This window comes from Ascaphus truei, chromosome 9 (assembly GCF_040206685.1).
Source record: "Ascaphus truei isolate aAscTru1 chromosome 9, aAscTru1.hap1, whole genome shotgun sequence".
NCBI lineage: Eukaryota > Metazoa > Chordata > Amphibia > Anura > Ascaphidae > Ascaphus > Ascaphus truei.
The window spans coordinates 37,798,694-37,942,872 of record NC_134491.1 but is presented as its reverse complement, the minus strand read 5'-3'; the positions used below and the strand labels follow the sequence as shown (position 1 = coordinate 37,942,872).

Below are 144,179 nucleotides of genomic sequence, written 5' to 3'. Positions count from 1 at the left end.
GCTCCGTGATCCAGCACCATTCCTCTCCTCATCCAGCATGAGGACTAACTCCTTTAGCTCTAGGTTGTCTCTCATAAGGGACTCTTGCTTTGCCTCTAGCTCCTTCAGCTTTTGCTGGTAAGTCCCAACATCTTTCCACACCACACTGGCAGTGTGCCTCCCAAACCTTTGCCATTCCCTGGACAGCTTCTTGCCTTTTTGCCTATCATCATCCAAGAAGCAGCAGAGCTCCCTCAGCTCCTGGTTGTCATTCTGAAGTTTCTGGTTGACTTCCTTCAGCCCCCTGATCTCATGCAGATGGACCTGCAGCCTTCTGTTCACATCCTTCATCAGGTTCCCGTGTTCTACCATCAAGTCCATCTTCTCATTCTCCACTTTCCTCAGCCTCTGGATGATTTCCTCCTTGCTCCATCTGAGCAGCTCCTCGTCTGATAGCTGGCTCAGGTCTTCTGCAGAACCTCCCTGGGAATGCTTTGCCATGTTAATCAAGGATAAAATAAATAGGGAGAAAAGGCAAATAAACTCCCCTTTTATAAACTAGGCATACATCCCCCCTGCTGTATTGTAGCTGGGACTAAACAGAGCAGAGTGTATTGAGACTCATTCATTGCTGACCGGTCTCTGTATCTCAGAAACTTGGTCTGAAGAGATATGAACAGGACCCCGAGCTCTCCTATTCCGAGCACAAGATGTATTAAAGTTGTTGGTGACCTCTTCTCTTACTCCTGGGAGCTTTCCCCGTTGCAAAGAAACAACAAAGAAGCAGAATGTCCGCCTGACCGCAGATAATCCCCCAGCTCTGGCCGGGCGCGAGCTCCTTCAGTTTAGCTCTCGCTCAAAACGCTCCCTGCCCTTGTTTTTTTTTTTTTTTTTTTTAAGCAAGCTTTATTGACAAGGACACACCGCAACACATTCAAAACTAGGTCAACATACAGGACTAGTGGTTAATAAATAACACCAGCGAATACAGCAATGAATGATAGAAAGATGGGAATATGGCATCAGTTCCGTCAGGAACAAGAAGAGTAACATTGAACTTTGGCAAAGGAAATACATTTGCACATTGTATTGTTTACTTTATCTTTCTCAAAATTAAATGCACAGTATGTATTTACTGTATTCATAATTTTATTGTTAATATAGGGACAACAATATACACAGAAGAATTATTAAATAAAGAAGATATAATAAATATGTAACCGGTTTACCCCCCCCCCTCCAACTGTAACCCGTTTAACCCCTCCCCCCCCCCCCCCCCAATCTCACATAGAGTGTCCTAGGGTGTCTCAAGCTCAGGCTACATGTCTGTATGTGGTGTTTACCTGCTGTCAACAGGGGGCCCTGAGTCTCCTGCGGTGACATGGAGGAAGACAGGACAGGTTTCTGGGGTTGTGCCTCCATTCTCCTCACTGGTGTAGCGCCTCCATCTCCTGCAGGCCCCAGGGATATGGGGTGGAATCCCTACAGTAGAACTTCCCTCTCAGGGATGAGAAATTCCAGTCTCAAACAGCTGTGTCTTTAAATCAGGACACTTTATTCAAGTCCCAGCAGCACACGATACAGCATACAGTTGCAGACAGTTGCATACGGCCATAGGATATCCCCTGACTCCACTCTGGGCCTAGGGCCACCCAGAGTGGGTCTAGCTCTTCCCCGACCCCCTATGCAGGGTAGGAGGGATATGGTCCACCTATACACTCTAACTCTCCTACTCCAACTCCTCTCCTACTGCTACTCTTCTCTCCTGACACCTAAATAGGAAGGTCAATGCCCTAAGTAGTTTCAACAGGCACCGCCCCTGTGTCTCTTGATTGGACACAGAGTCAGGCGACCTGCCTTCACTTCCTTAGTGCAATTGCTTGAGGTGGGGGAAACCCATGATAACTCCTGGCAAACCTGCCCTTACACAGGGATTACTGCCAGGAGGAGGGTAGAAATATAGCCCAAAACCACACGGGGCTACAAATATATATAATTTAAAGTAAAACATTAATACATTTAATTATGACCCTTCTCAATGGTTACTTAGAATTAGATTGTAAGCTATTTACTGCTGCGGCCAAGTTTATTCGAGCATTTGCCCGTTCTTGGCCGCAGCAGTAGCCTGGCGCGCGCCCGAGGGTGACGGGCGCGCGCCGAAGCAGCGGAAGAGCGCCCTCCGATCGGGGCGCTCTCCCTACCGCTGCCGGGTCCGCCGGGTCCCCCGGAACCCCCTGCCGCCGTCCCGCGATCGCGGGACACCAGGGCTCCCTCGGGGAGCCCTGGACGCGCGTGCAGGGGGGCGCACGCTCCCGAAGACGCGTGACCGCGCGTCTATGATGCGCGGCACGCCGAGGGGCGGCCACTAGCAAGCCGGGAAATCTCCCGGCTTGCGGATCTGGCCGCAGTGTAATAAACTGTGTCGCCAGTGTACTGTAACTCTTCATTTTCCATGTTTTATTACTTTTTCTACATGAGTAGAATAAAAATAAGTAGCATTGTCCTGGAACAGGAATATCTATTTCTGCTCCTTTCTGTTCTACCCCCCCCCCCCCCCCACCCCCTTTGTAGATTCTTCCTGTCAGTTCCTTATTTTCAGCTGCATGTATTTGAATACACACACAGTGCCTGTGTGATAGACAATGTTGCGATCCCTGCCTCTGTACATGTAGTCAGTGGGTTGCTCTAGCAACTTTTGAGATCTTTCTCAGAATGGGCTATTCTGCCCTCCCCCCTGACTTGCTTACAGTTAGTCTGTCCCTGTAGACTATTCCTGTTACCCAGATTCCCGAACACTTCCTTTTCATTCCTGACACTGGCAGAGTGAGTACCCTTCTTCGCTATACTCCTCTTGGCAAGGCCATTTCCTTTTTACCTGCCCCTAACTACAAAGCACCTGTAGAGAAGCACTCTCTCGTCACAACATAACATCCACAAGTGCCTGTATTTACTGCTGCTTTTCTAATAAAGTGAAGAAAATATAGCAGGACTTGGTGTGCTTTGGAAAGGGGGCTAAGTTAAAACTAACTGGAGCTATTCACACATCACATGTGACCTTGGTTCCAGGATATGCATGATAGATTATCTTTGTTCACTGTAGCGTGCAGTAAAGAGGTAACATTAAAAAGAAGTAATGTTGTGGTTTATTGTGTATTTTTAAAAATAAATTATGTAGGATTTGTTGTAATAATAATAGCATGTACTTGTATAGCGCTGCTAGTTTTATGTAGCACTTTACAGAGACATTTTGCAGGCACAGGTCTTTGCCCCGTGAATCTTACAATCTATGGGGTTTTTTTTGGTGCCTGAGGCACAGGGAGATAGGGTTACTTGTCCAGGGTCACAAGGAGCCAACACTGGGAGTTGAACCCGGTTCCCCTACTGCAAACTCAGTGCCAGTCAGTGTCTTTACTCACTGTGCCACTCCTTCTCTTGTTGCATGTTTAACTCTTTCACTGCCAGAGGGTCCAGCAACACATTGCAAAATATTTACATTAACGACGAAAGGATTTTTTTTCCTTTTCTGTTCGTTTAATATATAAACACAGATAGAAAGACCTCACCGGGGAGGAGATAACAGCGGGCACGGCCGTGCAACAGATCACAGAGGCTGGGCTGTGCAAAAAATCTTTATTCTGTCATGGAGGTTTAAAAAGAGAGAGAGGGGAAAACACCCCCCCCCCCCCCCCGCACCTCTAACGCGTTTCAGCCGCCAAGGGCCTTTGGCGGCTGAAACGCGTTAGAGGTGCGGGGGGGGTGTTTTCCCCTCTCTCTCTTTTTAAACCTCCATGACAGAATAAAGATTTTTTGCGCAGCCCAGCCTCTGTGATCTGTTGCACGGCCGTGCCCGCTGTTATCTCCTCCCCGGTGAGGTCTTTCTATCTGCATTTCCTCTCAGCCTGGTGCACGCAAGGACTACAAGCCGGATGAAAAAAGAAGACAAAGTGAGTTTATTCATTCATTTTATTATTCTTGGAGCATCCCCAGGTTCATGGGTCATATAGTTGCGAAGCTGTTATGGGTCTGGGTGGGTTTCATAACCTCTCACAGACAACCCTCCACAGCAACGCCAATACCACGCTCCAACTAGGGGTTTATTTGCTTACATGCTCCTGTATATAATTGTTCTTCCGGATATAGCAACACATGCTTATTAAACAAGTGGAAATTAACTCTGTAGCATTGGTTAATTGGGGTAGCAGCACACCTCAATGCTTTTTTTTAATATATAAACACATCCTCTGATTTTCCTGTTTGCTTATGTAGCCCTGGTTCCTATCAAACGCAGGCCGCTACTATATGCTGTATCACCTGTAGGCTCTCAGGGCCTAAGTCTCTGCCACGGAGAGCCTGGGGTACGCGCGTAATGATTATAAGGGGTGCAGCGCCTCCACCTGCGACAGATTCCGCCAGAGGGGGAGTGGGTCTTCGCAGGACGTATACTCGGTAAATACCAACACACAGCAGAATAACTTAACCAATCGACTTTACTTGCATGAATACTCCTACACATATACAGGTCAACGGCCCTCCCTAGCGGAGACACTCTACTCGCGTCACGGCGGACGCCAACCCTCCCGTATCCCTCCACCGGGTGATCCCACCCCTTGTCCAATCCCCAAGGGATAAGTCCTCCCACCCTACAGTGAGTCAGATGTACACTACCGACACACTTTATTAAAGTGTGGCCGGTACCGCAAGCCGGGAGATTTCCCGGCTTGCTAGTGGCCGCCCCTCGGCGTGCCGCGCGTCATAGACGCGCGGTCACGCGTCTTCGGGAGCGTGCGCCCCCTGCACGCGCGTCCAGGGGCTCCCCGAGGGAGCCCTGGTGTCCCGCGATCGCGGGACAGCGGCAGGGGGTTCCGGGGGACCCGGCGGACCCGGCAGCGGTAGGGAGAGCGCCCCGATCGGAGGGCGCTCTTCCGCTGCTTCGGCGCGCGCCCGTCACTCTCGGGCGCGCGCCAGGCTACTGCTGCGGCCAAGAACGGGCAAATGCTCGAATAAACTTGGCCGCAGCAGTATGTGTATATATGAGTGTGACTGCGCAGCCACTGTGTCCCGAGTGAATTGATGGTACCGTTGGTGCACTTGTAGAAATACCTGCCGGGTACTCCGATACTCGGTACCGCTACAATCTTCACAAAGGCTCCGTATGAGGTAGATGTCGTCCTCACACCCACGTGGGTATCCAGGACGATCCCACCCGGACACTAGAGGTCGACTAGCGGGGTCTGAGCCCAGACCTCCTGCCAATTAGTACAGTCCAGCTCCGATCGTGTGGTACTAATGGGAATCTGGAACCTCACTATGGCGGTCCCTAGCTCGGCTTGTCTCTACTGGGACTCAGGGCCTAACTGGGCCTGGGGCAGGCGGCCTACGCAGGGGCGGTAAACCTCCCCTGCACCGAAGCTCCATCTCCTCTCCTCTCCAACCAGCTCTGAGACAACGTGCGCACAACCACCTCCCTTTCCTCCTCCAGAATTCAACCCATTGGCTCAATCCTATCATGGGGTCTTCGCGGGTGCTACTGGGACAGGTGTATCACTACGTCCCTCCAATTAGAACTCTCCTCCTTCGCGGGCTTTGGCAACACAAGTCTGCGCACGCGCAACCTCTGGCCAGGTCAAACCCCCGGATGCCAACCCGAACATGGCGTCTTGCATGACGCGGAGCCTCCCTACGGGAGTACTCTCTCTATGCGCCCCCCCCCTTCCCCCATACCAAGGGTGAAAAAGGGGATCCCGGCTATATCCTCCCCCCTGTGGATTCCAACGTCCCCGCTTGGACAACGCTAAACAGGCACAACATTATATAATGAAAAAGAGCTAAACGTGTTCTCTAAATCAGCTTGTACATCTCACTGAACATCACAATAACAGATTGAACTCGATTGCGAGCCCACTGCTGAGCCTCATAATGGGGTGCCCCAAACTGATCGTAGGCCATCCTCATTGGAGGTTGCCCATTTCTCTGACTCCTTCTTAACAACTGTTCGGTCACTCCCATGGGAGAGTGACTATTGGTGTCTGATGCACTGAGTTCTTCCCTTGAGGGGCTTGTGTTTTCGGACTGGTCTTGGCTGGGAATGAAGCATGGGCTTTGTGGGTCTAACTCTAAATTTTCCGGAGCCACCTCCTGGGGTGATCGCTCCCGGAGCTCTTTACCCGAAGCTCCACCGGAAGATGCTCTCTGTTGAGGGCCCCTTTGAGAGGTTCCCTCTTGTGAATCTTCCAGAATATCAACGTTCTCGGATCCTTTTTCTGACGACATTTCTCCATCTAGGGGTGATGCAGGCCACTCTAAATCTCCTTCCTCTATTTGGGGAATAGGGAGCAGATGATTACGATGCCAAGTTTTCACCCGCCCTCCGAGTCTTTGATACGGTAGACCGGAAGATCGGGCAATTGGGAGGTAACCTCGTACACCCCCTCCCGCCATCTGTCGGCCAATTTATGCTTCCCTGGTACTCCCAGGTTACGGAGATGTACAGCATCACCAGGTTTAATGTCTTTGTGTTTCACCTTATGATCATACCGCCTTTTATTTCCGGCATTCAATTTTTCAGCGGATTTCTCTGCTTGTACATAGGCCCGCTGTAGATTCTCTTGTAATCTCTGTACATAGCGGAAGTGGGTAGTAGTATTGGGTACCCCATCCGTGGAGACTCTCAACTGGATGTCCACAGGTAATCTAGCTTCACGGCCGAACATGAGGCAATATGGCGAGAACCCGGTAGAGTCGTGTCGGGTACAGTTGTAAGCATGGACTAGGGTTTCCACATGACGACTCCAGTTAGTCTTCTCCACTCCGGTTAACGTGCCCAACATGTCTAGTAGAGTGCGGTTGAACCGTTCAGGCAATGCATCCCCTTCAGGGTGGTAAGGCGTAGTATGGGACTTTTTGATGTGGAGGAGGTTTAGCAGTTTTTTATCAGTTTGCTTTCGAAGTCCCGTCCTTGATCAGAGTGTAGGCGTTGAGGAAGCCCATAGTCCATGAAACACTTCTCCCAGAGTACCTTAGCCACCGTAATGGCTTTTTGGTCTTTGGTCAGGAAGGCCTGAGCGTAGCGGGTGTAATGATCGGTGATGACCAGTATGTTTCCTATGCCATGGCTATCGGTTTCAATGCACAAGAAGTCCATGCAGCCTAAGTCCATGGGGCCCGTACTTTTCAGGTGGCCCATTGGGGCAGCTCTAGTGGGCAAGGTCTTGCGCTGAATGCACCGCACACACCTACGACAGTGATGCTCCACGGCTTCTCGCATTTTGGGCCAGAAAAATCTATCTCTCACAAGTCCAAAAGTTTTATCTACCCCCAAGTGACCATGTTCGTCATGAAGAGCTTTCAATACCAGATACTGTAGTCGTTTTGGCAACACTAGTTGTCGTCGATTCGGGTGATTATAATACTCTACAACTCGTATAATAGATTTTCTTGTATCTCGAATTTGTCCGCTTCCCGCATCAGTATACCTCCCACATCCCCCGGAGTCTGGCGAAGGAGAGCCCTGCGATTGTGTCGGATGGCATAACGAATGGCCCCTACGACCGGGTCTTGTTCTTGATATCGTACCATATCCTTCCAAGCGATAATCTTGTCGGGAGTGACATGCATTCCACTAGGGTCGCGATAGGCTTCGGGTATAGCGTTGGAGGCACACCCTAGGGAGTCGGCTACTCTTAGTTCCGAAAATGCTACTTGATCATTTATGATGGCGGCGGTGCAACAGAGAGCTCTTATTCCTGGTCCTGGAATTTCTTCGCACTGATCTTCGTCAGGGGTTGTGTCCAACCCCGGTCGCCTAGACAGGGCATCCTCTCCAATGTTCAAGGGGCCTGGTTTGTATTTCAGGGTGAAATTGTAATTAAAGAGAGCAGCTAGCCAGCGATGCCCGGCCGCATCGAGTTTGGCGGAGGTCATGATGTAGGTGAGCGGGTCATTGTCGGTCCGTACCTCGAACGACACCCCGTACAGATAGTCCCGAAGTTTGTCTACAATGGCCCACTTAAGGGCCAGGAACTCGAGTTTGAGCACCAGATAATTTTGCTCACTGGCAGTGAGACTGCGGCTGATATATGCAACGGGCCGAAACCCCTTGGGGTATTTTTGATGTAACACGGCCCCTAGGCCACTCAGACTAGCGTCCACATGTAGTATGTAGGGCTGTTCGGGATTGGCATAGGCCAGTACTGGAGCCCCCTTCAGGCTCTGTTTTAAGTCCTTAAAGGCTTTCTCGCACTCAGTGTATAACGGGTAAATCCAAGATAAACCCAACAAGCGCTCAGAAATAGCAAAGTCCTGCTTGATGATGCAATAATATAATATAGTGTAAAACCGGAGTACAGGTAGGAACAGCCCCACGTGGATTAAGTATAACGTGTATGATGTCTTTTCCAACAACTGGCTTGCCTCAAGCACTATGGAGTTGAGATAAAAAGACTCACTTGTATATCCTGGGGCCGTATATACTGTACCTGCTGGGTCCTCTTCTCAAAGGAGATGTAAGCTCTCGTGTTGTCCGACCTGTCCTGGTATCAGGTAAGTGTGGAGTGGAAGGGGCGCCCCAGCGTCGTGGATGGCTGATATCCTCTTCACCGCCAACCCTGCATCCGCTGGATCGCGGTGGGTGGTCAGCTGACCAGCGGCAACAGCGGAACTTCCGGGTTCAGTCAGGAGGTGAACGAAGCATCATCAGCAGGTTGGCGTGTTGGCGATATTGAACAGCATTGCGTGGATCCTCCCAGAGGGGGGTAAAACGCCGCACCGCCAAGGAATCAATGAAGGCTGAATATTGGCAGTGAAAAAACTTTTATTGGCACAGAGGTGCAAGCGGATCCTCTGACACGTTTCAGCCTACAAGGCCTTTGTCAAAGAGTGATCCGATTGCATAGGAGACACCCAGTTATAGTCTTTGCAATTCGCCACACCTGAGTGTGTTTCCCACTAAACAAGTAGCAGGTGTATATCATTACATATCTATAACACGAATGTCAATAAAAAGGAGACGCATTTAAAAGTGACCAAATCATTCTCGTCAATAACATTTACATATCCTGTTGTATACACAATGTATGTAATAAAGAATCACATTGACGTGTTAATGATGAGATCATTATTAAAAACAAATACATAAATGCACATAATATGCCATGATAAAGCATTAAATCCATATTGTAATTTTACTTTATCATATACCCATCTGCATGGAATGATTTGAGGCCATGGGTGTTTACAAATTCAGTGATGCCATTAGTGATTACAGAAATTTTGTAGCAATGTAAACCACAATATGTTGAAGGTGTATAACAATGTAGACCACATAAAATCAAAATTCTTTCATTCAGTAGTATAGTCCATGATAACATGATATAATGGTACAATGATGTATTACTTGAATGAAGAAGGGGAGCGGGGAAGGGGTGAAGGAAGGGGGGGGAAGGGGGAGCGGGGGAAGGGGAGGGGGGGGAAGGGGAGGGGGTGGGGAGGTGTGTGGGGGGGGGAAGGGGAGGGGGTGGGGAGGTGTGTGGGGGGGGGGGAAAGGGGAGAGGGGGGGAGGGGGGTAGGGAGGGTGGGGGTGTGTGTGGAGGGAGTACTGATAATGTGTGAAAGGGGGTTAACAACATGTGATTAATAAATGCAGAGGAATTAGTCATGAAGAAAGTGTTTCAATTCCCATTCTACATTTAACCCATGAGGTTGCAGAGTATTGAGAGAAAATATCCAAGACATTTCTTATTTATTTAATCAGTTTAACCTATCACCTCCTCTTGCATGAACAGATATATGTTCGCCTAGACAGGGCATCCTCTCCAATGTTCAAGGGGCCTGGTTTGTATTTCAGGGTGAAATTGTAATTAAAGAGAGCAGCTAGCCAGCGATGCCCGGCCGCATCGAGTTTGGCGGAGGTCATGATGTAGGTGAGCGGGTTATTGTCGGTCCGTACCTCGAACAACACCCTGTACAGATAGTCCCGAAGTTTGTCTACAATGGCCCACTTAAGGGCCAGGAACTCGAGTTTGAGCACCAGATAATTTTGGTCACTGGCAGTGAGACTGCGGCTAATATATGCAACGGGCCGTAACCCCTTGGGGTATTTTTGATGTAACACGGCCCCTAGGCCACTCAGACTAGCGTCCACATGTAGTATGTAGGGCTGTTCGGGATTGGCATAGGCCAGTACTGGAGCCGCCGTCAGGCTCTGTTTTAAGTCCTTAAAGGCTTGCTCGCACTCAGGCGTCCACTTGTCCCCGAAAGGCTGTCTAGCTGGGGTGGCCTTCTGGCCCGCGTCTACCGGATAAATTTTGAGTAGGCTGTTGAGGGCTTTGGCCCTACTGGAGTACCCCTCCACAAATCTGCGATAGTAGCCACAAAACCCCAAGAACGAGCGCAACTCTCCCACATTCTCAGGGCGGGGCCAGTTGACAACAACTTCTATTTTGGCGGGGTCAGTGGCAATTCCCGCACCGGACACGATGTGTCCTACGTACGTTACGGAGGTCCGGCAGAACCGGCATTTATCCAGGGAGAGTTTGAGGCCTTCCTGATGTAGTCTATCCAGCACTTTCAAGAGCCAAGACTCGTGCTCTTCCAGGGTTTTCCCGAAGACGATGATGTCATCTAAATACACCATGCATTCTCGGGGGTTCAAGTCCCCTAGGGTCTTCTCCATTAGCCGCTGGAAGGTGGCAGGTGCCCCACATATGCCTTGGGGCATACGGGTGAATTGGTAAAACCCTAGGGGGCAGATGAATGCTGTCTTCTCTTGATCCTTAGGGCTCATGGGGACTTGGTAGTACCCTGACCGAAGGTCCAGTACACTGAACCACTGACTCCTGTGTAAAGTATCTAGGATTTCTTCTATTCGGGGAAGGTTATTCTGATCTGGTACCATCTGATTGTTCAACGTCCGGTAATCTACACATAGTCTCACGGTCCCATTCTTCTTCCTCACGACTACTATGGGGGAGGCGTAAGGGCTTCGTGACTCCATGACAATCCCGGCGGATTCCATTTCGTTGCTAGCCGCCCTCACATCCTCTATGTCCCGGGGAGCGAGCCGACGGGAACGTTCCCAGAAAGGCTTCTCATCCGTCATCCGAATGGTGTGTTGGGCATTGCGACTACACCCCACATCCATCTCACTGGTAGAGAACACGGCTCGTCTTTTCTCCAGTTGCATTCGTAATCGCTCCTTCCAGGCTTCCGGCAGTTCGGATGAGCCAAAGTCAAAGTCTAGTGGTGCCCCGGGATCTTCCACTCTGGTCGTATTCACTTGCACGACTCCCTCCATGGAGCTGACAGGATATATCCTCCCAATCCGTTGACCCACATCGATGGCCATGGGGAAGGGCGACAGATTCTGCACCATTACAAAAATTGGACGGGGAATGGTGGTAGGCCAACTTCGGAATTCGGATACAAGGCGATATCCCCTAGGTACATCCTCTTCGGGGGTGCTCTCTAGAGAGAACTGGTGCTCTTCGTCTAGTCGATCAGCGTAGGCACACCAAACGGGGATTCTCTGAGTTTCTCCTGGAAAAAGTTGGGTCAATCCGCCCCGTCCGCAGAACAACAGCCCGTAGTCTTCCGAGGTGGTTTTGGGAGGGGCTGGATCAGCTTGTACCAGCTGTAACTGCAGGTTGGACATGGGGAGCTTGTTATCTTCGTGTAAGTAGGCCCGGATGACGGCCTGCACAATATCAGCATTCGTACCGAGGATGATTGGGTACTTGGGCGTATCTTTGGGTTCCGGACGCACCAAGGCGTCCACCTTCATGGGGTGAGATTTTCCCGTGTTTAGCTGTTTTATTTCCAGGTCCACGGTCACCAGGCCATCGATGGGGTAGTTGTCCTTACTTAGGCCGCGTACCTTGATATGTTCGGCTGGTCTCAGAGGCCGCTTTTGGAGATGGCGATCATAGAATCCCCGATATATGATGGGGACTTGAGACCCTTTGTCTAGTATAGCGGAGGAGTAGATTCCGTCCACTAGTACCCGGATCAACGCCACCGGTCCCACACGGTTGCCATCCTCCGCCGGATGTTCTCCACTGTGAGGGGTCCGGGGCGTGTCGGTATCGGTCGCATACACCCCACAAACCATAGCCTGAAGAGTGAACTTCTTGGGGGAGGGGCTCCGGTGCAGAGATTCACCCATCTGACAGTCGTATGATATGTGTCCTTTCTTTCCACATTTGTAGCAGGAGATATCCCTGGTAGTAGCACGGCAGTCATACGGGGGTGAGGATCGTTCCGTGTATTTTGTTTTTTTGGGGGCGGGTTTGTCCGGGGGCTCCTCCTTCTTCTCAGCGCTCCCTTTGGGTTTAATGCTACTGCTGGTCTTTGCCTTCTGAGGGGAGTGTAACATCAGATGGGTCTCGTGCTCTATGACCTGCTGCAGGAATTGGATGAATGAGGGGGGGGGGGGGGGTCCCTGCGTGAGGTGATCACGAATCATGCTAGCGATAGGGTGAGTAGGACTGGACCCCCGGAGGTATTGTTTACGGAGATATTCATCCATCTGAGAAGGCGTCACATATTTATGATGCAGCAACGGCCCGAGCGAGATTTGTACTCGGTGTATATAAGCAGACAGATCTTCCCCCTCCTTTTGATTTATGGCGTAGTATTTGGCCCACAGGGCGCCATCATCCTCTTTGGCACTATAAGCTTCCACTAGGAACTCGATCATCATGCGAGAGGTTAATTCGGGGTATTGTTCTCGATGAATACTGATCAAGGTGGATGCTGGGGGGTGCAGGCACTCCATGAGCCATTGCCGTTTCACCACGTCAGTGCACGACCACTCTTCCATTACTCCCCGAGTGTGTTCCTTCCATGTCTCAATCCCATCCTCCCCGTTAGGCACAGGGAGCGTTCCCGAGAAAGCCTTTAACTTCTGGTAGCTTTGGGCATGGGTGGCTAAAGTAAGCACTTCCACTAGTGGCGGTAAGCAGGTGGGCGTGGTTAACTGGTCTATCTTGTCATTGAGTTTCTGCAGCATATAACATCGCATCCCTGCTTTGGCAGATGCGCTCGACCCGGGAGAACTGGATTCTGACCGGCAACTAGCCGCCTCGCTCTCGGGGTAGTGAGCGAAGGGAAGAGTGGGGTCGTCCTCATCTAGCTCTCTTACGGGGGGGGTCTCCAAGAGGGTAGAAAAAGGGGCTGCTGCCAGGCGGTGCATCGGGCAGCGGTAAATATTGGGGAATGGCGGGCTCGAGTACTACCAGGTCTCGCCGACAGTCCACAAGCAAGGTATTCCATTTAGAGTCTTGGTCTATGCGTACATCTATCAGGCGGGCTTTGGCAAAACCCAGGAGTTGTCGTAAGGCCGTTTGCAAAGTCTCTAGGGGTAAGGCCATGGGTACTCTGGTCATTGCTACGGCATGACGGGCAGGTGTGCGCATGTGGCGCACCCAGTCGCGTATCTCTTGGCGGGTAGGCAGTGTCATGGCAGCACAATTTAGTCTCGAAGGGGCACCCCAGGTCTAAGATCTCAGTAGCGCCTCCAAATGTAGCCCTGGTTCCTATCAAACGCAGGCCGCTGCTATATGCTGTATCACCTGTAGGCTCGCAGGGCCTAAGTCTCTGTCACGGAGAGCCTGGGGTATGCGCGTAATGATTATAAGGGGTGCAGCGCCTCCACCTGCGACAGCTCCCGCCTGAGGGGGAGTGGGTCTTCGCAGGACGTATACTCGGTAAATACAAACTCACGGCAGAATAACTTAACCAATCGACTTTACTTGCATGAATACTCCTACACATATACAGGTCAATGGCCCTCCCTAGCGGAGACACTCTACTCGCGTCACGGCGGACGCCAACCCTCCCATATCCCTCCCAAGGGATAAGTCCTCCCACCCTACAGTGAGTCAGATGTATGTGTATATATGAGTGTGACTGCGCAGCCACTGTGTCCCGAGTGAATTGATGGTACCGTTGGTGCACTTGTAGAAATACCTGCCGGGTACTCCGATACTCGGTACCGCTACAATCTTCACAAAGGCTCCGTACGAGGTAGATGTTGTCCTCACACCCACGTGGGTATCCAGGGCGATCCCACCCGGACACTCGTGGTCGACTAGCGGGGTCTGAGCCCAGACCTCCTGCCAATTAGTACAGTCCAGCTCCGATCGTGTGGTACTAACGGGAATCTGCAACCTCACTATGGCGGTCCCTAGCTCGGCTTGTCTCTACTGGGACTCAGGGCCTAACTGGGCCTGGGGCAGGCGGCCTACGCGGTAAACCTCCCCTGCACCGAAGCTCCGTCTCTTCTCCTCTCCAACCAGCTCTGAGACAACGTGCGCGCAACCACCTCCCTTTCCTCCTCCAGAACTCAACCCATTGGCTCAATCCTATCACGGGGTCTTCGCAGGTGCTACTGGGACAGGTGTATCACCACCTCCCTCCAATTAGAACTCTCCTCCTTCGCGGGCTTTGGCAAAACAAGTCTGCGCACGCGCAACCTCTGGCCAGGTCAAACCCCCGGATGCCAACACGAACATGGCGTCTTGCATGACGCGGAGCCTCCCTATGGGAGTACTCTCTCTATGCGCCCCCCTTTCCCCCATACCAAGGGTGAAAAAGGGGATCCCGGCTACACTTATGTATTTAGAAAATGTTGTAGCAGGAAAGGGATACGTGTATACACATTATTTATACATTTATTTGAAAGTAAAACCTTTCCTGTAAAAGTTAGATATTTTACTTTCGCAGCAAAGGGAGATAAATATGAACTTCACAAGGTCCAGCCATAGATAAGTGTTGAGAATTGGACACAGAATAAGAAACTCTCACAGAAAACAAAGATATCTAGTGTTATCTGTGATTTACCAGCCGTTCAATGAATCCCAAAAGCTGACGTCCTTATTTTGAATAAGAAAAGCAGGGATAGAAGTACCAGGAAGCATTAGAATGATCTGTAAATTAGACTTGGAGAGGCGGTTGATTTCCTGTGGTTACTCCCTTTTGGGTGAAGTCACTGTGTGATCAGCATGTGTTTGTACAGCCAGAGTCCCTCCCTCCCCTTATCTTTCTTGGTTCTTAGATAAGGACAGAGATGGTATAAGGGGAAAGAAGACACCCACACAGGATCAGCGCTGGAATTTGGGCCTGGCCAGAGGTTGGGTCCAACATCCATGTATGCTCAGCCACCGCGTGCCGCAAGTTGGGACTAAGGACCAAGAGCTTCAGTGTAGCAGCGCTTATCTGTGGCTTATAAGTAGCGATGCTGCACAGCTACATGTGAACATGCACAAGAGATTTATCAAGCAACAGGGGAGACATGCTCAGATGTCACTTCTTTTACCACACTTCCTGTTCCACAGTTCCTCACAGGATTCAGCAAAACAAACACGGAGAATCAATAATTAATGTAATTTAATTAATTACTTTATTATTATTTTTAAATAATTATGTCAGTCAATAATTATCTATGTTCTTCAGTGTGTATGGTGTGTTCTTCAAGGTACAGTTGTTTGAAAAAAAAAGTAACCCCTCTTTGAATTCCATGGTTTTACATATCAGGACATAATAACAATAATCTGTTCCTTAGCAGGTCTTGAAATTAGGTAAATACAACCTCAGATGAACAACAACACATGACATATTACACTGTGTCATGATTTATTTAACAAAAATAAAGCCAAAATGGAGAAGCCATGTGTGAAAAACTAAGTATACCTTATGATTCAATAGCTTGTAGAACCACCTTTAGCAGCAATAACTTGAAGTAATCGTTTTCTGTATGACTTTATCAGTCTCTCACATCAGTGTGGAGGAATTTTGGCCCACTCTTCTTTACCACGTTGCTTCAGTTCATTGAGGTTTGTGGGTATTTGTTTATGCACAGCTCTCTTAAGGTCCCGCCACAGCATTTCAAACTTGTTGAGGTTTGTACTTTGAGGTTTGTACTTTGACTGGACCATTGCAACACCTTGATTCTTTTCTTTTTCAGCCATTCTGTTGTAGATTTGCTGGTGTGCTTGGGATCATTGTCCTGTTGCATGACCCAATTTCGGCCAAGCTTTAGCTGTCGGACAGATGGCCTCACATTTGACTCTAAAATACTTTGGAATACAGAGGAGTTCATGGTCGACTCAATGACTGCATGGTTCTCAGATCCTGTGGCTGCAAAACAAACCCAAATCATCACCCCTCCACCACCGTGCGTGACAGTTGGTATGAGGTGTTTGTGCTGATATGCTGTGTTTGTTTTTTGCCAAACATGGCACTGTGCATTATGGCCAAACATCTCCACTTTGATCTCGTCTGTCCAAAGGACATTGTTCCAGAAATCTCCTGGCAACCCTTTCAAACAAACCATATTTGTTCAATCTTTTTTTTTTTTATAGTTACATAGTAGATGAGGTTGAAAAAAGACATAGGTCCATCAAGTTCAACCTATCCTAGATTTAGACAACAGATACTTTATTCTATATCTATACTTACTCATTGATCCAGAGGAAGGCAAATTGTACTGTACTGTAATTGTACTGTCATGAACTTTAACATTTAACATGCTATCTGAGGCCTGTAGAGTCTGAGATGTAACTCTTGGTTTTTTTGCAATTTCTCTGAGCATTGCACAGTCTGACCTTGGGGGGAATTTGCTGGGACGTCCACTCTTGGGAAGATTGGCAACTGTCTTGAATGTTTTCCACTTTTGAATAATCTTTCTCACTGTAGAATGATGGACTTTAAATTGTTTGGAAATTGCCTTATAACCCTTCCCAGATTGATGGTCAGCGACAATTGCTTCTCTAAGATCATTGCTGATGTCTTTCCTCCTTGGCATTGTGTTAACACACACCTGAATGCTCCAGACCAGCAAACTGCTAAAACTTCGGCTTTTATAGAGGTGGTCACACTTGCTGGTGATCAATTAATCAAGGGCATTTGATTATTGTATTGTATGTCTTTATTTATATAGCGCCATTAATGTACATAGCGCTTCACAGCAGTAATACATGTGGTAATCAAATAAATAACAGATAATATAAATAACAGATCATGGGAATAAGTGCTTTAAACATTAAGGAAGAGGAGTCCCTGCTCCGAGGAGCTTACAGTCTAATTGGTAGGTAGGGAGAACGTACAGAGACAGTAAGAGGGAGTTGTATTGTATTGTATGTCTTTATTTATAGAGCGCCATTAATGTACATAGCGCTTCACAGTAGTAATACATGTGGTAATCGAATAAATAACAGATAATATAAATAACAGATCATGGGAATAAGTGCTTTAGACAAACATAACATTAAGGAAGAGGAGTCCCTGCCCCGAGGAGCTTACAATCTAATTGGTAGGTAGGGAGAACGTACAGAGACAGGAGGAGGGAGTTCTGGTAAGTGCGTCTGCAGGGGGCCAAGCTTTATGTATCATGTGTTCAGAATGTTCACAGTGCTATTCGTATGCTTCTTTAAGCAAGTGTGTCTTAAGGTGGGTCTTAAAGGTGGATAGAGAGGGTGCTAGTCGGGTACTGAGGGGAAGGGCATTCCAGAGGTGTGGGGCAGTCAGTGAAAAAGGTTTAAGGTGGGAGAGGGCTTTAGATACAAAGAGGGTAGAAAGAAGACACCCTTGAGCAGAACGCAAGAGTCAGGATGGTGCATAACGAGAAATTAGGGCTGAGATGTAAGGAGGGGCAAAAGAGTGTAAAGCTTTAAAAGTGAGGAGAAGAATGGAGTGTGAGATGCGGGATTTGATTGGAAGCCAGGAGAGGGATTTCAGGAGGGGAGATGCTGAGACAGATCTAGGAAAGAGTAGAGTGATTCTGGCAGCAGAGGATAGATTGTAGGGGAGACAGGTGAGAGGCAGGAAGGCCGGACAGCAGGAGGTTACAGTAATCAAGACAGGAGAGAATGAGGGCCTGAGTCAGAGTTTTAGCAGTCGAGCAACAGAGGAAAGGGCGTATCTTTGTTATATTGCGGAGGAAAAAGCGACAAGTTTTAGAAATGTTTTGAATGTGAGGGGCGAATGTGATAGAGGAGTCGAGTGTGACCCCTAGGCAGCGTGCTTGGGCTACTGGGTGGATGATCGTAGTTCCAACAGTAATGTGGAAGGAGGTAGTAGGGCCAGGTTTGGGAGGAAGTATGAGGAGCTCTGTTTTAGCCATGTTGAGTTTAAGGCGGCAGGGGGCCATCCAGGATGATATAGCAGAGAGACATTCAGATTAGCAGCACCTGTCTGCTACTTAGCATCTTAATTCCTATGTGTTACGCCGGTGCTGCCCGCACACCAGACCCGTCCCTTCTACTGAGGTGAGGAACATATATGGGCACGCACCAGCAGCAAAAGGAGCGTGTCCGGAGTGTGGTGTTTTTAGGCGTTGCCAGGCCAGGTGATGTTGCTAGCAATACTTGCCGGTACTGGAGAAAAAGTGCCGTCATCGTTGCCGTTTTAGACAAGGTCAGGGATTGCAGAATTCCGGAAGGTCTTTGTCCAAGCAGGGGTCGAGAGCCAGAGATAGACGTCCACCAAGTCAAGTCGTAACCTGAGAGAATAAGAGAGAGAATGCCAGAGTAGTAATCCTAGTGGAAACTGTGTCGAGCAATGAGTAAGTGGGAGGAGAGGCATTATAAAGTGTGGCTGACCAATCAGAGGTGGAGGCAGGCCTGAAGGAGTGCGTGGAGCTATCCTGGATAGGTCCACTTGATTGGCAGGCAGGTGAAGACTCTTATTCTGGCAGGAGGTCCTATTAGTCTGCAGGGGGCGTGGTTTCACTGCTAGAGCAGTGAATAAATTTACACGCGCGCGCCGGGACACATGGCAGCCACATGGGAGAGGGAAGAGCCAGCAGGAACGAGAGACTGCCGGGGACGGCGGGGAACCCCCAGAGCAGAAGGAGGTAAGTGGCGCCATCGAGGGGCACGCACCTCGGCAGCGGGGGTTAAAGAAGGTGAGGAGGGGCCAGGGCGCGGGCGCCGCGATCCCAGACTCTTCACAGTACCCCCCCTTAGGATCGGCCTCAGGACGATCCTTCCATAATTTTGATGGAAACTTCTTTCGGAAGCGTTTGAGGAGTCCGGGGGCATGAATGTCTTTAAGGGGTACCCACGACCTCTCTTCAGGTCCAAAACCCTTCCAATGGACCAAGAAGTGGACCTTACCTCTCGAAAGACGGGAATCTAGTAAAGCCTGGATCTCGTACTCTTCGTTACCCTGTACAATCACAGGGTCTGGTTTGGAAGTGTGGTCCGGAAAGAGGTTACTGGAGATGAAGGGCTTGAGAAGCGAGGTGTGAAAGACATTCGGGATTCTCATGCTTTGAGGTAGTTGGAGTTGGAAGGAAACTGGATTTACCTGCTCCATGATGGAAAAGGGACCCAGAAGAAGGAGTCTTGAGATGGATGTTCTTAGAGGATAGCCAAACCTTATCCCCGGGTTTGTAGTTGGGTGCCGGACGGCGGTGACGATCCGCCTGGGTTTTAGATGTCAAGGAGGCTTTTTGTAGTGCAGATTGAATTCTGGACCAAGAGTCCTGTAGGAGGGCGATATGCTCGTCTACGGCTGGTACTCCAGAGGAGTTTTTATAAATAGGTAGGCGCGCCGGATGGAATCCGTAGTTGATAAAGAAGGGAGTCTCACAGGTAGACTCATTCCTGGAGGAATTAAAGGCATACTCAGCCCAGATAAGTAATTCTGCCCAGTCATCCTGACAGTTAGAAACAAAGCACCTTAAGTATTTCTCGAGGGATTGATTAACCCTCTCGGTCTGTCCGTTAGATTGAGGGTGATATCCAGAAGAAAAGGAAGATGAGATGCCCAGTCTCTTGGTGAAATTCCTCCAGAATTTGGAGACGAATTGAGAGCCCCGATCAGACACGATGGACGTGGGAATCCCATGGATACGGAAAATCTCTTTGGAGAAAATATCAGCTAGGGCGGGTGAGGAGGGTAATCCTTTAAGAGGGATAAAGTGTGCCATCTTGGAAAACCGGTCCACTACTACAAGAATGGTGTTCATGCCATTCGACCTAGGCAACTCCACGATAAAATCCATCGATATGTGTGACCAGGGACGCTCCGGAATAGGTAAAGGTAAGAGAAGACCCTGAGGTTTCTGACGAGGAATCTTGTTACGTGCACATACCGGACAGGACCGTGTAAATTCAAGAATGGTTTTGGCCATATTGGGCCACCAGAAAGTGCGACGGATGAGATCCAACGTTTTCTTGAATCCTGGATGCCCTGCAGAACGGGCAGCATGTCCCCAGTCCAGTATCTCAGGAACGAATTTGGGCTCTACGTACAAAGTGTCTTTCGGAACCTCAAGACCGGTTGGAAGATGTTTTTGTGATTTGATGATCTTCTCGAGATTCTTGAACGCCGCAGCCGCTATGATCCTTTGTTTAGGAAGGATGGACTCGGTGGTCTTTTCCGGTCTCTCTTCAGAAGAGTATTGCCTGGAGAGGGCATCCGTCTTGACGTTTTTTGTGCCGGGAATATATGAGAGAACAAAATTAAATCTGGAGAAAAATAACGACCAGCGGGCTTGGCGAGGACCTAAACGGCGGGCATTCTCAATGTACAACAGGTTTTTATGGTCCGTGAGAATCGTGAATGGCTCTTTTGACCCCTCCAGAAGGTGCCTCCATTCTTGAAGAGCCAGCTTGACAGCCAAAAGTTCCCTATTGCCCACGTCATAATTTCTCTCCGCTGGTGAAATTTTTTTAGAGAAAAACCGCACCAGCCCCACAGTCAGAAGCATCAACCTCTAGGGTGAATGGAAAGTTAATGTTCGGATATCGAAGGATGGGAGCAGAGACAAAGGCTTGTTTCAGCGTTTTGAAAGCCATGGCTGCCTCGTGTGACCAAGCTGAAAGATCTGCACCCTTTTGGGTCAGTGCCGTGATAGAAGCGATGATGGTGGAAAAATTCCGAATAAACTTCCGGTATTAGTTGGAAAAACCTAAAAATCGCTGAATAGATTTGTGGGAATTGGGTTGCGGCCAATCCACGACGGCTTTCAGTTTCTCTGGGTCCATGGCCAAGCCTCTGTTGGAGATAATGTACCCAAGAAAGGAAGTGGTAGACTGGTGAAAAAGGCATTTCTCCATTTTAGCAAACAACCGGTTTTCTCGGAGGCGTGAAAGCACAAACTTCGTGTGGATGATATGGTCCTGTAAGTTTTGGGAAAAAATAAGGATGTCATCCAGGTAGACAATCACAAAGCGATTAAGAACATTCCGAATTATGTCATTGATAAAGTCCTGAAAAACTGCTGGTGCATTGCACAAACCGAAGGGCATCACTAGGTATTCGTAGTGCCCACTACGGGTGTTGAAGGCAGTTTTCCATTCATCGCCCTCTCAGATTCGGATGAGGTTGTATGCCCCACGGAGGTCAAGTTTGGTAAAGAGGTTGGCCCCCTGAAGTCTGTTGACGAGCTCGGAGATGAGTGGGAGTGGATAACGATTTTTCACCGTAATATGGTTCAGGCCCCGGTAATCAATACACGGCCTGAGAGTACCATCCTTCTTCTTGACGAAGAAGAATCCGGCCCCCGCGGGAGAGTTGGAATGACGTATAAAGCCCCGCTTTAGGTTCTCACGAATATATTCATCCATGGCTTCCGTCTCGGGCAACGAGAGAGGATAAGATTTGGACTTTGGCAAGGTGTATCCAGTTACCAGGTCAATCGGACTGTCGTAGGAACGATGAGGAGGTAAGAGCTCAGATTGCGTCTTGCTAAAAACGTCCAAAAATTCTGCGTAAGGGGAAGGTAACTCCCTCTGAGGATTGGATGTGTTAGCTAGCAGATGAGGCGGACGTTCCGTAGACAAAGAAGATTCCTCTGACTCTGACCTCCAGTCAATAGGATTAGGGGATACCCAATCGATGCGCGGATTGTGCTTCTGCAACCAGGGCAGGCCAAGCGTGACCGGTGTACCTGGGGCATGAATCACGTCAAAGCCCAAGGTCTCTTTGTGAGAGTGAGAAGAAAGGGTGATAGGTCCGGTCTCCAAGGAAATTTATGCCGGAGTGAGTGGCCGATTATCAATCCCGACCAAGGCAACGGGGGACTTCTTCTTGGAAAGTGGGATCTGATTTTGTTCAGAAAAGGTCTGATCCATGAAGTTCCCTCCTGCGCCGGAGTCGATAAATGCTGCTGTGGAGGCACGGAAGGTAGGACCAGAAAGGGAAACGGGAATGGTCAATTTCTTAGGGAGTTCCCTTCTGGATAGGGGACAAGGAGGTTTAGCACCCAGGAAGCGCCCCTTCATACTCACTGGGTTTGGTCATTTCCCGGAGATGGTAGATTGTCCCGGGTACGCTGCTGAGAAGATCCGCAATGATGGCACGACTCTCCGGTTGAGTGAAATTGTCGTAAGGGTGCCCGAGGTTGCTGGACTCCAAGTTGCATCGGTTCTGGGGCTTCCAGCGCAGGCAGCGGGGAGAAGATGGGTCTCGAGGTAGTCGAGAACCTGGAGAAGGGAGCACGGAAAGGCGTAGACCGGGGTTGCTGACGCTGAGCACGGCGTACCTGAAGACGCTGGTCCATACGAATGGCCAGGGTGATGAGGTCCTCCAGCAGTCCTGGCCTGGGTTGAGAACAAAGTTCATCCTTCAGGGATTCCGATAGGCCGTTTCAGAAGACGGCGACTAAGGCCTTCTGACCCCAACGAGTCTCAGCTGCTATGGTCCTGAATTCCAAGGTTATTGGGCCACAGGCCGACGTCCCTGTGTAAGCTGCAGCAGGGAATCAGAAGCAGTCTCTTGTCATGTGGGGGTATCGAAGACCTGTCGAAAGTCTCGTCTGAAGGCTGCGTAATCTCGGGTAATATCAGGGCGCAGTTCCCAGATCGGGGAGGCCCATGCCAATGCATTACCTGTGAGCAGACTGTATACATAAGCTACCTTTTTCCGACCAGTAGAATACAGCTGCGGAGCCATCTCGAACTGGATTTCACACTGGTTGAGAAAGCCACGACAAGCGTGGGGGTCCCCTGCGTAGGGCTTCGGAGCCGGAATCTTCGGAGCTGGGGATAAAGTGGATGTTGAATCGGACTGCACCAGTGGTGCAGCCGCAGGTGGTGCCTGTAAAGAAAGGTCCTGTACCTGTTGGGAGAGGAGAACCACTTGATCCGTTAAGGCCTGAATTTGTTGGTACATGGCCGTCATCATATAGTCCACATCAGTCTGGTCTGCGTCTTGTGGGCTCGACATAATGTTACGCCGGTGCTGCCCGCAGACCAGACCCGTCCCTTCTACTGAGGTGAGGAACGTATATGGGCACGCACCAGCAGCAAAAGGAGCGTGTCCGGAGTGTGGTGTTTTTAGGCGTTGCCAGGCCAGGTGATGTTGCTAGCAATACTTGCTGGTACTGGAGAAAAAGTGCCGTCATCGTTGCCGTTTTAGCCAAGTTCAGGGATTGGAGAATTCCGGAAGGTCGTTGTCCAAGCAGGGGTCGAGAGCCAGAGATAGACGTCCGCCAAGCCAAGTCATAACCTGAGAGAATAAGAGAGAGAATGCCAGAGTAGTAATCCTAGTGGAAACTATGTCGAGCAATGAGTAAGTGGGAGGAGAGGCATTATAAAGTGCGGCTGACCAATCGGAGGTGGAGGCAGGCCTGGAGGAGTGCGTGGAGCTATCCTGGATAGGTCCACTTGATTGGCAGGCAGGTGAAGACTCTTATTCTGGCAGGAGGTCCTATTAGTCTGCAGGGGGCATGGTTTCACTGCTAGAGCAGTGAATGAATTATCTTCACCCGGCGCGTGCTGTACACGCGCGCGGCCGGGACACATGGCAGCCGCATGGGAGAGGGAAGAGCCAGCAGGAACGAGAGACCGCCGGGGACGGCGGGGAACCCCCAGAGCAGCAGGAGGTAAGTGGCGCCATCGAGGGGCACGCACCTCGGCAGCGGGGGTTAAAGAAGGTGAGGAGGGGCCAGGGCGCGGGCGCCGCGATCCCAGACTCCTCACACTATGGAAGCAGTAAGGGTGTACTTAGTTTTTCACACATAGCTTCTCCATTTTGGCTTCATTTTTGTTAAATAAATCTTGACACGGTGTAATATGTCATGTGTTGTTGTTCATCTGAGGTTGTATTTACCTAATTTTTAGACCTGGTAAGGAACAGATGATTGTTATTATGTCCTGATATGTAAAACCATAGAATTCAAAGAGGGTGTACTTTCTTTTTCACGCAACTGTATACATGGCTTTTCAATAAAGGAAAACTGTATTTTGTATGAAATCCTGAGGTAAATTTTTTATTGGATTTTCATTGGTTAGATTTTGGAAAAACATGATTGGTGCACTGAACTTCACTGTGTTTGGATGGCTGCGTCATGTGACGTGGCTGTCGCTGCTTGAAAACAATTTGCCTGTCTCCTGCTTTGCAGTAGGGTTAGGGTGGCGCTGAGTGGGCGGGCGCGCTCCCACTGGCCGAGATGAAACACATTGCGGCAATGTGTGTGGCCAGCGTGAGCAAGCGCCGGTGCCCGCTCGGCGCTTAGAGCAGGCAAATTTGAATTTGCTGCTTGCAAGCGCGTCATGTGAGCAGTTTGCCCAATGAGGGCGAACCAGCTCTGTGACGTCATGCCCGCGCCCCCAGGCGTACGCGCCACAAATCGCCCGGCCGAGCAGGGCACTGCGCACTAGCGACAGCGCGCCCGTTCCCTGCCTGGCCGCAGCCGTAGCGAGCGGGGAGACAGTTGAATTTGGTATAAGCCGTTTTCAGGTATGTATAACACTTGTTTTTGAGCGGCGTGGTGTCTCTCCAGGAGACACCACGGGCGATTCCTGGTATAATCACAGCCTAACTTCTGTTTCGGTGCAGCACCGGAGCAGAGGCCTCCCCCAAGGTGTGTGTGTGGCGGAGTTGTGAGAGAGAGGTGGGGGGTCTTGCGGGACTGGCGACACGGGAGGGGGGCAGTAGAAACTCTAGTTCTGGGCCCTGGGAAAGCTGTCTGCGGTCTTGCACAGGATCCTCATACTTCTCTTAAACTCTAAAACACCAGAAAGTGAATAAACTGCAGATATTCAGACTCTGGACAAGCACATTTATGTTGGCCTCCTTTTCTATATTGGCAATTGTTTTATTCCGTTGGGTAACACTAGCGTACTCAACCTCCTCTGCAATATTAGATGGTAAGTCTGCCACCTAGTGGGCAAAACTCATTTGATGGCAGGTTTTACATCAATTGTGATACCTATTATTGAACACAACATTAAAGTTCTTAATCTTCATAAATGAAATTATAGCGCACAGAGCTTCTGAAACCTCATAGGTCTCTTCTTCAGGTGTAATGTCAGTAGATATTCTGTTAGTTACATGAAGAAGAGACCTGTAAGCTTCTGAAAATTCTACACTAAAATTCAAATATAATCAACTTTCTTGATAGCAGCTCTAATAAGATGGAGGGAGTTCTGGATATCACTGTCATGATAATGTCATGAAGTAATCGATACTTTAAACCCTCTGGTGCTTGAGGGGTTAATGACATACACTTTTTCTTTTTTTTTTAACAAAAGATAAAAATGCGGGGTTTGAAACCGGCCAGGATGTTTCTTTGGCCTGTTCTGCATCCTGGATGGCCCACTCAAGGTGTTAACTGTTTCAACCAAGGCCCACAGACCTGGTTGGGGGAGGGCAGCCTTGGGAAAGGCAGTTGGCAGTTGGCTACAGGATTTTGAAAGGCAGTTGGCTACAAGATTTTGTTGGCAGTTAGCTTCAGAGTTTTATGGAGAGCAGACTGAGGATATGGCATTGCCTCTTATCAATGACCTCTTTGGGAAGAACCTATGTCCCTTGGTAATGTACTGTATAGGATTTTCTGTTTTATTCCTTTTATTTTAAGAAACTGTTCTGCCTTACATTGCAATTGTATATTTATTTTGTATCTCCTTTCTGTAATCTAAGTGTAGCCCATGTTCCCCTCCCCCCAGACACAGATCGTGCCTCTAAGGTGCATTGAGGGCTGGCTACATGTGTATGGTGGTGCATACCTGCGTGGAACAGGAGGGCCTGAGCTTCCCGCGTTGTTATTGGGGAGACAGGACCAGGCTTCTGGGGTGGTAGCCTCCATGCTTTCTTAGTGGTGCAGCGCCTCCATCTTCTATACTCCCAGGAATATGGGATAGGACCTGTATAGAAGAACCTCCCTGGTCCAGGGGTTGAATGCTCCAAACTCACAACACAGTCTTTGTATAAAAGTATAGTCTCTTTATTGGTCAGATCAGCGACTCCAAATGTAGTGGCGACCAGCAGCCACAACAACAACAGCAAAGCCCCATTATTCACTCTCCTCCTCTCCTTTCCTCCAAGTCTCTCCTCCGACAGGATGGTCTGGGCTGGGGCGTCAATACCCCGCAGCCCACCTCAGAGGTTAGCCTCTGGGTGGAGACTGGATTCTCCCCATCACACCCAGCAGCGGGGTGAGGGGCATTGGTCTACCGGGTCTATTGTGCTTTCAGCTCTACTCAAAGTGGCTGAGTCTCTTTGCTCCTCTTTTTGCTCCTGCACGGCGGCACAGGTGGGACCGCACTGTCTCCTCCAACTCCTCGGACAGCACAGGACTCGAACTCGCCCAGGACTAACAGAACTGTCACTTACAGGAGCGGCTGCTAAATATAGTCAGCCCCACCCCTAATGATGTCAGCAGAGCCTCCCCTCTGCCTACTCCTTGATAAAGGACCTGCTGGTCTGAAACGCGTAGGAGGTCCCTGTCTGTGTCCCCCAAGGGGGTGAATTTGTCTCCTACTATGCTGCAATAAAGAAAAAGTTTTTTTTACTCCACACCTGACTCCCTGGCTGTGCGCCATTCGTTTTTTCTACTGGACATATCTGGATTCTGGATCCTTCTTGGCTTGCACGCCGGCAAAGAAACCCTGGAGATGACGTGAGTGGGGCGTTTTGGTTTAGACTGTTATAGTTAAGTCTGACTGTTAAAAAGTCATTGTGTTACTTACAAGTCTTATTTGCCTGCCCACTCCCACTGGTGTCTCCAGAGGCCACATTATTTTATTATTGGATGTAGCTGCTGCGGGTTTGAGCACCCCAATTCTCTATCTCCCCTCTGTCTCGTGCCTGCAGCAGAGTCAGGGGCCTGCGTCTACCACTCAGGGCAAGGCTAGGAAGGGGGAAAACCCATGATAACTACTGGTGCCTGCCCTTAACAGGACTTACCACAGTAGGAGGAAGATAGGTATAGCCCGTGCTGTTTACAGGAGGCTACACTAGCACTGTATTTTTATATATATTAAATTTTTTAATAAGTAATGCTTTGGGCTCTGAACGAACTAATGCGCGCTCTGGAGAGAATAACTTACGAATTCGGGCACGTTACTACAACTGATTTTGTGTTAAAGTGCATAGTTTTTCCTATAATAAACAGGGACCTGGGGCCCTGCCAGATATTTTAGTCTAAGATCTGTTATCATATCTGCATAACCTCAGGTTGTGGCAGTGGATAGATATGATGTGCAATTGAGTAGGGGTTAATACTAACTCGCTGGTTCCTTGCAGAGGAGAAAGGGGGGTTGCTAGAGTAGCCTTGTGTATTAACCCTGGTTGCATATCTAAAGTCACGTGCTCACTTGTGTGCTATCCTAGGCGGTTGTATATTGGGACGGCTTGAGAGGGGATACTGTCCATTTGACGGACCTTTGCGGAGGTGAAGAGTGGGTGCGCTTGCGAGCGTCGGTATTAACCCTTGTCCCGTATGCAAGTTGCGTGCTAGCAGGGGGTCGTATGTGACAATCACTCATGGTTTTTAATTTTGCTTCAAATTAATGTCAAGTGAAATTGAAAGCAGTGTTTTTAATTTTTTTATTTCTGGTTTACATATATATATATATATAGTGGGAAGCCAGAGACAGAACACCTACCTTCCTTATCTTGGAACTCACGTAGATTTTGACTTTGTGCAAGCCTTTCCTCATAATTTGTTTACCAGACTATTCTCTCCACACTTCATGTTTGCATACTCTTGTCTGCCAGTGTTCCAGAGACAGTGATTTATCATATTAGTCTGTGTTACTTAGTGTTTGGTGTTCACCCAGTAGTCATGTTCTAGCACACTCACTACAGTATTATGAGTGATTACATGTTTATATTATTGCATGTTTTAGCTAGTTAGACTCTGAGTATCACCTGTTGGACTTAGAGATTCATTTGTTCTCTAGACATGGTATGATTTCTTTCTACCTTAAATTATATGGTCCATACACTAGAAGGAATGTGCATTGCATACTCATCAGTTATTAATTCATGCAACATAGCATATAGCTGTTTTGAACTAGTCAATATCAAAAGTTAGTTCCTGTCAATTTTTAACCTTTTGTATTGTCCTTTAGAGATGTGAAATAAATTGTTATATTTTGGTACACCCTTATGCCCGTATGGGATACTTTTCTGTTTGCGTGTATATATATATATATATATATATAAAAACAGAAAACTACAATAAGCGCAATCACAATTAGACTAATAATGATATTTACCACATATATAGGAGGGTATACTACCTCACAATCTAACTTTCCCTGATTAAGTCTGCAGCCAAAAGGTCTACCGCTCCACGGGCTGGTAAAAAAGGGATATCCAAACAAGAGTGACCTAGGCGCAAGTAAAAACAAGAAAAACAAACATAGGGTAATACGTTCAAACAATTGGTCTTCTGGGGGGTACGATATGCACTTACAGCAGGTAGAATAAAATCAGGCCTTGTATCCACTCTGGGATCAGGAACAATGAATGAAGATCTGGAACAGCCAGCAGAAACTCATCTACAGGAATCGTATCCTCGTGTGAAGTATCACATATAGAAAGAGAAGTGGGACACATACATAGTGTAACACAGTTTATTTTAAAAATTTAATAAAAAAGACAATAGGTAAAATACTCACACTTTGTGAGTTTGGGTAAAAGCGTTTGAGAATTTAGAGCTTCTCACACTCATCAAGGGTGGGTATACACAGACTCTATTGATTCCTTATAAAATGTCCTTATAACCACATGCGGTGTTGTGGCCAACTTCCAAGGGTATGGAGTCACTTTATGGGGCACTCCTAATAATATCCAGAGCCTCTGAGGATGGGGTACTTGCTCCGTTGTTGCGAGACCCGTAGTAAAGGGCCGTGTGTTTCTTTAGCTGCACCTAATGTGCAAGTAGTACTCACGCTACTTCTGGGGTACAGTGTGATGTTTTTCCCCCTTAGTTAGTGTCCGCCTCAATAGTCTGTGGACCTCCCCGCTTCTCTGACTGCTCCGGATCTCCGTGGCCGTCCGCCTGCACGCAGCGGCGTGGTGACGTCACGTCGTCTCGCGAGATTCTGGATCCAAATCTCCCGCTCGCTGTGTTGATCTCCGTCCCACACCTACTCGTTGGAAACATGTACCATGCCGGTACACCGATACAGATCACTGCCAGACAACTGAATATTGCTGGCTATTCTCCCAATTGTCCTGTGCTCACTCTCAGTAGTTCCAAACCACGCCCTACGCGTTTCTCCTTTCGGCTTCGTCAGGGGCTGATCTAACTATGTGTCCCTATTCCTGTGTAGATATACCCTCCTCCATTACGTGATTGGCTATCTAGTTGATTAGAAAATTACAAAAAGCACCTCTCAATTGGAATTGTTATTTCCATTCTCAGTAGAAAGTATTCTATAGGGGTTTTAATTCAAATACTAATGTTAGCAATTTAGATGCATTTTAGGTGTGTTACCAACTGCTGAATAAAGTAAATATTGCATCATTATACAGTATATACATTCACTTTCATTATAATTATACATATACATAAACATCTGAATTAGAATTTAATAATAAGGAGCAATAGATATTGAGTATATTTAATTAACCATTTATGTCCTTCAATTTAGACAGAACTCACTATAGTTAAGTATTTTTTAGAAATACCTTCATTGTAGAGGCTATAATTATAAACCATATTACGTTCTCATACTTTATGCAGGACAATTTTGTATAAGTATTTATAAATGGGATATAGTATTCCACTTATTTCCAATATGTTACTCATAGGGGGATGGTGTAAATTTAAACCTCGTTACTTCAATTGTGACCACTGTACATTGATAATGGCATTTCAAAATAGGATAATATAAACGTACGTTCATTCATTAATTAGATACCTTTGGGATACTTTATTTAGGCCTAATGTATTTGATTAAGACCAAACTGTAATACAACGGTATTTTTTGGATATATATTGACATAATGATAACATATGTATTATATTCGAATCTACAAATGGTTGCATATTTGCCAACTGGTAATAGGCACTTATTTCTTACATTGCATATTTAATGGTGATATTGTATTCAGGGCAATTGCATATATGAATATATCTTACTAATACATAAAAACCTTACACACAAGCTAGAACATAATTTTCCCAAAAGTTGTTTAACCACATCTTTATAGTTGTATGATTGCATAGCATAATCTTATATTTGGGAGTGGGATGATTTTATCATACTATAATCCACTTTGTTTTTTACTGATTTGGAGCTGAACTCAATGTAAGACATATATTTTAACACAGATATTATCTAACACAGGTTATGTTTAACACAGATAATGTTTAATCTCTTAGAAAAGATCCCAGGTCTATGTCAATATTGAGACCTAGCGGAGTAAGTGTTTTAAGGGCATAGATCCAGTATGTTTCCTGTCTTGATATTTTGTTCACAGGATTACCCCCTCTCCAGCTAGGTCTAATTTTTTCAATACCTACAAATTTTAGACCCTTAGGGTCCTGGCCATGGAATTCTTTAAAGTGTTTTGACACACTATGTTGTTGTAAACCTTTTTCTATGTTTCTTACATGTTCCGCTATGCGGATTTTCAGTTTTCTCGTAGTTCTCCCAATATATTGTTTGTTGCAAGGGCATTGCAACAAATAGACTACAAAGCTTGAGTTACAATCGATCATGTCTTTTATATCATAAGTGTCATTTGTGACTTCTGACTTAATCGATTTGTAACTCTTTGTTGAATTTGGATGAACTTTGCAACCTTTACACATTTGACATTTGAAAAACCCTGTCGTTATAGTGACAGGTTTCACATTGTCCTTTTTTAGACAACTGGGGGCTATTCTTTGCTTTAAATTGCTTGCCCTAGTAAAGATAATCTCTGGTTTGGATGGTAAAATCTGCTGTAACATAGGGTCTTTATGTAAAATGCCCCAATGTTTATGAACAATCCTCCTAATATCACTAGCAGAATTACTATACCTCGTCACAAATGGGATTGATGTTTTACCCTCTTCTCCCCTCTTTGTAACTCTAGTTTTATATTGTATCAGTTCTGCCCTATCCATCAAAGAGACTTTTCTATATGCATCCTCTACTGTATCTTTTTTGTAGTTTCTCTCATCAAACTTAACCATTAGATCTTTCGCCTGTTCGTCAAATACATGCTTTTTTGAGCAATTACGTCTAATTCTTTGCATTTGACCCAATGGGATGTTATTTATCCATTTTTCAGAATGTCCGCTATTACCCAATAAAAAGTTATTAGTGTCAACACTTTTAATATATGTTTTCGTTTCGATCTGTCCATCTTCTATATAAATAAGCAGATCTAGGAATTCGATCTGTTTGTTACTGTACTTAGTTGTGAACTTCAGATTGTATGGATTATTATTTAATCCAGCTAGAAACTTCTCCAAAAGATCTATGCTACCCTCCCAAATCAGGAGGATATCATCTATATACCGATGCCATGATACCAAGTTTGCGCCAAACTCGTGATTGGACCAAATATACTGGTCCTCCCACATACCCATAAAGATATTTGCATAATTTGGCGCAAACTTGGTACCCATGGCAGTACCCCTCACCTGTAGATAGAACTTATCATCATTCCAGATGTAGTTGTGACTCAAGATGAAACCAATGCAGTCTACAATGAAATCTACTTGTGTTGATTCCAGAATTTTACTGTTCGTCAAATTATCTCTAACAGCAGTGCACCCTTGTAGATGGTCAATTACTGTATAGAGCGAACACACATCACATGTTACTAAAACATAACTATCCTTCCATTCAATATCTTGTAAGATGTTGAGAACCTGAATTGTGTCCTTTAGATATGATTTCAACTTACTTACAGGTTCCTTTAGGAAGTGGTCAATATAACCAGATAGATTCGATGTGAGGGCCTTAATTCCCGACACTATGGGACGACCTGGTGGGTGGATGGGATCCTTGTGGAGCTTTGGCAAGTAATAGAATATGGGGATTCTGGGAGATTCTATATACAAAAATTCCCACTCACTTTTGTTTAGTATACCATCTTTAAGACCTCTATTTAGTAATCCTAACAGTTCTATCTGGAACCTCTCAGTAGGGTTACTTTCCAATGGTTTGTATGTTACCGTATCTCCCAAAAGTCTTAACGACTCCAGATCATAATCCTTTCTATTGAGGATCACCACACCTCCCCCCTTATCTGCAGTTTTAATTACAATATCATCTCTTCCCATTAGTTCTTGGACCGCATCTAGTTCCCTTTTGGTCATATTCTTAGGGAAATTTTGTTTTTTCCTTCCTTCTAGTTTCTCCATATCCTCCTGCACTAATTTGCTGAATGTATCAATATGTCCTCCCCTTAGGTAGCTAGGGTAGAACAGTGATTTCTTTTTACATGCAGTATGTATAAATCTTTCATTACTTGTGGTGTTTTCGTTTCTAACTTCTTGTGTCACATTTTATTTCATAAAGTACTTTTTTAATGTCAGATTCCTTGCAAATTTGCTAATGTCGATGTATGTGTTGAAAACATTTATTCTACTACTAGGGGCAAATGCCATACCTTTGCCCAGTACAGACTTTTGTTCTGTTGTTAAGTCAAAATCACTCAAGTTGAAAATGCCTAACTTATGGGTATCTACAGTGTTGGTTTTTTTGGTGGCTTTAACCCCTCCTCTAGTCCCTCTTTTAGTGGACTTTCTATTTTCCTTTTGCGGGGTGACGATGTTTTGTGCATCGTCTGGGGTTGTGTCTTTTCCCCCCCCCGCTCCCCCTCCTGGTTTGTCTTTTTCCTGTCTCCTCTCTAAAAAAGACCTGGATTCTGCGGATGTTGTTGGTTTTTCTGCTTCTTCAAACACCTCCTCTATATCCTCGTCTTTACGTGTATGGTTCTGTGGGGCTTGTTTTTTATAGTTCCCTTTCCAACTTTGTTTCCTGGGTCTATATTCCCCAGAGCCTCGTCTATCTCTATCATGCCAGTATCTACCCCTATTATCTCCCCAATGGTGGTAATCTTTTTTATAATGATAATTAGATTTTGGGGCATAGTATTGGCTATTGCTCACATTTTGATGGCCTGTTTGGTTTTGTGGGGCTTTATTGTCTTTAGATTCAACAATGGGCTCTTTTTTATTTTGTTTCCATGTTCTATAGCAATTATTTTGATAATCCTCCTTATCCCTCCTTGCTTTTCTCTGTTTACGTAATTTTGTATCTCTTTCATTTTTATCAACCCTCAATTTAACTTTCTTCTCTATTTCCTTATATTTCGAATCATGATTAATTAGATCTAGTTTATTTTCTATCAATTTGATTTCTTCCTCAAATTTCACTAAACTCTTATTGCGGTGCACAATTAAAAATTTCATTAGTTCCATTGATGCCTGGTCTAGAATTTTATTCCATTCATTCATAAACTCAATATTGTCCTGATCTGTGGTTGGATCTTTAAAGATCCTCAGACCTCTCGGGATTCTATTGGTAGCAATATAATGCTCCAATGATCTAACGTCCCAAATGGTCTTAGTCTCCTTAATTAATATTTGTTCTAATTTAAGGAAAATTGATTCTAGATTTTCTTCTTCACCTGTAGTGCTTTCTAATCTTACATCGTCTGAAAAGATAATATCAATATCCACTGCTCTATGATTCCTCATATAGAATATAGAATCTGGCTTGACATTAGTGGCCATAATTAACCTAATGTGGTGCTGCTATATGTAACGTGGAAAAAATACAATATAAAAACAGAAAACTACAATAAGCGCAATCACAATTAGACTAATAATGATATTTACCACATATATAGGAGGGTATACTACCTCACAATCTAACTTTCCCTGATTAAGTCTGCAGCCAAAAGGTCTACCGCTCCACGGGCTGGTAAAAAAGGGATATCCAAACAAGAGTGACCTAGGCGCAAGTAAAAACAAGAAAAACAAACATAGGGTAATACGTTCAAACAATTGGTCTACTGGGGGGTACGATATGCACTTACAGCAGGTAGAATAAAATCAGGCCTTGTATCCACTCTGGGATCAGGAACAATGAATGAAGATCTGGAACAGCCAGCAGCAACTCATCTACAGGAATCGTATCCTCGTGTGAAGTATCACATATAGAAAGAGAAGTGGGACACATACATAGTGTAACACAGTTTATTTTAAAAATTTAATAAAAATTTAATAAAAAAGACAATAGGTAAAATACTCACACTTTGTGAGTTTGGGTAAAAGCGTTTGAGAATTTAGAGCTTCTCACACTCATCAAGGGTGGGTATACACAGACTCTATTGATTCCTTATAAAATGTCCTTGTAACCACATGCGGTGTTGTGGCCAACTTCCAAGGGTATGGAGTCACTTTATGGGGCACTCCTAATAATATCCAGAGCCTCTGAGGATGGGGTACTTGCTCCGTTGTTGCGAGACCCGTAGTAAAGGGCCGTGTGTTTCTTTAGCTGCACCTAATGTGCAAGTAGTACTCACGCTACTTCTGGGGTACAGTGTGATGTTTTTCCCCCTTAGTTAGTGTCCGCCTCGATAGTCTGTGGACCTCCCCGCTTCTCTGACTGCTCCGGATCTCCGTGGCCGTCCGCCTGCACGCAGCGGCGTGGTGACGTCACGTCGTCTCGCGAGATTCTGGATCCAAATCTCCCGCTCGCTGTGTTGATCTCCGTCCCACACCTACTCGTTGGAAACATGTACCATGCCGGTACACCGATACAGATCACTGCCAGACAACTGAATATTGCTGGCTATTCTCCCAATTGTCCTGTGCTCACTCTCAGTAGTTCCAAACCACGCCCTACGCGTTTCTCCTTTCGGCTTCGTCAGGGGATGATCTAACTATGTGTCCCTATTCCTGTGTAGATATACCCTCCTCCATTACGTGATTGGCTATCTAGTTGATTAGAAAATTACAAAAAGCACCTCTCAATTGGAATTGTTATTTCCATTCTCAGTAGAAAGTATTCTATAGGGGTTTTAATTCAAATACTAATGTTAGCAATTTAGATGCATTTTAGGTGTGTTACCAACTGCTGAACAAAGTAAATATTGCATCATTATACAGTATATACATTCACTTTCATTATAATTATACATATACATAAACATCTGAATTAGAATTTAATAATAAGGAGCAATAGATATTGAGTATATTTAATTAACCATTTATGTCCTTCAATTTAGACAGAACTCACTATAGTTAAGTATTTTTTAGAAATACCTTCATTGTAGAGGCTATAATTATAAACCATATTACGTTCTCATACTTTATGCAGGACAATTTTGTATAAGTATTTATAAATGGGATATAGTATTCCACTTATTTCCAATATGTTACTCATAGGGGGATGGTGTAAATTTAAACCTCGTTACTTCAATTGTGACCACTGTACATTGATAATGGCATTTCAAAATAGGATAATATAAACGTACGTTCATTCATTAATTAGATACCTTTGGGATACTTTATTTAGGCCTAATGTATTTGATTAAGACCAAACTGTAATACAACGGTATTTTTTGGATATATATTGACATAATGATAACATATGTATTATATTCGAATCTACAAATGGTTGCATATTTGCCAACTGGTAATAGGCACTTATTTCTTACATTGCATATTTAATGGTGATATTGTATTCAGGGCAATTGCATATATGAATATATCTTACTAATACATAAAAACCTTACACACAAGCTAGAACATAATTTTCCCAAAAGTTGTTTAACCACATCTTTATAGTTGTATGATTGCATAGCATAATCTTATATTTGGGAGTGGGATGATTTTATCATACTATAATCCACTTTGTTTTTTACTGATTTGGAGCTGAACTCAATGTAAGACATATATTTTAACACAGATATTATCTAACACAGGTTATGTTTAACACAGATAATGTTTAATCTCTTAGAAAAGATCCCAGGTCTATGTCAATATTGAGACCTAGCGGAGTAAGTGTTTTAAGGGCATAGATCCAGTATGTTTCCCGTCTTGATATTTTGTTCACAGGATTACCCCCTCTCCAGCTAGGTCTAATTTTTTCAATACCTACAAATTTTAGACCCTTAGGGTCCTGGCCATGGAATTCTTTAAAGTGTTTTGACACACTATGTTGTTGTAAACCTTTTTCTATGTTTCTTACATGTTCCGCTATGCGGATTTTCAGTTTTCTCGTAGTTCTCCCAATATATTGTTTGTTGCAAGGGCATTGCAACAAATAGACTACAAAGCTTGAGTTACAATCGATCATGTCTTTTATATCATAAGTGTCATTTGTGACTTCTGACTTAATCGATTTGTAACTCTTTGTTGAATTTGGATGAAGTTTGCAACCTTTACACATTTGACATTTGAAAAACCCTGTCGTTATAGTGACAGGTTTCACATTGTCCTTTTTTAGACAACTGGGGGCTATTCTTTGCTTTAAATTGCTTGCCCTAGTAAAGATAATCTCTGGTTTGGATGGTAAAATCTGCTGTAACATAGGGTCTTTATGTAAAATGCCCCAATGTTTATGAACAATCCTCCTAATATCACTAGCAGAATTACTATACCTCGTCACAAATGGGATTGATGTTTTACCCTCTTCTCCCCTCTTTGTAACTCTAGTTTTATATTGTATCAGTTCTGCCCTATCCATCAAAGAGACTTTTCTATATGCATCCTCTACTGTATCTTTTTTGTAGTTTCTCTCATCAAACTTAACCATTAGATCTTTCGCCTGTTCGTCAAATACATGCTTTTTTGAGCAATTACGTCTAATTCTTTGCATTTGACCCAATGGGATGTTATTTATCCATTTTTCAGATTGTCCGCTATTACCCAATAAAAAGTTATTAGTGTCAACACTTTTAATATATGTTTTCGTTTCGATCTGTCCATCTTCTATATAAATAAGCAGATAGTGCAGATAGACAGTAGCCAATCAGAGCGTGGGAAATTTATCCCTACTCTGATTGGCTCTAGTAGACCATGTGACAGAGGCTTGGGGTAGAACGGATATGACGTCATTGAAAGCCTGTCACATGGTACTTGAACCAATCAGAGTAGGGATAGACTTCCCACGCTCTGATTGGCTACCGTACCATGTGAGGGCGGCCATGTTTCTTTTCATGATGTCATCTTAAAGGCAATTAAAGCAAAGCCATTCTGATTGGCTGTGCTTTCTTTGCCTTTAAATGACGTCATCATTTTTTTTTACATCGGCCAAAACACATGGTTTTCACGGCCCAATCAGGGCCATGGGAACCATATGACGAAAATGTGACGTCATAGGCCTTTAAAAGCCTATGTCATCTCATTTTGAAGCCAGACGCCGAGGAGGAAGGACCTCCTACTGAAGAAAGAACACCAGGGCGTGGCAGCAGATGGGAAGAAGACCCCGGAAGAAGGTAGAAGAAAGAAGAATACAGATGAAGATGGATTACAACTAGAAGACCCCTGGATTGTCTTGTTTTATTATTTTAATGTTTATTATTTTATGGTTTATTATTTTATAGGTTCCTGTTCGTGGATTGTTTCGTGAGTAAGCTGATCAACGGGAGTCAGTGGGGTCAAGTAATGGTGAGTTAAATAAAGAAATGTATTTAATGTAACTGTGTTTTTTTTGCTTTTTCATGTGTTTATTTTTTTTAATGCATATCATTTCTTGCCACTGTATGTATGTATGTATGTATGTATGTATGTATGTATGTATGTATGTATGTCTAGAGAGATATATACATACAAGGTAAGAAATTATAGTGTTGTAATAGCTTGATTTACTGTATTGTAAATGATTGTGGCTATGCTGCTATGCATAGATGTGTGTTAAATGTATTTTATTATTATAGAGATGTAATTTTTGGGCTTCTATGCTGTACTGTAGGTTATGGTGAGGCTTGCTTTAGTATATTGTAATATTTGGTGTCCTTTTTTGTATGATGCTAACTTGTTCTCTGTAACGATAGCTATAGTTAATTGTGTAATTGGTATGGATGGTATTTTAATTGTTTAGGGATGTAATTCATGTCTGTTAATTCATTGATGGTGACTTTATTGGATGACATAGTATACTTCTTGTGATGTAATGCTATTTTAGTTGGATTATTGTATTGTTAACATTGATTTGCAGCGTGTACATGTAGCTTACATTTTATGCTACATGTATACACTGTAAATGCAATGTTTTAAGTGGCATTTGAGGCTTTAGATTGAATGATTACATGAGATTTGTTTAGGAAATTGCTTTTTAATTCATTGAGGATGTTATGCATAAGTGGTGTTGCCATTGCAGGATGGCTTCACCCCTTAATTACCTTTGAGGTTAGTACCCGATAAGGTGATTAAGGGGTTCATTGGTATGTGAATGACACTGATATGTATTGGCTATTTATTATTTTGGCAACGGACCCCAAGGATGATGCTGGTGACGGGGCCTTCTTATTGATGAGGTTAGTAGAATTTTCTTTATTTTACTACGGTATTTAATGTGTTTAATAATGGCCAAATAATGTATTATCCCAATGTGGATAATAGTTATTTGGCACATTATTGCACTGTTTGTGCTGGGGGGATAGGGGTTTTTGGCCCCAAGGGTATATGGTAGGACTCCCTTGTGGGTAGTGGGTGAGGGTGGTTAGGCCTTAGGGGGCAGGGGGGTTAGTGGGGGAGGGTATGTGGGTGATGGTGGGTTAACCCCTTAATAACTGTAGCGGTTAATAACCGCTATGGTGATTAAGGGGTTAGGGGACATTACATTGGATGTTTTTATTCTTGTGTCTGTTTTGCAGCATCGGAGGGGGCATGGGCAGGATGAAGATGAGGATGGCCTTCATCGTGGCAGCCGGACATGGGTGAGTGCTATATGTATTTAATGTCTTTATTGTTCTGTATGTATTTTAAATGGACAACTGCACTATTATCCATTTGTGGATAATAGTAATGTTGCCCATTACTGTATTGTATGTTGTGTATTGCTGCTATGTTTATTGGGGGCATTTGTCCCCAATAAACATGCTACTATGCGTTAACCCCTTCATTGCCTTAGCAGCTATCCGCTATGGTAATGAAGCAGCATTAATGTATTTTAATAATATTGTGCGGGAGCAGGGAGCCCCCTGAGCTGAACCGCATTGATTTGTGGCTCAGAGACCCCCTGCTTCCCGAGTTACAGGCCCCAGTTTGGGGCATCGGTTACAGTGTGGACGCCATGTTTATTGCGGGCACGTAGCATATGGGACGCTATAAACATGGCGGCGACACTTCCCATCCGATCACACATACCGGGGCCTGTAACTCGGGAAGCAGGGGGTCCCTGGTCCACAAAGTGATGCGGTTCAGCTCGGGGGACCCCCTGCTCACTGTACAGTATTATTAAATAAATATTCATGCTGCTTCGCTACCATAGCAGATACCCTCTAAGGTAAGGAACGAGTCTTTATTGATATGTGTTTTATTCATAGTGTAGATGTGCAGAGGGTCTCCGGAGCTGAAGCACTTTGGTTTCAGGTCCGGGGACCCCCTGTTTCCCGAGATACAGGTCCCTTTATGGGGTGCCGGTATCCCTCTGCTTTGTTTACATTCCGCGGTCACGTGATCGGGACCTTTAAATGCAGAGGGATACCGGCACCTCATAAAGGGGCCTCTATCTTGGGAAGCAGGGGGTCCCCGGACCTGAAACCAATGCGGTTCAGCTCCGGAGACCCCCTGCACATGTACACTATGAATAAAAATGGTTTAAAAAATAATTTTTATTGTGCTGATGTTTGCGCCGAGAGAGCAGCGGATCTCTCTCTGCTGCAAACACAACACGGCAGGGGACGGCTTCTCGGCAGTTTCTCGCCAGGCAGCCATCCCGCCACCGGTTACACGCCATTTCATCAAATGGTGGTGGCGCATTCATTCGCCAGGGATTCGCCCCTTACAGCATACAGCCAGTTTAACACGCCAAAAACATGCCTAATTGCTAAACTGCCTAATGCATTTTTCCGCTGCTTACTGCATGATGCCCTGCATGAGTCCACGCTGCCGCTGAGCTCACTCATGCTTGGAGAGCGGTGATGTCACCAGCTCTCCAAGCATGAGCGATCGCTGTCCTGCAACATTTTAAGAGCAGGAGTGTGGGGAGGGGGGATGGAGCGTGGCTATTAGGGAAGGGGGCGTGTCATTGGCTGAATAGGGACTGTGTGTGTGTGTCTGTCCATTTTCTCTCTACCCCTTTCCCTCCTCTCTCGCTTCTCTCTTTCCCCCATTGCTCTCTCTCCCCCCATTGCTCTCTCTCTCTCCCCCCATTGCTCTCTCTCTCCCCCCCATTGATCTCCCTCTCCCCCTTTCCCCCTATCTAGCCCCCTTCCCTCCTCTCTCTCCCCTTCCCTTCTCTCTCTCCCTTTCCTCCTCTTGTTTCTCTCCCCCCTTGCTCTCCCTTCCCCTCTCTTCTTTCTCCCCCCTCTGTCCTTTCTCCCCCCTTCTCTCCTTTCTCCCCCCTTCTCTCCTTTCTCCTCCCCTTCTCTCCTTTCTCCTCCCTTCTCTCCTTTCTACCACCTTCTCTCCTTTCTACTCCCCCTTCTCTCCTTTCTACCCCCTTCTCTCCTTTCTTCCCCCCTTCTCTCCTTTCTCCTCCCTTCTCTCCTTTCTCCCCCCTTCTCTCTTTCTCCCCCCTTCTCTCCTTTCTCCTCCCTTCTCTCCTTTCTCCCCCCTTCTCTCTTTCTCCCCCCTTCTCTCCTTTCTCCCCCCCTTCTCTCCTTTCTCCCCCCTTCTCTCCTTTCTCCCCCCTTCTCTCCTTTCTCCCCCCCTTCTCTCCTTTCTCCTCCCTTCTCTCCTTTCTACCACCTTCTCTCCTTTCTACTCCCCCTTCTCTCCTTTCTACCCCCTTCTCTCCTTTCTACCCCCCTTCTCTCCTTTCTCCTCCATTCTCTCCTTTCTCCCCCCTTCTCTCTTTCTCCCCCCCCCTTCTCTCCTTTCTCCCCCCTTCTCTCCTTTCTCCCCCCTTCTCTCATTTCTCCCCCCTTCTCTCCTTTCTCCCCCTTCTCTCCTTTCTACCCCCTTCTCTCCTTTCTCCCCCCTTCTCTCCTTTTTCCCCCCTTCTCTCCTTTCTCCCCCCCTTCTCTCCTTTCTCCTTCCTTCTCTCCTTTCTCCTCCCTTCTCTCCTTTCTACCCCCTTCTCTCCTTTCTACCCCCTTCTCTCCTTTCTACCCCCCTTCTCTCCTTTCTCCTCCCTTCTCTCCTTTCTCCCCCTTCTCTCTTTCTCGCCCCCTTCTCTCCTTTCTCCCCCTTTCTCTCCTTTCTCCCCCCTTCTCTCCTTTCTCCCCCCCTTCTCTCCTTTCTCCCCCCCCTTCTCTCCTTTCTCCCCCCCTTCTCTCCTTTCTCCCCCTTCTCTCCTTTCTCCCCCCCTTCTCTCCTTTCTACCCCCTTCTCTCCTTTCTCCCCCTTCTCTCCTTTCTCCCCCCCTTCTCTCCTTTCTACCCCCCTTCTCTCCTTTCTCCCCTTCTCTCCTTTCTCCTCCCTTCTCTCCTTTCTCCTCCCTTCTCTCCTTTCTACCACCTTCTCTCCTTTCTCCTCCCTTCTCTCCTTTCTACCCCCTTCTCTCCTTTCTACCCCCCTTCTCTCCTTTCTACCCCCCTTCTCTCCTTTCTCCTCCCTTCTCTCCTTTCTCCCCCTTCTCTCTTTCTCGCCCCCTTCTCTCCTTTCTCCCCCCTTCTCTCCTTTCTCCCCCCTTCTCTCCTTTCTACCCCCTTCTCTCCTTTCTACCCCCTTCTCTCCTTTCTCCCCCCCTTATCTCCTTTCTCCCCCCCCTTCTCTCCTTTCTACCCCCTTCTCTCCTTTCTCCCCCTTCTCTCCTTTCTCCCCCCCTTCTCTCCTTTCCACCCCCTTCTCTCCTTTCTCCCCCTTCTCTCCTTTCTACCACCCCTTCTCTCCTTTCTACCCTCTTCTCTCCTTTCTCCCCCCCCTTCTCTCCTTTCTACCCCCCCCCCTTTTCTCCTTTCTCCCCTCTTCTCTCCTTTCTACCCCCCCTTCTCCCCGTTCTCCCCCCTTCTCTCCTTTCTACCCCCTTCTCTCCTTTCTACCCCCTCTCTCCTTTCTTCCCCCTTCTCTCCTTTCTCCACCCCTTCTCTTCTTTCTCCACCCCTTCTCTTCTTTCTCCCTCTTCTCTCCTTTCTCCCCCTTCTCTCCTTTCTACCACCCCTTCTCTCCTTTCTCCCCCTTCTCTCCTTTCTCCCCCCTTCTCTCCTTTCTCCCCCCTTCTCTACTTTCTCCCCCCTTCTCTACTTTCTCCCCCCTTGTCTCCTTTCTCCCCCTTCTCTCCTTTCTCCCCCCTTCTCTCCTTTCTCCCCCCTTCTCTCCTTTCTCCCCCTTCTCTCCTTTCTCCCCCCTTCTCTCCTTTCTCCCCCCTTCTCTCTGTTCTCCCCCCTTCTCTCCTTTCTACCCCCTTCTCTCCTTTCTACCCCCTTCTCTACTTTCTACCCCCCTCTCTTCTTTCTCCCTCTTCTCTCCTTTCTCCCCCCTTCTCTCCTTTCTCCCCCCTTCTCTCCTTTCTCCTCCCTTCTCTCCTTTCTCCCCCCTTCTCTCTTTCTCCCCCCTTCTCTCTTTCTCCCCCCTTCTCTCCTTTCTCCCCCCCTTCTCTCCTTTCTCCCCCCTTCTCTCCTTTCTCCCCCCTTCTCTCCTTTCTCCCCCCCTTCTCTCCTTTCTCCTCCCTTCTCTCCTTTCTACCACCTTCTCTCCTTTCTACTCCCCCTTCTCTCCTTTCTACCCCCTTCTCTCCTTTCTACCCCCCTTCTCTCCTTTCTCCTCCATTCTCTCCTTTCTCCCCCCTTCTCTCTTTCTCCCCCCCCCTTCTCTCCTTTCTCCCCCCTTCTCTCCTTTCTCCCCCCTTCTCTCATTTCTCCCCCCTTCTCTCCTTTCTCCCCCTTCTCTCCTTTCTACCCCCTTCTCTCCTTTCTCCCCCCTTCTCTCCTTTTTCCCCCCTTCTCTCCTTTCTCCCCCCCTTCTCTCCTTTCTCCTTCCTTCTCTCCTTTCTCCTCCCTTCTCTCCTTTCTACCCCCTTCTCTCCTTTCTACCCCCTTCTCTCCTTTCTACCCCCCTTCTCTCCTTTCTCCTCCCTTCTCTCCTTTCTCCCCCTTCTCTCTTTCTCGCCCCCTTCTCTCCTTTCTCCCCCTTTCTCTCCTTTCTCCCCCCTTCTCTCCTTTCTCCCCCCCTTCTCTCCTTTCTCCCCCCCCTTCTCTCCTTTCTCCCCCCCTTCTCTCCTTTCTCCCCCTTCTCTCCTTTCTCCCCCCCTTCTCTCCTTTCTACCCCCTTCTCTCCTTTCTCCCCCTTCTCTCCTTTCTCCCCCCCTTCTCTCCTTTCTACCCCCCTTCTCTCCTTTCTCCCCTTCTCTCCTTTCTCCTCCCTTCTCTCCTTTCTCCTCCCTTCTCTCCTTTCTACCACCTTCTCTCCTTTCTCCTCCCTTCTCTCCTTTCTACCCCCTTCTCTCCTTTCTACCCCCCTTCTCTCCTTTCTACCCCCCTTCTCTCCTTTCTCCTCCCTTCTCTCCTTTCTCCCCCTTCTCTCTTTCTCGCCCCCTTCTCTCCTTTCTCCCCCCTTCTCTCCTTTCTCCCCCCTTCTCTCCTTTCTACCCCCTTCTCTCCTTTCTACCCCCTTCTCTCCTTTCTCCCCCCCTTATCTCCTTTCTCCCCCCCCCTTCTCTCCTTTCTACCCCCTTCTCTCCTTTCTCCCCCTTCTCTCCTTTCTCCCCCCCTTCTCTCCTTTCCACCCCCTTCTCTCCTTTCTCCCCCTTCTCTCCTTTCTACCACCCCTTCTCTCCTTTCTACCCTCTTCTCTCCTTTCTCCCCCCCCTTCTCTCCTTTCTACCCCCCCCTTTTCTCCTTTCTCCCCTCTTCTCTCCTTTCTACCCCCCCTTCTCCCCGTTCTCCCCCCTTCTCTCCTTTCTACCCCCTTCTCTCCTTTCTACCCCCTCTCTCCTTTCTTCCCCCTTCTCTCCTTTCTCCACCCCTTCTCTTCTTTCTCCACCCCTTCTCTTCTTTCTCCCTCTTCTCTCCTTTCTCCCCCTTCTCTCCTTTCTACCACCCCTTCTCTCCTTTCTCCCCCCTTCTCTCCTTTCTCCCCCCTTCTCTCCTTTCTCCCCCCTTCTCTACTTTCTCCCCCCTTCTCTACTTTCTCCCCCCTTGTCTCCTTTCTCCCCCTTCTCTCCTTTCTCCCCCCTTCTCTCCTTTCTCCCCCCTTCTCTCCTTTCTCCCCCTTCTCTCCTTTCTCCCCCCTTCTCTCCTTTCTCCCCCCTTCTCTCTGTTCTCCCCCCTTCTCTCCTTTCTACCCCCTTCTCTCCTTTCTACCCCCTTCTCTACTTTCTACCCCCCTCTCTTCTTTCTCCCTCTTCTCTCCTTTCTCCCCCCTTCTCTCCTTTCTCCCCCCTTCTCTCCTTTCTCCCCCCCTGACTTCATTTGACCCCCCACACCACACCACTTTGTTTGCCCCCCCCACACCACTTTGTTTGCCCCCCCACACCACTTTTTGCCCCCCCACACCACACCACTGTTTGCCCCACCCCCACACAACAACAGTCCGTTTTGCCCCCCCCCCACACCACACCAGTCTTTTTTACCCCCCACCCACACCACACCAGTCTTTTTTGCCCCCCCCCACACCACTCTGTTTCCCCCCCCCCACTGCACCAGTCCGTTTTGCCCCCCCACACACCACAGAAGTCCGTTTTGCCCCTCCCGCACCACACCAGTCCGTTTTGCCCCCCCCCCACACCACACCAGTCCGTTTCCCCCCCCCACCACCACACAATAGCAGTCTGTTTTGCCCCACCCCCACACCCACACCACAGCAGTTCGTTTTGCCCCCTTCACAACACAGCAGTCCATTTTGCCCCCCCCCCCCACCAACACCACAGCAGTCCATTTTGCCCCCACCACCACTCTGTTGTGCCCAACCCCCCACCACTCCGTTTTGACCCCCCACCACTCCGTTTCCCCCCACCACCACTCCGTTTTGCCCCCCCACCACTCCATTTTGCCCCCCCCCACCACTCCGTTTTGCCCGGCCCCCCCACTCCGTTTTGCCCCCCCCCCCAACACTCCGTTTTGCCCCCCCCACACTCCATTTTGCCCCCCCCCCACCACTCCCCCCACCACTCCGTTTTGCCCCCCCCATCACTCCGTTTTGCCCCCCCCCACCACTCCGTTTTGCCCCACCACTCCATTTTGCCCCCCACCACTCCGTTTTGCCCCCCCCCACTCCATTTTGCCCCCCACCACTCCATTTTGCCCCCCCCACCACTTTGTTTTGCCCCCCCACCACTCCATTTTGCCCCCCCACCACTCCGTTTTGCCCCCCCCACCACTCCGTTTTGCCCCCCCCCCCACTACTCCATTTTGCCCCCCCCACCACTCTGTTTTGCTCCCCCCCACCACTCCGTTTTGCCCCCCCCACCACTCCGTTTTGCCCCCCCCCCACCACTCCGTTTTGCCCCCCCCCACCACTCCGTTTTGCCCCCCCCACCACTCCGTTTTGCCCCCCCCACCACTCCGTTTTGTCCCCCCCCACCACTCCGTTTTGCCCCCCCCCACCACTCCGTTTTGCCCCCCCCACCACTCCATTTTGCCCCCCCCACCACTCCGTTTTGCCCCCCCCACCACTCCGTTTTGCCCCCGCCCACCACTCCGTTTTGCCCCCCCCCACCACTCCGTTTTGCCCCCCCCCACCACTTCGTTTTTCCCCCCCACCACTTCGTTTTGCCCTCCCCACCACTCCGTTTTGCCCCCCCCACCACTCCGTTTTGCCCCCCCCCACCACTCCGTTTTGCCCCCCCCACTTCATTTTGCCCCCCCCACCACTTCATTTTGCCCCCCCACCACTTCGTTTTGCCCCCCCCACCACTTCGTTTTGTCCCCCCCACCACTTCGTTTTGTCCCCCCACCACTTCGTTTTGCCCCCCCCACCACTTTGTTTTGCCCCCTCCCACCACTTCGTTTTGCCCCCCCCACCACTTCGTTTTGCCCCCCCCCACCACTTCGTTTTGCCCCCCCACCACTTCGTTTTGCCCTCCCCACCACTTCGTTTTGCCCCCCCCCCCCTCACCCCCACCACCACTTCTCTCGACTAGAAATCCCATGTTTGTGTTTGCAGTAGTGACAGGGCATTAGAACACGCCCTCTCTCTTCCCATTGGTCAGAGCAGGGTCACATGACCCTGATCTGAGCCTGAAAGTTTCTCTCCAGTGTCTCCTCAAGCACATAGCTTGAGAGAGCGTGCGGGCACGCGCATGAGCGCCCAAGCACAGCACGAGCGTGAACGGGAGGATTCCCATTCACAGAGGTAAGCGCGCTAAGCGCATAGCGAGCTCAGCGCCAGCGGGGACTCAGCCTTAGGCTGAATCCATAGGACTGCATGCATGCTGAGGCATGCAGAGGCTGAGGGAAAGCAGGTGCTTTCCCTGGCCTTGGTCCGCGTGCCTTCCGGGGACATGTCGGGGGGGGGGGGGGGGAGCTGTGACGTCACGGAGCTGGTTCGCCCTCATTGGGCGAACTGCTCACGTGACCGGCCCTGCGCTCCCTTGAGCGCTTGAATTTAAAATTTTGCTCTCATTGCAGCTGCAGGGGCTCACTGCCGAGCAGCAGCGCGCCTCAGCACGGGTCAGCGCATAAGCGCTGACCATGCCCGAGGCCTTAGGCAGATTTGAGGAACTCAAGGGAGGCAGGTGCTGTTTTGGCATCAGTATTGCACCAGGTTTGCTAAAAGGAGGTTTAATATGTGATAATTAAGCCCCATAAAGCATTTTCTCTTCCTAAACCTCGATTTATTCTTCACTCATCCTTTTGAAGTTTTTAAAAAACACATACGAGCAGGGTTCGCTCTCCGTATGTACTATACAAGACATTGAGATAGATGATCACAGGTGAATTAAACAGACAATAACAATGGCTAACTGCTGCACCAGACCATGTCCAAGAACTAAGAAAGAAGGAAACAGACATTGTTTAATGGTTTTGGCAAGAGGAATGTATGGGCTATGAAAGCCAGGTCCTATTTGTTCTTTAGGGAGATAAGACATTAAGATAGAGTAAATGCTAATGCTTGACATGGGAATTGTAAGGAGACCCTACAGAGTTTTGTCTGTAAAGGTGAGATTTAAAGATAGTGATTGGCATAGTAAGCGGTGGTTTATATGTAGCCCTTTTTCTGACACCTTCCTAAGGGACTACTGGTAACTGCACAACACCTGTGGCTCCAGGAGATCTGAGCCTCCGCTAGCTGGGAGCCTGGGGTAATACTTACACATTTACATCGCGCAGCGCCTCCACTTACCCAGGATCCCCGTGACGTGAGATTCCCCTGGGCAAGAAATACAACAACACACATACACTGTATAGATAATAACGAATAATTTACTAACGAGGATAGAGAACATAACACAACATAACCTGTACCGAATGACGGGTGTCCCTCTCTGGAGGAAACACTAATAACCAAAGCGTCTCGCATGACACTTCCCCAACACCAGGGGATCCCACCCAGTGTCCGAAGAACCCCACCCAATGTCCCGCACTCTTGCAGAGATCGTGGGTGACTGCGCAGTCACAGTTAAGCTAAGGGCCCGGTGGTGCACTTAGGAATATGTGATACCTGCCGAGCACTCCGGTGCTCGGGTCAGCAACTCTTCACAAAGGGTCCAGTTGTAGAATGACGTCCTCTGATCCCCAACCGAACTCCGGGCACGTGGACCGCCAGAGCGGTCCCACTCTGGAAAAGTCTCTGCGGACCCCAACGTGGGTCCGAACCGCTCCCAGGAACAGCAGCAGCCGCTGTGTCCCTATCTATCTAAGTGGCACTAACGTGACAGGAACCCTAACCTAGGGCCTGTCCCTGTAGTACAGCAACCTGTAGTGGCTTGGGGAACTCCTATGGGCCTGCAGGGGTTATGACCTGTCCCACTCCTCTTGCTCTCCGAGTCCCCTAAGCCTCACTAACAACTAGCTAACTAACAGCGCCTGCAGCAGACACACAGTCAACCTGCAGACAGCAACATGCAGCCCTAACACACCGCACACGCTGCACACGCTCTCACACCTAAGGGCAGCCTCCCTATCTCGATCCGTCCCTTATCAATTACCCCCTACCCTAACAGGGATTTGGGGCCTGCCTGGGACTTGGGGATCCTTACCTGGTGCAGGAGCCACTCGCTCCCTGCACCCTTCCTTCCCCTTCCTGCTCCCAGCTCCAACTGCCGTTCCTCTAAGCCCGCGAAATGTATCAATCGGGCTGTCTGGAAATCCTCCAGCCCTATTGGCTCCTATCAGACACCTGGTGCCTGTCTCCCTATGCCTCCTGGGAGTTGTAGTCCCAAGGAGGCTATGTCTGTATTGGGGCCGCGTGCGCCCTTCTCCCGTGCATACGCGACCTGTCTGGGGCCTTCCCTGCGCCTGCTTGCCACTGCGCATGTGCGAACTATCGCGCAATGGCGGCGCCCTGTTCCCCGAGCCGCCGGGACCTCGGTAACGCGATCGCGGCCCTAACAACGGGCCGCTCGCGTCCCCGGCAACCGGCCGCATCAGGGAACAGCGCACGGCTCCCTGCACTAGCCCCCACCCTCGCGTTCTGCCGGCGGGTCCGTCGCTGGCTCCAGCGGCACCCGCAATCGCTCGCCACGCTACAGAGAGGGTCAAGGAGGGTAAAACAAACCCGGGGCTACATATAGAAATCAGAAATGAAAGCATAGAAAATGAAGAGGATGGGCACAGGCAGGAGCAGGGTAATACTGACATCCTTCCTATGTACAATTAGGCAAAAATAATTTCAGATTTGTCTTTTAACAAAAGACCAAGAGGAAGATTCACAAAAGTCTGTTGTGGTTTATGCACTTACATTAACTGTCATTCAAGTCAATGGCAGTTAATGACAAATCAGGTATGTGTCACGGTTGTGCTCGCCACAAACCTGGGTCGGACTGCGTGGCTGAGGTGGGTTTGTATAAGCACCAACCTTAGACCGCGCAGGCTGATCCAGATTGCGCAGTTCGTAGTCATACGTAGCAGGGTCGGGACTGGAGAAGGCAGCATCGTCATGGACAAGCCATGGTCAGGACAGGAGAGATCAGGGTAACCGTTATTCAAGCAGGAGTTCGGCAACAGGTAATCAGAAGTACCCCGCTTCAGCTTAGGAGCGTGAGCGCGGGTTCTGCACGTGCGGCGACCATGGCACTGCTCTCAGGAAGGGATAGGCAGACTGGAGTGGGCACACTGCCAGGCAGCACTGGTTAACCAGTGCTTCAGCGCAAGAGTCCAGAGCGGGCCTGTGCAAGGAGAGAGCTACAGACCTCAGGACTCGTAGACCGGCCTCTAATAGGGAAGAACAGCCGGCCTCAGGAAACTGGAAGCTGAAGTACGCACTGGAGAATCCTCCACTTCAGCACAGGAAACCCGGACACGGCCTCTGCAACGGAGAATGAGCAGCAGGCCCCAGGAACCAGTAGATAGGCTCTGCAGTAGAAGGATAGCAGGCCTCAGGAAACAGGGAGCTGAAGTTAACATGAAGAGTACTCAGCTTCAGCACAGGAACAGGCCGCTGCATGAGACTAGCAGCCGGCCTCAGGATACACAGGATAATCAGGAAATACAGGCCCCTGCATGAAGACTAGCAGCAGGCCTCAGGAATTAGGGAATAACAACTAGAGAGGTTAATACATACACAGGCAAGCCAAGGGCTTGTGGCAGAACACTTGTGACATCCAGGAAGGATTATGCTCGGCAGGGAGCATTGTGGGGAAGGCTGTCTTTAAAGGTCAGTGAACCAATAGCAGAAGGGGCGTGTGACAGCATTGCTTTAATGAGTGAACCCAGGGTGAAGCTGCAGTAAATATCAGGAGCAGTGTTCCAGGGCTGCACAGGTCTGTAAGGCAAGGCAAACAGTAAACTGAGGTGTGGATTCCTTACAGTATGTTATCCTGCAACAGACCATCGTGAACACCCCCCACCACCCAAATGTATTGTGGGACTAGTAGTCCTTATTTTAAATAATAAAAAAAACACAGAACATGATATCACTAGAAGTATTTGAATAGGGTGTTAATTGCCAGTGATAGAATAAACTCTTTTTATTGGAACGTTAATTTAATGACAGTACTAAGCGCACAGTATTATCATATTGACCAAGTATTCATTTTCTGCTTTCCACATGTAGCCCTGTGTAATTTTTGGTCTACATACCTCTCTCATTCTGTGCAGTAATCCCTGTTAAGAGGGCAGGTTTGCCAGAAATCATCATGGAGGTTTGCCCTCAACCCCTGTGATGTGTAAGGTGTAGCAAAGGAAGTGACAGCATGCTTTGTGTCCACTATTAGTGGCACAGAGGTGGGTCTTTCTGGAACCTATATATTTCGCATCACTTCCTAAAGTTAGTTGTTCAAGTGTGTCTGCAGCAGTTCAAGTCTGCTCTGTCTGGAATCAAGTCTGTGAAGTTCAAGTGTCAGCAGTGGCAGAGTGACAAGCTGACTCCACACTGTGTCCAGGGCTCTGGCACAGCTGGTAGTCTCCCTTAGGGGAGAGGTGGCAGAAATATCCCTGGCTATTACAGAGTCAGGAGGAAACTTCCTTATGATATGCACCTATATGTTGTGCGGCTAAGTACCGGCCACTATGATGGGCAGTCTGCCATGTATGATGGAAATAAAGATGCCTGTGATTCAAAGACCCTTCTTGCCTGTGACTGGAGTTAATCATGAAGAAGATGCACCCAGGAGTTCTCTTCCAGACACTCCTCCCTGCTATCGTGGGGATCTGGAAGGCATGGAGGCGCTGTACCAACTGTGAGTAGAACTCAGCACTACCTCACACGCCTGTCATGGTGAAATCCCCACTACCAACGAGCGGGAGACTCAGTAGTCCTGCGAGCCAGCAGGTGCACCACACAACACAGACATGTAACTGGGGGCAGATTCTGCACATAGGGGCCCATAAGAGATTGGGTAGCGCTCGTACCATTACACACATGAGACACATTTTCTTGCCCTAATACATGTTTATGGAAGATGAACAGGATATATGAAGAAAAGATCTATGAGGTTTCAAAAACTCTGCACACACTATTACAATATTAAGTGCTTAAAACTCAATAAACACTCTTACATATTTGACGACCTCTCTTGTTGGTCAATCAAAAAGCATAACAATCTACAACATATTTACTCTTCTCCAGGGCTATTCTGGCTAACTTTGAACACAGAGCTAAATGTTTCAAGTTAACTCTCAAGTGTGTGACTGACTCTAACAAGCTAAAGGTTTATTTGCAAAACTTTAACCCTTAAACTCTGGTCTCGCGGGATCTTCCCTCTGCTGCTGAAACTCAATGCTCCGGCTCCGTGATGGAAATCAGCTTGTCAGCTTGTCTCTCTCTCTGCTTGTGATCCGCCGGGCGAGTTTGCACTCATTGTAGACAGCAGAAAGGATTCACTGGAAGACTCCAGTCCGCCTACCTCCCTGCTCCCATTCCCGGTGACGCCATAGTACGAGAGACACGAGACGTGAGGACCCAGGGCCAGGCAGTGAGAAGACGCGTGTAGAGCTGACAGCTGATCAAAAGCGTTCTTCCCAGCCTCAGGCCGAGTCCATAGAAGGACAGGCCGTGCTGAGGCGTGCGGACGCTCAGCGCTGAGCCCCTGCATCCTCAATGAGGATGCCTTGAGAGGGGGCTCGCGCGAACGTCCGCAGGCGTACTCAGGCTTTGGAGTTTTCAGCCGAGCGCCAAGCTGTTTTTCAGCGCACTGTCGGCTGAAAACCTCCAATGAGAGAGGGGCTGCGTCAACGTCACGGCGCCGTGACGTCGGCGCCGTGACGTCGGCGCCGTGACGTTGACGTCAGTGCGTCGCGGGCGATTGACCCAGCGACGTCACTGCCCCGCCTCCCTCAGTCTCCCCCCATCTCCGATCGCGGACGCTGGCTCGCCTGTATGTGCATGGAATCGCACAGCTTCTGCAGGCGAGCCTCAGCATCAGCGCGGTGCAGCACGGCTTCCCCCCTCTATGGCCCGGGCCTCAGAGGGGTCCGTTTATATCCACGGCATCACGGGCGCAGTATATCAGCTCACCTACGGGAGCATACTTACTTCGGATCTTCTCCCAATCTGCTTGTTTTGATTTGCCAAATGTGAGTGCAAATTTTTATATTGATTTGACATAAAAGTTGGAACAGTCTGCACTATGTTTTGTGCCTCTCTTTCATCCTGCTAAGGTCCCATCACTGTGATCTGGGAGAGATTTGGATGTTCACCATATATCTCACAAAGATACCTTTACACACATGATTCCTTTGAGAAATCTGTAAGTAGAAATCTCATTGGGCTACTTTGTTCTAAGAACCACACCACTTGAACAGACATATTTGCACTATATGCTTGTGTTTGCTCTTTTTTTTATATATATATCTGCGCTCCCCAGTATCCTGTAACCAGACATATTAAATATAGAACTCAGATATCCTTAACTCATAAATACCAACATGGTTTTATATTTGGCTGCACTTTAAAAAAACAACATCATATTTGATCATGAGTATGTTAATAAAGGGGTATACATAAATTGCAAAAGTATTTAGCAACATAAAAAACAATCTACTTTGACATTTTGTAGGCATATTGATTGTAAGTATTTTATTTTGTCCTGTACTAAGCAATGTTTATATCTATTCTAAAAGTATTACACCCTTTGATCTTTGTGGCTCGGGCTTGGCTCACCTCCTAAGTACATTATTTGTGCATAAGTCAATAAGTCACTTATCCTGCAAGGCAGCAAAACTGGGGATAATATTTGCGTCATTGTAAACTATGGAAAGGACTGCCAAAGGTTCTTAGGTGCTGTTAAATTCCATTTTTCTATTTAGTGATCACCCAATTTGATCTGTACTTCACTGTTAGACACTGCTTGCATGGAATTGTTTAATCTCATTTTTAAAATTATTATGCACAATTAAATGTTACAGAACCCCCCCCCCCCCGTTATATTGTCTATTTCTGTTTATTGTTTAGATTAAATTGTTTTGAATTGTGATGGCCTGTTTAAAAAAAAAAAATCAGATTGTTTAGCGTTTTTATTTAATGATGTATTTTGTTGGCTACTGGTTTTAATTGATGTGTTGCCTAGTGGTTATATTAATTAATTGTTGTGTTGGTTACTGCTTTTATGTATTAAATGTTTTATTTGGCTAGTAGTGTGATTTATTTAATTTAATGCCTAGTGGTTTTATTTCTTTAATTGAATGGCTAGTGGTTTCATTTAGGTAATTGATTGGTTGGCTAGTGCGTTTAATTTTTGATTTTGGGGGTTTAGGTTCGTTTTGTATATGTTTGATTATTGTGTATTTTGGACATTCATGCTTTTGTATTAGGGTGACCATTGACTGCTATAGTAGCTTATCATGCCCATATTATATGGGTATGATGTACTACTATGCCAATGAATGGGTACAGGGTGGGTCCGGGGTGGGGGTTTAGGCCTCCCGTGTGGGTAGCAGGGGAGGGTGGGTTAAACTGAGATCAGGGCTTGCGCTCTCTGCTTGAACGCCCGTCTTGCCTTGCGGTCCTTGTGAGAGTCGTGCTTTGTGACGTCACTAGAGACAATTAAGGGCAAATACATGGAAATGTTTAATTACATTTTTTGTATTATTATGCACAATGAAAAGTTACATTAATTGTTTTTTAAAGGTCCCTCTTACATTTATTTTAAACCCGCCATTTTTCGTTACCGTATGGTCCCCCAGAACTGAACTGTGCTATTTTCAGTTTACAAGATCATTCTGGTTCCACAGATACTTACCGGTGAAGTTACCGGGTTTAAATCTCCCTCCAGGAGAAACAAAATGTCAACCAATTCCCGGGGCTACTAAGAAGCCGCAATGTAATTGGTTGTATCTTCCTATTGGACCGACGTTTAAATTGTCTTTAAAAAACAGAAAGTTTTACTTGTACATTAACGAGTAAGTATCTCAGGAACCTAGTGGCTTAGAGTTAGGGTTACCCTAACCCATCCTGTAGATCAGCGGTGCGCAAACTGGGGGGCGCGGGGTTTACAGAGGCCCCGCGCGCTTCCTGAAGGCACTTAAATTAAGTGCTGGGGGAGCTGCAGGGCCTTTTAAACAATACTTGATTCAGCCGGCATCTGGAGACGCGTCGCAATGGCAACGCGGCGTCGGTTATGTGACGTCATGTTGCTTTGGCAATGTGACGTCATGACGCCCAGACGCCGGGAATCAAGGTAAGGAGAAGGAAGAAAGGAGGGGGGCGCGCGGGGAGGAGGACATCGGGCAGGGGGGCGAAGGGAAAAAAGATTGTGCCCCCCTGCTTTAGATGAAAGGGGTATTAGTTAGGGGGAATTACTACTTTAATAGCTTTTTAAAAGTAGATTCAAATGCCTAACTGCGAGACCTACAATGTAAAATTCTACAGAATATACCAGTCGTACTAATTTTATGGAGTGCTGGATAGAGAATTATTTTACAATTGTATTCTTTTATTCAGTACCGTACATAAAATAACCAATACACTATATAAGTAACACATATTTTACATTTGTTAACAAAACTGAACACAATGAAACTGGTTGGTATAACCCCCATGTTTTAGGGGGGTTATGTATCAAAGTCTCTGGGCTTAATAATTGGGGCAAATAAAGCAGCACAAGTTTTATTAAAGAATAATAGTTGAATGAAAACGACAGGTGTTTTTCTTGTTTGATAGATTTGTTGCAGTGTTGTTGCAGCAGAAGTTTCACATGGTAACCAGTGAGCTGGCTTGGAATGTGCCCAAGTACCGAGGGGTGCATGGAGGGTGCACGGAGGGTGCAATGCTGAGCTCAGGGGCAGGTCCCAGGCATAGGGGTTGCGTAATAATGAAGACAGTGCAACGTGCACTGGTTGCAGCTGCTGCCTGTTCTTGCTGATCAGTAAGGGAGGGACAAGCACCGGATACAGAAGCTGCAGTTGCAGGGGCTCTCAGCATGGATAGCATGTGCACTGTGTGGCCGGGCTGCCGGAGCCTGCTGATCGTGGTTGGGCTGCTGTGCTCCCGGGTGTGCCGCGTGCTTGCTCACCCGCAGTGCCTGGACTTCAAGCCCCCGTTCCGCCCCCCGCAGGAGCTGACTTTCTGCGTCCAGTATAAGGACTTCGGCTGCTGTGACTCTGCCCGGGACAGCCACATCATGGGGACTTTCTACAGCGTCCTGGGACATGTTGACCAGTCGGGTTATGAGAGCTGCGCGGCTCATGTGCAAGACATCCTGTGTCAGGTGAGCTGTGAGCACCCAGGGCCCGGGAACATGTGACAGTGATACTCTGTCTACAATATGAGACTGGCAAAAGGTATTTTGTCTACAGAAGTTTCACATAATGTATTTATTTTTCCGGACAGAATAAAGTAAGACGTTTACAATGTGTTACAAATTTTTTATTATTGTGAACCACATGTTGTGAAATGTATTCCGTGATTCTGTGGGGAACTTAGATTTTCTGTTACATATTTTATCAGTCATTTTGGGGACAAAATAATAATGCTACAAACAGTGGCTGACCTGTGACAGCCAGAAAGCACAGACACCTAATTTCTATGTGCATATAACACTAGTACATGGATATTGCCCTGTGCCAGCCACCCCATGTGTTCATCTAAAGCTATGTGCCAGCCACCCTTCCAGTATAGTGGCAACTGCCCTGTGCCAGTCAATCCTCCAGTACCCAGCCAAAGTGCCATGTGCCAGTTATCATTTGAGTGCCAAACAAACCACTTAATACAGGTCTTTTCAACTTGTGGGCCATGATCCAGATTGAGTTCACAAAAGGTTTACAAGTGGCCCTTTGATCATACTGCTAATACATACACACAATTACCTAGTGTGTGTGTGTGTATGTGTATATATATATATATATATATATATATATATATATATATATATATATATACACATATACATATACATACAGTGCTTGGCAAATCACCCCAAAAAATCTACTAGCCACGCCCTTAGCCCCGCCCCCCAGTTCCGCCTTTAAAAAAAAGAAATTGAATAGAGAGTGAGAGGGTAAGGCTGCGTCGATAGGACAAGCAGCGCTGAGGCGTGCGGACGCTCAGCGCTGAGCCCCTGCATCCTCAATGAGGATGCCTTGAGGGGGCTCACGCGAGCGTCCGCAGGCGTGCGGAGGCTTTGGAGTTTTCAGCCGAGCGCCAAGCTGTTTTTCAGCGCGCTGTCAGCTGAAAACATCCAATCGGCCTTAAGCAGCGTCAACGTCACAACGCCGTGACGTCGGCGCCGTGACATTGACGTCAGTGCGTCGCGGGCGATTGGCCCAGCGACGTCACTGCCCCGCCTCCAACCACCTCCCCCCCAGCTCCCTTCGCGCACGCTGGCCCGCCTGCAAGTCCGTGGAATCGCGCTGACTTAAGCAGGCGAGCCTCAGCGTTAGCGCGCATCCGCTCTCCTCACCCTTCTATGGCCCGGGCCTAACACAGAGAGAGAGAGAGACAGTGACAGAAAAAGAGAGAGAGAGGGTGACGGATAAAGAGAGGGTAAGAGAGAGAGGGTGACAGAGAGAGCAGGTGACAGAAAGAGAGGGTGGTGGGTGGGGGGTGACTGACTGGGGGGGTACTTCTGGTGTACTACACGCACACACTACACACACTGCACAGCTTTGGCTGTGAGCGACGGGGGGGGGGGGGGGAGAGAGAGAGAGGCCGGCGATCCGAGCAGGCAACTCCCTGCCTTCCCCTACCACCCACCCCGGGTGGCAGCCTGCCATGACTGCGCATCGCCGTTAACCCGTTCCCCTGCACCCATCTCCCGCGCTGGCATCCAATGGTGGGATCAGGGGCTAGAGAGAGCCGGGAGGCAAACGAGCGCATTACCTCCTCCCAATGAAAGGAACACCTCCAGCCCTCCCCTCCTGCCACCTCCCGGCGCGCTCCCCCGCCTGCCACCTCAGTAATTGTGTATGTATATGTATGTGTATATGTGTGTGTGTATATATATATATATATATATATATATATATATATATATATATCTCAAAAAAAACACAAAAGGCGCAAATCAGAGACACGTAAATACGTGAACAAGTCCTATATTTGAATTCCACAACGAGATGTACCTATAAATTAAATAGATACCAATATAGTGAAGTACGTTTATGAATAAAATTATTGCGCAAGCAACAGAGGCTACTTACAATGTAGCAGAAATAACAGGGATATCAGTAAAATGCTTTTTGATTGCTGCATCAAAGGGGCTGATAATCTCAGGAACCGCTCACTCCGTCTGTGTGCTTGGACGCGGAAGCTTCACTGCTCAGCTGTAATCAGCAGTTGCGCGGGTCCTCCGATGGTGACGTCATTCCCCTAAACGCGGATACTGCTGGCTCCGTTCACTCTGTGAGATTGATATAACAGTCCCAATAGCCTTTAAATAAGTATCCTGGAACCAGGGTCATGTGTGATGTATGAATAATTCCAGTTAGCTTAACTCATGCCTTCCCTCTTCCAAAGTACAAGTCCTTTTATCTTTCTTAGTTTTATTGCAAAGTGAAGGAAACAAAGGGTTCTTGTAGATGGAGTAGTGTGGAAGAGAGTGCTTCTCTAGAAGTGCTGTGTATCACCGGGTAAGGCGTGTGTAAAAACAGAAAGGCCTTGCTGGGGCTAATAACATGAAGGTACTCACTCACTCAGTGTCCTGGGTGAAAAGGAAGTATATGGCTTTCTGGGAATAGGAATAGTCTGAGGATGAGACTATCTGTGAATACAGACAGGGTAGTAAGGGAAACTCCACTAAACCAGGGGGATTAAGGGGTTGCCAAGACAACCTGGTAATAAGCTAACTGGAGAGCCCAAATGCAACAATGTCTCAGTACCACAGGCACTATGTGTTTTCAGAGCAAATATACATGCAGCTGAAATAAGGAGCTGACATGCAGAAGCTGCAAGTATGAATATGGAGTACAATTTTGGGCACCACTCATTAGAAAAGACATTATGGAACTAGAGAGAGTGCAGAGAAGAGCGACCAAATTAATAAAGGGAATTGACAATCTAACTTATGAGGAGAGGCTAGCTAAATTAGATTGTCACGTGTGCTCACCACAAACCAGTTTGTGGGGGTGTGAAAACACCGACCTAGGCCGCGAAGCCGGGTGTGGGTTGCGCAGCTCGTAATCGTGTGTTAGTCGGGTCAGGGCAGGAGAGTGTAGGATCGTTGTAGGGATTGGAGAGTGGAGAGTAGTCGAATTCCGGAGCCGAGGGAGAGGAGAGAGCAGAGTATTCGAATTCCGAAGCCAAGGTCCAAGGATGCCAGAGGTCAGGAGTCCGGTACAAGGCTGGGGGTCAAGATTCAAAAACAAGAGGACAAAGCAAGGCAGTTTGTAGCAAGCACGGCAAACACAAAATATGCTCAGCAATCAGCACAGGGCTGATTGAAGCTATAAGCTATATACAGTAGTAGAAGGAGCAAATGGGAAAGCTTACCCAGGAGTGAGGTCAGAGGTAAGTCGAACGCCGGTAGGAGGGTGCAGGGCAGGTGTACAGGCAGCATTGTGATTGCCGGGATCCATGGTATTGGTGTGCGCGCGCGCGCCCGCGAAGCGCAACCTCGACGGGGACACAGCGGCGCCTGTGCTAACCAGCTGTCTTGCTGGTACTAACGGGAGTCCGTTGCGACAACGCATGCGTGTGCGCGCCCCCGTCAGTTAGGGAGCAGTGGCGGCATGCACCCTGAGTCTACGCGTGCCTCCGATGGGAGGAGCGGGTGCGTGTGGATCCCTGGAGGAGTGGAGAGTCACGGGAGGTAAGGGTTGCTAGCGGCCGGCCCTTACAGTACCCCCCCCCCTTCAGGATCGGCCTCCGTACGATCCATACGCGGTTTTAGCGGGAATTTTCGGTGAAAAGCTCGAGTTAACCTGGGAGCATGTACCTGGTTCTGCGGGATCCATTCCCTCTCCTCAGGACCAAAACCCCTCCAATGCGCTAGGTACTGGAGACCTCCTCTTGAGAGATGGGAGTTCAGAATAGACTGGACTTCGAACTCCTCCTGTCCGTCTATTAATTTGGGACAAGGTGTGATGTGCTGGGTCTGAGGATTATTTTTAAAAGGTTTCAGCAAGGAGCAGTGAAAAACGGATGGAATTCGCATAGTTGCGGGCAATTTTAGTCTGTAGGCGACAGGATTGACTTTCTCCAAGATTAGAAATGGTCCAATAAATCTAGGTGCCAGTTTGGGGGGTTGTAATCTTTAAGCGGATGTTCCTGGTGGATAACCATACCTTCTGACCCGGAGCATAGTTTGGTGAATCCTGACGGTGGCGATCGGCCTGTCTCTCTTGCATAGAAATGGCACTTCTGGGGTTGCTCTGGATCCTCTCCCAGGAAGACTGAAGATCCTGGATCCTATCCTCAGCGGCAGGCACCCCTGTGTTGGGAGCAGAATTGGGGAGAGTAGAAGGGTGAAAACCGTAATTGGAAAAAAATGGGGACTGTTGGGTGGACTCATTCCGGAGATTGTTGAGAGCAAACTCTACCCATGGGAGTAGATCGCACCAATTGTCTTGAGCGTCGGAAATAAAGCAACGAAGGAACTGCTCCAGATATTGGTTGGTGCGTTCCGTTGGTCTGTGGATGATATCCAGAGGAGAAGTGCAGTGCCACGTTAAGTCCTTTACAGAAGGCCCTCCAGAATCTGGATACAAACTGAGAGCCCCGATCTGAGACTATGGTCTGGGGAGATCCATGGAGCGTGAAGATCTTCTTTATGAATACCTCGAATAGTTTGAGGGCGCTAGGAAGGCCTCTGAGTGGAACGAAGGGAGCTTGTTTGGTGAAGCGATTGACTTACTTACTAATATAGTATCCATCCCTTTGGATTTAGGCAGATCAACGATAAAATCCATCGAGAGGTGTCTCCATGGTAGATCAGGAATGGGGAGAGGTTGAAGAAGACCCCGGTTTTTATTCCGTGGTGTTAGGGCATGCAGAGACATAGTCCTGAATGTCTTTGCGCATACCTGGCCACCAAAAGGCTCGCTGTTGGAAGTCTATAGCCCTTTTAATCCCAGGGTGACCCACTGTTTTCGACGCATGTCCCCATTGCATTACCTTCTGGTGGAAGATGGGGGGCGGACCAATCGACCGTCTGGCACCTTGAGACCCTGCGGGATCTGGTCTTGAAGCCTGGCAATTTCTGACAGGGCGTCGAAGGTATTGGCGGAAAGGACGCAATTAGCAGGGAGTATGGTGTCCTGGTGGTCCTCCGTTTTGTCCTCTGCAGTGAACTGTCATGAAAGTGCGTCCGCTCTCATGTTTTTTGAGCCTGGAATGTAGGATATGACTAAGTTAAATCACGTGAATAACAGCGACCAGCGCGCCTGACGTGAGCTGAGACGACGGTCTCAATATATAACAGATTCTTGTGATCCGTGAGGATGGTGATGGGGTTTTCCGCGTCTTCCAAGAGGTGACGCCACTCTTCTAGGGCCATTTTGATAGTGAGAAGCTCACGATTACCCACATCGTAATTCCGCTCTGCCGCAGAAAATTTCTTAGAGAAAAAGACGCAAGGATGCAGTCTGGCCTGTTGATTCTTCCTTTGGAATAGAATGGCTCCTGCTCCTATATCAGAGGCGTCCATCTCGAGGGTGAATGGCTGTCCCAGATCAGGATGCACCAAGATGGGTGCCGTAACGAGTTTCAAAGGCGCTGATAGCCTCGGGTGACCATAATGCTGTGTTGGCATTCTTCTGGGTGAGAGCTGTGATGGGTGCAACTACTGAAGAATTTTTTTTTATGAATCAGGGGTAATAGTTGGAAAAACCTAAAAACCTCTGTACCGCTTTCAGAGAGAGAGGACGCGCCCAATCAATAACCGCTCTTACTTTGGCAGGGTCCATAGCCAGACCTGTATCAGAGATAATATACCCCTGGCTTTCGATCAAATTCCGCATCTCACACTCGATTCTCCTCCTCACTTTTAAAGCTTTACACTCTTCTGCCCCGCCTTACATCTCAGCCCTAATTTCTCGTTATACACCATCCAGACTCTTGCATTCTTCTCAAGGATGTCTTCTTTCTACCCCCTTTGTATCTAAAGCCATCTCCTGCCTTAAACCTTTTTCACTGACTGCCCCGCACCTCTGGAATGCCCTTCCCCTCAATACCCGACCTGCACCCTCTCTATCCACCTTTAAGACCCACCTTAAGACACACTTGCTTAAACAAGCATATGAATAGCACTGTGGATAATACTGGGCACATGATATAAAGCTTAGCCCCCTGCAGATGCACTTACCAGAACTCCCTCCTACTGTCTCTGTACGTTCTCCCTACCCACCAATTAGACTGTAAGCTCCTCGGAGCAGGGACTCCTCTTCCTTAATGTTACTTTTATGTCTGAAGCACTTAATCCCATGATCTGTTATTTATATTATCTGTTATTTATTTGATTACAACGTGTATTACGACTGAAGCGCTATGTACATTAATGGAGTTATATAAATAAAGACATACAATACAATATAATCCCAGGAATTATGTGGAAGACAGATGGAATTGGCATTTCTCTAACTTGGCAAACAGGCAGTTCTCATGTAGCCTCAGAAGTACCTGCTTTACGTGACCTGTGTGTTCCTGGACGTTCCTGGAGAATATGAGAATGTCGTCCAGGTTGACCACTACGTGCTGATCCAGGACGTCCCTGAAGATGTCGTTAACAAAGGCCTGGAAGACTGCGGGCGCATTACAGAGACCAAAGGGCATCATCAGGTACTCGTAGTGCCCATCCCATATGTTGAATGTAGTTTTCCATTCATCCCACTGGCGAATCCTGACCAGGTTGTATGCCCCCGCAGGTCAAGTTTAGAAAAAATCTTGGCGCCTTGTAGTCTGTCAAATAATTCCGCAATCAGGGGTAAAGGGTACCGGTTCTTGATAGTTACTTTTTTGAGGCCGCGGTAATCGATGCATGGCCGTAGAGTGGCATCCATTTTCTTTACTAAACAGAATCCTGCCCCCCGCTGGAGATGATGACTTACGAATGAAGCCCCTCTGTAAATTCTCCAGTATGTATTGTCTCATGGCCTTGGTCCCGAGAGGGGACAAGATAAGAGCAGCCTCTGGGAGGAACGACACCAGGAAGTAGGTTGATGGGACAATCATAGGCACGGTGGGGTGGCAACTCTTCAGCTTGGATCTTGTCAAAGACCTCTCTGAACTCTTTCTAGATCTCCTGGAGAGAGATTTACTAGGTTCTGGGGTAGAAAAAACTGCTATGGCTTTGGAGGAATCTAGACAAGTCTCGCTACAGCGGGTCCTCCAAGTGGTGGGCTGTGACCAGGTCCAATCTATCTGGGGATTGTGGGACTGTAGCCAGGGAAGGCCCAGTATCACATTAACTGAGGGTGTGTGGATGGCGTCTAGCTGTATCCATTCGGAATGGCCGCCGGTCATCTTGAGACGTAGGGAAGCAGTCTGCAGGGATATAAAAGCGGGCTGTAGAGGCCTACCGTCAATGGCTTCGAGGCCTACGGCCGGTCTTTGGGAACTAGCAGGATCTGATTCCTCTCAGCGAACCTTTGGTCGATAAAGTTTCCCCCGGAACCGGAGTCCATAAATGCCAGAGTGTCCGAAATCCCCTGATAGAGTGACCGGAAGCAGTGTTTTGGACGGTAGTGGGGGAGAAGAGGAAGGAGTTACTGTCCCCTGTTTGGTTCTCCCAATACTCACTTCTGAAAGGCGTTTCTCGACTTCGAAGGACAGGCGATTACTATGTGTCCACTACTATGTGCGGCAACTGCTGATCTCTTGGTGTGAGGCATTCAGTGCTACACGGAGAGTATAAAACTCATTCTGCGATATGTCCACCTCTGTCCGGGCATTGTTGACCTCCTGGTGTGAGGCATTTAGCTCTATGCAGAGAGTGTGAACCTCATTCTGAGAGACTTCCACCTCTCTATGGCAATTGTGAACCTCTTGCTGAGAGAGACTTTAATCTCTTTCAGTGCCTCCTCATACTTCTGTTTCAAATTAGCAATCATTCTATCAAATTGGCTCTGCTTTTCATCCATGGTGGTAATAGTAGCGTATAGAGATTTTTTAGAGAAAAGGGTTCTCAGCCAGTGCTCAAAATTCAATTAAGTGCTTCTCCGTAAATGAAAAGATAAAAGCTACATAGCATAATCTTCATTTATCTTTACTTAAATGCACCTTGGTTGAAGGGTCCAGGTCTATGAAGGTGAGTACAGGCCTGTACTAAGGTAATTGATGCTCATTATTAGGGGTATGGGAAAAACATAAAGAAAAAGGGATGTCAAGGGAACCTGTGTGAACAAGGAATCCTGACCCCTATCTAAATGGTAACTCCACCAACGTCCCTTAGAGCTAGACCATCAAAGAATAAATGACAATGTCTAAAGACATAGTACTCACGACCCTTGTAAGTGTGGTCCGTCTGGTCCCGGCGTGCTCTCAGCCCAATGTGTATAGCAGAGGAAAAACTCCCTGAAGAGGGTAGAAAATGGCGGTGCACAGCGTGTCAACAGGTACCTCATGCGTTCCGGAAGCAGGAAGTAAAACGGAAACTGGATGGCGATTTCAATAGAAAAATGTAATGAACAACAAGGACATCAATACGTTTTATTTATCTATTTCTATTCTTCCTGCTTCCGGATCGCATGAGGTACCTGTTGACACGCTGTGCACCGCCATTTTCTACCCGCTTCAGGGAGTTCTTCCTCTGTAATAGTAGCGTATGCAGTATCTAGATCTGTCTGTAGATCCTCCAATTCGGTCCCGGATTCAGAGTACATTGCGAGAACAGTCTTCTGTAGCTCAGCATTATCTTCCCTCTCCAGTTTCAATTGTTCACAGAGCAGATCACAGTCCTGCCTGGCATTTTACAGGGCATCTTCAGGGCTGGTCAAGGGATCATCACTCATTGGTTCCGGCTCCGCTTCCCTGATATAGTTTGAGGGTTTCTCACTGTCAGTACCAGACAGACACTTCTTTGGGGTACACGACTTCTGCCTTGAGCCTTCTGGATATTCGGTCATCCGTGGGACAAATTCTCTATTTCCTCTAGGCTGCAGGGCACCTCGGTCCTCCTCTTCCTCCATGGGATCTGCGGACATTTCTGATCCTTCCATGTTAATTGGAGAACCTCTTGTTCTTGTTTCGACTTTTTGCTTTGGACGACTGTCACGATGGGCTTGCCAGGCTTGTAATAAAGGGGTCACCCTCCATCTGGCAGCCCCTACAATCGTGCAGGATGCGAGGGGTTAATGGAATCGTATACATGTATTTCTGCAGTCCCCTGCTTCAGCACAAAATGTATTCACTTTGTTTTGTGTTCCCGCCCTGTGACGTGATTGCACCAAACATATACACTGGGATCAGGTTGAGAGGGCAAGGGTTAAATGTATTTGGTTTTATGACCCTTTGTTTGCTCCTTCTCGCCCTTTTGGCCACCATTTGCAGTGAGGTACAGAATGCAATGTATTCCTATGCAAAATTTACAGGGCTGTTGCAATTACTGTAAATGACCACCAGGTGGCGCCCGAGAGTATATGCGAAGATCCTCCATTGAAAAGCAATGGGCTATGCTTTAACATAAGCGTTCCCCGAAAGCTACTTTCAAGGTTCAGGGGACACCCTTGTGATACAATGTAGCTACTTGGGGATACTGTTAAACCGCAGCATCCGAAAGTAGCTACTGTTCAATCAACCCTCAATTGACGTGGGAAATTAGGTCAGAGTTTTGAACTTGAATATGAAAAAAAGTATTAAAATGCATAACTCAAAAAGTATAACAGCTAGAACAATAATTCTTTCAATTCCTGGATCCTGGGAGGCTGCTCTCTCGACCCCAACCAAGTCCGATGGGCAATGCTCACGTGAAGGAGCCGCTCCAGCCACGAGGGTCACCGCCATTAAAGTCAATGGCGAAAGAAAGACTGCTGTTTTTAAAATGAGGTTTTGGACCCCTGAGACAAGATTGCATGGCAGGTTTCAGCCCTCTCAGATTAACCGAATGGAGTATTTTTGATATATATATATATATATATATATATATATATATATTTCTGTATAGTCAATGCTACCCAATTAGCCTGCAAAATTTCCTGGCCATTTGGAATTGTAATGAGCCATCAGGCGCCGGTGTGTCTGGGTGCCTTGTCCTGATCAAAGCTTCACCCCCCCCCCCCCCAGATTAAGTATGCAGGAGGAAGAAATAGCAGGACATAGCTGTTTAGGTTTAAGTTCCACAAATCACACCTCCAGTCAGCGTTTCCCCTGTGAAGAAATACAGATGGTAGACTCAGAGGCACCAGGCTTAAGAGTGGGGTTCAGTAAATGGGACTCTGACTGGGAGGATGTGCGCATGTGCCCACCCCCTGTGGGCAGGTACTACCTTGCTTCCCACGTGAGCTGGCAAAAGGTAATTGGGTCCAGGTAATTGTTATCCAATACCTGAGTCCCAATGTTAGGGATAGAGCCCAAATCCCATATAAGTGATTGTAAGCTCTATGCCCAGGGTCTTCGTTGTCTTCGTTATTCTACCTGAATTGTTCCTGTCGCTTGATGAACTGCTAGCCTGAATCCTGGGCTATTTCATTTGTCCCCTTCCCAAGTAAGTGTATATATTTCCATTGTTATTTGTCCAACATTGTGTGTCCACCTGTCTTTTAAGTAATAAAATCTCTTTATTATATCAGTTGTATTCAATTCAACCCAGAGTATTTGGTGTATATTATAACCCTGTGTCTACGTGACAGGCTTATAATAAACTGGTGGCAGCGGTGGGACTGAATTGAATCTGTGTTACATTTTACTGCGGGACTCTGTAACACAGTGGGAACTCGGGTAAAGTGAGAGTTCCTAAGTCTAGTGATATTGGACATACTGTTGTGCAACATATAAAGGGGATATAACACCACCTCATTGTTCACCATACTTGCATGCAGCTTTTCACCATGGACAAGGGTATAGGTCGGTATGCAGCCTAGTCACGAGCGCAGATGGAGGAGAAATGTGCAGAGTATGAGCTGCTTGTGACTGGCAGAGACAAAGGACAATTAAAAGCGGCAATAATGGAGGTTTGAAGCCCAGCTAGCTGAGCTGAAGGGGCATGAAGCCACAGCTGCAGCTGCCATAAACACCAACCAGTCCAGAAGACAAGGGGTTAATTTAGCCCTGGGCTGCAAGGACAACTGGAAGAGGATTGGAAGTATCCTGGAGTCAGTTTGGCTCAACCGGAGGGGCCTGGCCCCTCAGCTGCAGTTACAGCAGCCACCAACCAGCCCGGAATGCAAGGGGTTAGCTTAGCCCTGGGGCTGCAAGGACATGGGGAAGGCACGGGTAGCCACCTGGAGATTGGTGGCTGGGCATCCGTGACAGGACTCACCCTCCCTGAGTTCATAACTCTCTTGACCGCATGGGGAGAAGGGTCCACACCCGCAGAGTGTTTCCAGCTGCTTTCCCTGCTCAGGGCAACTACAGCGGAGGTTCAAGATGAGACTGCTACATTTGTCACAAGGAGGGCCACCTCAAACCCCAATGCCCAGACCGTGAGCGGTCGGGCAAAGAACCCCATCAGGGGCACCGCTCACAAGCTGCTAAGGGGTCAGATGCCCATGTCTGGCTGACCCCCACAGAGAATGCAAGCCCAGCCATGGAAATAACCCCCAGAGGGACGTCCCACAGAGAACCTGCCCTTGTCTCCCTCGTGCCAGCAACAGTGAGCAGAGGATGTCCAAGTGCATCAGTTGAGATGAAGCCTGCAGATGACCTGAGCAGGCACCCACGGAGTGTTACCGTTGATGACCGGCAAGCAGGTAGCTTGCCAGATTTGGGTGCTGCTGCTATTCTGGTGCAGCCAGAAGATTTGAGGGAGGAGGTGGGTTTGTCCAGGGTAACTGCTAAAGTGCGCCTCGGTAGTGACCTGGAGCCAGCGTCCTGCATGTTTGCGGTGGAATTGCCTGCAGTTGCGGCGATTACTAGGAGCTCGACATCAGGGAGTGCAGTGGAATCCACCCCATTTCCCCTGCAATTGGAACCTACGTTTCCAGAGGTCTTTGAAGAGACCAGTGAGGTAAGCCAGACCCAGTCGCAGACTGACAATGACTTACTGTTCCCCATTACTGTACCCAGTTTCCCCCCTGTAGAAATGACCGGTGGGTGGCTAGAGTTAGGTTTTCAGTTTAGGGATGCGTTGCCTTCAGACCCCAGCCTGGCAGGTATGGGACTTCGGGCGTCCGAGTGTCAGCTAGGGGAGGGCTCTGATTACTACCTAGGGCACCGCGGGCCCCTGTCTAGCAAGACAGGCATACCGGGGGTAGAGGAGGGACTGACCTGTAAGCGACCATTAGTGGTTCCCCAGGGGGACAGACAGCAGCTAGCACAGGTAGCCTTCCCCTTTACCCCGGTGGAGCATCAGCGGGTCTCTCGGATTAGAGCCTCCCTGTTGCAGCCTTGCTATGAGCTGGAGGTGTCAGGGGCCGACGTCGGCACGTTAGACACAGGATACCCAATATCAGGTCGTATATTACCTCACGGAGGCTACTAAGTATACAAACCATACTGGGTTTATTCTTAGCATTTACCATCCTGTTTGCTGTGTACAATACAGTACTGTATGTACTTACTTGGCATATAATCACACATATTTTATGTGTGATCACGCAGCTGTTGTCAGTATATTATTGTGGCTTTGGACATTGTCCGTTTTCAACCCGTTCTTGTGCCTCCACACATTTGGGGATTTTAGTCCATGCATTCTTATGCATTTTTATGGTGTCTCGTCAGTTTTTATATTGTTTATTAAAATATTTTTTATTTTCATTTGAGTGTGACCTTTTGCGGCTTACCCTATTTAGGGAATAGGCTATTCAGTGGCCTCCTATGTGATGACATTTTCCTACAGTATCATAATCCTTGCTGATTATTTGTGTGTTTATGCTGTGATTTTCTCCCTTGCACCAGGTAGTTTGTTTTCACGTTCTATGGTTGTCTGTTCGGTGCAGCGACGTGCCCCCTGTGTATCTTAAAGCTTCCCCATTACCCTGGCAGCTATCCTGGCCACCCTGCTGTCCTGCTCCCCTAAACCCCTTATTGTCTCTTTTGAAGCATTTGACCTTGGGATGCTGGCCCCCACACCCAGCACAGATATGTTGGAATCGACAATTGTCGAATCTGCACTTTGCGTCGTTAAAGCCCCAACACACCTGCTTATTGGAAGCCGACCCTTCCCCGCTGCGCGAGCCTGAAAACCCCGCGCCAGGAGCCCTTGGGGCTGTAAGCCCCGCGAAAGGACGACCCCTCTCTCCCTGCCATGTGCTCCAAATATAGATCGACGTCTTTGCAATTCCAGGTTACCACTCCCTTATTAGCCGCCATACTCCGTCTAAAATCCTCGTCGTAACCCCACCAGTGCATACCCCCGTGCTTTTGAAACACTCTCCTGATTGTGTCCTGGTACTTAAATAATGCGGAGCATAACTGTGGCTCCTTCTCTCCCGCTACGCCCGCCAATATTCCGAAAGCCTGTGACCAATTGGTAAAAGTGCGCGGGAACAACCGTTTTTCGACGTCCTCTTTCTTCGCCTCCCCTTTCTTATCTGCTTTAGCTACTGCCTCGTTATACCCCGGAAGTAGCGACAATATATCAACGTAATCTCCCGCCCAAATAGCTGCTTTTACCTCTGATGATAAATGTGACCCCAGTGATCGCGAAACTGCGGTGTACGAGTCTCCATACGCCGCGTCCGGCAACCGTTTAGCTGTTGCCCCAGTCCCAGCCTGTGTGGTTTCGGCCCCACTCCCCCCTTGGCCTGACAATGTGTTTGTGGCGGAACCTGCTCCTACTACTCCAACCGCCGCCACCTGGCCCTTCCCTTGCTCCTGCGCGGGCCCTGCTGTGGTTACTGCCGCTTCCTGGCTGACTGGTGGCGCGGTGCTATCTACGCCCCCCTTGGGGCCTTCGCTCCCTCCAGCCACCAGCACCGGGCCCTGAGTTGCTGCTACTGATGCTGCCCCGGCCCCACTGATGCTCCCTTGCGCTTCGCTTGACTTGCCTAAGCCTGCTGCCAATAACGCCACCTGGACACCCTTTACTACTGCATTTACCAATCTCGCCTCTGCATCGTTCGAACCCCCCCCCCGCGTCCGACAATGGCGGCGCTGGAGAACTGGCGTGCCTGGCGAGGTACCGACTTCCCTGTTTTCATCTGCCTTTTTGGGTTTACCCTGCGACGCCCTTGTCCCCGGCGGCGATGTGAACCGCCTGTAGGGACCCACCCCCGGACGCGCTCTCTTCTCCCCTTCCTTTGACGATCTGATGGGACGGCTGGCACGCTTACGGGTCGAGGACAATGTACCAGCGCCATGAGGCGAGGTCGATCGTGTCCCGACAGCTCCTTCTTTTCCTGTAAAAGAAGACGAGATTGCCTCCCCCGAAGGTTTGTCAATTATTATTAGTAACCTCGCCTCCCTCCCCTAATTCCTTGAGGCAACCCAAGCTCTGGCGGGTAACTAACTGGAGCCTGCCCCCCGTTGGTTGGTGCCGTCCACCACCCTGGCTCGCCTGCTGTTCAGACTGCAGCCGGACCATTTTTTTTTTTTTATATATACGTGTGGCCGCCCACACCCAAGCAGTCCCTGCCAACAGGCTGCATCCCCCTTTTTTCGCAGGCTCCACCCCGCCAGGCTGGCTTCCCTTACGGACGCTGACGTACCCTTCTGTAACGTTGCTGCGTGTCGTGCTCCACCGGTAGGACCTCCTTCGTCACTTGAGAACGGCCATGCCTCGGCGCACGTGGCCTCAGGGCCACCTTGCGTGCTCTCACGCCCGCTAGCCCCTGCTTCCCGTACCAGTGCTTCCAGCTGCCGTTGAAACCATCCCTTCTCGTGTTTATGTGCCTCCGCGAGAAGCTGCATGGTACTGGTCTCTAGTTCCATCCTTGCTACTTTTGTATGTGTGTTATTAGCGTAGTGTATCACCTGGCCCTAATGCACTACCTTGTTAAACGCTAACTCTGCTTCTGGCCCTAATGCTACCTCTCGCCCCCAATCTGTCCGATATACCCGGAGGCCTCTGACTTGTTGCCCGACCGCTTCCACAACTGCAATAAGATAAAATGCAAGTTAATGAATGTCCTGCTTTCCATATAATTATATATTTTATATATATATATAAAAAAAATTTTGCATGCCCATCCGCACCACTGACTGTTAGCGGTCACGCCCGAATGTGCCCTTCAACCCCCGGTATCCCACCATGTCTTAAAATGTGCCACGCCACCTGCCACATCAGCCATGATGCGTCCTTGGCGTGCCTCGCCTACGCCCCCACCCCCTTCCGTTACCGCAACCACACGCTTGCTTTTTTTTTTTTTTTTTTTGGAAGGGGGAATTGCGTGGTCTGTGGGCAGCTACGTGCTACGTGGCCTGCCTCAACCTCTGTCCCCTTACCCATCCTTAACGCATCTAACTATGAACCCTTAACCGCGCATGACTGTTCGGGCGTACCGAATAAGTAACTGCATCTACGCACCTTATCATCGCCTGCCACGTTACTATTCATCGCCTGCCTCTGCAGTCTATACCAGTTATAATGCTTATAAACGCCTACGCCCCTTGTCCCCGTACATGATTTGTAGCATTAATGGACCATGAAATACCGCATGAGGAACTGTTTAATATTGACCCCATGACGACATGATTGTGAACTGTTTTACATTGCTTGTACCTTATATAATAGTGTGTCTAATACCTCTCTGGCCGTATAACAGTGACATACTATAGATAACGCCTGGTGGCTTTTAATAACCAACTGAATTAGCACCTTCTGACTCCCCATGCTTGCCACCTTCTCTGGCCCGTGAATTTTGCTGACCAATATATGACACATATTTACTCATAACACATGTTGAACTAACCACTTGCATACCATATACCTGAGGTAATAACAATGCATAATGCCTCTGAACCCCATCCACCAATAATTTTATTGGCAACCCCTCAAACCCCCCACGCACAAGTGCTTAAAGGAGGCGGGGGGAGGGGCCTGTACATGCCCCCCTCACGACCAAAGGCATGCATACTTCTGTCCCCAAACACAAACAATCTTTATTGGCAACCCAGCACTGCACAAGTCATTGACGGAGGAGGGGGAGGGTGGGGCCGAAACCCGAAACCCGAAACAAAGCATCTGACCCCAAACACAAACAATCTTTATTGCTGGTCATTAAATGAGAGGGGGGGCAGCTGCCACGTGCTCGCCCCCCCTCCCCCCAAGGTATCAGCCTTTTCCCCCAGCGTCGCGCTGTACATTTCTTGTGCCCCTCGCTGTGCCCATTGGACCACCATGTTTCCCCCGCCCCCCCCCCCTCATGGGGGGGGGGACCGCGCGACTAAAGGTTGATTGCTGCCCAGGGGGACAGCTGCCCGAACTCTCGCGGGAACACCACGTGAGCCCCCCAGGGAGGAGGATGCCTCCTCCCCAGTCCCCTCGCCGCCATTTTATGCAGCGCGGCCCTCGTGGGGCCAGCGCATGCTACTGGCCGACTAAGCCTAAATGGTGATTGCTGCCCATGGGGACAGCTGCCCGAACTTTCATGGGAGCACCGCGTGAGCCCCAAGGAAGAGGATGCCTCGCCCCCTCCCCCCTCGCCGCCATTTTACGCAGCGCGGCCCTCGTGGAGCCAGCGCATGCTACCGGGGGGAGTCCCAGGGACCGAGGTGGCCTGAGGCGTCGCCCGACCCATGCAACGAAAAAGGGGGGGCCGTCTTCCGCCTCCCCGCCGAGGCGCCGCATGCACCCGCCGACCCCCCCCCCCCCCCCACCTGGAAGGACCGGCGGACGGCCGCCCACCAGGCACGCGAGCCGCAACCTCCACATACCAGGACCCCGCGTGCTGCACACCCCCCCTGACACTGCGCCCGGCCGGGATCCCTCCCTAGCCCCGTTGCGGCCTACTACTTCCACCTAAGGTGGAGCCGCGCGGGTAAGCTGGGATCCCTCCTATCCCTCCTATCCCTCCTATCCCTCCTATCCCTCCTATCCCTCCTATCCCTCCTATCCCTCCTATCCCTCCTATCCCTCCTATCCCTCCTATCCCTCCTATCCCTCCTATCCCTCCTATCCCTCCGCCATGCACCTCCCCCACATGGATCGCTCCATGCGCTACGGAGTCCCTCTCCTCCCTGCCTCCCCCTCACCGCCGATTCAAAACGCGGCTATGCGGGAGGGGGGGGGGAGCGGGAATTGACCCCCGCTTTTGGGGCCTTGCCTTACCTTACCAGCAGGAGAGGAGAGGGACGTCCGATTATGTTGCGAGCCAGGAGCAAGTGACCGAAGCTCGCTCCTGGCCGCAGGTACACCCCCCCCTCCTGGCCCCTCCCCCGGCTTGCCCCTGGCCACTCCTGTGGCCCGCCTGGTTCGGGGAGGCCGCGCCCCCCGGTCACTGGCTGCCGCCCAAATGGGCTGGCCCGCTTTATTACTGTTAACACAGCATTCCATTAGATATAAACACCCTTTTTTTCTTTATATTACCTACTAGCTGAGAGACCGGGCGTTGCCCGGAGTACAATTTCCCGCACCCCCCCTCTCTCCACTCCCCCTGTCTGTTTCTCCGCTCCCCCTCTCTGTTTGTGTCCCCCCCCTGTGCAGCTCCGTTCCCCCCCCTACAGTGTTCCACACACACAGACACAGATACACATTGTGTGTCCCCCCTCACACACACACACACACTGTCCCCCCCCCCCCCCACACACACACTGTCCCATTCCCCCACACATACACACACTGTCCCGGCCCCCCACACACACTGTCCCGTCCCCCCACACACACTGTCCCGTCCCCCCACACACACTGTCCCGTCCCCCCACACATACACACACTGTCCCGTCCCCCCACACACACTGTCCCGTCCCCCCACACACACTGTCCCGTCCCCCCACACACACTGTCCCGTCCCCCCGCACACACTGTCCCGTCCCCCCGCACACACTGTCCCGTCCCCCCGCACACACTGTCCCGTCCCCCCGCACACACTGTCCCGTCCCCCCGCACACACTGTCCCGTCCCCCCGCACACACTGTCCCGTCCCCCCGCACACACTGTCCCGTCCCCCCGCACACACTGTCCCGTCCCCCCGCACACACTGTCCCGTCCCCCCGCACACACTGTCCCGTCCCCCCGCACACACTGTCCCGTCCCCCCGCACACACTGTCCCGTCCCCCCACACACACATTTCCCCCCCCCACACACACTATCCTGTCCCCCCACACACACATTTCCCCCCCCACACACACTATCCTGTCCCCCCACACACACATTTCCCCCCCACACACACATTTCCCCCCCACACACACACATTCGCCCCCCCACACACACACTGCCCCCCCCCACACACACACACTGTCCCCCCCCCCCACACACACACACTGTGTCCCTCCGTCCCCCCACACACAAAGCCCCCTCTCCTCTGCCAGGACTCACAGCACCGCTCCTCTCTCCCACGCTCCTCTCTCCCGCGCTCCTCCGATTGTTGCGCGCCTAGCCCTTCTCTGCTCTCCCTTCTCCCCGGCCGGGGAGCGCTGCGCACGCGCCCCCTCTCTGCACTTGTGAGCGTGAGCCACTGGGAAGCTTGCAGCAGGGAAGGTGCGGGGCCTGTCCGGCTGAGGGGGGAGAGTGACGGCCACCAGGAGGGGGGGGAGGGGTGTGTGTGTGTGTGTGTGTGTGTGTGTGTGTGTGTGTGTGTGTGGTGGGGGGGGCGGGGGGTGGTTGATATTGGTCAGAGGCGCACGCAGTCACGGTGTGAGGAGTGTGCGTGTGTGTCTCTTCTCCCTGCCTTGCTCTGCCCTGCCTGGCCCGCAGGCCAATGAGCTGTCCAGCAGACATACACACGCAAACATTATTTGAGACTTATATATATATATAGATACAATCTACACTAGTTCTTACATTTATTTTTATACTCTGATTGCTATTTTATTATTCTGACTGTTTTGTTTTCTTGTTTTGTTATTCTTGTAAGCTATTTTGAGTAATTTTACCAAGAACACACCTGCTTTGTCCTATCATGCAATGGCTTAGAAGCCTGTGTCAGTAGAGGCCATATTTACTAATTGGTGCAAAGCTGTATGGCATCTTATCGCTCATTTATGTTTTTGTCTGATGACCCCATATTCATTGGTATATCTATATCTCCTGACTAGGAATGTTCTCCTTATGCCGCCCACTTATATGATGCTGAAGATCCTTCTACTCCTGTACGAACAATTCCGGGACTCTGTAATGATTACTGCATGGAGGTATGGCACAAGTGCAAGTCTATATTCCGTTATATGACGTCCGATAAAGAATTGTTAGCGTTGGAAACAAACATGGCTAAATTCTGCCGACACTTGGGACTCGAGGACCCTGACTATTGCTTCCCTCATCTTTTAGTGAATCCAAACCTTAACCAAAACCTTGGCTTGGTGACAGCTGACTCAGAGGGCTGTCTTCAGTTATGTCTTGAAGAGGTAGCTAACAGTCTGCAGAACCCTGTTGCCATGGTTCATGCAAATGATGGAACTCACAGATTCTTTGTTGCAGAACAAGTTGGCTTAGTATGGACCTACCTCCACAACCAATCCAGACTGGAAAAACCATTTCTGAACATCTCAGAAGCAGTGCTGACCTCACCCTGGGAAGGAGATGAACGAGGTTTTCTTGGAATTGTTTTGCACCCAAAGTTCAAACATAACGGCAAAGTCTATGTTTACTATTCGGTGGAAATTGGCTTTGATGAAATAATTAGAATCAGTGAGTTCAGAATTTCCTCTTTTGACATGAATACAGTCAACCACAGCTCAGAAAGGTAATGCTTCCTATTGACTTAAGGCTTCTGTCACGAATGGCACACCTGTGAGCATGGAACTTGGGTATGTGACAAGGATTAATACACACAGCTATCTATCTGATTTATTAATTTCCCCGCAGGACCTCACAAATGAGTAATATCTCCCCTCAATCTCACAAATACAACCTTAAATCACTGTCACCACCAAAAATGATTCCAGGCATTAACTGCAGAGTTTTTGTTCTCTGTTTACTAAGAAAAATATGCAATTAACACACAAAAATCTGTTGTAGCAAAATGCAGGTACTCTCTTCAAAAACATACAATTAGGGCCCAAAGACAATGCTTATTCAATTGTATATTTTATATGCAAAAGTAGTACAGGCATACCCCGCATTAACGTACGCAATGGGACTGGAGCATGTATGTAAAGCGAAAATGAACTTAAAGTGAAGCACTGCCTTTTTTCCCACGTATTGATGCATGTACTGTACGGCAATCATCATATACGTGTATAACTGATGTAAATAACGCATTTGTAACAGGCTCTATAGTCTCCCCGCTTGCGCACAGCTTCGGTACAGGTAGGGAGCTGGTATTGCTGTTCAGGACGTGCTGGCAGGCGCATGCGTGAGCTGCTGTTTGCCTATTGGGCGATATGTCCTTACTCACGAGTGTATTTAAAGTGAGTGTCCTTAAACTGGGGTATGCCTGTACAGTGCTTAGTTGCAGAAAAAAGATTGTTACAACAAACATACAGTACAATATACGCAGACAGTTCAATAAAATAACAGGTTAAAACAAGAAAATCTAAAATATGTTACCACATAACAATATTAGATTCAATCAAAAAGGGCTTGAAAATACCCTCTATGTTTAGTTCTAATTTCATATCCCAAATGCATGGGTTCATCATAAATCGCCTTGTATTGAAAACGGAATAAGCCCCCCTTCTGGAGTGTGTCCTTAAAATGCAACTTGTCACTCCAATGAACTTGTGTTCCAGATGATTAACACAAAGAAAAAGACAGTTACACCTTGGGTAAAAAGCTAATTTATTAAAACAACATAAATGAAGGGTTCCAGAAGACTGGAAAATCGCCAGGTCCAGATATTGTAAAATTGGGACCCTACTCACAAGATGTCAAATTGTAACAGGCAATGGAGATAAACGATGTGCTGCTCGTCCACTGCAGTGGTAACCTAAAGCGCCTTCCTGTGATTCCCCTGCCTCTGATGGATGCAGCGTCACTATGAGGTGGGACCTCCAGGCGGATGTCCCGTAACTGGAAGGCGGGACTTCCTGGAACAGCATTTTTTTCAACTGTAAGCCTGGATCAACTACACGTCTTCCTTCACCAACAGGCGCTTTGGTTACCACTGCAGTGGACGAGCAGCACGGCGTTTATCTCCATTGCCTGTTACAATTTGACATCTTGTGAGTAGGGTCCCAATTTTACAATATCTGGACCTGGCGATTTTCCAGTCTTCTGGAACCCTTCATTTACGTTGTTTTAATAAATTAGCTTTTTACCCAAGGTGTAACCCACAAACCTCTCAACACATCAATAACCAGATGATAATTTCTGGAAGGTTTTGAGTGTGGTGTAAAATTATTGTGTGAGTTGGTATTGTTGTAAATCATATTTCATATTCTAATGCAAAGTATAATTGTTATGATGGTCAGGGATGGATATCTTTATTAAAACCTATTTCAGAGATGGTGTACAGCTAGAAAAATTGCCAAAGTAATTGTGAAGTCTCAAAAGCAGATATTCAACAAAAATCATACAGCCTCAGCTGTAGTGGACTATCATGGATTTGGTGTGACAAATAATGTAAATTCTAATATCCTGAGCTTATGGTAAATATCCTATGCTAAAAATTGGTGAATAAATTCCTACCATATATACAGGTTCCTATAATACTGTAGATATACTCAGCCTATTAGTACAGTGTTAGACTTCTTTAATATATATATATAAGATTTACCACATATTATACTATTGTACTTCAATATATATCAGAGATTGTAATGATGCATAGTTGTTTCCCCATAGTGGGGGTCTCATAGGGTATTGACGTCAGCGCGACTGGGACATAGGTCTCAGCCGCGGTATGCATACACCAGCTAGAGTCGACTTCATAACTTTGCAAATAGCAAACTAAACTGAGATGCGGACCAAAAAGACACAGCGCAAAACGCTCATAGTGAAATACATTTTAGTTAAATAAAAAACTATTAAAAGGTGAGTATTCTGCGTACATCAAATTAGATCAAATAGGGCATATCATGTGACAAGACATGAATTACCGAACACCAGGCTGGTAGTTGGTCCGTCGGTTGTCTCATACAGGTAGGTTGGCCTCTCTCACAAAGGCATGATCGATCCTCCTGGTCATCAGCGTCAGATCGGATGTTCCGTCTAAGGCTTTGGTGTAGGATAACACTCAAAAAGCAGGATCCCAGGTTTCCGGTATGAAGGAGTCCCAAATAGTCCTGTATTACCAGAGAATACTTTCCCCTCGCCACAAATCACAAGGTCAGGCAAAGTCCATAAGCGGTTAAACCGCAGAGGTAATCGAAAGAGGGGTAATACCAGTACTGCAATATTATACCGTTAAGACCTCCGAGCATACACTGGTTTAGTAAAGGCTGCCATGCGTGACGACACTTAGGGTGCCGTATATGCGCCCGAAATAGGGAAAAGAGGTATATCCGGCAGTAGATTAAATCAACACAGTGCTATTGCTATAGATAATCAGAGAAAGTAGCAAGTTATACTCGAAACATACTACGCGTTTCGTAGCAGCAAGGTGTCACGGTTGTGCTTGCCACAAGCCAGGACCGGACCGCGGGGCTGAGGCGGGGTTGTATAATCACCGTCCTTAGACTGCGCAGACTGGTCTGGAGTGCGCAGTTCGTAGTCGTACATAGCAGGGTCAGGATTGGAAAAGGCAGCATCGTCGTTATTCAAACAGGAGTTCGGCAACAGGTAGACAGGAGTACCCTGCTTCAGCTTAGGAGCATGAGTGCGGGGGTGGCCTCTGTGCGAGGAGCGGCCTCGGCCCATGACGCCGGTCTCAGCAGGGGAAGACAGCAGGCTGGCCAAGTACACCGCAGGGCAGCGTCGGGGAAAACCAACGCTTCAGCACCGATGACCAAAGCAGACCTGTGTATGGAGAAACGCAGCAGGCCTCAGGATACTCAGGAAGTCAGGCCTCTGCATAGAAGCATAGCAGCAGGCCTCAGGATACTCAGGAACTACTAACAAAAACCAGAGAAGTTCGTGCACAAGGAGACAAGCCTAGGGCTTGTTGCAGAACACGAAACGTCCAGGAAGGAATTATGCTCGGCACTGATTCAGAGCCAAAGCCCAACATATAAAGGGCGGAGATCCAATCACAGGGAGAGGATATGTGAGTTTTCCTCCAATGATGGAGCACAGGGCAGAAGCTGCAATGACAGGCAGCACATGTGCCATTGATTGCCAGAGGAAGCCTTTGTAACTGCAGAGTTCTGCAAGGCTGGAGTCAAAGGCAGGAGCGGATTCCTTACACAAGGCCACTTCATCAGGGACACTGAATACTATTGTACTTCAATATATATCAGAGATTGTAATGATGCATAGTTGTTTCCCCATAGTGGTGGGCTCATAGGGTGATAGGGTGATGACGTCAGCGTGACTGAGACATAGGTCTCAGCCGCGGTATGCATACACCAGCTAGAATCTCCTTCATAACTTTGCAAATAGCAAGCTAAACTAAGATGCAGACCCACTGAGGTAACCACTAGTGATAGACAGAGCACAATATATCCATGCTAACTACACCTGGTTCCACAAGCCTAGTACAGTACTGTATTATCAGGGGTTGGGATACCATATAGGTTAATACATCACAAACGCATTTATCATTAGTATCAAAGTATCTGGACGCTCATCCTCCTTCTCTTACTGTGCACCTCAAAACTGGAATAATCTACCGGAGACTCACAGACACCACCAGTCTAAGTTCTTTCAAAACTAAATCTGTCTCACATTTTAATCTGGTCTGTAACTGTTACATATGCCTATAATATATATTATTTTTAACTATACATGCAATATCTTGTATATAATGTATACTCTGTTCACTTATGTAACTATGTACTTGTAACCATGTATTATTTGTCATCATACTGTAACTATGCCCAGGACATACTTGAAAACAAGAGGTAACTCTCAATGTATTACTTCCTGGTAACACATTTTTATAAATAAATAAATTAACTTGTAGGCAATATTGATTGCCTTTGTGGAATAGTCCAACTTATCCAAAGCAATCACCTCTCTTATACAGTACACCTTTTTGAAGTTAAACTTCTTAGCTTGTGCTGGCTCATTGGAAAATCTCATAGGGTAAAATGGGTTTAGTTGTGACTGCCTATGAAACGTAAGTAGCATACTGCGCATGTGCAGACTGGGGCAGCAGAAGGGGGCACAAGTTCTCTGCACAGACCTCAGACTCTCGCTCTCCTCTACGGTCCTGAGAAGGGGGAGAGCAGGGCAGCTGCTGCCAGGGGGCTGGGTATGTATGTATGTATCTATCTATCTATGTATGTCTGTCCCAGAATATTAGGCAGCTGTCTGTCCATTCCACAGTTTCACATTTGCTGATTACTGTGGGATAGAAACTCCAGGCCAGAGTTTCCAGTGGTTCTGGTTTTCACTCACCTGCGCTCCTAATTGAGAAAGAGGAATATATTGCAGTTTGGCTGCTTCAGTCTCTCTCTTAGAGCCTGGTGGCTGGGAGGACGCTGCTCCACTGGATCCAGTTCGGGGTAGATGCCACCCCTCCCCCCCACGTGTTGCAGCATCTGAGGATCTATTGGGACGCTCTCACTATCTGACAGTTAAGGACTCAATGTTATCTCTGTGTGTTATTTATAGTTGGTAACTCGCTTACCCAGCCAACATTGCAGATAGTAATATGCCTGTGAGTTAGACCAGTGGTGCGCAAAGTGGGGGATGCTGGATTTGTTTGCGGGGACGCAAGCGGTTGCAGAGGCCCCACGCTCTTCCCCGAGGGCATTTAAATTAAATTCCGGGGCATCGCGTGAGGCCTCTGCAACTCACTTACCGGGATTCTGCAGAGCTACTAAGACGCGTTGCCATGGCAGCACGGTGTCAAAAGACGCCGCGGTGTCATTCGGAGTGACGTCACACGCCCATCTTCATGGCAACGGTGTCACGTCATTTGAGGCCGACAAACAAGGGGAGGGGGGCGTGAAAGCAAGGGGAGCAGGCATTGGGACGCAGCTCAAACAGTTTGTGCACCCCTGAGTTAGACTGCTGACAGGAGTAGATGTTTATTTTTATGATTTCGTTTGTTCTTAAAGTGACAGTGTTTAGTGTCACTACTGGAGAAATAAACCGCTGAAGGTTGAGGGCTGAGTGCCCCTTGTGTGCATACTCGTGTTTGTCCCCAGTTTCTACAAATTAAACCCTAGAAGACTGTGTCGTGAAGATCCTGGGCAAACGGCGTCGCTACATAAAGGTGTGTATGTGTGTAGTGCACTTTCCCCCACCCCCTGGGAGATATGACAACTACGGGGTGTGTGTGGTGCATTACCTGTGCCTCACAGGAGGCCTGAACCTCCGCTGCTTGGAGCCTCGGGTGTACCTGATCCGACAGCGCCTCCACCTGCGCGGGATCCTAACAATGTGGGATTATCCCTGTGCAGGCCCATATATGAACAATACACACTGATATAGTGAAACAATCATAAACAATAATAACACTACCGCAACACCAGGCCTTGCAGGGCCGCAACGCCTCACGTGCCTTCCCAACACCGTGTCCACACCCCTTTTGGGTTTACCCCCAATGTACTGAGGTGCCCCATGGCACCTAACCACCCTTGTGTCCACAATAAGCCACCCGCCCAAGTGTGTGAGACAGCGCTGCCCCATTAAATTGAAGAGGTGAGTTGGTGCACTTTGTTGAGGAGGGTACCTGCCGGGTGGTCCCTCACCCGGGCACCCAGATGAAGAAGATGGGATCCACGGGTCCGGCGATGTTATCCGTGAAACCTCTGCCTCTGTTGGGTGGGTCCCGCGTGGATTGTACCAGCTTTAATAGTCTTGTAGTGGTAGCAGGTATTTTGTTAAACCCTTTGGCCAAAGCATTTGTAAGCCTGCATGAAACGTCATAGGGGTAGGTTTAATGGCTAATCTGCTTTACATAGCAGTTACTGAGCCCCTACCAATTTTCCAATTAGTGCAGGTATAATACACCCCAGTGTCAGTCTGGACATCACCCTCCATTGAATGGAAGGTGAATGTGTAAGGCTGACATAGAGATATAGGTGTAAGTTTTATTATATTCACACCAGGGAATTTGTGCACCCAGTTTACCTTTATTGCAAAGGTAAGTATGATACTGGCTTTAGCCAGATTTTAATTGCACTACTCACATAAGCTCATGCTTTATTTAACCCCTTCAGGGCTTTTTCACATTTTTCACCAGTCCATGGGACAACTATTACATATATATAGTGTAGGTACCTGCATTAACGGTTATGCCTTGATGTGACATGCAGGCTTACAAATGCTTTGGCCAAAGGGTTTAACAAAATACCCTTTTTCATGAGAATATTATTTTACCTTGGCCTAATTGGTAGGAGCGCAGGAATTGTTCTTTTTGTTTTTCTTTATGTAAGGCCTATCTTTTTACCTGCAGCAAACTTCTATAGGGAGGAGCGCTGTATTATGTACAGTTTCTCAGTGGTAGCTGGTGTCTCGTCTTTGATCACTTGAGGCCAGGATGCAGCCGCGTCCTGGCTGTGTCCCTCGCTCTAATGCTACAGGGGCAGTGTCCCTATCTATGGGCCTGTCCCTGCAGAAATCACAAGCTGAGTGTAGTCGGGGCCTAGGTGGGGTCTAATAGGGAGTATCTGGTCTAGAGCAGGTGCCACAGAAATCCTGCACACTCAACCAACCCCTTCCTTATCCCAGCTCCAACTGGCATGGCTTCTCTAGCACGCCAAATGTATCTTCTTCAGCAGGGGAATCGTTGCAGCCCTATTGGCTGTTGTGCCTCACATGATCCTGCAGCCCCAGTGGCTGCTGGGGGTTGTAGTCCTCTTAGGAGCCCTTCCCTGCACTGGCTTCCGCTTGCGCTACCTTCGGCGCATGCTTACCATCTCGCCCATGAGCGAGAAGCAACGAGATTGCCACCGGATTGGTGAGATGATACTACGCATGCACGACCTATTGCGCAACTCCAATTTGTCGGCGCCCTGCTCCGGGAGCCACGAGAACCTCCCCGATCGCTGCTCTCGCTTCACACCCCCCCCTCCGCAGGTCCACCCGATACAACCGCGTTATAACCAGGATCACGATAAATAAAATAAAAATGGCCATCGCAATCGGGGATTTCGTGTCCCTGCGTCCATCGGAGGGAGAGAGATAGGATAGATCTCCCTGAACCTGGCGTCACAGCGACAGCCGCCTCCCCCCACGCAGCACTTACCCGCAGCAGAGTGTGCTGTGCAGAGAAGCTTTGAGTCTGCAAGGGGGAGGGGGAGGGTATCATGGAGTCAGGAGAAGCTGTGCAACGAAAGGTGTAAACAAGGCGCTACGCCCTATGGATATCAAGTGACAAAACATGATTTAAAAGTGCAATATAATGACTCACAAGTGGAAAAACAATCAAATGTAATACCCCCTGCTTCAACCCTCCGGTGGGGTTGTTTTCACTCTTCCCAAAATAGTAGAACTTGTATCACACGATCCAGGGGGAGCATGGGGTAAAAGAACATAAAAAACACTCTACTGTAAGTGCAGAGATACAAACAGTGCGGGGAATAATCCTATTAATCTTGGCTCCTGTGTTATTCCTACTCACAAGAAGATAGAAGTTTTCAGGCAATAGAGATCAATATGCAGATGAGGAGATACCACTGGCCTCCGTAACTCAGGGGATGTACCTCAGCGAGAGAGGGAGAAGAACACGCACAGCACAGATCTGGCAGCAATAACCTTTTAGCAATAAACTTATAAAATGCACACTCACAGTGTCTCAGAATTAAAACAGCATTTGTAGCTTATAAAAGCTAAGTGACGCGGCCTGGACGAAAGCCCACACCGTCTCTCACTACACCATCTCCCTCTGGAGCTCCGATCGGATCACCACCTAAGTTTGCAGGCGGCGCTGCTCCACTTCCGGTCGCGGAACGATGTCGTCACTTCCGGTCGCGGCGATACAGTAGGTGTATCCGTGGAGTACAGGGGCGCCTTCTTCCACAGCTACGTAGCGGCCCGTGCACCAACCTCTTTTTCAGAAATGTCTGACATCCACCTCTTCTTAAAGGTTTTCTTCATTAGACCTCCTGCTGAGCAGTAATAGAGTCCAGCGTAGTGTCCCAACAGTCTGCAGAGCTTCGAGCTCTTCACCTAGGTCATGCTGTTGTTTCTCTGCCTTCTTGCGGCCAGCACGGTCAAACTCCAGGTCCTTCCTCAGGTCTTGAAGCTGTCCTATACTTCTTTTCTGGCTCAAGTCAGCTGCCAATTCAATTCCTCTCAGGGCCTTCATCTCTTCCCGGTGCTTGCTCAGGGTTTGTGTCAGCGCATCCTTCAGATTTTGGATCTCTGTAGTTTTTGTCGCTAGGATTGCTGCTGCTTCTGTTTTCCATGCTTCTTTCTCCTGGGTGTACTGATTTTTGGTGATGGAGCAGGCTCTCTGCTTCTCCAGCTCTTTCTCGTCCTCCTTTATAGCTGTGAGTTGCTGGGACGTGTGTTCAGTTATCCGCTTTAGCTCTAGAAGCCTTTTATCCAACTTCAGTTTTTCAGATTCCAAGGTTTGGACATTTTTAGTTTTTTCGTATTCTGCTTCCAGTGATGCTCGGGTAAGGCTCAGGGTGGCCTTCAGCTCATCATGCTGCTCGGCGGGGACCCACTGGGTACTCAGTCGCTCCTGTAGCACTTGCTGCTTTACTTTACCCATCTCTGTTTTTAACGTGCAGACCTCTCGCTGAGAAACTTGTAGCTTGCCGATGAGGCATTGAACATCTTGTTGGGACGCCTCATGGAACCGTTTCCAGTCAACACTCTTTTGGTCTGACTCACTTGGATTTCTGCTTATGGCGGTATCGGTAGCCTTTGTCATACCAAGGCTAGTAGTCACTCCTGTGACGATTGCGCCAAGCGCTCTGTGTTGTAGTCCACCTCTGGTCTTTTCTGATGCCACGGGGTAAACTTTCCCTGCAGCTTCTGTTGCACATGGAGGTTGTCTTTTACGCGGGGCCACATAGGAGTCCTCGTCGTCCTCTTCTGAACTGAAAGAACTGTGCTGAACCGTAGAAACCCAGCGCGAACCATGCCCCACAGAAAAATTACATTCCATTGGTTCCGCGTTTCGAGGGCAAACTGCGGCCACATGTCCAAGCTAATATCATCTGTAGCACTCTATATACCTTCCAAAACTGGGTCGGTGTTTTGTTTCCAGTCTACTGGGAACAATGAGACCAGAGTCCCTCCTAGGTGCTGTGGGACTTCCTACTCCTTTATGCAAGTCAATGAGTCCTTGGGGATTCCTATTCGGATGAACAGTCTTATCGCACCTCCTGGAGCGCAGGAAGCGAGAACCGGAGCACTCATCTGGATTTGAACTCTTGGACATCTCCTCGGCAGTCAAGTAACATTCGACTAAAGTGACCAACTGTTCGGCGTCTTTGGGGTCACTCTGGCTCACCCACTTCTGGATGATGCGGGGGAGACTCCTCAGGAACCAGTCTATAACGACTCTTTCGACAACTGCAGAGATGGAACATACCTCAAGCTGGAGCCACTTCCTTGCAGAGTGTATAAGGTTATAGAGTTGAGAGCGGAGTGTCTTCTCTATATCATAACGCAAGAATGGAACCGTTGGGCCCGAACCGCGAGGGTGACCCCTAGCCGTGCCATAATCTCCGCCTTCAGAGTGTTGTAGTCTTTAGCTTGCTCGGTCTAAGTCATAATAGGCTTGTTGTGAGTCACCCACCAATAAGGGAGAAATTATTCCCGCCCACTCCTCAGCTGGCCACCCTTCGCGTACTGCCGTGCGCTCGAAAATTGACGTCATAGTCCATCGTCATTTTCTGAACGAGGTGCGTTTTTACCTGGTGAGCGACCTGTGGGGCCACTCTAGGCTTGGCGGTAATTTTCTCTCCAACACTCGGAGCTCCTGGTGTAGGCGAAGTTGCGACTCGTTTTGCTCTTTTAGCGTATGATGTAAGGACAGCGCTATCTGCTGTACTAATGCCGCCATACTTTCAATTTGTGACTTTGTCATCGGTTGTAAACTCTCATTATAGGATTTTAACATCTCCTCTTGGGTCTTTGCCAATTGCTGCGAACCCCGCATTAAAATAGCAGAATTTTTTGTTTGTTTGTACTGAAGCGAGGTCAAAAATTCCTCCATTTTCCACTTTCACTGCCTTGTGGACTGCCCGCATTAAACTCCACCAATTGTGACATCTCAGTCCCAGCGTTGGATCTTTTGTCCAGATCAAAGGCAGGAAATACTGTGCTTTCTAAGCAGGAGTTTATTTACAGGGTACAAAGCAGGTACAGGGTTAACTCATAACACAAAACAGAAACAAAAGACCTAACTCCTTCCAGGAGTACTGACTAATACTGCTTAGTTCCTAACTAATCGTGGGAGAATTAAACTCTTTCCCCACTTTACCCAATGTACCTGCAGCAGGTCTCCTTTCAGTCTCTCACAGGGCTGTCTGTGTGTGCCTTCAGATCAGTATAGCAGCAGCGTCTCTCACCCTCTCTGTATAACTCAACAGTGTGTGTCTGGCAGCATGGGGGGGGGGGGGGGGGATCTCTGTATCACTTCCTGACTATACAGGCTAGGCTAACTAGCTCATTAACTCACAGCTGAACAGACCTTTCCAGAATGATTAATTCTATGAGAGCTGTAAAGTCCCACAAACGCCCCATTCTAACCATTAGAGGGCAGTGACGGCATCACAATATATGTGTGTGTGTATGTATATATGTGTATATATATATATATATATATATATACATACACATACACATACACATACACATACACATACACATACACATACACATACACACACACCCACACACACGGTTTAAAGCTCGCCCCGCTTTCCAATTTGCAGTTTCTATCATGTTCCTGTGTATCACAGACCCAATATGGTTTTTCTCCTACCAGCAAAAAACGAGAGGTACATGAAAATGTTATCAGGTAGTGTTAGAACCTGCAAATTGATCATGCTTTTATGTTGGCTGCAGACTTATAACGCTTTGGCCAAAGGGTTTAACTAAATGACCCTTACTCATGAGCAGATTAGCACTGAAGTATTGTACTATCTGTTGTGTCACTTTGTATGTTGCTCTTGGCCTTTCTGTGTGTGTGTGCGTGTGTATGTATATGTGTATATATGTATGTGTGTGTGTATATACAAATGGAAATATTACTGTATGCTCATGTGCATGTCTTGGATATATCTGCAACCCTGTCTTTCCCCATTATCACCCAGCACACACAGGGCCATCTTAACAACATTAGGAGCCCCCGGGCAAAGCAGTGCAAGGGGCCCTGCCTACACTGTCGCTCCCAGCCTCCCACGTGCTCACTAGCAGCAGCAGGCACCGGAAGTGCTGCACTGCTAGGCTGTGAGCGGTTGTGACGCGAGCCGGGGTGCCAGGCGGGCGCAGAGCGAGTGGAGCCGGGGTGCCGGGCGGGAGGAGAGCGAGTAGGGTTGCCAGGTGGCTTGTCCAAAAATACTGGACACTGGTGAAAGGTGCGACGCACTCGAGAATCGTTGGTGGGGAAGAATGTTATTTATAAATGACCTGACTGTTATGTCATTTGTTCTAAATTTCACTCCAAGTATTCACCAATTTAAATTCTATTTCGTAAAAAATCTGTGGAGGAGTCTTGGGGAAGGAGCACCCTTCCGAGGATTGTTTTAGGAAATAGAATATGAAATAGTACAAATTGGTGCATTCTTGGAGTGAAATTTAGAACAAATGACGTAATGGTCAGATCATTTATAAATAACTGACCTGCAGTCATACTGTACATGGCGAGCAATACTGATCTTACTGCTCCTCCCACAAATTCCAAGATTGTTGCACCCCCTCCTCATCCTCTCTCATCCCCCCCATACCCCCTCCCCTCGTCCTCTCTCACCCCCTCCCTTCATCCTCTGTTACACCCATCCCTTCATCCTCTCCCCCCCACCCTCCCTGTCATTATTAGAACAGTAGCTTTCAAATTTAGACTTCAAAATCCAGCTTTAAATTGGCACTGAGACACGCACACAGGCAGAACACTGAGAGAGACAGACACACACACAGGCAGGAGGACACTGAGACACACAGACACAGCCTCACCTCTCTGCTGCATGCTTTTTCTCCGCTCTTTGGCCCCACCCCCCAGTCTCCTGCCACCTCCCGATTGGCTGAATTACACAGCAGCAACCAATCAGAAGCTGCCCAGCTCCCTAGCAGCAGCAGCCCTGCTCTATCTCTCATGTTTTACTGGACAGGGGAAGCAAATGCCGTACACCTGGCAACCCTGAGGCTGCGGTCCCAGTCATCACTGTGACATGCTCGCCCGGAGGGGGGGGGCGGCGCGTGCACAGCGCTAACCGTGATCTGCGGTCTTCAGGAGAGAGGGAGAAGTTGCGACGGGAGGGGGCGTGGTTGGGTTTTTTCAGGGGTTGTGGCCATGACCTCACACGGCTGGTTCGCCCTCATTGGCTGTACAGCCGGCAGGGGCGTGGCCACGGCTCCGTCGCAAGTTCCACACAATTTTTTTGTGTGTGTGGAATCTTGCAGTACAGCGCGGCTGCTAAATATGTACCAACGCATGTACTCGGCCCTGAGTGACTGGGGGGCCGGTGATTGTTCGCACAGTGCACGCCGAGGCGTGCACTGTGACAGTCACTGGGACCGCAGCCTAAAAGCAAGCCGGTGTGCTGGGCGGGGGGAGAGCATTGGTGGGCATGCATGGGCCGGGTGCTGTGCGGCCCCCGGGCAACTGCCCAGCGTGCCCATATGTTAAGACGGCCCTGAGCACACAGCACTTCCACTGCCGCAGGGGATTCTGGGAAATGACATGCAAATGAGCACACAGTGCCACCTTTTGCTTCAAAACCATTCAACATGGTTCCCCTATAAGCTTAAGCTTGCTGCATAGTCACAGCTTTGAGCACAGCCAGGGTTAAGATGCATAGCCATTAAACCCACCCACAGACAGCCGTTTTGACCTTTAATGGGTCTCTTCAGTGTGGGGTTGGTTACGGATATTAATGATAATCATTGGCTAAAGTATCCTAAGTACTCTGATATATATTGAAGTACAATAGTATAATATGTGGACAATCCTATATAAATTAGAGAAGCCATAGTCTCACACTGTAGTAATAGGCTGAGTACAGCATTATAGGAACCTGTATATATGGTAGGAATTTGTTCACCGATTTTTAGCATAGGATATTTATCCATTAGCACAGGATACAGGTAGTCCTCGCTATCCAACGTTTCACTTTACAACAAATGGCATATCCAACGCAACCGTATGGGCCGTTTTTCGACGCCGGAATGTGTTATCCGATGCTTGAATGCGTTATCCAACGCTCACCACCACTGATTAACATGGGACTCACTTTACAACGGTTTCACTATCCAAAGCTACTTCCAGAACGGATTCCGGTTGATAACCGAGGACGCCTGTATTAGAATTGACATTATTTGTCACATATAATCCATGATAGTCAAGTACAGCTGAGGCTGTTTGATTTTTGAGGGATATCTGCTTTTGAGATTTCACAATTACTTTGGCAATTTTTCTAGCTGTTCACCATCGCTGAAATAGGTTTTAATTGTCATATGTTTTTTGGTCTTTCAATAAAACGTTATTATTTTTTAATATTAGTAGAGGTAGAGTGCATCATATGGGATTATTTCCTTTTCGTAAACTCATAGTTATCCCTCTTCCCAGATAGCACCCCTCAAGTACGTGATTATACACTTAGCTGAGCAGGGACCCCCCAACCCCCCTTTTTTTTGTTATCTTTGAACTATACCAGAACACATTCTAAGTTATATAAAAAATAATGTTGGAAAAAGAAGACGTCACAGTTTTTTCATGGAAAGCATCATCTGTATAGCTTTCTCAAACATCAGCTGAAGATTAGTTTTGTTTTTAAGACAATGTTTACATAACCGAAATATGGTTCAGTAGTAATTCAGTTCTGTATTACATTGATCCTTAATTAGGATCATTCTGGAAGTAGACGAACCGGCATCCAATCACAATGGAGGGGAATTGCTTTTTGGAGATGATGGGTATCTTTACATATTTATTGGTGATGGAGGAATGGCTGGAGATCCATTTGGGAAGTTTGGCAATGCTCAAAACAAGTAAGAGCTCTTTGACAAAAAAAACATGTCATGTCTTGCAAAATTGTAAATCATACTGTGAGTTTGTTTGCGGATAAGTTAGACTTAGAATTAAAGCTTCGTCATTTGTTTTTTATTCATTGGATTGTAATGGCTAATTTTATTCCCTAGTTGTGTTATCCAAATAATGAAACCTAATGTATACAAAAAAATCTGTAAAATTAAATTTGAATGTGCAAAAATGTAACATTTTGAATGTGTGTGTCTATGAGAATGTCCACTCTCCCTTTTTATTGCAATAGTGTTGCCTGAATTTTGTAAGCAATATTGGGAGTGCTTTCTTAAGTTAAGTAAAGTAAAAGGAAAGATCCAGCGCTCCACGGATTTGCAAAAGTATCAAATTTATTGCGCCATATACAACGACCATTTCGACCTTAAGTGAAAAAAGCCTACTAAGGTCGAAACGGTCGTTGTGTATGGCGCAATAAATTTGATACTTTTGCAAATCCGTGGAGCACTGGATCTTTCCTTTTCACAGTTCAATCTTGAATATTTGTGATAGGTATCCCTTTGAACCAGCAGCACTGTGTAATACTGTTTTGTTTTTTGACTTGGTGTGCAGCATATTACTGTTCTTAAGTACTATAGCAGTTAGGGGAGGAATTACTTGACACATATTATTATGTTGTAGCAACCTATAAAAAGATACCATCTCGATTATTGTAACCTCCTGCTGTTCGGCCTTCCTGCCTCTCACATGTCTCTCCTACAATCTATCCTAAATGCTGCTGCCAGAATCACTCTACTCTTTCCTAGATCTGTCTCGGTGTCTCCCTTGCTGAAATTCCTCTTCTGGCTTCCTATCAAATCCCATATCACACACTCAATTCTCCTCCCTTTTAAAGCTTTACACTCTTCTGCTCCTTCTTGCATCTCAGCCCTAATTTCTCACTGTACATCATCCTGACTCTTGCGTTCTTCTCAAGGATGTCTTCTCTCTACCCCTTTTTTATCTAAAGCCCTCTCCCGCCTTAAACTTTTCTCACTGACTGCCCCACACCTCTGGAATGCCCTTCCCCTCAATATCCGACTAGCACCCTCTCTATCCACCTGTAAGACTCGCCTTAAAACACACCTGCTTAACGAAACATATGAGTAGCTCCGTGGCTGATTCTTTGCACCTCATACATAAAGCTTGGCCCCTTGCAGACACACAGACACAGAACACCCTCCTACTGTCTCTGTACGTTCTTCCTACCTACTGTACCAATTAAATTGTAAGCTATTTGGAGCAAGGACTCCTTTTCCTAAATGTTACCTTTATGTCTGAAGCACTTCTTCCTATTGTGTTATTTGTATTATTTGTTATTTATATGATTGTCACGTGCATTACTGCTGTGAATTGCTACAGTATGTACATTAATGGCGCTATATAAATAAAGACATACATACATACATACTATACATACATACATGCCTAAAAAACAAATATTTTTGCTGCCTCACATATATTGCATACATGTTCTGTGCAGACATGGCTTTATGGATCAATATATAGTATTCGGAGAGTTCATTGATGCTCAAATGAGAATATATGTACTTTTAATATATTTTCTTTTTGCATGCCTATCCAGCTGGGAAGAGCTTTACAGACAATTGGACAATAGGGTATATTCGCAAAGCTGCGACATCGCCAATTCGTCTGATCTGGCCCGGGAAGCCCCATTGACTTCAATGGGACTTCATTGTTAGATCACATGGATCGGCGATCTCACAGCTAAGAGAATATACCCCCAATCCCTCCAATACATGTTTCAGAACATATTGTCCTTGGTTTTTCTTATTGTCTTTCTTATCATTCACAGGTCAACTTTGCTAGGCAAAATATTGAGGATCAATGTGAACCATAATGACCATGGCCCTATCTATAGAATTCCTCCAGACAACCCATTTGTTAATGAGCCAACAGCACGACCCGAAATCTATGCATATGGGGTGAGGAATATGTGGCGCTGCTCTTTTGATAGGGGAGATCCCCGCACAAAGGAAGGGAAAGGACGTCTTTTCTGTGGAGATGTAGGACAGAATAAATTTGAAGAAGTCGACATAATAGAAAAAGGAAAAAATTATGGCTGGAGGGCAAGGGAAGGATTCAGCTGTTATGATAAGAAACTTTGTGCCAATTCGTCATTAGGTAATGACACATTGTACTGTATTAGTATTTGATTTTGCTCCAATGTGAATGGTAGCATTGTTGCCAGAATCAATTGCTCTAATGATGACTGAAAAAAAACACTTTACCAATATTTGTTTGATGTGAAAATCTAATGTGAGGCTGCTTAGGCTATTTGGTCAATTATAACAATTACATTGAGTAGTGAATTCATTGATTTGGTATACAGCTCTTTAAAACAATCCAATTTTTAATTACGATGTGACCAACAGTTGCCATTATGAATTCATGCTAAGATAGGATATGTTGTGATATTACGTGTAAATATTACTGCAGGATACCATAAAAATCTATGCTTTGATATCATATATTGGAGAACCAATAGTGGCCCATGGGATAAGCCACATCTTTCATTTTACACCATCGACATGGAGCAAAATATAACTCCTGGAACAGATCGCAGTAGATAATGTGGGAACTTGTGAACCATGTGTTCGATTGTTTTCAAACTGGTGCATATTTATTAAATATTTCTGTTTGATAAAACCCCTATGTCCCTCAGGAAAAAAACAATGACTATGATATACACTTATAAGTACCCAAAGCCACCTCTTTTTGTTGATTGCAGCTCTAGAAAACATTAAAGGAACCATCTGATATTCACAGCTGCTTACTGTATTCCCACTACTGTACTTAAATTCAGGCTGTAACATCAAGAATTGCCACTACCATGGGAAATGCTTTCTTGCTGGTCAGTGCTGTACTGTAGGTTAGAAGTCAATAGGCAAAGACAGCACACATATTAAACACAAAAGACAAGAGCAGAGGTCTGTTTTAAGGTTGTGTTTTCTTAAAAAGGTGCAGTGTCCGGAATGGACAAGAAACTTGTTTACAACACACAGTGCAATATCTGTCTTTTCTGTTTTCCATTCTGAAAACTGGGCTCATATTCCTCCAACATAATTTAAATATTTAACATAACCCCGTCGGATTTCTTTAATTATGCATTTTGAAACATAAAAGAGAAAGTCAATGATGGTTCATAACAAAACACAAATATCTCGGAATAAAAAATGTACAGGTTTGCAGGAATGATTATTCTTGCTAATGATAAGCGTTTTGCTGTCTGCATTTAGCACATCTACATATGACCATATTGTATTAGGCCAATAATTAATAATGTTTGTGTGTCTGATTCGCACAATTCTTTATAAAAGAAAGCATTTATCTCTGAAGTGTTTTAATTAGTCTCCTCCTGTAAAATAATATGATTAAATACCACATGTATTGAAAGCAGTATGCTGTCCTTGTAATTAATTATTTATGTTGTGTTAAATGAGGATTTTTCCCCTTACAGACGATGTGCTTCCAATTTTTGCTTACCCTCACAAATTGGGAAAATCTGTCACAGGAGGTTACATTTACAGAGGCTGTAAAAATCCAAATCTGAATGGGCTCTATATATTTGGAGATTTTATGAGTGGGTAAGTCTGTTTTACTTTTAATGAGTGCACAGCCGATGTGTGCGGACAGAGGAATGTTATGCATCACATTTTTGCTTTTGTTGAAAATTATATTAGGTTTTTATAGATCACAATACAGTTTATGAAGCTAGATGTATTATTCTGCCTAACAGAGGGAGGAAAACATCCAAATGGTTCTGGGACTGAAATCCTGCCACTCCTCTTAATCATCAGGTCTATTTTACAAATAACATAATAGCAGCGTTTCTCTTTCCCTGAACGCAGTACAATATACACATGGTCCCCAGTATCCAACTGTCCGCTTTCCGTCTAATGCCTTATCCGACGCCACATAATGCAGTCCGTTGGACACATTATCCAATATCGGAACCGCTTATCCGACACTCACCGCCGCGGGTTAACATGGACCCGCAATCCGACGGCCCCTTATCTGACGGCGGTTTGCGGGATGCATTCTGTCGGATAAGCGAGGGCCGGCTGTATTTATTGCTAGATAACCACATAGTTACTGTACAATATTAGTTTTAAAAGCGCGTACAGTATGTGGTTTTCCTCACATTGTTTTGTACCTGTATCCCTCCATTTTTTTTTCCAGACGTCTGATGGCATTAAAAGAAAACCATGAAACAGGAGAGTGGCATTACCATGAAATCTGTATGGGAACAGGACAAACCTGTTTATTTCCTGGGCTAATTAATAACTATTACCAATACATAATCTCTTTTGCTGAAGATGAAGCAGGTAATTCGAATTAACTGATATTGTTGCAGTATCTGAATTGCCTAAACATACTTTTTTCAAATGTGGAGTTAAAATGTTGATTTTTTTTTTTAGAAAAATCCAATGTAAAATTAGCAATTCAGTTTAGCCTCTTTCTACCATGAACATCTTGCATGTGAATCCATTTTTTTGGATGTTGTGACAGATAAACCCTGCGGGACATACAACTTCTCTTTTTCATCTCTGCTAGACTTGTTAAGTCAATCTTTAAGTCCTACCCTGAAAAACAGGGTCCCAAGACGGCGTGCTGGTTTTATGTGGAGACAGCAAATATCTTCTACTGTAGTTTTAAGCATGTGATGCGTTCATTTTAGGTTTTAAAGAAAGACATTTAATAGCATGTATGCAGAAGGTACTTTTAAACTAGGTTATTAAACATTACTCTCTGTTTTCACCCCTCCCTGTAATGCCTGGCTGTCCCTTGTCCCCTTTTCCCCCACCTTACACTCTCCTGCATTATGCCCTGCTCCTCTTGGCACTCTCTCCTCCCTCTCTTTGCACTCCCTGCCTTACTGTGTCTGCTCCTCTCTGTGCACACTACACTCCCTCATCTCCTACTCATCTCATCCGTCTCCTCTCCTTGCTGTGGCTCTGTTTCCTCCTACTCACCTTGCTGTCTCTCCTCTCTTTGCACTCCTATTTGCCCCATTCTCTCTGTATCTGTCTCTCTCCTTCCAGCATGCCTATCTCCTATTTGCAGGCTCTCCTACCTTCTCTTTGCACTCACTGCTTTACTGTGTCTGCTCCTCTCTGTACACTCCATCTCCTTGCTGTCTCTCTGTTTCTGCCTCCTACTGACCTTTCTGTCTCTCCTCCCCACTATTTGGCCTCCCTCCTGCCTGATGTGCACACTGCTATCCACTCCTTCCTCCTCATTGTCGTCATCCTTGTGTCTCCTCCTCTCCTTGCTGGCTGTCTCTGTCATCTCCTCTCTTTGTCTCTCACTCTGTCTCTTCTCCGTGCTCCCTCCTCCCCTCCCTCCTCCATCATGCCCTGCTCCTTTTTGCACTCTCCTCCCCTCTTTGCACTCCCTGCCTTAATGTGTCTGCTCCTCTCTATGTACACTACACTCCCTCCTCTATTACTTACCTGTCTGCTCCCCTTGCTGCCTCTGTTTCCTCCCCCTAATCACCTTTCTGTTGCTCCATCCCCATGTGCACACTGCTCTCCGCTGTCTGTCTCCTCTCCTCGCTGTCTCTCCTCCTCCCTCCATCATGCCCTGCTCCTCTTTGCATTCCCTGCCTTACTGTGTCTGCTCCTCTGTTTGCATATTACACTCCCGCCTTTCCTACTCATCTCATCTGTCTCCTCCTCTCCTTGATGTTTCCACTGCGATGAAAATGCCCTCCCCCAGTGTTTCCTTGGTCAGTGGGAGACCAATCAGTCTATCACAGAGGGGGGATGTATTATGTATATCTTTATTTATATAGAGCCAACAGTGTACTCGGTGTAACGCAGTGCTCACCACAAACAAGGCGTGACCGTGAGGTGGTGGTAGATATAAATGCCAGCCACTAGGGCGCATCTGGAGAGTAGTATTGTCGAGCTAGCCGGGTCGGGATTGGGGAGGTAAGGATAGTCGTAATACTTGTCGGGGTTGGAGGGTAGTGGATCGTTGCACATACTATAAGCCGTGGTCTGGATTAGAGAGTGAAGAGTAATCGAGGTACATTGCCGAGGTCGGGGTATTGAGAGATGCAGATCGTCGAGAGTATCCGGGGTCAGGAGTAGAGAAGAGCGGAGTTTAATAGAAAGTCGGGGTCAGGAACAGAGAGCTAGGAACAAACAAGACAAGACTTCAGAGGCAAGCAGCAGTGAACACTACGCAACATAGGTTTATGCTCAGCCAATGTGCCAGTGGCACAGCATATAAAGGAGAAGGCAGTGAGGTAGTGTGGAGATGGTTCAGCAATGATGGCTGCTATTGGCCTTTTCGGGATCCAGGAGAGGTGTGGGAAGGTACTGAGTTGTTGGGCTGCTGGCCCGAGTCCCGTGTATGCCGATCGCGTGCTGGGTCCTTATGGTGCCGCCGCGTGGGCGGAGACTGAAGATGGAATTAGGAAGTGAGGCACTAGATCCCGGGCAGGGTGCGCGCGTGACCCGCATGACGGCTGGTCCCTTAAGGAGAGTCGTCCTGTCCGGCGGGAACAGCGGGAGTGGTCAATGTTAAGTGGGGAGCGCGCTGAGGGCGGCGTAGCTCCCTGATCCTTACACTCAGTGCTTTATAAAGACAATACAGTACAGGGAATTATAATAATACAATAAGTGCAGCAAAGTCAGACAATAGGAAAGGAAATCTCTGCCCTGAGAGCTTACAATCTAAGTGGTATGTTGGGAGACTAAATGCAGTAGATGGCAGTTGTGACGTTGAAGGGGTACCCAGGCCATTAATAAAGGTATTTGGCCCGACTGGGTGCCCCTGAACCAGATTGGGAATTGTAGAATGTCAGCTCTGCAACCCAGCAAGGGTGGTAATACTGCAAATATATTCAAAATGCCTGTGTCTCTCCCTCCAGGGATAAGGGGGCAAGAGTAATGCTATGTATCAACTGTATAAGCCATGTAACAGGGTCCCCTGAGTCATAGTGGGTAAATGTAAAGTGTCAGCTCTGCAGCCCACTGCTGGTTGCGAGCCTGTAAATGCATTAGGCTGAGTCCCCACCGACGCTGACCGCGCTTGGTGCTTCGCGCACTTACCTCTGTAAATGGGAATCCTCCTGTTTATTCTCACGCTGTACACGCACGCACGCTCTCCCAAGATTTGTGTTTGGGGAGACAAGCGAGCTATACTTTCAAGCTCAGAGCAGGGTCACATGACCCTGCTCTGACCAATGGGAAGAGGGAGGGTGTGTTCTAATGTCCTGTCACTATACACCAAACACAAACATGGAATTTAGCAGAAAGAAGTGGAAGGGGTGGTGGGAAAAAGGACTGAGGGGGGGGGGGGCAAACGGACTGAGAGGGGGGAGGCAAAGGACTGAGAGGGGGGAGCAAACTGAGAGGGGGGGGCAAATTGACTGATAGGGTGAGGGGGGCAAACGGACTGAGGGGGGGCAAACAGACTGAGGGGAGGCAAATGGACTGAGGAGGAGGGGGGCAAACGGAGTGAGGGGGAGGGGGCAAACAGAGTGAGGGGGGCAAATGGACAGAGGGGGGGGGCGGCAAAACGGACAGAGGGGGGCAAACGGACTGAGAGGGGAGGGGCAAATTGACTGAGAAGGGGGGGCAAACGGACTGAGAAGGGGGTGGGCTGGGAGAGCGCAGGAGGGGGTGGGAGAGAGAGCAATGGGGGGGGGGAGAGAGAGCGAAATGGGAGGGAGAGAGAGGAGGGCAACTTGGCCTGGGTTTTCTGAATGCATTGGAGCATGGTAGTGGCAGATATGAACTAAGATGGAGGAGAGATGGGACCCTTGTCCATAATCTGTGTTGTCCATGGACAACTGGCAGGATAGGGCATCAGCCTTCACATTCTTGGATATGGAACGATAGGAGATCCCTACAGGATAACAGGGTGGAAGGCATTTCCCATTGCTGCCAGACCACTAAATTAATATCTATCTCATGGTTCGGTGAATCTGGGGGTTATTAATACATAGCCAAAGAGCCCCCAGAATTACATAGATGGTTGGGTAATGGATAACGTCCAGATGAAGAACCTCATGGTTTAAACCACCAACTGTGACTTTGAGCTGAGCCGTCTCTTGCGAAACGACCCCGGATCCCAACGGTCTGCCATCAATAGAGGAGATACCCAAGGTCATGTCTTTTCTCTGGAGAGTTATATTGATTCGCTGAGCAAAGGCTTTATCCACGAACATACCGATGGCTGCAAAATCCACAAATGCCTTGGTAGTAATCGAATGGTAATGCCAAGATTAAACCAATGGGGATCATCAGGCGACTGGGAGATGGCTCATATGCCCAGAGGTAACTCCCCTCTTTGCACTGGGCACTGGCCATGTCCCAATTTTATTAGGACAGGCCCGAACCATATGGCCCTTCTCGCCACAGTAGATGCACAATCCCAAGGAGAGACAGTGCTGCTTCTTCCATTCAGTGAGACACATTGCCCAACTGCATGGGCTCCGCTTGTTCTTCAGAAGCTTCATAAGGAGGAACCTCAAGAGGTGGGACCAATGGAACAGACTGGACCCTGAGATAACGGCCCTGCGCCTGACGTCCCTCCCTTATCCGAAGATCGAGGGCAATGCAAAGGGCGATTAAGCCTTCTAAATCAGTGGGAAGGTCTCTGTAAATGAATTCATCCATCAGTCTCTCCTCAATGCCCTAACGGAAAGTGGACTTTAGAGCCCCCTTGTTCTAATCGGTCTCTGCTGCCAGGGTCCTTAACTCAATCGCATATTGTCCCATGGTACGAGAGCCTTGTTTAATCTGCAGGAGTGCAGATTCGGCAGAAGACGCATGACCGGGAGAATCGAAGATCATCTGGAAGGTCTGCATGAAGGTGACAGAATCATCCAACAGGGGGAACCTTTTTCATAAAGGGGGGGAAGACCAGGGTAATGCTTCATCCGTGAGGAGGGAGAACACGTATGCCACCCGAGAGCAGTGGGTAGTGAAGGATGATGGTTGCGTGTCAAACTGCACCTGGCACTGGTTCAAGAATCCTCTCTAAGCTGAGGGAAGACCGCCATAGTGAACTGGAGTATGGATCCAGGGTTCCTTTAAAACCATAGGTAATCGTGCGACTTCACTACCTGAAAGCGCGTACGGAGACGGAGCTACCCTTGGGGTTCCGAGGTGACTGCACAGGGTTTGTAGCATAGAGGAGATTGAGATCCAGTCTTTTGAGCTGGCCCTGATGGGTCACGGTGTTCACTACCTCTGCCGGGTCCATTGTGTGCAACATTGCTGACTGCATGGTTAGGAAGTAATACTCTGACCTTGGCCTGGGATGCAGGGGTAGTCGGGTCCAGTTCCAGGGTCAAGGCAGCCAGGGGTAATCCAGTACAAGGAGGAATCCAAACACCAGCAAGACAAACAGAATCAAAGGTAGAGCAAGGCACAGAATACTTTGCACGAGCAAAGACAGAGGGCAACTGCCTGTTATTTAAAGGCCAATAGGAGCTGCTGGCAATAGAGGACCAGAGAGAAGCTGACTTCCTGTCAGCAGCCATCTTAGGTGGGGCATGATATGACCTGATCCGTCGGCCATCTTGGCAAGTAGACATATCCCTTATAGGTACAGGAGGCTGATGCCAAGGAGCGAGAGGATAACACCAAGGTACAGGAGGTTAACACCTAGCTACAGGAGGCTAACGCCAAGTTACAGGAGGTTAACACTTAGTTACAGAGGTTCTACTTTCAGCTTTATGGGAGTTTGCAGCTTTGGAGAAAACAGAGCATCTCTTGTACGGTGAGTTGGAGGAGGTGATAACTTGTCTGGAGAGGGCAAACACTGCAGTTGCCACAATGAATGAAAGGCAGAGCAAATCTAACAAATTATTGCTAACCTGAACCAGAGATATGGAGGAGGCTCAGCAAAAAGTTTGCAATTGCCTGTCACGGTAGACCAGACCTAATTCACGCCGAATATACTGGGCACTGATTGAACAGGACAAAATTATAAAATAAACTGAAGATTTATTCCCTTTCGGGCAAACACAACACTGTAACACAAATAACACTTGAAAATAACACTTACGGTAAAATAACAGGGTGAAGTATCCAAGAATAACACTGGCTAGCAATTCTCCCTTGATGGATTAGAGTCACGAACCACCAACTACGAACAGCGAACACTCTACCACTGTCACAGAGGTGTGCAAGGGAGACTTGTTATGGTGAAATTAAATAGGGCTTTTATTGCGCCTGTTTCCTTAACATCAGGAAACCACCCAAACAAAGGGTAAACAAAGCTTCTATTCACTTGGGAGTATTTCTAGTGAAACCTATGTAGTCCACAACTCCCTTTAGATAAGCATGTCTGCCAGCCCCAAACATATATCATGAAATGAGCAGATATAAAAAGTCTTATAAAGGAAAGTCTTATCTGTTCCTTGTAGTTGGAGGGAAAATCTTCTCTGTTCCTTGATTACAACCTTTTTCTCAGGTTTTGTCAGCATTCAGGTTTAGAAGTTTCCCCTGTGTCTTGCAAGCAGCCTCTTCTGGTAGACTCAAGACGTCTGTCCACATGTCAGTCTCACAAGTTGTGAGAGTGAGGAACAATCTCCCGTTCTGTTTCAAGGGCAGGCTTTTCTTAGCAACCTAATCAGGCAGGTGGTGTTTGTTAATTGACTACTAGCAGTTAACCACCACACTGCTGGATTAGAGGCATATTTCCTGAACAGGGATAACTCCCCTGTTACAGGCACCCTGCCTCTTTATAGTTTTTTTCCCCCATCTCAAACAGACAAGGAACTCTGGGAGAAAGCAGGAGTGCCCCCCCCCTTCCCCCCCCCCCAGTAACACCAACCCTAGGGCTGAATGGCTGGGCATTGCCTAACTCATAGGAGGGGTTGATGGCAGATACTTAATGTTATCTGGCCCATCCCCACTCCTTATGGCTCTGCAGCTTGTCCTCAATGCACATTTATCTGCAGGCACCTTATCTGATTAAATCAGAGTCCCCTCCATACAAATGTAATTCTCATGCAAATCCCATTACAAGTCTGCTATCTGAGAAATTAGTACATACAGTCACATAATCCCCTGAAAACTTTGCAGGGCTGACTCCCAAATTACATCACAGTGCTTACCCATAGATCACAAAACACTTTACCTCATTTGCGTGCTTAACTAGACTTGGGAATTGAATTCACAGGGAATAAAAGTGCTTTGGAATACACATATATAGTATATTATACGTTAACCCTTTCTCTTCCCACACGAATTTGGGGTAAATAGCCGGGTATAACCCCTTTATTACAGGCCAGATTACCCCTGATCGTCACATTGCAAAAGAGAGTTGGAAGTCTCTCAGAAAGAGATTCTCACTCTCGGCACAGAGCTGGAACACTCTCGCCAGGAGGGCCACGGTCTAAACACAGAGCTGTGTACCTTGAAGGATGCCTATAAGAAGGCCCTAAGTAATATAGAGCCTATAGAAAGCAAGAACAGAAATCTGAAGGAAGAGGTTTCACATTTGACTGGCTTCACCAAGCAGAAAAAGTGAAGAAACAATTGGCCCAGGAAGAGTTAGAAGTGCAGGAAGCACTGGAGAATACAGAGCGAGTTCTGCAGGAAAAAAGTATCCATGCTGCTAATAAAGTAAAAGTGCTCCAGAAGCGTCTGAGAACCCAGTGTGTCCCCGCAGAACAGCATGAGTATGAGGTTTGGCAAAATCAGTTCTGGGTTTTCCCGTTCCAGTCTGGGTTTTTTCTCTTGCTTGCCCTCTGTGGCTGGATCATCCATTTTTAATCCTTGCAACTTCTTTTAAAAGGACAGCCCTGTGAGCAGGAAGTTGCCGAGCAAAGTTCCAGTTTCTAGCTGTGTTCATGCAACGCCTTTATGCTTATTGTCTTTCACATTTCTAGGTCAGGCTCACATACCTCTACTACCCTTGTCTTCAGCCCGCCCCGACCTCTGCATCCACACCGACTTCGCAACTCTGCTGCCAGTCCTGACCTTCGGCCCACTACTCACTACTCTATCAGGACTCTGTGTGACGAGGATATACAAAGTTCCGTAGCTGAGTCCGAGGGTCTTACAGGTTAGAGTAGTCTGTGGGAAAGCCGAGTTCATGAGCCAGAGGGGGTATTCAGACGAGCCGGGTCAATAGCTGTAAGGAATAAACACCAGAGAGCACGACACAGGTTCCAGGCAACACAGGTAGCAAGGAGCTATGCAGAGCAAGGAAGTGAAAGCAAAGCAGGATATTTCATGCGACAGTGACCAATCCGGACGAGGGGCATGGCGGAGGCGTGTCGAGGAGCTGCTCGTGAGTGGCTGAGAGACCAGGAAGTAGTAGAGCACAGCTGAGTCTGTTAGTCTATTTATTCTAACTCTGCATAAAGAAGATATTATACTGAACTTGAAGTTCATAAAGTCTGATACATGCCCTGGCTGCTTAGGGATCTACAACTTCCGTTTGGTAATGAATAATCAAAATGTATTAATTTTTGCAAATCCTTGGGTGGTTATTTCAAGCTGTTTGCTTACAGTTAAAGGTTTAAAGTGACAAAGGCGCTCCAACGCTGGATCATTTCAATATAATAGTGTAACGGGTATTCCCCCACCCAATCGCAAATAGGGTCTCCTAGAGGAAATGCTACTCTGGTTACAAGGCATAATATTGTGGCGCAACTGCTGGCTTACAGGACTCCTGAGTCTCCCGCTTGATGGTATTATGGGGAAGGTCAGGATAGGCTTCTGAGGACATACCCAGTACGTACTCACGGTGACAGTGCCTCCATCTATTGCAGGCCCCAGGATATGGGGTGGAATCCCTGGAATAGAACGTCCCACTCAGGGATGAGAGATTCCAGTCTCACAACCGCTTCTTTATAATCAGGAACACTGTATTTCCTCTGCAGCACCCAGTACAGCATACACAGTCACAGTAGTACTTCTCAGGAGTTCTCCCTCAGGATGACCCTGGCCTTTCACTCCCAGTCAGGGCCCTAGAAGCAGGCCTAGCTCTTCCACTACCCCCTATCAGAGTAGTGGGAACAGTCTACCAGCCTCTCCCAGGGGGAGGAACTCAAGCCTGCCAGGTCCCTGACAGCTCGGTTAGGTAAGACTCAGCTCCTCTCAGGGTAGGAGCAACAGACTCAATACAGGAAATGCAGATCATTAAGACAGATACAACAAGAGCCCGCCCCTGTCCCTTATTGGACACAGGCCTGACTGCACTGCTTTCTCTGCCTCACTGATCTGCAGTGAGTGGGGAGAACCCATCTTAACTCCTGGCAAACCTGCCCTTACCAGGAATTATTGCACAGAAGGAGGACAGAATAATAGCCCAAACCTACCAGGGCTATACTCTCCCTCTGGTGGAATCCAGTGGTCCCCACTTGGACCTAAATTTGTGGGTCCATCCTGCAGGTGAACAACCTATACAAAACAAAATAACATGACATATTATTCACCATAATACAGTGTTATTACATTTGCAGGTTATACACCCTCCGTAGATGGTGACACAAAAGAACTAAGATTACTCCCAACGTGGAGAATCCGCTACTAACAGTAATGCCTGGGGTCAGGTTCCTTTACTACCCTACCCTCAGGATATGTATTCACTTGTACTAGCTATACCTTTTTAGGGTGGCCTGCGCACAGCATGGTCCACTGGGTTTGGAGCAGAAGTACCATAACACTCTGGGTGGCATACTAGACACCTACAATCATCCCATAATTTAGACATGGGTGCTAATGGTCGGAGAGGATCATGCCCATACACTTTCTTAAGGCATCTCCTGGAGATGTAAGGCTCCCTTTCTTCATTATACCAATTCTCATCTGATACTTCAGGATCCCAGTCCTCAAGGGAGCTATTAGTATCCCAATTTTCCTCATCTGATCTTTCCTCATCATCAGAACCATATCCCCTGTCCTCATCAGTGGTACGCATTTCAAACTCAATTCCCCCCTCTACTGAGTGGTGAAAATAAAGTAATGACTTTTGGTGATTTCTGACAACTCTGTCAGACACTGGAGGCACATAGGGTTTTACCCAGGCAACGGGCACAATATGAACAACATCATTACCCAATTCCCCAGAGTCCTGAACCAAACCCACCCAGTCCTTGTAATCAGTGAATGGCTTGGGGACTCCCTGTTCACCCAGTGACCCGTGGTGACTGTATCTGGAATCCGAACCAGATGGGACAGGGGCAATGGCAGGGGTAATGGGGCCAGAGACTGGGGCATAGGAAGCAACAGTGTCCGGGGCAAAGTCCTTGGCTTCAGCTAGGCCATGGCGTACCGCAGGGGACGTTGGCTGCTTGGACGCAGCCACGACAGGCCAGCGTTTCCCTCGGTCTACCACCCTGTAAATGTAGTGGTCCATTTCTCGCCTGGAGAGGGCGCTACTCACCGGAGCGGTCGCAAAACAGTCCCAGTCCGCTCCGGAGGTCGCCTTGTAAGTGACATCATCCTCTCGTGAGGTCGCATCATCTTGTGTCAGGTCCCGCACGGGAAGTACGTCATCCGCAGGACAGGGTACCGGGAGCTCGACGCAGTCCTTCATGCAGAAGTAGGAGCTGAGATGGGCCTCTTCTCTGGACTCCGCCGCCGCAGCCTTGGTTGGGGCCTCTTCTATGGCCTCCTCCATCGGAGCCCGTTCCACATCACAGGTAAGTGGCTCTCTTCTTGCAGCACCGCTGTAGGATTCGCCGGAAGGCGCCTCACCCCCGCTGAACTGCTATCACGCTCGTCGTCCGACGAGGCAGGTAGGGACATCTCCACAGGGGAATGACATTGGGGCCCCTCGCAGTCACTGGCGGCAATCGGCACGAAGCAGTCCCGCTTCTGCGCCACCAGCGATGGCGATCCCCATCCTCCCTGGGCAGTCACTGTCTTTTCCTTGGGTTCCACCATTGTGAGTTCCGCCTCTGGAACCGGGGTACACGGACCCCCTGGAACGTTTGTTGGGGCGCACAGGCCCTTCGCATGGCTAGCATCGACATGGCCCACATCGCATAGCATAACCGCTGGGTCATCAGGCTTTGCTGACACCAGAGGACCGTCTCTGGCCTCGTCAGGTTCGATCACCTCACCCGGTAGCATTTGGGTTGCGGTCTCTGGAACCGGCTCGGGCCTTGTCTCAGTCGTCGGGGCTTGGTACACCCCAATGGTAGGCATTAGCGGGCTAGACACAAGAGGGCTTGCCCCATTCACAAAGACAATAGCCCCCCAAACAAGGTCTTCTCCCAGGCATAAACAGTCAGGGCCCAAATACCGCAAGCTGGTGATCCCGTCAGTGAGTACATCCAGGAAACCTTCTGGCAACGAGTAATAGGCAAAGTCCATATCGCCTGCTCTTACTTTATGTATACACGGGCACAAAAGAAAGGGGTAACTCACTCCTCTGGCCCGCCATGTTCCATCAGTCTGAGGTTGGGGCAGCTCGCATCCAGCTCCTCCTTCGTTTGGGTAAAGCTCTGGGATTGTCTCTCATTGTGCCCCCTCCCTCTGGTGGAGATTAGAGGAGGGGCACTCGGTAGTAAGGCGTGACTCTGGCATTCACTGTGACCCCTCCCTCTGGTGGAGATTAGAGGAGGGTCACTGGGTGTTACCTCATGATGTGGACTCTTCGCTGAGCCAGTCACAGGGCAGGGAGCTGGGGCTCTAGCTTTCGCGCCAGACCCGGCCAAATCTCTGCAAATACTCTGCTCACAGTCTTTTTGCACGCAGCACCTGCGCCATCCAGACTCGGCGGGAATAGCCATTTTAGCTTCTTCGCACCGCACGGTGCACTATCGCATATAGCAGCTGCCATCTTAGGTGAACCCACAATCTTCACTGTAGCGCAACCCTCACTGTTTGGCAGGGAACTCGCTCTCTTGTGAACACTGCAATACATGTAGCCTCTGACAAGTGGTAAACTCCGCATACCCCAGGCTAGGCAAAACTCTTCCTTTGTATACTGCACACGATGACAGTCCAGTACACGTGCTCTGCGGTTCATAGTCTGGCTACTGGCTAGTAGTACTGTGGGCTCTTCCCTGTGCAGTACTCTTGTGTCTCCCCCTCTTGGCTGCCAGTATCGTGGATCCTATCCAGGGGTCCCTCTTAACTGCGTTAATCAGGCCACCCCCTAGGCATCCTGACTACCCGCCTCAGGTTTGACTAGAACAGCAATAGCCTTATCTCCAGACCTATTCACCCCTTAGGCAGTCTAGGGCGTGCTTTGCGAGGTTGTTCGTTCTCCTGACTACCCCTAGACTTCCCTCTTTCAGCAGCACTGGTTCTGGAAGCATACTTTCAATCTTTCTATTTTGCGTCGCTGAAAGCCTGTCCTGATTATCTCAGCAGTGCCTCCAATTGTAATGGGTATTCCCCCACCCAATCGCAAATAGGATCTCCTAGGGGAAATGCTACTCTGGTTACAAGGCATAATAGTGTGGCACACCTGCTGGCTTACAGGACTCCTGAGTCTCCCGCTTGATGGTATTATGGGGAAGGTCAGGACAGGCTTCTGGGGACATACCCAGTACGTACTCGCGGTGACAGTGCCTCCATCTATTGCAGGCCCCAGGATATGGGGTGGAATCCCTGGAATAGAACGTCCCACTCAGGGATGAGAGATTCCAGTCTCTCAACCGCTTCTTTATAATCAGGAACACTTTACTTCCTCTGCAGCACCCAGTACAGCATACACAGTCACAGCAGTACTTCTCAGGAGTTCTCCCTCAGGATGACCCTGGCCTTTCACTCCCAGTCAGGGCCCTGGAAGCAGGCCTAGCTCTTCCACTACCCCCTATCAGAGTAGTGGGAACAGTCTACCAGGCTCTCCCAGGGGGAGGGCCTCAAGCCTGCCAGTTCCCTGATAGCTCGGTTAGGTAAGACTCAGCTCCTCTCAGGGTAGGAGCAACAGACTCAATACAGGAAATGCAGATCATTAAGACAGATACAACAAGAGCCCGCCCCGTCCCTTATTGGACACAGGCCTGACTGCACTGCTTTCTTTGCCTCACTGATCTGCAGTGAGTGGGGAGAACGCATCTTAACTCCTGGCAAACCTGCCCTTACCAGGAATTATTGCACAGAAGGAGGACAGAATAATAGCCCAAACCTACCAGGGCTATACTAGTATAAGTGATATACAAATAAGCAGGATAGGACAGGGGATATTCTGATTGATGCTTGTAGTAAAGTCCCCAGATAGACCAATAATCCCTGAAGGGTAAGATAAAGGCTATGAAACCCAGTCAAACCCTCATTGGGAAAGATCCTGGACTCACAATAAGTATTTGAATAGAATAATAGATAATACTCACAGATGCCCCTTTAGTCCAAAATCCTGATAGGCGTGCAGCCAAGTGGAATGAGATAAGATAAATCTTCGGAGAAAAACTGGCGCACAGCCAAGAATGGGTCCCAAATAGATGAATAAAAAATCTTCTTTATTAGGCCATCTTAAAAATGGAGGTGAACACCCTCCTACGCGTTTCGTGTAGAAAACACTTTATCAAGAAGCATGCACTGTGACAAACATTACTACCTTATATACAAAAACCTTAATACTCATTTTCGCGCCAAAAGGTGATGACGTAGAAACGCCCACAATGCGTGATGACGTCACAAGCCCGTCGGGACGGCCCCCATGTCTCCCCATTGTATCATGTTACAGAAGACCAAAGTCACCATCCTCTCCTGCGTCTGCAATGCTCATAGAGGATGCATTATATGTCTGTGACTTACCAGTTAATCCCATGGTGAGCGCGGAGACGGAAGAATCCGTTCGCCGCGTCATTGCCATAGGTAACTCCCCGGCAGGCATCAGGCTAAACCGCCTCCTGCATTATGACTCAGTGAGTCATGGGGAAAGAAACCTCCCATACAGAGACCCTTGTGGCGTGTTCCCATTGAATCTTGTGCGCCAGTTTTTCTCCTGCTTACAGTTAAGTAACTCTGGTTTACCAAAAGGGTATTTAAAGTGCAGGAGTCTTTTGGTGATATTTTGAAGTAAAGATACATGACCACATTTTTACAGAACTAAAATATTGTCATTAGGCCTCCAGTTGCATTAGTTTTGCAGACTTTTTATACAAAACCCAAGTGTTAAAATGTACTTTTTTTGTATGTGTCAGTGTAATTAATTTTTTTAAATTTTGCCTGGAAAAAATATGAGAGGAGACGTACACGTATCACATTGGCAGATATCAATCTCTTTTATGGTAAATATTTTGCTCCAGCAATTTATTCACTGACTCCATGAGTGAGTAAACCTATGTGTCATAAATGTTATTTGAATGAAATAAAGAATTATCCTTAATTTAAATCCAACACAGAAATATGGAATGGAAAATCGCTGACACTTCTAAAGTGAGCATGATACACAGAAACATTGATATCTTATTAAACAGCTTCATTTATGGTGTCGAATCTCTTGTGGTATTTCTGATTTTACGTCTGTGTTTTGATCATCAGCGCTCATTGCTACTGAAGTTGAATGATGTAAAAAACTGACATGTATGTGGCTACAGGATGATAGGAAGCTAAGTGAAGAAGCAGAACTTGTATTACAGTGTGTTCTCTTAGTCACAGGCTGTACCAAATGCTCAAAGAATGATTAGGGGAAATAGTCAACGATGTTTATTGTAGGACCTTAGGAAAGCTGAATGGGATTGATGTCATGTGTAGGTAATACATATTACAGCTTCTGCTTCTTCACTGTGCCATTTAATTCCCTCTTTCTTATGCAAAAATGGCAAATAAATCATTCAGCTTTTGAAGGGCATTTATGGCAATGTTCTTATAATTGGAAAAAAACATAATGTGTAAACTGAGGGCATGTGTAGGGGAATGTAAAAAATATTGCAAAGACAAAAAAAGTGGGGGTTTTAGGTTCCAAAAATGGATCAGGTAAAAACACTTCATAAGTAAAATGCAAACCTCGATATCACACATTTAATAATAAAACACTGAATGGTAAGCTTTCCAGAAAGAAGAAGACAGAGATTATCCCCAAATACTTATCTTTCTGGGTAACTCAAGACATCTATCTCCGTTTACATTCCTTACATACTCCTTCAAAGCTCACTAAATCTGTTTGACTTGGACTTCTTTGACCCTATCATTGAAAAATGTCCAACCCACCTATCCCTTATTTATTCGGTTATACTCATTCGGTTATATCTCTTGAAAGAGTTACTGTTGCAGTAAGGCTGTGAAGACACATGGGTGGTCTGAGTATAGAGTAGGCTTTTATTTAGCTTCAACACATGGAACACAAAGCTTATTTTCAGCATAAAACAAAACAAAAAGTCCCGAACAGGGTAGTGCCCTTTTTTCCTGAAAGGACCAGTCTTTAGTCCCGGCTAGGGCTGTGTCAGGGCTCTACCCATATAGCGCTCCAAAGTGTTCAAGTCCAGCGTGGTCTTGCAGAGTTCCGGGGTGGGTACATCACTGGGTCAGAGAGAGCCCGACTGCTATGAAATCAATGCTTTAACCCTTCCTAAAGAGCCAGGTGAGTCCTGGCTAATTACCTTAGGCTGCTCTCAATCTGAAATTAACTAAATCCCTGCTGGACTCAGCAGCTATACATACGTTTTCCCAGCATAGTTATCAGACAGGGAATCTAACCTGTCACAGTTATTTTATAGTTCGTAAAGATGTCACATAAGCTTTGTAAACTCCCATCATGACATCATAAATAGGTTTCTTCCTTCTTTGAACTATAACAAATTACCTATGTCAGCATGTTGGGAATAGCATTCATCTGTTACATACTATTGGAAATAGAGAATTCCTACTTTACAAATGTAAGGTAACTTCCAGGACCTTTTACCTGAACCTGAGTGACTGACTCCTACGCATTGTTTTTAATAACTTGCAGGAGAACTTTACTTCATGTCCACTGGAGTGCCAAGTGCAACATCTCCAACGGGTGTAGTATACAAGATTGTGGATACTTCAAGGTAAGAACCAACATGATTACAACTAGTCCATCAAGGATGAAGTGGTTAAGATGTGTAATATTTAAAAAAAAATAATAACAGATCTTCACTTATAGGAGAGGGTAAAATATTTGTTAATTAATCTCTGACAACTCTCTTTCCTTTTGTCCTTCATCCAAACCAATACCAATTGTAACGCTCACGCTGCCCACAAACAAGACAAGACCCCGGCACTGAGGTGGGAAGGTATAACACCACACACCCGTAGCAGCGGAGGCGTGCCTGGAAGGTAGATAGTGCTGGGTATGGGTTGGAGAGTGTAGGAGATGCAGTATACTTGCCGAGTTCTTGGATTGAAGAAGACAGGATAGTAGGGGTCCGTAAACCGTGGTATAGGATGGTAGAGAGCAGAGTAGGCAGAGTCCGTATGCTGTTTTCAAGGGTAGGAGAGGTTGCCATAGTCGAGGGTATGCCAAAGTCCAAAATCCAGAAGGGTCCACAAACAAGCCGAGTCGGTACACAAGAGGTTAACTGCAAACGAAACTTAGACCACTGCACAACAGAAGTGAGCTTCACGAGGCTACATAGGATTATGCTGAGCAAAGCATACGAGGAAGCAGGAAGTATTTACAGACAGGGCAGACCAATGGGGACAGGGGGCGGAGCGGAGGCGCGGCCCCAGCGAAGCTGGGATAGGCTGCAGGCAGGAAGGAGAGAATTGCCACACAGCTGGAGATCGTCGCACGTCATCGCGTGTGTGCGCAGCGCAGGAGAGATGCGCGACACATGCGGGAGGCGGGACCAGGTTCCGTGCGGCAGCTAGAAGAGCTGCGGGGTGCACGCGCGCTCTGTAATGAGAGCGGGGGAGCGTGCATGGGCAGGAATAGTGGCCGCGGCGGCAGCAGGTAAGGAGGGAACACGCCACAAAGGACGTGTTCCCCGAATCCTTACACCAATGTAGTCTGGTGTGTGTGTGTGTGTGTGTGTGTATATATATATGTATATGTATGTATATATGTATATACATATATAACCCCTACCCAGCTGTAGGGAATACTCTCCAGCAGTACTTTAGTTAGATTCCCTCTTCCTATTACATGGTGCGATATGGAATAAGAGACATTGTCCCTGATCTGCCTGGAAACACATGCCAGATGATATGGGATTGGATAAGAAAAAACGGATGCAATCTTGATAGAACTGATGGGTCTGAGAGATGCAAACAAAGACAGTTAGTGACAGTCTGAGACACACACACTGGGAGAGAGCTAGTGGTCAGCCTGAAAGATGCACAGAGAGACAGTTAAAGATAGTCCAATAGCCTGAAATAGAGATTGCCAGCATCATTTTAGGCTTCAGTGAAGGAGTTGAGGGAAAAAGTCACCTCACAAACTGCAAAGCATATACTTGATAAGCTGTTAAAACATAACTGGATAACAGACAGCCAGGAGACCCGTTCCCGACATTTTGAGTATCCTTTTTGAATGTACACAAACATCTCACAAATATTCCATCCTTAACAGGCCTGCAACTTGACTACACTCCATCTTGTATGTATTGTATTGTATGTCTTTATTTATATAGCGCATTAATGTACATAGCGCTTCACAGCAGTAATACATGTGGTAATCAAATAAATAACAGATATAGTATAAATAACAGACCATGGGAATAAGTGCTTTAGACATTACGGAAGAGGAGTCCCTGCTCCGAGGAACTTACAGTCTAATTGGTAGGTAGGGAGAACGTACAGAGACAGTAGGAGGGTGTTCTGGTAAGTGCGTCTGCAGGGGGCCAAGCTTTATGTATCATGTGTTCAGAATAGCCACAGTGCTATTCATATGCTTCTTTAAGCAAGTGTGTCTTAAGGTGGGTCTTAAAGGTGGATAGAGAGGGTGCTAGTCGGGTACTGAGGGGAAGGGCATTCCAGAGGTGTGGGGCAGTCAGTGAAAAAGGTTTAAGGCGGGAGAGGGCTTTAGATACAAAGGGGGTAGAAAGAAGACACCCTTGAGAAGAACGCAAGAGTCTGGATGGTGCATAACGAGAAATTAGGGCTGAGATGTAAGGAGGGGCAGAAGAGTGTAAAGCTTTAAAAGTGAGGAGAAGAATGGAGTGTGAGATGCGGGATTTGATCGGAAGCCAGGAGAGGGATTTCATGAGGGGAGATGCTGAGACAGATCTCGGAAAGAGTAGAGTGATTCTGGCAGCAGCGTTTAGGATAGATTGTAGGGGAGACAGGTGAGAGGCAGGAAGGCCGGACAGCAGGAGGTTACAGTAATCAAGACGGGAGAGAATGAGGGCCTGAGTCAGAGTTTTAGCAGTCGAGCAACAGAGGAAAGGGCGTATCTTAGTTATATTGCGGAGGAAAAAGCGACAGGTTTTAGAAATGTTTTGAATGTGAGGGGCGAATGTGAGAGAGGAGTCGAGTGTGACACCAAGGCAGCGTGCTTGGGCTACTGGGTGAATGATCGTAGTTCCAACAGTAATGTGGAAGGAGGTAGTAGGGCCAGGTTTGGGAGAAAGTATGAGCAGCTCTGTTTTAGCCATGTTGAGTTTAAGGCGGCGGAGGGCCATCCAGGATGATATAGCAGAGAGACATTCAGAAACTTTGGTTTGTACAGCAGGTGTAAGGTCGGGTGTTGAGAAATGTATTTGTGTGTCATCAGCATAGGGGTGATAATTAAACCCAAAAGATGTTATTAGGTCACCTAGAGAGTGTATACAGAGAAAAGAGAAGAGGTCCCAGGACAGAGCCCTGGGGTACCCCCACAGAGAGATCAATAGAGGAGGAGGAGGTGTTAGCAGAAGAGACACTGAAAGTACGATGGGAGAGGTAGGATGAAATCCAGGATAGAGCTTTGTTCCGAATGCCAAGAGTATGAAGAATGTGAAGGAGAAGAGGATGGTCCACGGTGTCAAATGCTGCAGAGAGGTCGAAAAATAAGAGCTCCAATGCCGTGCCAGCATTAACATTGGCCTATTTGGTTGCTACATTGAACACTGAGACTATATAAGGAGCAACAGCACAGCATCCTCATTTGCTATGTAATATGTATATATTGTATTGAATTGGGAGGGTTTTCCCTAAGTGTAGAGGCCATATGGATAAGGTTGCCCCTGACCATAAAGTACTAGTTATATATATTTATTATTATTATTGTTGCAGGATTCATGCAACCACACACACGGGTTCTCTTGATAAGGCTTCTTTATTGAGCCTTAAAAACATACAGCACACAAAACAAAATAGCTTCTCTTCAGCAGACAAAAACAAAATAGCTTCTCTTCAGTATGCTGAAAACAAGGCAGCTTCTCTTCAGCATGCAGGACACAGACAGTTCATCACACATGTACTTTGAAAAACAGACCTTATAGCAGTACTCTCTTCAGTATTTCAGTCCTGTCTCCTGACCAGCTAGCTTGCATGTGTGTACAGCCTGGGGGTTTTAAAAACACCTTGATTATGCAGCTGGGGTCAGACTAATTAAGCAGCCCTTCTCAACTGAAACTTAACCTCGTCACTGCTGCACTGCAAGCCTAAACATAGGTTTGCCAGGTATATGGCTGGTGACGTTCATTCACCCTGTCACATTCCTCCCCTGTTAGTGTGTGGCTTAACCACTTCAATGGAGCATGGTCCGTCACCAGAGTAAAATGGACTCCTGCCAGGTAATGCCTCAAAGCCTCGTTTGCCCACTTTACTGCGAGGCACTCCTTCTCAATCACTTAGTAGTTTTTTTCCTCAGGAACAATTTTTTACTCAGAAAAAGGATCGGATGTTCCACTCCCTCAAACTGTTGTGACAACACTGCCCCTAGCCCCCTATCTCTGATGCATCGGGTTGCCCTACAAAAGGCCTGTTGAAGTCTGGGCTTCTAAGGATGGGACCCTCTGATAGACACCTTTTTATGTCCTCAAAGGCTCTCTGACAATCCCTTGACCACACCACTTGTGTAGGGGCACACTTTTTTGTGAGGTCCGTTAATGGGGCTGCAACTTCCGAGTAGTTGGTGATGAACCGCCGGTAGTATCCTGCTAAACCCAGCAGAGAGCGTACCTGCGTTTTTGTTTGGTGAGTCGGAACTTCTTTCAGGGCAACTACCTTGTCGGCTAGTGGCCTTACTTTTCCACCTCCCACTGCATACCCTAAGTATTTGGTTTCCGCCTTACCCAAGGCACATTTCTTAGGTTTGGATGTGAGCCCTGCCTCTCTTAGAGACCTGAGGACCGCTTTCAGCCTATTTAGATAGGCCCGCCAGTGTTTACTATAAATGACAATGTCATCTAGGTAGGCTGCGGCATAAGCCCTATGGGGTCTCAGCACTTTATCCATGAGTCTCTGAAATGTGGCTGGGGCTCCATGCAGTCCAAATGGCATTGTCACAAACTGGTATAAACCCATGGGAGTCGCAAAGGCTGTTTTGCACTTGGACTTTTCCTCTAAAGGTATTTGCCAGTATCATTTTGTTAAGTCCAGCGTGGATATATATTCCCCGTTACCAAGGGTATCAATTAACTCGTCCACCCTTGGCATCGGATATGCGTCAAACTTGGATACCGCATTGACCTTTCGGAGGTCCACACAAAATCTTACCTTCCCATTAGGTTTAGGGACCATAACTAGTGGACAACACCACTCAATGCATGATTCCTCAATCACTCCTAAGTGTAACATTTCTTGTACCTCCTTCTCTACCTGGGCCCTATATCTTTCAGGCAACCTATAAGGACGGGAACGTACATTTACCCCAGGTGCAGTCTCGATCACATGTGAAATTAAATTAGTTTGCCCTGGCAAATCAGAAAAAACATCATGGAATTGTGTAATTATTTCTAACAAATCCCCTTTTTGTTCAGAGGACAACTGTCTACCCATTGGGATTTTATCGTCACCCATGATGTTCTCCCGTGGGGGCTGAGGACCAAAGTCCGTTTTCTTTTCCACCGGGTGGATGAATAGAGACCGCTGCATCTTCCAGGGTTTCTGCAAGTTCACATGGTAAATTTGTTTACCCTTCCTGGACCCTGGTTGAGCGATCTCGTAATCTACATCACCCGTGCGGCGGAGTACTTCGAATGGGCCCTGCCATTTGGCTAGGAGTTTGCTTTCACAACTGGGTAACAACAACATCACCTGATCTCCTGGGTGAAAATCTCTCATATGAGCATTTTGATTGTAATGTCTCTCCTGACTGTCCTGGGCCAATCTAAGATTCTCCCTAGCAAAATGGCCGACCACATCTAGGCGCTTCCTAAGGTCTAGTACATATTGCAGGGTATTCTTAGAAGGGGACTGCTGTTCCTCCCAGGACTCCTTTAGGAGGTCTAGGATACCCCGGGGTTGGCGGCCATACAGCAGTTCAAATGGAGAGAATCCCGTGGAGGCCTGGGGAACTTCCCGCACTGCAAACAGCAGAAAAGGGAGAAGTTCATCCCAGGCTCTTTTCTCTGAATCTACAAATTTCCTCAGCATCCCTTTTAGAGTTCGGTTAAATCTTTCCACCAATCCGTCAGTCTGTGGATGGTAGACCGATATCCGAACAGACTTGACTTCTAGTAATTTTAAGACATCCGGCATCAGTTTAGCTATAAAATTTGTACTTTGGTCTGTCAGCATAACCTGGGGAGTCCAACCTGTGAGGACAGCTCCAACAACTTGTTGGTTACTTGCTTCGCCATTCCTGTTCTCAGGGGGAACGCCTCAGGATATCTTGTTGCATAGTCAACTATTACAAGAATAAACCTGTGTCCTTTCGCAGAAGGTTCTAGAGGTCCTACCAAGTCTACCCCAATCCTCTCAAAGGGAACTGACACCAATGGTAGAGGAACCAAAGAGGCTGGTTTTTATCCCTTCTGACTAGTTAGCTGGCACTCCGGACATGCCGCACATAACTTAGCAATATCACTATCCATCCCTGGCCAATAAAATCAGGACGAAATACGGTCCAATGTTTTATCCCAGCCAAGGTGACCACCCCAAGGGACAGTATGGGCTAGAGTGAATACAGATTTAACAAATGCCTTGGGAACCAATATCTGTCTGGTGACCTCCCCTGTTTGTGTCTGCCTATTCACCCTATACAGGATATCATTTGATAATTCAAAATGGGGGAATACTATCACCCCCTGTGCATTCAATATCTGCTCATCCATTTTTTCCACCTTATCATACTGTCTAGCAAGGACTGGGTCTTCCCTTTGTCTCTGGCAAAAATCAGGGAGGTATAGGTCTGGTACATTTTCAGGGCCCATATCCCCCTCCCTCTGGCCATCCCCAGCCATCACTTATGACTTCAGGATACTAGACTGGTCACCTTGAGACCCAGATTTCTGCAACCAGTCCTGTTTGTCAGAGCGTCTTTGCTTCCGAGTCTTTGGAACCCGGTGTCTACTGGGAAAAAGGTCTGCCGAGAAGGCGAACAGTTTGCCAGGGTTCTCCTGAGCCATAGAATAAGGCTCCTCGTGAGAGACTAGAGCCATTAGGTCCGAAAAGAAAGGTCAATCCCGGCCGAGCACAACGGGTGCAGGGAGCCAAGGAGCAACTCCTACTTCGAGGTAGCCTCCTGACCTTTTACCTGGAGCCGTATTTTGGCTATTGGATACCATTTGGCTATCGGATACCATTTTACATCGCCGTATATACATTCTATACTCCATGGAAAGTCAAAAGAACACACGTTAGGCGGTAACAGTTCCTGGAAGACCAGAGTTTTCCCAGAGCCAGAAGGGCCTGGACGGTTTTTCCCCCAACCTGGGCTGGAAGTAGCCAGGGCTTGTAATTTTCTCCAGTATAGGCCGAGGCGACAGTTCTGCTGAAGGAACAATCCATCTGTGGACAGTCCACATGCCGGTGGCCTTGTTCTCCGCAGGCGGAACATGGAGAGTGTTCCCTCGCAGGAGGGGGCCGTGGATAGCGCTCCGCTGGACCAGATACTGGAGACCAGGCATCTGGTGGGTCCTGTGGGCGACGTCCTCGGATGTTCCTCTCATTTGGCGACAAGCCGACATCAGGAAGGGGATGAGGGTCTTGGTGGTGCCCGGCTTTTTGACTTCTTCCTTGTTGGAAGGACTGCTCCTTTCGTGGCATTTGGCGGTTGCGCATGGAGGGGCCGTAGTTTCCCTGTTGTTCCAATCTCCCTCTTTGGGTCTTCGCAAATGCTGGTGAAGTTGGATCCGTCGGGTCCAGGGCACTCGCCTGATCCTCGGCCCCAAGGAAGTTCTCAACGAGTCGGACCGCCAAAGCTAGGGTTTCAGCAGCATGGCGTTTTACCCATGAGCGGGCACAAGGGGGTATTATCTATAGGAATTGTTCCAAAACCACTTGCTCAAGAATTGCCTCCTTAGTGCGCTCCTCGGGTTGTATCCAGCGAGCACACAAGTCCAATAACCACTGAACGAGGTCCCCGGGTCTCATCTTAGCGGTGTACTTTAGGTTCCGGAACTGCTGCTGGTATTTTTCTGGGGTCAGACCTAAGCGATCCAGTATGGCGGCTTTTACTTGTTGGTAGTCCGTTGCCTGATCTGCTGGGAGGCCCTGATATGAGGCTTGGGCTTCTCCTATGAGGAGCGGGGCCAAAGCAGCTGCCCAGTGATCTGCAGCCCAGCCCTGAGCTTCGGCAACCCTTTCAAATGTCAGTAGAAAATCCTCTGGATCCTCGTTCGGAGCCATTTTCCTCAGGAGGACCGGGGTTTTGTTCGCAAGTTCTGGACTGGCAGACCCCTGGAATTGGGTCAGCAGCTTGGCCATCTGCTCATCCTGTGCTGCCTGCTGCTGGGTTAGGAGCTGGGTTTGCTGTTGCAATAGTAGTTGGGCCTGTTCCTGCATTAACAGTCCCTGTTGTCTGGTCTGCTCACACAGAAACTCTTTTAAAAATTCTTAAATTTTTCTCATTTTTCAACTACAGGGGCCTCTCAAAATCCCGGCACTTCGCACACCATATTTTGCAGGGTACATGCAACCACACATGCGGGTTCTCTTGATAAGGCTTCTTTATTGAGCCTTAAAAACATACAGCACACAAAACAAAATAGCTTCTCTTCAGCAGACAAAAACAAAATAGCTTCTCTTCAGCAGACAAAAACAAAATAGCTTCTCTTCAGCATAGAAAACAAGGCAGCTTCTCTTCAGCATGCAGGACACAGACAGGTCATCACACGTACTTTGAAAACCAGACCTTATAGCAGTAATCTCTTCTGTATTTCAGTCCTGTCTCCTGACCAGCTATCTTGCATGTGTGTACAGCCTGGGGGTTTTAAAAACACCTTGATTATGCAGCTGGAGTCAGACTAATTAAGCAGCCCTTCTCAACTGAAACTTAACCTCGTCACAGCTGCACTGCAAGCCTAAACATAGGTTTGCCAGGTATATGGCTGGTGACGTTCATTCACCCTGTCACAATTATATATATATATATATATATATATATATATACAGTGGTTGACAATTAATGATAACCATTACTCGCCCGTGGCGAGTGGATTTAGGCCGCTGGCGAGCCGTGCTGCGGCTCTATGAATTCCCCTGCTCAGCCAAATTTTTCTTTTTTTTTAAAATAAATAATCCCCCTCCCTGATTAGGTTAACTCGGGGAAGAGGGCCGGCAGGCAGCTCTGGGTTAGCCCATTCGCCGATCTCCTCCCCCTCCCTGCCCCCGATCCCCGCTTGCTGCCCGGGGTGTCCGCCTCTGAAGGGGGTCCTCTTCGGAGGGGGGGGGAAGAGGGGTCCACGCGGCATCGGTGTGCCGCCTCTGCGGACAGTCTGCCGATCTGTCACACAAGCACTCAGCTGTTAAGGAAACCCTGAGCCCTACTCTTCTCCTGCTCTGATGGCCAGCTCAGCTGTTAGCAGGGGAAATCCCTTACCCGGTGCTTCTCCCTGCTCGCTCTAAGCAGGGGAAATCCCTTACCCAGTGCCTCTCCCTGCTCGCTCTAAGCAGGGGAAATCCCCTACCGGCCCTTCTCCATTCTATCAGGGAATACTGAGGCGTCGGCGTCCGCCTCTGGAGGGGGCGCGGCCCCTTGCAGAGGCCCTCCTGCCGTGCGGAGGCCCCACTGCTGCCATGTGCGACCCCCCTGCCTTGCGGGTGAGTATTTGTGTGTGTGAGTGACAGACTGTGTGTGTGTCTGTGTGTGTCTGAGTGAGTGTCACCCTCTCTCCCTCTCCCTGTGTCACCCTCTCCCTCTCCCTGTGTCACCCTCTCCCTCTCCCTGTCACCCACCCTCTCCCTCTCCCTGTGTCACCCTCTCCCTGTGTCACCCTCTCTCTGTGTCACCCTCTCCCTCTCCCTATGTCACCCTCCCTCTCCCTGTGTCACCCTCTCCCTCTCGCTGTGTCACCCTCTCCCTGTGTCACCCTCTCCCTCTCCCTGTGTCACCCTCCCTCTCCCTGTGTCACCCTCCCTCTCCCTGTCGCCTTCTCCCTCTCTCTCTCTCTGTCGCACTCTCTTCTTCGCTCTCTCTGTCGCGATCTCTCTTTGTCTCTCATTCCCTGTGTGTGTGTGTTCTCTCTCATTCTCTCTCTTTCTCTGTGTGTTTCTCTTTCTGTGTGTGTGTGTGTCTCTCTCTCTGTGTGTGGGTGTGCCGTTCTGTGTGTGTGTGTCTGTTTCTCTCTCTCTGTCTCTCTCTCTCACCCACACTCTCTCTCCCTCTCACACTCTGGATCTCTTATTTACCCTATATATCTTAACTGCCCTATACTACACCGAAATAACCTATACTGCTTTCTTCCAGAACTAACTCTCGAGCTTCACACTGAAGACATCGGAATCCCCCCTAACCCAGAAGACAGGTAGGGAACACATCCCCTGCAGCTTATAACATTGCGGGAATGAGGGTACCTGGACATTGAGGGACTGCGGATCAGGTAAGATCCCAGGCGGGATTGCTGCTTTAGATATTGTGAAGTGGGGACGTCCAGACACTGGTTAAGGGGTTCAGGAAACTAGTCATTCACATTTGGCTTTTATTTCTAGATCCGACATTTACACACGGACACGGACACGGATAATGTAATACAATAAATACATTTATGTCAAAAACGAATGTTGTTCTGACTAAGAATTTATTAAATGTATTTTATTTATATATTTTATTTTAAAGCGGGGTTGGAGGACGGACTAGGTGGCGAGTAGATTTTTTGGTTGGGCGAGTAGATGTTTGGGTGATTTGTCGAACACTGTATATGTATATATATATATTTTTTTTTTGTGATACAATCACTGTCTCTAGGTGCTGGAATAGGGCAACTATGAGTCTTTCCACCGTACAGAGGGTTAATTTCCACTAGAGTATCTAGTTCAGCTGCAGATAACCAGGATGAACTGCTGAATGAACAATGAAGTGTTTTAAGACAGACACAGGGAGCTGCCATACTGAGTGAGAATGCTGTTCCCAGGGAAGGGAGACAGAGAAAAGTTCTCCCCAGCTGTGGAAGCTGGTACAGTCCCCTAGACCTGCTGGACAATGATCGCGGTGTCTGCTGGGACTGCCTGGGTCTTAATCCCAGGAAGAGGAAGGAAGGACACGAGACCGTGCTGAAGCAGGGATGTCCTGTCCTTAACATTGAACTAAGAGGAGAGATTCTCTGAGCTCTCGTGGGGCTGAGCTTGTGACAATCGAGCCCCTAAATAGTGTTGGGACTGAAGGGGTTAATGTGTAAACTGTGTGTAATAACTTGCATTCCCCTTCACCATCTGTATTGGTCCCAGATTGCAGCTGAATTTCCCAGCTGCAATGCGTTTTAAACGGTGTGTCCCCTAAATCATCTTGGGAGGGAAAGGGTTAACTGTATTGTGTGTATCTGTGTTCCCTGCCCTAAAATGCAATTCCTTCACTGGAAAATGTATTTTAGAACTTGTCAATGTTTTTGCTATAAGTTATAATGCAGGGCCAAAACGCACCAAATGGAGCTTTGATGGGTTAAGTGTATGAAAGGGAAGAACACTTAAAGTCCTTTTGTGATGTCCTACATTTCCCGACCCCTATGGATAAGTAACACCAGAGGTGAGACAATATGCTGATCAAAGGGGCTATGACTCACCCCATTGAATATGCAGACCGGGTCTCACAACTAGGTGATAACCATTTCGCTTGTCAAAGGTGACACCCTGAGACAAAGCTTTGACAGTCCACTGACACTTCAGCCAGACTAACTGTCTCCAGATATTCTGGGTCCTTTTTGCTAAGCAGTGCTACCAAGCTACATACTGAGCATGCTCGGAGTTACCTGGGCTGGCCTTATGACCATTTCCCACGTTACCTGGCAGGATCTGATAGGAGGAAGATAATTATTTGCCATTCTGATTAGGCTCATGTTAAAAACCAGGTCCCTTAGCTTTAAAAGGTGCCTGCAGCATCATCCCTGTGCTGTTCATGATGTCCTGAATTCAAAGGTGAATTGCTACCCCTGCATCAGGATATTTTGCCCTATACCATCTTGTAAGTGTTTTAATCCCATGTCATTTGTTTTACTGTGTGTGTTATTATGAAAAGAAATAAACATACAGGTTTATTTTATTGTTGTCTTGCTCCAATCAGTTCCCAGTGATTTTGTGTTGATAAGTTCTGTGTCCTGTCCTTAACATTGAACTTAGAGGAGAGATTCTCTGAGCTCTCGTGGGGCAGAGCTCACCTAAGAATAAAGGATGCGAGAACCTTTGAATTACAGAGGAGGTATTCTCTGACCTCTCACAGGGTCAGGAGGGAACTACCTGGAGCCCCAACAGAAACATAAAAACACTATATTGCTGTGTACAGAGACTGTACAGAGACTGAATATGTTTAACTTTAATAGTACCTGTTTTGGGGTGGTAACCAGCTTAGTTGTCCATCCAGTTAGTAAGGGCTGAAGCTGCATGTATAGTTAGTCTCCTAAGAGGAGTAGGAATTTATTTTATCCAAATACCAACTAGAGTTACAGCACTCACTGACTAAGGCCACGGGCATGGTCAGCGCTAACCCGCGCTGACGCTCGACAGTGAGCCCCTGCAGCCGCAATGAGAGCGGCTTTAGCAGGGGCTCTCGCACGCTTCCGCAGGCGTGCGAAAGCGTGCTGACGTTCACCCAACAGTGACATTTTAGATTTAGCACTGAGTCCGCTCACGTGACCTCTAAAGCAACCAATGAGGAGAGGTGAGTGGAGCAGGGGGGAGATGTGGACGGGAGCGGGGTGAGTTGTTGCATGGGGGGGGAGAAGAAGTGTCCCAAGGGGATGGGGGAGAGACTGCCTGCCAGTGGGGTGGGTGAGTGAGTTTATGCTCGGGGGGCTTTGGGGGGAAGTGTCCCAAGTACCGCCTCCCGTGCCCCGCCTCCCACCCACCTCGCAAGCGGGCTCACTACCTCACCGGCCAGGCACAGCGTGAGCGCGCCTCAGCATGAGAGGCAGGAGTATGGATGCGGCCTTAGGGAAACATGATCAAAACGTTCCTTTAAGTCAAAACAAATCATAAAATAAATGCCTGACAAAACAAAAATGGAGACAGCACTCAATAAATTAGTACAATGACTATGAGCAGGGTGCACAAGGAACAGGGGGGGACCGAAATTCCCCCCAGACCAATATCCAAATACCAACTAGTTATAGCACTCACTGACTAAGGGAAAAATTATCAAAACAGGGTGTATGCCAAAAAGTTAATAATTTAATGCAAGCACAAGATAGTACAACTCAACTTGGAGTGATGTCGCACAAGCGGGTAAAAAATAATAATGGACCCTAAATAAAGGTGGTGAGGGAAAAAGAACAAAGGGAGTGGGGAAGACAATAAACAAGGTGGGGGGGGGGGTATAAATATGATGGGGGGGAGGATAATCAGGGGGGCAACGTTTCGGGGAGAAAACCCCTTCAGGCCCGTTCCCTTAGGTCCATGCGGACCACAAGGTACTTCCTTTCACCATGTCTCCCCAACCACCAGAGCAACACCCAATAATAAAGTTACATGCGTAATCAAAACAGAGTACAAGCTCATTAGCTAAAGTCCAGAATCAGCAAGAGTATAAACACAGTTTAGGTAAAGAATCAAACCGTCAGGTTTTCAGCAATAATGAATCCTCTCTCTCACTCCTGTTGAATGGGGCTGCTGAATGAATCCATGAGTCCCTGGTTAGATAAAGGCACGAGGGTAGTGACGTCATTCGAGAGCGTGGGGCAAATCAGTCAGGATAACCTGTTACCACTGATGCATGGTAAACAGTCTCATGGAGCACAGCTGCTGTGGTTTGGAAATGTGACTGCGCCTGCGCCCGACATCACGGTCCTCGCGCATGCCCCCGCCTTTTAAATAAGTTTTAAATAAATTGTAGTTTATATATTATTCTGTTTTGGACTCCATATATGTTGTAATATGGAGATTACATTAATGTACATGTAATCCTGAAATATGTTGTAACAATATATACACATCTATTCATAATAATTTGCATAACATCTAAATCAAGTACTAATTAGAATTATCCGATACTTGAGACTTTTAATAGCACATTTGCACTTTAGCCATAAATAAATGAATATCCCTTTAAGACACTAAGTGTTGATCCTATCAGCACACATGTTAGGGTATATAATCTAGCCACAGTATCATCACCAACACTCCTGAAGAAATTCTAAGGGAAGAAACGCGTAGAGTGAAGGTGATTCACAGCCAGCCCGCCAAACCGGAACCCTCGAAGTCTCACTGACGTTACATCCGCCCTGCTGGAACGCAGGAGTGAGACGCACGCCGAGAAGAGGGAAGGAAAAACTGCACCAAGACACCGGAGGCGAGATCCATTGCGTATCTAAATGCTTTTAAATAGCATACAGTACATCATGTGAGTGTATTGTTATATTTTTAACCACTTGAATACAGTTTTTAAACAGATCGCGCTATGTTGGCTTTTCTGTGTTTAACCATTTAAGGAATACATTCCCACACCGAGGTTCCAGCCAGCTTATCATCACTGCAGAGATACACCCAAAGATACCTTTACATACACAGTATCATCCTCACACTTGTGAGTATAAAAAACAGCAGACTTAAAGAAGAATACCTACTTATTTGTCACAATACTGCACCATCAGTTTTATTTTTTATATTTCCACATGTTTGCGCTTCCCTTTGATCACCACGTCGTCTGGGTGTACCATAACTGTAATTTTTATATGTATGTGCATGTTTTATTTATTTATTTACACTTGCACACCAAAAATCAAGGTGCTGGGTGCCTCCGTTCGTGAGTTAGTCTGCTTCATTGAACCGGCTTTCTTGTGGGACTCAAGTTCACCCAGTTCCCACATCAATTGACCTACTTCTCACGGCCATTGACTTACTGCCTTTCAAGTTCTGCAGGCTAACAAGGTACGAATACATTGTATCGGTAAAAGCACTTCAAGTCTAACCGCAAGCCACTTATTCAACTGACTTGTGGTTACGGAGTCAAGAGCTTGAAATGGATTCCCATACTACAGTATACAGCAGACCTCCCATACACATCGCTGTCTTAGGCGCTCACCACGCCATCTTGTGCCTCAAAAGATTAGAGCACACTTTGCATTTATTCCTATTACAGCAGGCAGGGAATAGCCTACAAACTGGGGTTAAGAAGGCTGGGACAGGGCAAATACAGCAGTGCAGTACAAATACTTTTAACCCCTTCATTCCCAATGCGAGTTGGAGTTAATCAGCTGGGTATAATACCTTTATTTTAGCCTGATTAACCCTCTCATCGGCACAATGTTGAACTCGGGCTTACTCGTGTTGTGATTGACAGAGTGTGTCTCCACAGGACATGGATAAAAAAGACAAAATATATACAAATGAATAATATATTAAACTGGACACATACAATGTTAGAACCTATAAAATGTAATACATAATGTGATCCAGGGTCCAATAGCTCATTAAAGTATCCCACTAACATGCACAAGTGAGTCTGTGTTTTAATCAGTAGTAAGTAAGCATAAAAGAAACTGTCAAACATAAAGGGATATAACTAGTAATGGAATAGAGGTGGGTAGAGACGACTCCGACTGAAGGAAGGATCACTGCAGGAAGACTGCTACTAGTGACCAGCGCAACATCCGCCACACAGTTCAGAGTTCGGGGCAACCTATGTGTCAGAAAAACAGGTACATAGGGCATTGCACAGAGGAACTCAGCAGTAATCAACCTGGAGCATTCTACAAGATCAAGTCACATTAGTATCTTGTAAAAGACACATTACGGTAGATTAAAAGTAACAGCTGAGATCCAGCTCTTTGTTCATGCCTCTGGGGGCCATGGTATCCAGGTGTCTGATCCTTAATGCTTCCTTCTGTATTAGTGTGTCAAAAGTCAGGGCGCCTACATGTCTACCAGACCTGAATTTGGTCAGGAAATCCTTTGTCTGTAAGTGTGAATTACAGCACTTACAGAACACTCAGCCCTGCGTTTCTCCGCCCTAATGTATACAGCCAGAGTGGCTGAGCCTTTGATCAAGGGGGTCTGTTGTAGACAATGGGTCGCCCCCCTGAGCATTTACATTAAACAGAGCCAGTAACTTTCGCGGGCTTTTATCCCCGCTTTGAAACACAGTACATTTTCAGCTCGCTGCGACCCACCGGACCGGAGATACAAAATTACAGTTTAAAAACCCTTTTGGAACACAAAGCTTTTTTCCGCCATGCAAGTCAATGGCAGAAACCCAAACTTTGCAATTACCCCGACTCCGTTCTGCTGGCCCGAGAGGGTCGGTATTTGCCATGCAATCCTGCCGGAACTAGGACTACATGGTGACCGATCTCGGCCTTCTAGGTTGAACAGAACCGGAATTATGGGTTCTGGGTTTCTGCTCATTCTGATTTAGCCGTTTTTACTCGCGGCTCTTTCCTCCACCATTAGAGTCAATGGCGCAACCCTCGTGGTGAGCACGACCCTTTACGGGAGTCCTTAATTCTCGGACCCGGTGGTGGTCGAGTGTGGGAGGGTCTAGGGGCAAAAAGAATTTTATTCCGGGGTGCCCTAGAACCTAAGTTTCCCACGCCAATTGTACGTGAACTTGACCTAGTGTGATCAAAGCTCTTTTTTAGATATTGTATCCGCTTCTGCGGTCTGCGGTTTGGATGGCTGCCAACCCGTTCCTGGAGGTCGGCGTCGAAGAATCCCCATTGAAATGAATGGCTCCATTGACTTACAATGGGGAACCGCCGCTCCTCCTCTCGGGCGCCACCTGCAGGTCTTCTACTGAAACAGGCCCAAATCGCCAGATTCGCCATAGGATTGTATGGAGCTGCAATGGCGACCTATGCAGAGCTGCAAAATGGAGCCTGCAAAGGCGGGAAAATGGAACAAAGGGCTATAATCACTTCCTAACTATTATCCCTTCTCCTCCCGAACGGATCCCAGTGTGAGTGTTGGTGCAGACACTGGAATGGGGGGGAAGTACATTGTTACAGAGGAATACACATTTGGGTGCTGAAGCAGGGTAAAAACACATTACTGGATCGCAGTCCAGTTAACCCCTTGCCTCCCAAGTGAGGTCAGGGGTGGCCATATGGGGTGCAACCCCTTTAATACCGGGCCAATCCCCCTCCCTCTACATCCGGGGCTGGATATACTCCGTTCATTTGCAGGGATTTCCTGCCATGCATTTCTAAACACAGTGATTACAAATTAAGTGTTTCCTCTGTCTCCGACGTTTTAAATGAAAATCCCTATGTGCCTAATATGTTGGAACAATTAAAATAGGGGCACTTTCATTCATCAATGTTTATAGTAATGTATAAAAATTGCGCTATATAACTTTTCCTGGTTTTACCTGAATGGCGCTCACAGCAAATCTCAGTGCTCTAGGAGCTTCCAAGCCGAAGTTAGCAGAAAGGCGCTTTCAATGCTGCCAGGCCCTGGACTTTAAAACCATTTTTTCTTTTCACTTGGAAACACTGCTAAGCTTATACACTTTAAACTTAGAAAAAACACTGCTTTGGCCACCTTATACCTGGTGGGAGATACACTGAATCTTGGGCATATACCGGGGACCCTTAAATGTGATACCTTCCCCTGCCCGGTCTTACTATTCTGGTCTGTGCTGGAGCAGGGAACTCTCCGTTGCTGGACACTCCTGGAATAGTAAGACACACATACACTACCGACACACTTTATTAGAGTGTGGCCGGTACCGCAAGCCGGGAGATTTCCCGGCTTGCTAGTGGCCGCCCCTGACGCGCGGTCACGCGTCTTTGGGAGCGTGCGCCCCCTGCACGCGCGTCCAGGGGCTCCCCGAGGGAGCCCTGGTGTCCCGCGATCGCGGGACAGCGGCAGGGGGTTCTGGGGGACCCGGCGGACCCGGCAGCGGTAGGGAGAGCGCCCCGATCGGAGGGCGCTCTTCCGCTGCTTCGGCGCGCGCCCGTCACTCTCGGGCGCGCGCCAGGCTACTGCTGCGGCCAAGAACGGGCAAATGCTCGAATAAACTTGGCCGCAGCAGTACATACATTTTCATCACATTTACAGTGTTTCTGCCATACCTGGGTTGCAGAGCTAACATTCCACAATTCCCCAATATGGCTCAGGGGCACCCAACCGGGCATAATAACTTTATTATTGGCCTGGGTACCCCTCGCCATCACAGGGCCAAAAAAGTCAAAATAAAATAATGGAATCAAAGTAAAAAAATTAAAAGCTAGAAACACCAACTCAACTCTCAACAGGATCACACCAAATCCACCACGCAATCTATAAAACAAAGATGGAGAGAACAGGCTCCATAGCGTTATTCTGTAGGGTAAAAACTATGTTTTTGCACCAAAGTAATCCAACTACTCACAAGTGTAGCTGGTACATAAGAATAGAACAGAAATGGATCATTCCTCGGGTATCAGGTGAGGCCAATATCAGAAACACCGCTTCCTAGCTGGGCTGATGATGCATATCCACTTCCGGTCACGATTGCGATCACATGGTGGACACTCAAAGTTCTTCCACCGGAACTGAGTGCATGGCTCAAGGTTCCTAAGCTCCCTGGTTCCCCCAGTATCAGTAGAACAATGACTCTATGGAATGTCCAAACACATTGGACATTTTGTTTGGACATTCCATAGCGGCATTGCGGAATCATGCTCTGGAGCCCGCACTCACCTTCTTTGTGTGTATGTATATATATCTGTAGAAAATGTATATAAACGTTGTTAAAAATGAAATAGATGGTAACTTAGGAACTGAACTGAAAGGGATGTGCTGGTAATTTATTCTGCAATGGACTCCTCCCACCCAGTGATTTTTTTTAGGATTAAGCGAATCAAAATGGGACAAAAAGATTGTACATTCACATAATCCATGTAAACCTTAAGTCCTTATTAACTTAACCAGATGAATAGGAGCCCCAGACGTCAACTACAACATTTGTGCTATTTCTTGTGTTCAGTGATTTCGTTTTATTAGCATCTCCAGAATCCCATACCTTCCAGTATTGGTGGGAAGTTAATGCTCACCTTTTGCATAGATGAAAATAACGTATATTTTCCCTAGTGAATAATGTATTAGAGTTTAGTAGTTTTCAAAAGCGCAGATTTCCACAAATTACTGGGAATTTGTCCAAAGCATCTTTTATAGCACACATCTACCATACAGATCACAGAAAAGTCTTCTCTATCTCCACAGGAGAGCTCCACCTGGCAGATGTCGTTTGCATCCTGTTACAGTTAAAGTGAAAAGTGAGATCATAGACTTTGTACCAAAAGAAAGTAAGTTTTGCTACGCGCTTATTTTTAGCAAAGGAAATGAGGAAATTAAAGTGTTATCCCTCTTCTGTTAGGACCTAATGTTATACTCCTATAACCCTCCTTGCCCCGCAGTGCAGAGGTACAACAGGCATCCATATTCATTTACCTTGTCTCAGGGACTGGCAGTGGTCTGCTGGGCGGTGTAAAAGATGGGCACCAGGAGTTTTTCTAGTGCAACATTGTCACGGTAACTTGTGATAGGATATAATATACACCAAATATCTGGGTTGAATTGAACACGACTTAGATATAATAAATATAGTTTATTCCTTAAAGAAGGTGAACACACAAGATGATACAAATAACAGACAAGAAATAGCACTTACTTAAGGGTTGGACAATGAAGCAATCAGGTACAGGATTGGCAATTCATTCGGCAATACAGGTTCAAATGAAGACATCACAAAAAGACACTGGGCATAGAGCTTACACTCGTTTATATGGAGTTTAAGCCCCATTCCCTAACAGGAGGTGCAAGACATTGGATGACAATTATCTGCACCCAATCCCTCCTTGCCACCTCACTGGAGGTGCAAAGTAATACCTGCCCACTGGGTGTGCATTATTCTAATCAGGGGCTCATTTCCCTAGCCCCCTCCCACAAGACTGGCGTCGCCCAGTCTGCTTGGGACCGGAAAACTTTTGTCCCAAGGATCCTTGATAAAGTGTACGGGTGTGCATGAAATGCGTAGGAGGGTGCTAACCTCCGTTTGTTATATGGATAATTAAGAAATAAAGAATTCTTCTATCCTGGGACCCACTTTATTGGATTGTGTGCCAGTTCCTCGTTCTACAATTTGCTAGCAATTCACTTGGCTGCACATCCTACAAGGACATCGGAACGGGCTACATGTGAGTAACTTATTTATTCTGTCTAGAGGGGGACCATCCCATTGAGGATTATATAGTGGCTCTACTTCTAACCCCATCTTCAGGGATCATTTGGCCCCGCAGAGACAACATTTATCTCCCTAGCCATACTCCATGTTGTTATTCTATATGAATTAAACGATTCAGCGCTGGAGTGCATTTATCACTAAACTTTCTGCTTGGGACAGGAAAACTTTTGTCCCAAGGTGTGAAACACAACACTTATCACAAGTACCCACGTCCTGCTTTCTTTTGTGCTAGCATACACGAGCAGGGTGGGGGAGCCTTTGATCAGGGGGTTTATTGTAGACCACTTGTCTTCCCCCTGAGCATTAACATACCATATGGGCTCTAGCCTTCCCGGGCTTTTACCCTGGACCCAAAATACAATACATTCTTTAATATCTACCCATATTAAAATAATCCGTTCTGTGGGTCTGAGCGGGCTGACATTTGCCAGGTCCTCATGCCGGAGGACCCTTGCCATAGTGGCCAAATATCAGCCTTCCACAACCCTCAGAACCGGAGATACAAAAACCAAGTTAAAATCCCCTATTAACTTTAATGCAGGATTCTCCGCTATAAGCTCAAAGAAATCTCTGCGTTTCACTCTCCCATTGAAATCAATGGGCTCCGCCGCTATAGGCTTTCAATAGAGCAACTCCGCCATTGAAGTAAATGGGAAAACCACAATTTTCACATTTGCCCATACTCTGTCTGGTTGATCGGAGAGGGCTGGAAAAGGCCATGCAGTCATGCAGGAAATGGCCATGCAGTGACTACATGCGACCAAATCCAAGTGTTCTGGTACTCACAGAACCGGAGATATAGGTTTACACTTTATACACTTTCGGACTTAACCGTTTCAAAGCGACGCGGCTTTCCTCCATTAGAATCAACATGGCCGGCGCCTCCATAGGAAATGCATGGGCCGGCCCCGCCATAGGATTCAATGGGACCTCTGCTACCATTAGAGTCAATGGCGCGACCCTCGTGGCGAGCGCGACCCTTTACGGGGGTCCTTAATTCTCAGACCCGGTGGTGGTCGAGTGTGGGGGTTCCTAGGATCTAGGGGCAAAAATAATTTTATTTCTGGGTGCCCTAGAACAGAAGTTCCCATGCCAATTGGCCGTGAACTTGACCGAGGCCCTAGTTCCCCCGCCATTGGCGCGATCAAAGCTCTTTTTTGACAATGTTGCCGCTCTTTGCGGTCTGGCAGGCTGCCAGCTCGTCTCCGGAGGTCGGCTTCCAGGAATCCCCATTGAAATGCATTACTCCATTCACTTTCAATGGGAAACCGCCGCTCCTCTTCTCGAGCGCCACCTGCAGGTCTTCTACGGAAACGGGCCCAAATCGCCGGAATCTCCATAGGATTCTATTGAGCCCCAATGGCGACCTATGGAGAAACTGCAAAATGGAGCCTGCAAAGGCGGGAAAAGGGACAAAGGGCCATAAACACAGAATTAACATTAACCCTTTCCCTCCCGCATAGATCCCAGTGTATGTGTTGGTGCAGACACTGGAATGGGAACAATACATATTCACAGGGGGATACACAGTTGGTGCTGAAGCAGGGGCATAACTACAGTACTGGACATCATTCCAGTTAACCCCTCGCCTCCCAGGTGAGAGCAGAGGGTGGCCAAATGGGGTGTAACCCCTTTAATACCGGGCCAAAACCCCTCTCCCATGACAAACATTAAATCTTTATTTGTGTCCCCTTGCTGGGAAACACTGCAGTCACAGCATTCACAGATTTACATGGTTGCACAGGTTGCACAGGTTTTCATCCATACAGATTGCAATGGTTATTTATATATTTCCTTAAGTGGTGCATCTTCTCGCTGTGGTAACACTCACCTGGTGGACCAGGCCCCCCTTTTCTTCTTCATCTGTTTGAATCCCTTTTACTAAGTGTCTGCTACTGTAATGCTGGCCTTGTCTGTGTAACCTTTCCGTTAGTTCTCCATCCCTGCAGAGCTACTTAAACTGTGGATGGGGCTTGTATGGCTGATCCCCAGACAGGGGAGGAGTAGCGGACGTGACCTCAGGGCCCGATGGCAGCGGTCCATTAACAATTCAGCCCCTGATTTGCCCGGCATGCCCGGTTCATCCACCGGCTTATCAGGTCTTCAGGGTCCAGGATCTCTTCAGGGATCCCCCTTATGCACAGATTGTTGCGCCGGTCCCTGTTTTCGCTGTGCTCCTGCCGATCCTCCAATTCTGCCACTCTGGATTCTTATTTGTCTCCTGGTGGCACCTCGAGCTTTCCTCCATTCATTCCTCTAGCTCATTTGTGCGTGTGCCAATCTGAAGGATATCTTTCTGGAGGCCCTCCACTTCTCCCCTAAAGAAAGTTTTGAGGTCCGTTAAGAGCTGGGCTATCTCCTTTTTTATAATCTGTGTGCTCCGCCGAGGTCCCCTCCATCTCCGGAGCAGAATCGGAGTCCGAAACCGCCGAGTTCTCCTCAGCCCGGGCCTTTCCCGATCACGTAAAATAGGAGCGCACATCAGTTTTTCGCTTATTCTTTTGCCGTGTCGTCGCCATCTTCCGTTATGTGGTATGTTTGTAATCCGTAGAGTTTCGTAGGCTTAGTACTGTACGAATAAAATTGCTGAGTTTCGTTTAAATTGCCCTTTATTAGCTTTGAGTGCCGGCGGGTAGCAGAGCTTTTAAATTAAACCTCCATCGCCGTACCCGTCGCGCATGTGCCTCCTGTAGTACTTAGTTCTCTTTCTGCATGGTAAGTAGCTTGTTTTACTGCTGCATTCACAGCGAGGCTCAGGAGCTAACCCTCTAATCTGCCATCCAGTATAGCGTCACCGGAAGTCTCCTGTAGTACTTATTTTTATTCATTTATTGCCGGCCGTGTACAAAGTGCAGCACTCACACTTGCATGCGCTTAGCCGCTGCGCGTGCACCTGAATAGCTGTTTTTAAATATTTATGAGTGCTTTTAGATGTTACTTATTATACTGTAATGCTTCAGTAGCACCTTGATTAGGGTCCAGCTGTTTTTTGTGTGTGTTTTTTGCTTATTTTCTATTCTGGGGACACTGTACCTTTAATTCTGGCCGGCGGCGGCCATTTTGGATCCGGCTGGAACGCACAGAGCAAAGCAGCTCTGATGCAGGCGGCAGCCCTGTCTTGTTCCCCCTCCACAACGGGGGTGCAGGAGGGCAAAGCGGGGGTGCAGGAGGGCAGGGGGGGAGCGCGCCCGACCGGACCCGCAGCAGGGATCAAGTTAAGCCCCGGTGTACAGTTCTCCCTCCTCTCTTCCCTGTCACAGGGCAATGGCAACCATTTTAGAAGCTGTCCATGTGCTTAATTTATTTTTATTTCCCTGTGGGGCAGCGCTGGTTCCCGGGCCGGGCCTCGCCACTGTCGATCACTTGACAGGCAGACAGGGTCTCCGCTTACCTCCCCAGCCCCAACCACGGTCGCCCGACCTTCGGAGCACGCAGGATCTGCCCGCAGTCTGGCTGCCCGCCAAAACGAGATGGCCGCCATGCCGCTCGCCTTGCCAGCTCTCTTCTTTGCTTGCTTTTTTTTATGCTTCGCTTTTAGGGTCGAAATATTGTCCAATTTCTTTGTTTTTTGTCTCCCAATCTCCCCCGTCACCTACTTTCTCCAGGGGTACTCAGGTTGAGGTATTTTGGCCAAATTATAGTTCATTTTTTTACTTGATTAAAGCTTTGCCTGGAGGCGCTCCAAACAAACGCAGCCTTTGTTATTAGGCTGCAAGCCACGCCCCCAAGATTGCTGTTTTTGATTAATGGTATAACGGTTGCATGCTTGAAGGAGGATGGAAAGGTACCAGAGTAGAGGGAAGAGTTAAAAATCTGTGTGGGCATAGGGATTATAGAATGAGCAAGAGGTTTTAGGAAATGGGAAGGAATGGGATCAAGAGGGCAGGTGGTAGAGGGAGAAGAGGAGATCAGCAGTGACACATCCTCCGAGATAGCAGAAAAAGAGTCAAGAAAGGCAGGAGGAGAGTTAGGAAGCGCTGTGGGATGGGAGGAGGCAACAGATGGGATGTTCTGACGTATGGATTCCACCTTTTCCTTAAAAAAGTCAGCAAAGTCCAGTGGTGAGATGGAGGAAGATGAGGAGGCAGCCGAGGGTGGTCTGAGTAGAGAGTCAAAGACAGAAAAGAGTCGGCGTGGGTTAGACTTGTGTGTGTTGATTAGTGATGAAAAGTAGGTTTGTTTAGCCTGAGAGATGGCAGAGTAGAAACAGGACAGCATACATTTGTAGTGAAGGAAGTCTGCGAGCGTATGAGATTTCCTCCAGAGGCGTTCAGAGGAGCGATTGGAGGAACGCAGCATGCGTTTGTGGGAATTTAGCCAGGGTCTGGGGTTAGAAGGGCGAGGACGGCAGACAGAAAGCGGGGCATGTAGATCAAGAGAGTAAGATAAGGCAGAGTTGTAGTTCCTGACCAGGTTGTCTGGGTCTGAAGCAGAACTGAGAGAGGAGAGAAAGGAGCATAAAGTGGAATCAAAAGCTGGTAGGTTAATAGAGGGCAGGTTTCTGCAAAAACGAGGGCTAGATGGAGATGGAGAGGGGGAGAAGCGAGAGAGAGAAAATGAGATGAGGTGATGGTCAGAGAGAGGAAAAGAATAAATGGAGAAATCGGTGAGTGAAAAGTTTTTAGTGAAAACCAGGTCTAGGTAGTGGTCATCTTTGTGGGTGCTGGCTGCAGTCCACTGTTGAAGGCCAAAAGAAGAGGTTAGAGAGAGAAAGCGGGAGGCCCAAAGAAGAGAAGGGTCATCAATGTGGCAGTTGAAGAACAGGGGAGTCTGAGGAGAGAAAGAAAGAGAGCCAGGATTCAAAGTGAGAGAGAAAGGCAGAGGGGGGGATGAGTAGAGGTAGGTGGGCGATAGATGACCGCCACGTGGACAGGGAGAGACGAGAAGATCTTGACTGTGTGAACCTCAAAGGAGGGAAAAGCAAGAGAAGGGGGAATAGGAAGGGTTCGGTAACGGCAGAGATAGGAGAGCAGTAGCCCCACACCTCCACCCCTGCCATCAGGGCGTGGAGTGTGGGAGAAGGAAAGGCCACCGTAGGAGAGGGCAGCTTCCAGAGCAGAGTCAGACTGAGTGAGCCAGGTCTCAGTATAGCAAAGAGAAGCAGGGAGTGAGAGAGAAAGAAGTCATGCACGGAGAAGAACTTGTTAGAGTGGGAGCGAGCATTCCAAGGGGCACAGGAGAATGGGAGAGAGGACAGAGGGTGGCAGGGGATGGGTGTGAGGTTTGGAGGGGTTGACACCAGAAGGAGTAGAAGTTGCATGTGGGAGGCGAGGACGAGAGCATGTAGAAATAAGGCAGGGACCAGGATTGGGAGAGATATCCCCAGAAGCAAGGAGGAGAAGCATGGAAAGAAAGAAAACGTGTGAGGAGGATTTGTAGGGGTGTGTTTTAGTGCAGGGTGTATAGCTGTGTGGTGTCAGAGGGCACAGGTACACTGGCGACACACTTAATCGCAGTGCGGCCAGATCCGCAAGCCGGGAGATTTCCCGGCTTGCTAGTGGCCGCCCCTCGGCGTGCCCGCGCGGTCACGCGTGCCCCCTGCCTGCGCCCCCTGCACGCGCGTCCAGGGCTCCCCGAGGGAGCCCTGGTGTCCCACGATGTGGGGGACGGCGGCAGGGGGTTCCGGGGGACCCGGCGGACCCGGCAGCGGTAGGGAGAGCGCCCCGATCGGAGGGCGCTCTTCCGCTGCTTCGGCGCGCGCCCGTCACCCTCCGGCGCGCGCCAGGCTACTGCTGCGGCCAAGAACGGGCAAATGCTCGAATAAACTTGGCCGCAGCAGTAATAAAGAAGTTCATGTGAACTCAGACATGGTGAGTAAAGGAGAGATGGAGATATATGAATAGACTTAGAGACATAATGAGTCTGGTAGAAGGAAGTGTATAATTTGAGAAGAAGTGAGGTTACTGCAAATATAAAAAGTAGAGGTGGCATCGCAGCAATAGTTAAGTGTTGAGATGTGCAGTCAGGGATGATATCCTCCTTTCTAGCGTAGATCAATTGTAGGAATCAGAACCAGTAGGTGGTGTCCACTTTTCCACTTCTTTTTGAACTTCCTTTTTAAACTTCATCTAACATTCTACAGTACTTTAAGCATGTATACTTCAAGCATGGCTGCTGTGTGTCTGCTTATATACTTTTCAAAAGTCACCTGGCTGGCCAAAGCAACTTGATTAGTTTGTATGGTATCATGGGAGAGGGGGTTGGCCTGGTATTAAAGGGGTTAAACCCCATTTGGCCACCCCCTGCTCTCACTTGGGAAGCAAGGGGTTAACTGGACTGCGGTCCAGTAATGTGTTTTTACCCTGCTTCAGCAACCAAATGTATATTCCCCTGTAAATGTGTATTGTTCCCATTCCAGGGTTTGCACCAACCCATACACTGGGATTGATGCGGGAGGGAAAGGGTTAATGTTAAGTCAGTGTTTATAGCCCTTTGTTCCATTTTCCCGCCTTTTCGGGCTCCATTTTGCAGCGCTCCATAGGTCGACATTGCAGCCCAATGCAACCTTATGGAGATTCTGGCGATTTGGGCCCGTTTCGGTAGAAGACCTGCAGGTAGCGCCCGAGAGGAGGAGCGGTGGTTCCCCATTGTAAGTCAATGGAGCCATTCATTTCAATGGGGATTCCTCTACGCCAACATCCAGGAACGGGTTGGCAGCCATCCAAACCGCAGACCGCAAGAGCGGAAACATTATCTGAAAGAGAGCTTTGATCACACTGAGTTCAAGTTCAAACACAATTGGCGTGGGAAACTTAGGTTCTAGGGCACCCAGATATAAAATTCTTTTTGCCCCTAGACCCTAGGAACCCCCACACTCGACCACCACCGGGTCCAGGAATGAAGGACCCCCGTAAAGGGTCGCACCATTGACTCTAATGGCGGAGCGGAGGTCCCATTGAATCTAATGGCGGCGCCAGGCCCATGCAGTTCCTATGGCGGCGCCGGCCATTGATTCCAATGGGGGAAAACCACGTGGCTTTAAAACGGCTAAGCCGAAAGGGTAAAATGTGTAAGCCCATATCTCCGGTTCTGTGAGGACCAGAGGGCTGGAATTTTGGTCGCATGTGGTCACTGTTCTGGCATGACTGCATGGCCATTTCCAGCCCTCTCCGATCAACCAGACGGAGTATGGGCAAATGTGTAAATTGTAATGTTACCATTGACTTCAATGGCGGAGCTGCTCCATTGAAAGCCTATAGCGGCAGAGCCCATTGACTTCAACGGCGGAGTTGCTCCATTGAAAGCCTATAGCTGCGGAGCTCGTTGATTTCAATGGGAAAGTGAAAAGCAGAGATTTATTTTAGCTATAGCGGAAAATCCTGCATTAAAGTTAATAGGGGGTTTTAACTTGTTTTTGTATCTCCGGTTCTGGGGGTCGTGGAAGGCTGAAACTTGGCCACTTTGGCAAAGGTCTTCCGGCATGTGGACCTGGCAAATTTCAGCCCACTCAGACCCACAGAACAGATTATTTTAATATGTGTATATATTAAAGAATGAATTGCATTTTGGGTCTGGTATAAAAACTCAGAGCCCATATGGTATGTTAATGCTCAGGGGGGAGACAAGTGGTCTACAATAAACTCCTGATCAAAGGCTCCCCCACCCTGCTTGTGTATGCTATCACAAAAGAAACAGGACGTGGGTACTTTAGGATAAGTGTCGTGTTTCACACCTCGAGACAAAGGGTTTCCTGGCCAAAGCAGACACTCAGATGCCAGTCTTGTGGGAGGGGGGCTAAGGAAATAAACCCATGATTAGAATAATATCTGCCCAGTGGGCAGGTATTAAGTAGCCCCTCAAGTGAGGTGGCAAGGAGGGATTGGGTGCAGACAACTGTTCTCCAATGACTTGCACTCAATGCCAGGGTATAGGAGTGAAACTCCATATAAACGAGTGTAAGCCCTATGCCCAGTGTCTTTGTGTCTTTTCGTGATGTCTTCAATTTTACCAACTACTTGATGCCTGATTGCTGTATGAATTGCTAATCCTGTTTCCTGATTACTTCATCCTCCCAATCCCTAAGTAAGCGCTATTTCTTATCTGTTATTCGTATATCTTGTGTGTTCACCTTCTTTAAGGAATAAACTATATTTATTATATCTAAGTCGTGTTCAATTAAACGCAGAGATTTTGGTGTATATTATACCCTGTCACTAGCTACCGTGACATATGGAACTAGTGCTATTTATATAAGAGGCTAAGACCATTGAGAATTCAGCATTTGCATATCCACCCCCCTCCCCCAAACTCCCTCACCCCCCCCCCCTAATTTTTACATTCTTTTTAGAGGGGCCTGATTCTTTCAGTTTAGGAAGTTGCTTGTAATCAAAATAACCCTCTCACTACTGTTGTTTGAAATAATATACACATTGTTAATGATGCCACTGATATTAAACATGTTGTTTCTGTCCTCTTGTTTTACAGAGTTAATAGTAAAATCTGCGCCCACCAAACGTCCTAAAGTAAAGCCCACTGCTAGAGCTTCAAGTAGAGGCAGAAGCACAACTCAGCCACCTCACAGGCCTACACCTGATTGGGTTGAGGAACTCTTAAAACTATTGCAAAGTTCAGGAGAGAACTCTAGAACACTAAAAAGCCCCACAACCACTCAGCCAACCACAACAAAACCTCCAAAGCCAAAGAAAGGCGGGAAAAGTGGTGAGAGGAGAGGGCGAAAAAACAAAAGCAAATTAACCGGTGTTTTAGATACAAGGGAAAGCTCCTCTGAAATCCAGAATGGAGCAGTTCGTTTAATCAACAGCCAAAGCAGGTCTGACCGTGGAAGAGTAGAGATCTTTATCAATGGAGAATGGGGTACAGTGTGTGATGATTTATGGAACACCAAGGCTGCGACTGTGGTGTGTCGCCAGTTGGGATTTCCTCACGTTATAAAAGCCAGCAAACAAGCTGAATTTGGAGAAGGACGTACCCTACGGATTCTCCTTGATGATGTTAATTGCACTGGGAATGAGAAAAGCCTGCTGGAATGTAAACACACAGATATTGGGAAACACAATTGCACTCACCAAGAAGATGCTGGAGTTATATGCAGCCGTAAAGAAAATGCTGGAATGGAACACTAGCGCATTGGAACAATGGATATTGAGGCTTTAAGTTGGGCAGTGCCATCTCATTTAATTAAACATGCAATTAAACCGGTTGTACCTAGCTTGTTAACAAATTTAACAAGCTCTATGTTAGCTGAATCTCTCATGGACCCGAAAGTTAATGTACAAGATGTTCCCTGAGATTTTGAACACCCCTTTTTTTTTGTAACTTAAATTTTTATTGAGGTTATTCAGGGGGGGTGGGGAGCACAGAAAAGAATAAGGAATGGGAGGGGGGAAAGCAAAATCATAAGGGCAGTTGAAGGGTCCATTTATATTGCATACATCACAAGCCATGGATTACATATGTTACATATCTGGTATTATATTGTATGTCTTTATTTATATAGCGCCATTAATGTACATAGCGCTTCACAGTAGTAATACATGTGGTAATCAAATAAATAACATAATATAAATAACAGATCATGGAAATAAGTGCTTCAGACATAAAAGTAACATTAAGGAAGAGGAGTCCCTGCCCCGAGGAGCTTACAGTCATATTGTTAGGTGGGGAGACTGTACAGAGACAGTAGGAGGGAGTTCTGGTAAGTGCGTCTGCAGGGGGCCAGGCTTTATGTGTCATGTGTTCAGAATATCCACAGTGCTATTCATATGCTTCTTTAAGCAAGTGTGTCTTAAGTTGGGTCTTAAAGGTGGATAGAGAGGGTGCTAGTTGGGTACTGAGGGGAAGGGCATTCCAGAGGTGTGGGGCAGTCAGTGAGAAAGATTTAAGGCGGGAGAGGGCTTAAGATACAAAGGGGGTAGAAAGAAGACATCCTTGAGCAGAACGCAAGAGTCGGGATGGTGCATAGCAAGAAATTAGGGCTGAGATGTAAGGAGGGGCAGAAGAGTGTAGAGCTTTAAAAGTGAGGAGAAGAATGGAGTGTGAGATGCAGGATTTGATAAGAAGCCAGGAGAGGGATTTCAGCAGGGGAGATGATGAGACAGATCTAGGCAAGAGTAGAGTGATTCTGGCAGCAGCATTTAGGATAGATTGTAGGGGAGACAGGTGAGAGGCAGGAAGGCCGGACAGCAGGAGGTTACAGTAATCAAGACGGGAGAGAATGAGGGCCTGAGTCAGAGTTTTAGCAGTCGAGCAACAGAGGAAAGGGCGTATCTTTGTTATATTTCGGAGGAAAAAGCGACAAGTTTTAGAAATGTTTTGAATGTGAGGGGCATATGTGAGACGGGAGTCGAGTGTGACCCCTAGGCAGCGTGCTTGGGCTAATGGGTGAATGATCGTAGTTCCAACAGTAATGTGGAAAGAGGTAGTAGGGCCAGGTTTGGGAGGAAGTATGAGGAGCTCTGTTTTAGCCATGTTGAGTTTAAGGCGGCGGAGGGCCTCTCATATCTGACCTTTTCCCTGGGGCGCTCAGAGTTTAAGGCTCTCACAACGGGACGGGTTTGTCTCTTGGCATTGTGTATTGTGGTAGCTTATAGTGGTCTAGTCACTCAGTGGCATGGGACCTCCTAGATTTAACTCTTCCTCCTGGGATGAGTGCTTGTAGGTTGTAGTAGGGGCACCTTTCTGTACCTCAAGGGCTCTATGTGACCCACCTTCTAGGATAACTATAGGAGGATTGATGTAGTGTCTATGCCCTGTATACCCGCTGAGTGGATCCAGGGCTCCCAGACTGTAAGGAATTCACTGCAGGAGTAGGTTGTCAGACTCAGAAGCTTCTCCATTTGACAGATAGAGCCCAGTCTGTTTTTTATTTTAGATAAGGTAGGGATTCCCTACTGCTTCCATATTGCAGCCAATTCACATCTGATTGCCGTGGAGATATGGGAGACCAGCCTGTTCTCCTGTCTAGATAGGGCGTCAAATAGTCTGTTCAGTAGGAAGAGTCAGGGATCCAATTCCAAGTCTACTTGCAGGATTCCCTGGATCCACATTCTCACCTTTTGCCTTAGCGCTGATACCCTGGGGCAGGCCCACCACATGTGGATGTAAGAGGCCTGACCTCCACACCCTTTAGACAGTCTGAGGGGTAGCCTGGGATAAACCTGGAAAGCATCTGGGGCATTAGGTACCACCTCATCAGTACTTTGTACACATTTTTCCGGATTACTATGGAGATCGAGCACTTGGCTACTGCTACGAGAATATCGTCCCAGGAGTCCTTGTCGATTTCCTCTACCAGATCATTCTCCCAATGGGTCATATATTTTAATTTATTGTGGGCATGGATGGGGGACCCAACTATCGTTCCGTAGATACAGGAGATAAGCCGTGCTGATTCCTCATCCCTTAGACATTGGGTTTCATATTTTGCCAGGGGGTCTGTAGGGCCCAGACTTTGAAGGCTTTAAGTTGCAGGTACCTAAATATTTCTTTATTCGGGATGTTTTTTTCCTTTTGTATGTCTGCAAACGGTTTGATTTTGTGGTCGGGGCCCTGGTTACTTAATCTAAGCCTCCCTCCACAATTGAAAACTCCTCTCCGGCTGTCCCGGGCTAAAGAGTGGGTTCCCGAATATAGGAGTCATCAGGGATTTGGTGTGTGTCCGGTGGTGTTTATGTTTCACTGATTCCCATAGTCTGAGGGAGTGTGTCATTGTTGGCAAAACTAGTCTGACTCTGTACTTTTGGGATATTGGAATCCATATTAGGTTTTGGAGAGTATAGGGGTGGAATAGAGAGCTCTCTAGCTTTGTCCATCTCCTAGAGAGGTGGTCAGAGTGCCAGAAGGTCAACTGGCTCAGCTGGGTGGCCCTATAATATGAGATAAGGCATGGCACAGCCAGGCCCCCTGCCTTATTGGGTATTGTAAGTATCTGTCTCCTGATTCTGGGCCTTTTTCCCCCCCCAAATGAAGATTCATCTTTACGCATTGGATTTGCCCTATCCAAGACACATTGTAGTGGGACCATTCCCCTAAGTCGTCCCTTTCAGTAGTCTGGGGTAATTTTCCCTGTATAGAGTATAGTAATTGTAATGTGCATGCCCAGATATTTTATGGATGAAGATTGCCACTTAAAATCAAAATTTAGTTCCAGTAGTTTGACAGAGCTGTGCAGGATATTGATATTGAGGGCCTCGGACTTACTATTTATTTTGAACCCTGAGATTGAGTTGAACATTTCCATAGTAGAGAATAGATTGGGAAGAGAGGTCAGAGGGCTAGAGATTGTGAGGAAGATATCATCCGCGAATACTGTTATCTTGTAGGATTGGTCTTTCACCTGAATCCCCGATATGTTTGGATTTTTTCGATTTACATGCTGCAAGTGGTTCCATACACAAGGCAAGCAGCAAGGGCAACCTTGCCTTGTACCATTCTTTATAGGAAAGAGTTCCGAAGGGAATCCCTGGCAAATCGCCCTCGCTGTTGGCCCCATGTACAGCACCTTGACTGCTTGGAGGAAAGGGCCATTAAATCCAAAGGCATGCAAAGTCTTCTCCAGATATACCCAGTCTATGCGGTCGAATGCTTTTTCTGTGTCTAGACTCAGAACCATGGAGGGGATTTTGTTTTTGGAGGCAAAGGCTATCAAATCTATAATTCTCCTCGTGTTGTCCGAGGCCTGCCTTCCTGGTATAAAGCCCACTTGGTCAGGATGGACCAGGAAAGGTAGTCATTTGTTTAGTCTGTGTGCAAGAATCTTGGAATAAATTTTAAGGTCAGTGTTAATTAGGGAAATGGGTCTGTAACTTGCACAGTTGGTCGGGTCCTTTCCTTCTTTATGTATTAGGCCGCGCGTATAGAGCCCGTGACGGGCGACGTCACCCGTCGCCGTCAGCGAAAGTTATATTCCGCTTTGCTGCGGCGGCGCGTGCGTACTGGCATTTGATTGGTTCAGGGGCTGTCACATGAGGTGACAAGCTTTTATTAAACATATATATACACATAATGACGACGCAAAAATCAGTGGGTTATAAAAACAACTAAAACACAGGTGCGGGTATATACAGGAGGTAAATAATAGATTAATATCTATAATTCTTATTCATAAATGGAACCCTCCTGATAGGTAGCTCCGATAGGGGAGGTATGCGGTGGGGATAATAATGCCTGGTAATATACGTGTAGCAGATAATGCTAGCAAATGCAATGGCAAAATCCACCACCTAAATCAAGGAGAGGGTGGAGTAATTGTGTGTATACTGCCACTGATATAGCAATACCAAAGATAGGTGCCTCAGTCTGTGTCAATCAATGGTAGTGTATGAAGTGCCATGGTCAGTGTGACTGCATGTGGTAGTGTTCAGGTAATTACACCGCCACCATATATATTATGTGCAGGCCACACTCTTGAGCCCACAGCTAACGGCTATGGCCTGTGTAATACACAGTTGAGGCTAAATCGCTGAAAATAGCCCAACCTCCGGTACACAAACTTGCACACCTCCCTCCCCAGTAACGGAGCGATCTCACCCGTGACCTCCGACGTCAACCACCCTCTCCTTGATTTAGGTGGTGGATTTTGCAATTGCATTTGCTAGCATTATCTGCTACACGTATATTACCAGGCATTATTATCCCCACCGCATACCTCCCCTATCGGAGCTACCTATCAGGAGGGTTCCATTTATGAATAAGAATTATAGATATTAATCTATTATTTACCTCCTGTATATACCCGCACCTGTGTTTCAGTTGTTTTTATAACCCACTGATTTTTGCGTCGTCATTATGTGTATATATATGTTTAATAAAAGTTTATTGTTTTGCCTATAAGGCGGTTTTAGGTAATTGATCACTCCTAGTACAGGGTGCGATTACCAGGGTCTCCCCTACAGTTCACTCCTGTTCATATCAAGAAGCACTACATCCCTGTTACCTACTTTATTAGCCTGTCTGTGCAGTGGTAAAAGGTATATGTGGGAGATCTCTCTGTTGTCTTCCTTTTTACTTGCTATGCCAGTACCATCCCTTTGCACCGGCTATACTATCTGCTATCTGGTGAGCGGTATACTATTAGTTATTTCTACATGAGGTGACAGCCCTTGAAAAATCAAATATTGGCAGCTACCAAAATTCGCGCCGCGACGTTGCTCCGTCGCATTGTCACCGTCGCGCTTACTATATGCGCACGCAGCGGCGGCGGCAACGCATTTGTTTTTGGGCGCCGTCGCCGGCACTATACGCGCGGACTTAGAGTGATGGACGCCTGCAGCATATTGGTGGGGAACTGAGACTCAGTGAATATTGAATTAAAAAATGCAAGCATATGGGCAGATTTTTTATAATAGGTGTTAGAAAAGCCGTCTGGGCCTGGGGCTTTCGAGGGCTTCAGGTTCTTAATTACCCATAGTAATTCTTCCATATCTATTTTTTGGCCTAGTTTGATGTCTATACTGGAGATGGTGGGGAGATCAGCTTCCTTGAGGAAGTTCTCTATATTTTTTTTTTTAGGTTTTTGCATTGTGAAGCGTTTTGTTCTCGTCGTACAGGGAGGAGTAGTATGACCTAAATTATTTACTTATTAGTGAGGGACTAGATGTGAGAAGGCCAGATTTTTGTCTAATAACTTGGATAGATTTGCTCGCCTGTTTTTTCCTCAGTTTTGCTGCCAGCATTGTTCCAGATTTATTCAACTTCTTGTAGAACCTGCTTTTGGATCATTTCAGGGAATTCTCCGCTTGACACGTCAAAAGCAGGTTCAGCCCCAATTTCGCCTCATTAAAGCTGCAGTTCAGTCAATATCCTGCATGTGTGTTTTTTTTTAACAAATCAGTTCTGTAGTAAGAAAAAATACTTTTAGCATTTTCTGTTTTTAAAAAAACAACTTTGAAAGATCAATTTTCTTGTATTCTATTTTAACAGCCATTTGCTAAGGCACTGCCCCTTCATGTCCTGTCACAAGCTCTGGCACACCCCTTTGTCAGCCCTGCCCTCCCTCTAGCACTTGTCAGTGCAGGAGTGCTCATGAATATTCATGAGCTTCCACTGACTGACAGAAGCAAATAAAAACATATGCCAGCTCTAATTATGTCACCAAATTTCGCCTATCAATACATGGAGAACGAATTGACTGGCAGCTATACAGTTCTTTAGGTAATTAGAG

The 144,179-nt window shown here is 47.6% G+C and overlaps 2 protein-coding genes across 4 annotated transcripts in view; one reads left to right on the top strand and one right to left on the bottom strand.

Annotated features, from left to right (window-relative positions):
• The window catches only part of CCDC85C (coiled-coil domain containing 85C), a 170,398-nt gene extending 169,550 nt beyond the window's left edge, over positions 1-848 (bottom strand). Inside the window, exon 1 of the mRNA XM_075614393.1 lies at positions 1-848. This exon is cut by the window's left edge and continues 223 nt beyond it. Coding sequence (XP_075470508.1) covers positions 1-480 — 480 coding nt within the window. The 5' untranslated portion in view covers positions 481-848.
• A 24,810-nt stretch (positions 849-25,658) lies between these two features.
• On the top strand, positions 25,659-142,061 carry HHIPL1 (HHIP like 1). Of its 3 annotated transcripts, XM_075614390.1 has the most exons (10): positions 25,676-25,737; positions 54,920-55,466; positions 74,421-75,067; positions 89,344-89,487; positions 91,332-91,660; positions 92,997-93,123; positions 93,719-93,864; positions 109,370-109,451; positions 128,038-128,120; positions 137,483-142,061. In XM_075614390.1, exons 2-10 carry the CDS (start codon positions 55,179-55,181, stop codon positions 138,139-138,141), a joined length of 2,505 nt encoding a protein of 834 aa, XP_075470505.1. In that variant the 5' UTR covers positions 25,676-25,737; positions 54,920-55,178; the 3' UTR covers positions 138,142-142,061. The 3 variants fall into 3 exon arrangements, with proteins under 3 accessions (XP_075470506.1, XP_075470507.1, XP_075470505.1); XM_075614391.1 differs by lacking the exon at positions 54,920-55,466 and having other exon boundaries at positions 25,659-25,737; XM_075614392.1 differs by lacking the exon at positions 128,038-128,120 and having other exon boundaries at positions 25,674-25,737; positions 137,483-137,666.
• The last annotated feature ends 2,118 nt before the right edge of the window (positions 142,062-144,179 follow it).

Bases quoted from the DNA above. Each gene is read 5' to 3' on its own strand.
- HHIPL1 (XM_075614390.1), top strand. From the start codon at position 55,179: ATGGATAGCATGTGCACTGTGTGGCCGGGCTGCCGGAGCCTGCTGATC. The intron at 89,488-91,331 runs GTAAGAGCTCTT...TATCATTCACAG, and splicing joins TTTGGCAATGCTCAAAACAA to GTCAACTTTGCTAGGCAAAA. The intron at 93,124-93,718 runs GTAAGTCTGTTT...TTTTTTTTCCAG, and splicing joins TTTGGAGATTTTATGAGTGG to ACGTCTGATGGCATTAAAAG.